At 36.1% G+C, this 144,179-nt stretch overlaps 2 protein-coding genes across 2 annotated transcripts; both read left to right on the top strand.

Annotated features, from left to right (window-relative positions):
• Positions 1-25,601: 25,601 nt before the first annotated feature.
• On the top strand, positions 25,602-87,168 carry LOC149560535 (uncharacterized; the record flags this gene model as incomplete). The annotated part of the gene is made up of 6 exons (XM_089824721.1): positions 25,602-25,700; positions 30,252-30,291; positions 30,688-30,771; positions 67,936-68,128; positions 86,355-86,628; positions 86,714-87,168. Coding segments are annotated over 6 exons (888 nt in total), but the record flags the coding sequence as incomplete, so codon positions are not given.
• LOC149560536 (uncharacterized) lies at positions 52,322-53,162 on the top strand. The gene is made up of 2 exons (XM_089824150.1): positions 52,322-52,752; positions 52,910-53,162. The coding sequence occupies exons 1-2, from the start codon at positions 52,322-52,324 to the stop codon at positions 53,160-53,162; spliced, it is 684 nt and encodes a 227-aa protein (XP_089680276.1).
• Positions 87,169-144,179: the final 57,011 nt, after the last annotated feature.

The following is a 144,179-nucleotide window of genomic DNA, read 5'->3' as shown; positions in this document are numbered from 1 at the left end:
AATCCCACCCTTCACAAACATTTCCATCTCACAAAACCAAAACATGAAAAACCTTGTACATTTGTAACATATCTTGGTCTGTCACTTGTACATCCTCTTTAGCTTAGTACCATTGTATCTATCTAGCTTTCGTGCCAATTCGTCCTTGATCAACATCTTGCACACATCGCACAACCGTTGGTTAGCTATTCCAATGCATCCTTTAGCTAGATCTCCTATCACCAAAGTGTTATCCTTCTTAGTTCAGCTTGCCAGACACATCACTCATCCAAATCCATCAGTTTAGGTACTCTCTGATAGATCCTTGTAGGATATAGCTTTCCTCATGTCTGATCTTAGTCCGTTAGTACCTCGTCCTACCCATCTCATTGGCAAATGGTTCTCTTTTAGATTTTTGCTTTCTTTTGATTTGGAATCTTCCCTTTTGGGTCTTGAAATATCTTTTTCAAGCAATCCTTTTGTTCCCTCCTCAAGGTTGCCATGATCTTCCATATCATGGTATACTATGAATGGGGCAATTTGAGCGTAAGGTCTTGATCAGGTCTTTCATTTGTTTTTCTTTTCTACTTGTGGGTTACCCAGTGTTGGTTCCACGCTGCTTCCTTTGGGATTCATGTGTGATGCTGGGGCAATCCTTGCGTGTTTGTTTTGAGTCAGTCTGTCAGTCCTCTGGACAGTTGGTGAAAAGGCCTTGATGTTCTTGGTAACTTTGGCAATTAACCAACAGTCCTATAGCAAATCTAGTGCTCAACTACATGATGGTACTTCTCTTTGAAGTATCCCCCTACTCAAAAAAGCTTCAATGGTTTCCCTTCATCTCCATTATCCCCCATCCATATCCAGCATCTATATCTCCTACCCCAGCTTATGCATCAGTATCTCTTTGTATCAATTTGCACTTTTAACTTTAGGGATCCACAATCCTAGTCTTAGGGATCCACCAATCCAATCAATCCACCAAGCCTCATCTTTCGAGCTCCACAAACCTAGTCCTATGGATCTCCGAAACCCATCTTCCACCAATCTGACTCTTTAAAATCCTGTTGCATCAGCTTTATCATCCCATCATGCATCTCCCTATCTTGGATTCCTTTTTATAGTGCTTTGCTCCTTCATCCTCTGGAATCCCTGAGATCTTAAGCTTGCTTCCTCTTGTGCCTTTGATTCTCCTTTTATCATTCTCCCGTAGTGAGAGTTTGAGCTAACTAAACCTCTTCTCTTAAGCCAATCTGAGTCTCCTTGCTCATCTCGGATTCTTGTACTTTTCAAGAAGTCGTCGAGCCTCACTTTCTCTCCCCGCCACCTTCTTGAGGGGGCATCTCGCAGTCCATTCTCTCCTCTTCTGCTCTAGCTTTGGGCATCTTATTTTCTTATATTTGATGCCATGCCACTTGCGGCATCACATCAAAGAGGGGCAAAATGTAGACACCTAAAATACTTTAGAAAATAAAGTATTTTTATTTTCTGAAAAATCTCTGATGACATCATCATTTATTAAATTTTTTTTTTTTTTTTATGCCATTAAATCCCTTTGTCTTAATTAAAAATATTTAATTAAGGAATCCCTCCCAAAAATGTTTAAATCTTATTTAAACATTATTTTCTTATTTATTAATTATTTAATTAATAAATTGACCAAAAAACCCAAAATAAATTAAAAATTTATTTTTTGCCCAAAACTTGACCAATTTCCTTAAGACCACTAACCTCTTCCAAAATCTTCTAATCCTTCTTTAATTTTGATTAAAGGCTAATCCCATCATTTCCTACCCCTAATCCCAACTCAAAATATTTAATTAAGATTAAATATTAATCCTTATGTTTATTAAAAAAGTTTTAATAAATATCTCCTCAACCCAAACCCTTGAAATAAATAAAACTTTATTTATTTCTTAAAAACCTAATTTATCTTCATCCTAAGAAGTTCTATACTCTTCTAGAAAGTCTTCATCCTCATCCTAGGAAGTTCTAGACTATTCTAGAAAGTCTTTATCCTCATCTAAAGTCTAGACTCTTCTAGAAGATGTCTTTAAACCTAATCCTAATCCCCTCCTAACCTTGTCACATTCTCTAAACATGGGTTAAGACTTACTAACCCAAGCCAAAGTTAACAAATATCTCCTCCTTCACCCACCCTCATTAAATGCCATCCACTTGCCTATCCCTAAGCTAATCCTAAACCATCCTAATCCATCCTATAATCATTTTCACAATCCTAAGCAAGCTTAAAACCTTCCAAATCAAGCCCAAGTCGAAATTCCTCTCATCTCCCTCAAAATATCCCAACCATAAAACTTTATGAAGCCCACTAGGCCATAAATGACTCTTCCAAAGCCCTTTCATTGCTCTTACAAGCCATTATGAGGGTCTTTATGAAGATTTTATCCCTGGAGCCTCCTTTTTTGACTCATCCTTCCCCTTTCCTCCATCCTCTCACCCTGTGACATGTGTCACTCCCTGATTGGCTATAAGGAAGCACAATCCATGTGCTCTCCTCTCATGCAATCTGAGCCTTCCATAAGCTTTTTCCCATCCTTGCATCCTAGCCCTTGATCCCTCAAGCCCTTTGCCTATTTAAGGAATCCTCTCCCAACCCATTTTAACACAATCCATGAAGTAAAGTCCTAATGCCATTTTAAGAAGCCATTTTACATCAAAACCATACACTCACACCCAAATTCCAACTCCATTTGAAGCCCTTTTTGAAGCATAAGCTTGAGCATACATCCTATCTATTTAGACAAAGCCACTCAACAGGAGAGTTTCTCATTGAGAGAGCCCATTAATGGCTCATATTCTCAATTGAGAGTTCATCTTAGTCTATCTTGAAGTTTAAGAATTGTGTTTAGTTTGTAGAAGCTTTATTTAAATTTGGTTTCTATTAGCATACTAACATTGCTCATATGCACAATGTATGCAAGAAGAGCCCACTGTCCAAACATGCAATTTCAACTATAAGTAGAGCTCACTACTCAAACATGTAATTTATTGTTATGTTCTCTATTTTGTCAATTGAATCAATTCTTGTTAGACCTTGTAGACCAGGTCACAAACCTCATAGCCAAATATCAAACCTTGGATCACACAATAGAACCTCAACAATGAAGTTTCCTTCACTTGTGCTCTTCTTTGCTCAACTTTGCATTACTCTCTCTCTCTCTCTCTCTCTCTCTCTCTCTCTCTCTCTCTCTCTCTCTCTCTCTCTGCTGCTTACAATCACTCTCTCTCTCTCTCTCTCTCTCTCTCTCTCTCTCTCTCTCTCTCTCTCTCTCTGCTGCTTACAATCACTTCTAATTGATACCATTTTTTTCTCATATGATAAAGGAAAAATCTCCTTCCTTTATACTAAGTCCAAAAAATAATTCCTTGATTCGGTTGTTAAACCTTCTAAATTAATCATTAGACCTAACCACTTTAAGAACACATTGCACTTAGTGATAACATTAATCTTTCGCCTTGCAACTGCAATATCTTTTTGTACACATAATATTATGATGAGTGAGATTATCCACATCATGACCAACATGTCTTCTTGGTATCCTCAACCTTGATTCTCAAAATAACAATTCTATAAACTTTATCTCATAACAAACATCACCAAAACTTACATAAATTCTTTCAAACTCATCATTTCTTCATCTAATATTAACTGCATATACTAGATACTTAGAAGTATCTCCCATAACCTTGGATAGTGAGAATACTCAACTAGTCATCGATACCAACTTGATCTTTCTATTGTTCTTCTGTCAGATACCACAGAAGATTGCTATGTTGACATCAATGACAAACTCAGTCATAAATGTAACATATCATCACAATAACATATCTATAATACTCCCCCATAAGAATATGATCAACATTCATGTTTCCAACAATCTCCCCCTTTGGCATTGATGGCAACATAGATGAAAAGCATCTAGTTCAAAGAATACTAAAAAAAGACAGTCAATCTTTCTTTTCAAATCCTCTTCATCAATCATTCTCCCCTATTTTTATACCTTGCTTTCTATTAAATTATCATTTCATGTTGTACTTCTTCCAAACATGTTGTACTTCTTCTTACTTGTTTTTGCTTTCTTCCCATGATGTTCTTCCTCATGATCTTCTCCCCGTGATGTTTTTTCTCATGATGGTTTTCATGTCGTACTTCTCCCCCATTGACATCAATGTCAAAGGTTTCAACAACCATCAAACTCTATAACAACTAATTCTTACTAGCTCAAGTGTCCAAAGATATTATTCAAAACAACATCTCACAAGATTCCTAGATGACATTGTCCATCATAGATACTCCCCCATACAGGAAGCATCAACATTCAGTCTAGACAAACAATGGTGCTCTATTACACTAGACTGATATACTCTTGCATCATCTACTGTAATGTAGGGAGAGGCATAACCCTTAGTATACCTTGCAAATACTCAAAAGTCTCTTTGGGAAGAGGCTTAGTGAAGATATCTGCAATCTGCTCTTTATTGGTCACATTCTCCAATCTAATTTCCTTTTCTCTAACTTTCTCTCTCAACATGTGATACTTAATAGAAATGTGTTTGGTATTAGAATGCAACACTAGATTCTTAGACATATTTGTTGTGCTTTTGTTGTCACAATTCATGACAATAGGGTCACTGATTTCTATCCTTATATTCTTCAGCATCTACTTCATCCAAAGAGCTTGATTGCAATTGTTTACTGCTACAACATATTCTACTTATGTTGTACTTTTTGATGTACAATCCTACTTTTAGCTTAGCCAAGAAACCAATCTTCTTCCAAGAAAGAAGGCTCCACCACTAGTGCTCTTTCTAACATCTATACTACCTACCCAATCAGTAGTAGTATAAGCACTTAGAGTAAAATCATTAGATCTATCATACCACAATCTGAACTTAGATGTTCCTTTCAAATATCTAAATATCCTTTTGACTTCTGCATAATGTGCTTCTCTAGGATCAACTTGGAATCTTGCAACAATTCCAATTGCATTTTCTATATCCAGCCTTGTGTGACTTAGATATTGCAAACCTTCAATCATAGATTTCTACTTCTTCTACTCAACAATAGGAGTCTCATCCTTTGTAGATAACTTGTGTCCAATTACTATAGGTGTTCCAATGGGTTTACATGTTTCCAAACCAAATCTTTTTAGTAAATCCTTCAAGTACTTAGTCTAAGAAATAAAGATTCCTTCTTTATTTTGTACAATTTGCAATCCTAGAAAATATTTTATTTCTCCTATCATACTCATTTCAAATTCCTTCTTCATTTCTTCTACAAACTCATCACTTTCCTCATCATTTCCTCCAAATATGATATCATCAAAAAATATTACCAAAATCATAAAACCATCATCAATTTCTTTCCAATATAGCTTACTATATGTCATACCTTTGTTATATCCAAGCTTTGTCAAATGTTTGTCCAATCTTGCAGACCAGGTTCTAGGTGCTTGCTTCAAGCCATACAATGCTTTCTTCAATTTGGATACTATGTCCTTATCATCTATCAAAGGACAACCTTTAGGTTGCTCTATGTACACCTCTTCTTCAAGTTCTTCATTCAGAAATGCTGACTTGACATCCATCTGATATACTTTAAATTTCTTTTGTGCTACATAGGCTAAGAATAATCTTACTGCTTCTATTCTAGCCATTGGAGGATAGGTCTCATCATAGTATATTCCTTTTTGTTGTGAATAACCTTTACATACCAATCTTTCCTTTTTCCTTACAACTTTGCCTTGTTCATTCATCTTATTCCTAAATACCCATTTAGTTCCTATCACATTCTTGTCTATTGGTTTGGGGACTAATTCCCATGTGTCATTCTTTACTATTTGATCTAATTACTCTTTCATAACTTGTTTCCAATAATCATCTTTACATGCTTCATCTACATTGTTAGGTTCAACTTGAGATATTAGACATAGTTCTTCATTGACTCTACTTCTTGTCATCACACCAATATCTTTGCTTCTAATGATCTACTCAGATGGGTGATTCTTTATCATATTCTTTCCTAAAGTAGGAGGGGCTATCTCAACTCTTAGCTCTATTGAGTTTCCGAGATTTGTTCTTGTATTGGCTCTCCTTAATTCTATAAATCATTGCTACTCTAAAGAAATACTTTATCATTCCTTGGTTTAGTAACAACATCATCATCTGAATTGTAGTCAATCATTCTCTCTTGTATCTTGAATTTCTCATCAATTCTCACATTTGCACTTTCCATAATAGTCTCAGTTCTTAGATTATAACATCTATAAGCCTTGCTTTTTAATGAATAACCAAGAAACACACCTTCATCACTTCTAGCATCAAACTTACCAATATCATCATCTCTTTTGATATAACACTTACTACCAAAATTTTTGAAATACTTAACTATAGGTGAGTGACCAAACTATAGTTCATAAGGGGCATTGTTTGTGTCTTTCCTAACTTGCACTCTGTTCATGGTGTAGATTGTTGTATTCACAACTTCTCTCTAGAACATCTTGGATACATCATTCTCAACTAACATAGCTCTTGTTACTTTTGTAACTAATATGTTTCTTCTCTCTGCAATGTCATTCTATTCAGGAGTTCTCGGAGCTGATAACTATCTTTTGATTCCATTATCTTTATAAAAGATGTTAAACTCATTTGACGTAAATTATCCTCCTCTATTTGATCTTAAATATTTAATCTTCATGCCTAATTCATTCTCAACTCTATTCTTGAATATTTTGAACTTATCAAATGCCTTAGATTTTTCTTTAAGAAATGAAACCCACATCATTCTAGAAAAGTCATCAACTAGAATCATAAAATACCTTTTACCATAGAATACTTTATTCTTCGTAGGAATGCTAAGATCTATGTGTACACTCTCCAATTTTGTTGTAGTAGTAAACTTCTTGCTAGGAAAAGAAGCTCTATTATGCTTTTCCAAAACACACTCCTTGCAAATTGTGTTAGTAGGTTTTACAATCTTAGGCAAATCTCTAATAGCAAACATACTACTAGTCTTCACAATACTATCAAAGTTTATATGAAAAAATCTCTTATGCCATAAACAACTTTCATCTACCTTTGTAACCAAACATGTCATTTCAGTAGGATTTAATTGAAATACATTACCTCTGGATCTGGTTCCAATTCCAATTACCTTTCCATCTTTGTCTCCAATCATGCATGTCTTCTCTATAAATTGCAAGTGATAACCTTTGTCCACTAATTGTCTAACACTCAAAAGATTGTGCTTCAAACCATCAACAAAATATACATCCTGAGTGTTAGTCTTACCATCAAGAGTTATAGATCCAATACCTTTAACCTGGCATGTTGCATTGTTTCCAACTCTGACAATGCCTCCATAATGACTTTTGAAATTTACAAACTTGTTCATATCACCAGTCATATGATATCAACAACCATTGTCAATTATCTAATTAGATTTATTTACAACCTGTGATACCAAAGCCATTTTCTCTGGACTTTCTTCTTTAATAGCTACACATCTAATTCCATCATCACTATCACTTACTACTTGTTCATTAGAATCATCTTCTTCATTAGCATACAAACATTCTTTATCTCTTCTAAGTTTGAAATTACCTCTATACTTTATCTCTCTTTTAGGACACTTAGATGCATAATGACCATATTCATTACATGTCCAACATTTAAATATTTTCTTACCATATTTTTCTCTTCTTACTAGAAGGGCTATTCCTTCTTCAATCTTTCTATCCTCATTAGCTTTGTTGCTGCTAGCAAAATCTCCTCTAGCACTTGTGCTCTTTGATAAACTAGGTTGAATATTCAAGGCACTGAAAGTTGTTTCTATTTTGGTCAATTCTCTGAATTGTCTAAGCTCATTCTCAATTGCTTCAAGTCTTCCAAGAAATGTCTCCTTTGTGAAATCTTTGGTAGAAGATATCAACACTTGTATCATTTGAACTGCTGGCTTAAATGATGGTGTTAAATTCTTCAATATCTTCCATATAACCTCATCATCTTCTTTGGTTCCTCCTTGAGATTTAATACCTATAGTGATTTCTAATATCCTACCTACATATGTTCTTATAGATTTATTTTCCATCATTTCAGCATCTTGAAATGCACAAATCCAACTCTATAACCTCAACTTCTTAGAATGTTCATCACCTTCAAAAATAGTTTCTAAAGCTTTCCAAATCAAATGTAAAGTAACAAGTGAGTTTACCTGATTCAATTTCAGGAAGTGTAGTCAATAGTGCTTCTCTAGCTCTCATATCGCACATAGAAAGATCTTTTTCATCCTTAGTACAAGTTTCCAAATCCTTTTAAGAAATTATTGTCTTTGTTGTTTTTGTCAAGACCTAATATCCCAGACCCATACATAGTAGATGTGTCTTCATCTTTTCTTTCTAGCTATCATAATTTGTTCCATCGAACTTTGGACTATCTTTCTTGAACATGCTCACCATGGATCTCCTAAAGTTGTTAAACTTTATCTTCAAGGACCTAATGCTCTGATACCAATTGTTAAAAACAATAGTCCACCAAGATAACTAGGGGGGGTGAATTAGTTATCCAACAATTAAAGCATTTATCTTCTTTAAACAAACTTAACCATTCAACCAAAGTAAACAACAACCATAATAAGATGCACATAGACAATTACACCAAATATGTTAGCTAGGGAAACCCTTGATTAGAGGGAAAACCTTGGTGGGAATGATTCCCACAAGATGATGTACTAATATAAATATTCATTTTTAGAGGATGGACCCTATTGGGAGCCTATTACAACATTTAGTACATATGTGTCCCTATTAGGAGACTTTGAATTCCTGTTAGGAGATTCCAACCCTATTACAAGTTGTAGTACAATGTATGCAAGAAGAGGCCACTGGCCAAACATGTAATTTCAACTATAAGAAGAGCTCACTGATCAAACATGCAATTTACTAGTATATTCCTCTTTCTTATGTTCTATCAATCAAATCAATCACTGGCATACCTTGTCAATGAGGTCATGAACCTTGGATCCAAATACCAAACCTCAGATCACACAATAGAACCTCAGTAATAAAGTTTGCTTCATTTCCACTTTGCTCTGCTCAACTTCACATTTCTCTCTCTCTACTATTTACAATCACTTCTGATTGATACCATTTTTTTCTCATATGATAAAGGAAAAATGTCCTTCCTTTATATTGAGTCCATAAAACAATTCTCTAAGTTGGTTATTATACATTCTCAATTGATCATTATAAGACCACTTTAAGAACATGTTACACTTAGCGATAACATTAATGTTATGCTTTGTAACTTGAATATATTTTTGTACACATAATATTATGACAAGCGAGCTTAGCCATGTCATCATCAACATGTCTTCTTCATATCCTCAACCTCAATTCTTAGAATAACAATTCTGCTAAGAGATATAAAAAGTTTACCAAAACATGCCTCTGTAAACTCTATCTCATAATATACATCACCAAAACTTACATAACTTCTTCCAAACTCATCATTTCTTCATCCAATGTTAACTGCATCTACTAGATACTCAAAATTATCCCCCATAACCTTGGATAGTGAGAATACTCAACTAGTCATCCATACCAACTTGATCTTTCCACTATTCTTCTGTTAGATACCACAAAAGACTACTATGTTGACATCAATGAAAAACTCAGTCATGAATGTAACATATAATTATAGTAACATATATATAATACTCCCCCATAGGAATATCATCATCATTCATGTTTGCAACAACTTTCCCTTCTCTCACCCTTGTCTTCTTTATCAGGACACCTTACAGTAATATGACCAACTTTGTTACATGAAAAATAGATTATAAGAAGCTTACCTTTATATTTTCCCTTTCCTCTTGAAAGTATTCTTTCCATCAATGTTTCAAGCTCATCAAGTTCATCATCAGAAGCATCATTATCACTAGTCACACATTTTCCTTTTCCTTTCTTACTAATAACCATTTGTGATTTAAAAGCATATTCAACAGAAGTAGATGTGAAATTATCAAAATTTGACATCTCAAAAGTAGTAAGCCTACCAATTACACCTTTCAAGGTTAGGTTATTACCAGGGGTGCATCTCAGTTATTGTATTGTAGAAACTCTAATAACATAGATAAGAAGTAGAGTTCTTAATACCTTGTCAATCTCAGACTAATCATCAATCTTTCCATTTTCTCCTCTTAAAGAATTTACCACCTCTTTGATTCTTCCACAATATTAAACAAGATTTTCACCTTCCATCATTCTCATTTCATCAAATTTACCTCTCAATCACTTTGATTTGCTCTCAAAACATTTGTGTCTCCTCCATAGATGGTCTATAGTGTATCCCATATTTGCTTTTTAGTAGTGCAATCTTTTATGTCATCAAAATCTTTATAGCTAAGGGTTGGTGCAATCTCCAACATAGCCTAGTTATGTTATTGCTTCTCTTTCATCTACTAAGTTGTCAGAGGAACTATTGTTATTGCCACATATGCATTTTTTTGTATAGTATATTTCACCATCTCCAATTCCTGCTAGATGAAACTTCACCAAACTCTACCATGTAGGGAAGTTCTCTTTGTTCAACTTTGGTACCTTCTTTTTGTACATCTTGATCTTTAGCTCCAAATACCTTCAAAATATTCTCTACAAGCATCAATGCTCTCATACCAATTTTTAGAATGATTTAAAATGACTAAGAGGGGGGTGAATCAATTATCCAAAGTCCTGATATACCAATTAATCTTTTAATTACTTGAAATACTTTAGATCTAAATATTCAATAGCTCAGTCTCTATAGTAGATAATTAGCAACATAAACTTGTAGTTCACTATCCTAATATTTATCAAACTTGTAGAATGTAAAACATTAACAATAAAACATCTCAAATGACATCCACACAAGTATGACACCGAGTTTTAACATAGAAACCCAATTTGGGAAAAACCACTAGTAACATGTCACTAATTTTTCACTCTTCTAAAGTGAGCTCTATTAGGAGCCAACCATGTTAAAGATTACAAAACACACTGTTAAATGTGACTTTGTTAAAGCATTTAATCACCTTGTTAGTAGTGGCCTTATTATAGGACTTTAGAACATTCCATTAGAATTCCACCTTGATTAAAGGATTTATATATGACTATTAGGTCAACCTTGATTAAAGGATTTCAATACTAATAGAATGGTTAGAAAGAAACTATAGGTTTGTCCTGACAGATACAACTCACTTTGCAAATATAGATCACAATTTGGTTCACATGTTGATCCACTGACTAGTCTCCATTGTCATATTTTTCTTTGATTTGCTTGGCACCCCTTTAAACAATCACACTTCAACTCTTCACAACTCTTTTCAACCTTTTGCTCAAGTTTTCCAATCAATAGCATCAACAACAGCTCCAACCTAGTTTAGGTTAGCCCTTGTACCTCCTTAAATAGATCATTCTAATCTTTTTCCACTTAAAAACCATCATAGATCTTAGGGTTAGGTCAGATTCATCAAATCCTTCCATCATTTCGTCTCATCTTTTCTCTTTTAGAAACTTCCCCAAACTTTGCCTTGAATTCTTGCATAGGAATACTCAAACATGATTTCCCTTGAATTAAATGCTCCAAGTCATCCATCCTTATCTTCCACATGCTTTGCATATTCCAATAAACCAACTTTGTTGGCTGGAAATCATAATTTCCTCATCTTCTATCAAATGTTGTCCCTCGACCAACACTGTGTTCTGACACTCGATCAGCATTGGGTTACTCAGTCACTACTAACTTTTTTATTTGGCACATATATTGACACTTGTTCAATACTGATGCTCGATCAATACTATATTTTCTTGGATTATACTGGTGCTCGGTCAACACTAGCATCACTCGACATAAACTTCAAGTTCTTTAATCTTCTACTCTTTTGCTCTATCAAGCCTATGCATTTTTCCATTCTTTGATCACTTCTTCTAGGCTTCAATACACCTGTCTTCTTCACTTAAGCTATGATTAAACAATCACTTAATATTGTCAAAGCATAACTAATCAAGTGCCCATTGTAGTTCCTTTCATAACTCAACCTTTCTTCTAGGTCCTTTTGTTATGTCCATCTCAAATTCTCTTCATCAATCATCTTGATATGGCACTTAAATCATATAGCACCATCTTACCAATAAGGTTTGACATCAGTGACAACATAAAAATTATCTCAATTGTAGTTTCCAACAAATGGCCCAAGGTCATTGAGGAAATGCTTTTGGATGATTGAATCAAGCTTTGCGTCTACATGCTCTTCTTGATGGCTTGTGAAAGAATTTTCCCAAATTCTTCAGCAATGAACAACAACATCCTTATGAACATATTTTTTGCTTTCTACAATTTTTGCTTTCTACATTGCATGTGGTGTTCATGTTGTTAGAATAACCAAATTTGAGGAAAGGTCCAAGCCTCCTAAAGATTCTCAAGCTTTGTTGGTCCAACTTACTTAGCTGAATAAGTCATCTCATGTGCATATGTGTGAATTCGTTTCTCATTTCAACATATTGACATGAAGAATTCTAGTTGTTGCTCAACCTACGATTGAAAATCAGAAATTTTTATTTGTTACTACTCAAATTCCTAAAGTCATTTTTCTATATAGGAGACCAATCCCAACTACTCTTACAAATGCATAGACATTGACAATTGAAATTCAAGATGATCTTATTCTTGTTGGGAATATAAGAATCAAAGAAAGTGCATTTGAAGAAAGTAATCATTCTTCCAATTCATCTTCTTCTAGTGCAAGGACGGATCTTGTAGTGCAAAGGCTAGCAAATGAGTTAATTTCCCTTTCAAATAAAATAGCTCAAGGCATTCTTTTTGTTCCTAAAGAAGATGTACAAATGATGCCTCTTCCAATTGTTCCTTGTAGTTCTATTACTGGGAATCAACAAAAGTTAGTTTCACAATCAAAGAAGCTTACAATTGAGGAACCATTCGCAAAGAAAAAAGTAAAGCATACTGTATCTGAAGCTAGTGATCTTGCTTTTCTATTCCAAGAAAAGGAAGAAGACATAACTTGTGACTCTCATATATGGTGTACATAGTCTTAGAAGGCCAAAGATGAAAAGATGAGGGAGGAAAAAGTTTCTTCCAATGTTCAAGATATTCATGTCATAAAAAGAACATGCAAGAAAGTTATAATCTAGCTAAAAATTGTTAGTTTGTGGTGACTAATCAAGAAAGTACTATACATACTTCATAAAAAAATTTGGTACTATTTCTAGATTCACCACTAAAGTAATGGCTAATATTTTCCAATTTATGGCTGACATGTAGTAACCCTAAAGTGGTTTAATACTTGTATAAAAGGGCTTAGGGTTAGGGTTGTTTGATAGTGGTAATGTGAAATAGGTTATTGCGGTGGTATTGAGCTGTAAGGGATTACATATTGTAATTAGGTTGTAATCAGTGGATTATAATAATATTGGACTTCTTGTTTGATGGACATAGCCTAGGGATTGGGTGAACCACATTAAATCTTGGTGCCTTGTGTTCTTTTCCGTGTGATCTATTATTTTCTATTATCAAGGTTATATTTGCATGTAATTGTTATTTTCTATCCGTGGTTTAATCCTAACAAGTGGTATTAGAGTGAGGTTGTTTTTTTTCAGTTATCCTCTATAGGAAAGTCTCACGGTTGAGTGGGAGTCTCATGGTTGAGCGAGAGCAATGGCAGATGAGGGTAAGCTGAGGGTTGACAGGTTTAATGGGCAGAACTTCCAGTTATGGAAGATGCAAATGAAAGACTATCTTTATCAGAATGATTTATGGAAGTCGTTAGAAGAAAAAGACAAGAATCAAGGATCTATGTCAAATGATGAATGCGATCTTTTGGATAGAAAGGCACTTGGAAGCATTCGATTATGCCTAGCACCATCAGTGGCATTTAATATTACAAAAGCAAAGACAACAAAAGAGTTGATGAAAACCCTAGTGACACTGTATGAAAAGTTCTTCGCTTCAAACAAGGTATTTCTCATGAAACATTTATTTAATATGAAAATGGCAGAAGGTGGTTCTATTACAAATCATTTAAATGAGTTTAATACTGTTACTAGTCAATTATCTTTTGTGAGTGTCAATTTTGATGAAGAAATTAGGGCTCTCTTGATTTTGTGTTATTTGCCTGAAAGTTGGAATGGCTTGGTAATGGCTATGAGTAATTCTATTCCTAGATCTAGTACCCTAAAATATGATGATGTGATCGGTGTTGTTTTGAATGAGAAAACTTGTATGAAATCCTTAGGTGGGTCTACATCAAGAAGTGCTTTGAATGCACAAAGCAGGGGCATAACAACTGAGAAAGAAAGTAATTCTGGAAATTGTGGGAAATCAAGAGGAAAGTCAAAGGGGAGGAGGTCTCAATCGAGAGGATCTAATGACTGCTGGTACTATGGGAAACTAGGTCATAAAAAGAAAGATTGTTGGAATTGAAAGAAAAATGAAGGAGATAAATCAAATGGAGACAAGGAAGCAAATTTGGTAAGTAACAAATCTGAAGAGCATGCTTTGCTTCAGTCTTTAGAAAGTGTTGATGATTCATGGGTTTTAGATTTTGGTGCTTCTTTTCATGCTACACCTCATAGAGGTTATTTCATTGATTATGTCCAAAAGGATTTTGGACTTGTTTATTTGGGAAATAATGAACCTTGTCAGATTGTTGAAAAGGGAAAAATTAAGATTAAGTTGTAGAATGGGAATCATTGGCTACTACATGAGGTAAGACATGTTCCAAGGCTGAGTAGGAATTTAATCTTGGCAGGGCAACTCGGTGATGAGGGTTGTGTAGTTACTTTTAATGATAAAAATTGAAAGGTTTCAAAAGGTTCCCTTGTGGTAGCAAAAGGTGTGAAAGTAGGCACCTTATATCTTTGTACAAGTCATATTGTTCCTTCTACTTTAATTGTTTCAGAGAAAAATGAATGTTCAAGAACAATTGATGCAATTGAGCAAGGAGAACAAATAGTTGTTGTAGATTATGACACAACGTTGTGGCACAACAAACTTGGGCACACGAGTGAGAAAGGTATGAAAGTGCTTCACTCAAACAAAGTTTTACTAGGTCTAAAATGTGTTAATATGGATTTCTATGAAAGTTGCATGTATGGAAAACAAAAGAGAGTGAGTTTTGTGAAGATTGGGAAGGAAAACAAAAAGGAGAAATTAGAGCTTGTGTATATAGATGTATGGGGACCGGCTCAGGTATCTTCCCTTGGTGGCTCTCATTATTATGTTACATTTATTGATGATGCAACTAGAAAAGTATGGGTTAATTTCTTTAGTTAGAAATCTAATGTATTTCAAACTTTTAAGAAATGGAAATGCTTGGTTGAAAATGAGGCTGGTAAGAAATTAAAATGTCTCAAATCTGATAATGGTGGTGAGTATTACAGTCATGAATTTGAAGATTATTGTTCCACTAATGGTGTTTGTAAACAAAAAATTGTTCCAAGGACTCCATAGGAAAATGGAGTGGCTAAATGCATGAACAAGACTATAATGGAATGTGCAAGGAGCATGAGGTTGCATGATGTGTTGCCCTTACACATGGGGGCGGAGGCTATCAATAATGTTGTATATTTGATTGATAGAGGTCCCTCTACTCATTTAGGCTATGGTATTCTAGAGGAGGCATGGATTGGTAAGAAGGTGAGCTATTCTTTTCTCAAAACCCTTGGCTATGAAGCATTTTCTCACATAGATTCTGAAAATAGAACCAAGTTGGAAGCTAAGTCAAAGAAATGTGTATTTGTTGGATATGGCATTAATGAATTTGGTTATAGGCTTTGGGATTTTGAAAATCAAAAAAATTGTAAGAAGCAGGGATGTCATATTCAATGAGAAAGTGTTGTACAAAGATCTGTTGTAGCAACATGAGAAGAAAGAAGATGATTATGTAGTGTTGGATGATACTCCAAAAGCTGATGTTCCAACCATTCCTCATGATGTGCAACAACCGCAACAACAAATACCACACACACTAGTGAATGTTAGACAGTCAACAAGGCAAATTAGACCTCCACAAAGATTTTTTCCCTCTTTGTATTCAATTTTACTTACTGATGCTAGTGAACCTGAATGTTATGATGAAGTTGTGCAAGTGGATACTAAGATTCAGTGGGAGTCTACAATGAAAGATGAAATTGACTCTTTGTTGAAGAATAAGACATAGGATTTGTGCAAGTTGCCTGCAGATAAAAAAGCTTTACATAATAAGTGGGTTTACAGGTTGAAAGAAGAGGAAGGAGGTAAGAAAAGATTTAAAGCCAAGTTACTTGTGAAAGGATTTGCACAGAAAAAGAGCATTGATTTTGATCAGATATTTTCTCCTATTGTTAAGATGACTTCTATCCATACTATTTTAAGTCTTGTGGCTACTGAAGATTTGCATTTAGAGCAACTTGATGTTAAAAAAACCTTCCTTCATGGTGATTTGGATGAAGATATATATATATATATATATATATATATATATATATATATATATATATATATATATAGCTTAGCCACAGGGATTTGTAGTCAAAGGTAAGGAGAACTTAGTGTGCAAATTGAAGAAAAGTTTATATGGCTTGAAGCAAGCACCTTGGCAATGGTATCTGAAATTTGACAGTTTTATGCATGAGCATGGTTACAATAGGTGTCATTTAGATCACTGTGTTTACTTTAAGAGGTTGGATGATGATAGCTACATTATTTTATGTTTATATGTTGATGATATGCTTGTAGTTGGGTCTAACATGGATCACATTAAGGGGCTAAAATGCCAATTAGCACATGCATTTGCTATGAAGGACTTGGGGGCAACAAAACAAATCCTTGGTATGAAGATTTGCAGAGATAGGAAGAATAGAACATTGATGCTATCTCAGGCTGATTATGTTGAGAAGGTGTTGCAATGTTTCTCTATAGAGAATGCTAAATGGTGAGGTCTGTTTTTACCTAGGAGGTCATTTCTGCAAGCTCTCCCCTAAAACCCTCATTTAAATGAAACATCTAAAAAACTTTTTTGTCCAACAATTTCACATGCCCAAAATCTACCAACATCCCATCATAACAAAAAACCCAAAACTCTCAGATTTGCAATAAATAACTCATATATCTTGCCCTTTCTTTTATCCTCTCATGCACTCTCATGGATTCAATCTAGGGTTACAATAATAAAACCATAGCTCTGATACCACTTGTTAGGATTAAACCACGGAGAAGTTGAACTCCTCTTCAATTTTGGTTGGTCTTCTAGACTGAACATGAATAACAGAACAAAAGAGTCCAGGGTGGTTTGATCCAATGGGAGCCTCATGGAGTAGGGACATCACTAGAGGACCAGTCTCTAAGTGGGAGATTTTTAGTTTGTGGTGACTGATTAGGAAAGTAAGGTACTATTTGTAGATTCACCATTCATAGATTCGCCATTCATAGATTTGCCACTAAAGTAATTGCTAATATTCACTAATTTATGGTGGACATGTAGTAACCCTAAAGTGGTTTAATACTTGTATAAAAGGGCTTAGGGTTAGGGTTGTTTGATAGTGGTGATGTGAAACAGGTTCTTGCAGCAGTATTGAGCTATAAGGGATTATGGATTGTAATCAGGTTGTAATCATTGGATTGTAATAATATCGGATTTTTTGTTTGGTGGAAATAGCCCAAGGATTGGGTGAACCACATTAAATCCTGGTGCCTTGTGTTCTTTTCTGTGTGATCTATTATTTTCTATTATTGGTTATATTTGCATGTAATTGTTATTTTCTGTCTGTGGTTTAATCCTAACAATGTATTTGTATCTCAAGGTCATGAACTTGAGTACACTTTGCATAAATATTCTAGCCTGGAGCTTGAAAAGTAATTTCTCAAAAATTATAAAGACTTTCCCAAGTCATTTGTGAGCAATATGTTGAGTTGTGCAGTGTAGGCATACCATTACTAATATCACATGAGCAAGGTCTTCTCGAGCATCCTAAGGTGCTAGTGACTGATGAACCGGTAAAATAAGTTACAGTTGGAAAGAAAAGTCTAGAACTTGTTCAATCAAGGGGATGTTAAATCTAACATCTAACTTGGTTTTGGCTAATGGAAACTAGACACTGCACATCAACTTCAACATGAAAATGCAATTTTAAGAAGAAGCTAAAGAAGCGTGTCTAGTTCTAGAGGATTAGTTTTAATTCATGGACCCACCTTGGAGAAGAAATACACATGATTCATCTCAAAAAGGATAATATCTTCATCTATTCAAGAGGTTTTTATATTAGGAATTGACATCATTACTCTAGTTGTCTGTGTTCCATCTATATGAAGTTGCCTATGAACATGCAAGGTATTGCAAATTGTTGAAAAAATGTAGTTATTTTTTTGAAACAATAAATGGTTTCATCTAAAATTTGAATTATTGGCATGTTAAAGGTATATTTTTCTTTGTTTTAGATAGGTGTTCTTGCACAAGTTTGTTTTATTTTACCTAGGTTTGCTTTGCGTTCATCATGTTAGAGTCTTATTTTGTTGTTTAGGATTTTGGTTTTAGTTTCATTTTTGTTGGTTGCCTAACTCTATAGTCTAATGTGATAGACAAAGGCACTTAAAGAAATGGATTCCATGACACTCATTGTTTATATGAATAAATTAATGACATTCCTCATATAGAGATAATTGTTGTCTTACATTCTATCATCACAAAATGGAGGCAATACTAGAAAATTTTTGAGTTTCATATTTCTTAGAGATAACCCATTATTTGATTGGGAAAAATTGACCAAAGATTGTCACCAATTAATATAATGAACATTTTACTAAAGGTTCTCATCAAGTCTTTTTTTCCGCCAACTTATTAGCCTATACTTGATTTTTGAGGCATTCAACATTCCTATTATGTTTTTGAGTGTTTGTTTGGATTATTTTACTCTTCTTGCTTCCCTCAATATTTTTCTTTTATTTTTCCTTTTGCTTTGAGATATCTTGGGACTTAATCAGTATTGTCAGTCAAAATATATAAAGAGTTAAGTGCCTAAAAAGGTGGTTTCTCCAAGTTCAATTGCATATTTAATAGATTGGTCTTCTTATATTCTAATATTGAGTTGCACTTTTGGAAAAATATAACTTAAATTGACTTTATGTTATATTTTTTAGTTACTTTATCACTTAAGTGATTAAAGTCAATATAGTGCATTTTATGTTATAATTTGATGTTGAGTTTTTTTTTTTTTTTAATCATCACTTAGGTGACTTTGTGCACTTTAGAGTCTAATTTGATGTTGAGATTTACTTTAATGTATTAACTTAAAATATTTAGGTGAAATGTCACTTTTTGAACATATTTATACATAATATTTAAAATATGTTAGTAGAAATATGTATTTGACCCCTTTAGGTGAGATTCACTTAAGTAACCAATTGGATATCTGCTAAATAAAATACTTAAGTGATGCAACTTCATTACATGTAATTTTTGAAATGAAATACATGTAATGCATCAAAGAGAACCCGATTTTGGCTTGGATATGCAAATGTATGTGAATGCATTACATATTTAAAGCATGCAATCAAACCTAGAGAACCCAATTTTGGCTTGGAGATGGAGTTTTGGTCAAAATACATGCAAATGCAAGACATGAAAATGTGACATGTAATGGGCTCTTATAAACTCGATTTGGCTTATAGATGAGTTTCATGTCTTTTTCTTGCATATTTTAAACTTGCATTTGAGGATTTAAAATTAGATTTTTCTTTTACACTTGAAAATGTCATATGTAGATGCATCTAGAGAACCCGATTGTGGCTTCTAACTCAAAAGAATGCATTTGTATTGACCTTTTTACACACGTGTTTGGGTTCTATAAACCTGATTTTGGGCAATCACAAGCAAAATGTACATGTAAAGAGCTCTTATAAATAAAATTTTTCTCTATTAAAGCAAAAATGACCATCTTAAAGGGCATTTAGACCATGTCTTTACATAGCATATTATAAGGAAAGAAAATATTTAATACATTTGTATCAAATACATGCACATGTAACGCAAGTTGGAGAGCCCGATTTCCTTGAGGAGACATTTTGAATCATGCAAATCCTTCAACAAGCACAATTTGCACTTAGGATTTCATTTGCAAGCTCATTGACAACATCTTGCACACGAATTTGCATCTTCTAAACCCGATTTGAAGCCAATGTTTGAATCTTTCAAAGTCTTTTTCTTATTTCATGAAAACATACATGGAGAACCCAATTTTGGAGAGAACAAGTTCATCCCAAGTTCTTCTTCTTCTTCCAAAAATTGTTGTTTTCTCTCCATTTAAGTACAATAATCCAATTTTATTTGCTTTTATTCATCTTTTTGCTAACTTGAACATTGCATTTTTTGGCTCTTTATCATCCATTTGTTCAAATGCAACCCTAGCTTGAAGTTATTTAATAAACTTTGAAACTTTCATTCTTTGTAAAGGTCTCTCACTGCAAAATCAAAATTGTATACAAAGTGAAGTTTTAAAGTTTATCAAGTTTGAGTCAAAGAAAAAATTTATCCTTTTCTTTTGATTTTTATTTTTTTGTATATATTTTGTTGCTTGGTTTGGTTTATTTTTGGACAAAAGTTGGAGATCTTTCCTCAAGAATGCAAGTACATTTCCACGCTTTCACCTTCTATTTTCATCCATTATCCAATTACATACAAACTCCATATTCCTACACATGTAATCTCAATCCCAAAACTTGATTACATATTTTTATCAAGTAAAATGATGCATTTTTACCACATGTAATTACATCTCCTAAACTGGATTTTGGGCAAAACTCACAATTTTTAACATAAAAAGTCCCATCCTATACATATCCATATGCTTCCCACTTGCATTCTAAGCTATTCAAAGCAAAAGCCCCATTTTTTCCTACATGTAATCCACCATCAAAACCCCAATTTTGATCATTTTTGCCCAACATACAAGTTTTTCTATTCGTTTCCAACATTCAAAAGCATTCAATAAGTATCTAATCTATACTTTGAATACTCATCCCTCATGGATCTGTCATTGTAACTCAAATATCAAAGTTTTCAAGGATCCAATATCATTGGAAAATGTTTTCATCTTCATGTTGCGGTGCACTCTTCAAGATATGTCTGAAGTTCCTCAAAGAGGAGAGACATCCTGTCAAGAATATATGCTTCAAATCCAAAGAAGCAACATTCATTTGGTCTCCACTTTTCCAATGGCTTCCCTAGAGCCTGGGTTAGTGTGAATATGTGCCAAAGAACTTTGATAAAAAAAGATAGAGAAAGAGAGAGGGAAATTGATTGAAGATGATGATGGGAAAGTTGTTCCGGGTTTACATCTGAGTAATATTGAAAAGGTTCTCAAAGTGTCAGAAGTTCGAGAAAGTGTAAATTTGACATAAGAGAATCCATAATTGGATCACGCCAAGTTTTTAAAAGACAACTGACAATTCATCAAAGAGAATATAGCGGCGTGGAATATAGGGACTCCTTATCCAATGACCATCCATGATTGCATCACCAATCACAAACCTTTTACTGATAATTCATAGGATTGATTCAATAGTTCCAACATTTTCTTCATATTATTGTACTTGCTAGAAGATAGATTGCATGTAATCTGATCACAACACCTTTAGTCATGTAATATAATAATTCTTCTTTCCTAGTTTGACTAGATCAAGGTTGAGTTTCTCCCACATTTTTCTCCTTCTTTCTCTCATTTATTTTTCTAATGTAAAGGAGCACCTCACTCATTGTAAAAATCATCTTTTATTATATGCAAGAGAGCTTTGTCAAACTTGTGCAAGCATAACTTTGATTGTTTGGTGCCAATTTGAAAGGAAAGTGAATAGAAAGAAGAATTTGGATTCTAAGCTGCAACTAGAAACAATTGTGATAGAACAATTAAAATCACTGACTGTGATTTATTTCTAATATTTTTTTGTTCATCTTATTATTGTATGTTTAAATAGAGAACATTGAATATATGAAACAATTAGAGTTGAAGTTGTGCTTGGAAGCAATTGTGGTAATATATAGACTAGAAGTTTTGAATATAGCTTATATTACTATGTCAAATTCATGCAAATGGTTAGAAATTCTCTACTTCTGGAGGTTTGTGCACCCTAATGGTAGATATTTTGCTTATAGAATAGATAAAATTAGACATAGATCTAAGACGATGCACTCTTAATCAGCTTGTAAGTTGGTGTTTGATATCAGTATCACTATTTCCAACTTCTAGATAGAAGTATAGTTTAAGAGATTCAACTTGCCCATTACCCACTTCACTAGTAATTGGATTTTTTTATGAAAGAAAGAGGAAAAAATATTATTAACACCCTATAACACATTTTTTCACTTCTTGCTTACCATAAGTTAATCCAAGGAACAGTGAGAAGGGGGAGCCTTCCTTTAAAGGTAGGAGAGAATTTGTCTCACATGATATGGATGGTCTACCTATTTTACATCTGAATTGGTAAAAACTGTCGGTTGCAAAATATCCACCCAAGAAACATTTGTAGAAGTTTAGTGATGCAAGAGCATCTTGGGGTAGTCTACAATCTTGTATGCTTGAATTTGGTTTTCGCTCTCAGTGATGGGAGTTGGCGAGCTTGATTGAAGAATGGTGTTGCTCCGTCATCTAGTGGTGGTTCTTGTTGGAAGGTGTGGCTTCATCGACGGACTTAGTGACTGATCGAATATGTTTCTTTATCAAATATGCTCAGTGGATGAGCTTGTACTTAGTTGATATTCAACATGGCTGTTGATGTTCAACTTGGTTGATGTTTGTGCTCAATGGATATGGGTGTGCTCAGTTGTTGTGCTAACAAGCTCAATTGGTATGTTCATCGACATGTGCATTTTTTATTGTTTGGTTGGTCAAACTGTGTATTTAATTTAGTTGCATTGCTTATGACATGGATTGACTGATTGAATGTGTGAAGACCAATTTTTGCTCTTGGTCCTTTCTCCTATACGAATTTAATGACTGTTGTAAACTAACTTAAGGCATCATGTGTTTTCTTGTGAGTTATAGAGAGTTCTATTTGTAAAGGACAACTTGTGGCTATGTTATATAAAAGGAGGGTATGGGTAGCATTGTAGGGCAACTGGAGGGAGTTAGCAACAGAGGAGTCAGTGGGTGAAGAGGTCGCTCAAGGAGATTCATTTGAGAAGAGCTAGTAGCTAAGTGTGGGCTTAGGAAACTGTATAGACTTAATTCTGCACACTCAAGAAATGAGGGTTAGTAGCATTGAATGATCTAATAATGAAGTCAAATAAGCTACCAAACATGAGCTTATGAACAAGAAAATAAGAAGTACTAAATAATTGGAAACACACAATAAAACATGCAAACCAATCAAATACTCCATGCTTTTGTTGCTTCTCTTTGAATTTAATTAACTGATAATGATCAATTAATTAAAGGTTAAATAATTAAATAAACTTAATTATTTAATTAAAATTAGGGAATGATTAAATAGTGGAAATATTTGATAATAGAGAAATAATAATGATTAATTAATGATTTAAGAACCCTTAATTAATAGAATAATAATTAGTGTGTTAGATGCAAACTCACAAGTCTGCCCATTTCTAGGTGTCTATAAAAACAAGAAGGTTGCTTGGTGGCTTGTGAGCATACGTTTATATCTTTCTTGGGGTTTCTACTAGATTACAACAATGATACAAATATGGGCTAGTTAGGGTTTACTTGGGCCTTATGAGATCTTGTTGAAACTGTTGTTGTATTGTTATTGTATTGGCCATAACCAGGAAGGCCTTACAGTCCAACATGTTACATGCTCTCTATGTTGAAGAAATAAGAGCTTGAATTTCTGTTATATCTTGTGTTATGTCAAGCTTCTGCTAAGATTGTTTAGCAGCTTGGATTGATAGTTTATTTTTAGACCCTCCAACCCAGTGGGTGTTGCATCATTTACAAACAAAAATAAACAATATGGTTCCTCAATACAAAAAAACTAGATTACAACAGTGATACAAATATGGGCTAGTTAGGGTTTACTTGGGCCTTATGAGATCTTGTTGAAACTGTTGTTGTATTGTTGATGTATTGGCCATAACTAGGAAGGCTTTACAATCCAACATGTTACATGCTCTCTATGTTGAAGGAATAAGAGCTTGAATTTCTATTATATCTTGTGTTATGTTAAGCTTTTGCTAAGATTGTTTAGCAACTTGGCTTGATAGTTTATTTTCAGACCCTCCAACCTAGTGGGTGTTGTATCATTTACAAACAAAAATAAACAACATAGTTCCTCCATACAAAAAAATAAGGTGACGAGGTTTTACTTTCTACTTTATTATGTAATTACTCATGAGCATTAGTTAGTTGGCTCAAGATGCTTATATCATATGACTCTTCATAAGGAGTAGTTTTCCACATATGAGAAATATGATGGAGGTAACGTGTACCTTGGGTGGTAACACTATAATTTCCCTATTGGAAGAGGAAATACATCATGTCTTCATGATGGGAGGATTACAATCATTGTTGATGTTTAACATATTATTGGATTAGCTAAAAAAATGAGTTCGATTCCAAGGTTAAACGATTTAAGAATAAATGCAATGTTTTAAAAGAAAAAATGCAAATTGGTGAGTAATCTTGGTGGTAGTAAGAGGAACTCAAATGAAAACCTTATTTGGGCTTGATGTTACTATTGTTTGGAAATCCACCCATGTGCCTGAAAATTTTGAAAATACATAAAATACAATATAATATAAGATTTTAACATTCATAATAGAAAAAATGTCCTATGAGACAACACGTCCTCTGAAGTACCATTCATTTTGATAATGAACTTTTTCATACTTCCAATTAGATCCTCTCTAAATAAATTTAAAAAAAAAATGATAATTTACTTAGACATTTGAACTAGATATCTTAATATTCTTATTTATTTTTCATGCTTCATTTTGACACTTCTATTAAGCACCCACCACATTAAATTGTAAAGAACCAATCTTCTACCATTCAATTTGACATTGAACTTTAATGTGAAGTACACTATTGATAAATTAATTATACAATTGACCCAAATATCTCAATAGAATTTCTTCCTTACTCAAATTCATTTTGACTATTTCCATCGATTATTTACTACATTTAATAGGATGGAAAATATGCAATACGAAATCACCTTTCCTTTTTAAAAAGCCCATTATTATGGCACTGCTTACATTATCCCCTTGAAAGCTATGTAATAACTAAAGTTCTCTAGTAGTCCACATGAGATCATTAACACCCAAGAAAAGCAAAGTGGTCCCATGATTGGACCCAATACATAATTGTCATCCCCATAAAAGTAAACTTTAGAAGCGACATTGATATGTTTTTTTAAAGGTAAACCAGGTTTTATGCCAGGCGCTGCTTCTGAATTAGTTTGCGTCGGCAAGCAGTTACTTTTTCTTTGAAATGAGAATTACGGGAAAAACTTGAAAAAGAAAAAAGAAAAAAGCGGGGAAAAGAGAGAGAACGAAAACCAAATTTTATGACGCAAATGCCCTTTTGAATTTACCGAATACCAATCCGTTTGTCAAGCGAAAGTAACTCCATCGTCAAAATTTAGAGAAATTTCGCTTACTTCCTCGGGAAGACACATCGACTTTCCGCAAATCACAGGATGATCGCCGCTCTACTCTTTTTCAGGTACAGTTCAGATTTTTATAATTTATCCTGTACCAATAATATTTCAAGCTTTCGAAGGTTTTCGTGTATATTCGTTTGAAATTGTACAGATTTTGTCAATTTAATGCACAAGTTTGGTAAATATACGTTGAAATTGCGCAGATTGTTCTTTCGATTTAATGCAAACCGGTTGAATGCAAATCTTTTAGTGAGTATTGATTGCATTTGTGCATATTGTTCTATCGGTTGAGTGCACAGACTTTATTGAATAATCGTTGAATTTGCGCCGATTGTTTTGATTCGGTTTCTAGTCGAATTTCATTGAAGCGGTGATAAAAATTAGAATAGAGCCCATTTTTGGGTTTCTCCATGGCTTCTCTTTACTATGGATTTCTCCCTTATGGAGCAATGAGAGAAATATTGTGATTGAAAGATATGGAGTGAAAGATTGTGATACGATTGGTAATGTCTTGTGAAGAAGGCTGCTGTTGTGAGAAGGCTGCCCATTACGGAGCTGGATTGAAGTTCTGTGAATGTTAATTTGTTAAGTGAGTTAAAAGAGATAAAAGTGTTGCAAAAGAGATCTAAAGAAATTTCCTCCAATGACCAAGAGTATTCAAGAAATTTATCAAAGGACTCATCAAGTTAATTATGCTTTAATGACCACCATAATGAAGAATAATGATCGTCAAACATATGAAGAGGCCAAAGGAAAACATGAATGGGAAGAAGCTATGAAAAATGAGTATGATTCCTTGATAAAGAACAACACTTGGGAATTGGTAGAGTTGCCAAAAGGTAAGAATGTGGTTAACAATAAGTGGGTTTATAAGACCAAGTTCAAGTCGGATGGGAGTATTGAAAAACATAAAGCAAGACTAGTGGCCAAAGGGTATTCACAAAAAGAAGGGATTGATTACATAGAAACTTTTGCCCCAGTAGCAAAGATTAGTACTGTTAGAGCTATTATAACATTAGCGGCTCATTTTAAGTGGCCTCTACACCAAATTGATGTTAAAAATGCATTTTTGAATGGTGAAATTGATGAAGAGATTTATATGACTCAGCCACAAGGATTTGAAATTCAAGGGAAAGAACATTTGGTTTGCAAACTAAGGAAGTCTTTATATGGTCTCAAACAAGCTCTAAGGGCTTGGTATGCTAAAATTGATGAATATTTTCAAATTCAAGGCTTCCATAATAGTCCTCATGATCCAAATTTGTATGTGAAAGGGACTTTAACAATGGGCATCTATTATTCATTTCATGGAGATATTTCCCTTATTGGCTATTTAGATTCTGATTGGGCAGGATGCGCAGATGATTGTAAGTCCACTACAGGTTATGTTGTCTATCTTGGTGCAGGTCCCATTTCTTGGTGCAGTAAAAAGCAGTCTACCATTGCTCTATCCACTACAGAAGCTGAATATATTGCGGCAAATGAAGTAGCAAAAGAAATCACTTGGCTACGATCCTATCAGTCCTCAAGCAACGTCATGCACTACCTTCTCTACTTCATTGTGACAATCAAAGTGCCATCTCATTGTCTAAGAATCCAGTGTTTCATGCACACACCAAACATATTGAGGTCTATCATCATTATATCAGGCATCTCATCCAGCAACAGGTAATTCATCTTCAATATTGCAAGACAGAGGACCGGATTGCTGATTTATTCACCAAGGCCTTAAGTGAAGCCAAGTTTGTATCTCTTCGACATCTTTTGGGCTTAAGAGCAATGACATAATTGTCTCATGGTTGTCATTCAGGGGGGATTCTTGTGAATTCCATCCATTGTATTTAGGAGATAACAGATTGTAAATTGGTACCTAACAAGGCTTTAGGCCGGGACCTATCATATGTAGATTATGGGGAGATATTTAGATAGTAGATATTTAGTATAGCTATTGTAATTAATTTAGGGGGGATGTCAATGTAAATTAATTATAACCACCAGAAGATATGGTTGGCACCAACCAAGATGCTTCTAGAGGCATGTGCGGCCATCCCTCCAACTGCCAGCTACTCTCATTAAATACATAACTAAATCTTTCTCTAGAATGCTCTGTACATTTATCACTAATTCAGCTATAAATAGAATGGTTGAGGCTGGGATATCAGCACTCATTTTCCTGAATTTTCTGCTATGAGTATTCTGCTGTGTTATGATTGAGTTTTTGTTTAAGCGGTGCAGATTAAATCAATATAAAATTTTAGTGAGTATTCATCGATATTCGGAAGATATACTGGTTACTGCAAAGTTTTTGGCAAATATTTGTTGATTTTGAGTATTTCAATATTAGGTGAAGCTTTTAGTAATTTCGTTTTGAATCTGCGATGATTATTTTGATTTAATCTTAAGTAAATATTTGTTTATTGGACACTGTTTCCGTTTTTGAAAGTTTTTCCTTTCAATTTGGTATATTATTTTGAAGTAATGCTAAGATTTTAGTAATAATCTGTTCAATTTGTGTAGATTATTGCGATTTAATGTTAAGCAATTAGTCGTTGAAATTGTGCAGAGTGTTTTAATAAGTAAGCATTGAGTTTTTGTCGATAATATGTTTGAATGCATATGTTTTGGTAAATATTCATTGTATTTGTTCAGATTATTTTGATTTAATGCTAATATTTTGGTACTCTGTGGAATTTCTGCAGATTATTTCAATTTGATGTACAAATTTTAATAAATTTTCGCTGGTGCAGATAAATTTTAACTTATTGTCCTCTTAAAATGTCCCGAGGATATGCTAGTCTCCCAACGAGTCATCTTCCTGGCTCCGTGCCTGTATGTAACCTTTGTCTTTTCCCTAAAATCTTAAGCAAATATTCTTCACTAGCGTGATTTAGTTCATCATATATGTTTCTAAAGAATCAAATTATTGTGCTGCTGCTATGTTTGATGCTGGAAATGTTTGTTGTGCCTCATGGTGATCCAATTTGCCGTAACTTTGATTCTGTTTCCCTAAATTTCTGTTAGTGCGATTCAATGAATGAGTTGTGTCTGTTCATTTTGGATTGAAATCTGTCATCTGACTGGGTTTATGAAAATTGAATCAAAAGAGAACATGGAAATTCCATCAGAATTGGTTTATGAAAATTGAATCAAAACAGAAAATAGAATTCCTCTCCATCCGGCTTGACCAATTGGGAGAGGATCTTTAGCTGGTAAACTGACTTTAGGGCTCAGCCATGAAGAGACTTGTGGCCATAGGCTAAAAGCATAAATATTATAATGTCAGTGGGTGGGTGCAATTGCCTTAAATGCTCATAACCACTATTGGATCGTTGTAATATGCATGAATGAATATGTTGGAAAACTCATGAATTTATGATATGATGACCACATTGGAAGTAATGGGGTTTGAAGAATCAATTTAAAAAAAAAGTGGAGAATTTTATATTATATCAGTGTATGAATTGATCCTATGATCAACTTTTTGTAGTAGAAGTTTCTCCCCATAAAAAACTTGTTAATACAATACATATGATTATACCAGTTAAGGTATGAAATCATCATGTAATTAATTTGTCATAAGAAATAGGGCAATAGATCACAAGAATGTTTCAAAGAAATTGAAGATTTGATATACATGTATATACAATGTCACACACTATGAGATTTGCCTAGCAACAAAAAGCTCTTGTTCTGCTGTTTCAAATTGGTTTTGCCTCTCAATCACTCGAGCACAACTGGATGGACTTCAAAACTATTATTTAAAAAATTGACTTTGGAGTATCTACTTTTCAAATGAACTTTCTAAGATTGGTCTAGGTATGTTCTCAAAGATTTCATGTACATGTTTATGAGTTCAACTGCACAAACATATGCACACATGAATTGGTGTATAGGAGCTATCACATTCTACTTGTTTAGAATATTGTTTGCACCAGCATGTGATTTTGAAATGATCTTTCCAAGCATTGATTGGTTGACTTTTATATGATACCATGGTCTTCATTCTTTACTTAATTTGCGTTCATTTAATTGGGGAAGTGGGTTGTTTTAGTTTTGGTTGATGTGGCAAACATTGTTAGGAATAGCCCCCTAAACCTTTATTAGGCCCCTTCACCATGAAACACAAGGGCAACTACCACAGGAAATTAACAAAAATAGATGTCATGAGAGTAGAGACAGCAAAATTTCTTCTTCTTCTTCTTCTTATAGATTCTCTTTCTTATGCTTCAAAACTAGATGTAGTTCACATTTGTTTCATGACATAGACTTTCGTTCTTATGCCTTCAGTTACACATTTTTATATAGTTTTGATCACTTTAACTGTGAGATTGGTATTAGACTATTTGCTAAGTGTGATGTACTACCAGTTACATAATACTATAACCATGCCAGATTCTTTTTGACGTAGATATTATATCTAATTTGCATCTCATTATTACTTCTGTTAATTTCTGCATTGTATTTTTCCTTTATTTCTGATTGGCCATATAATCGGAGACATTCTTATAGACAATCACATTATTTTGTTTGCAAAGATTAGTGTGTAGCTCTTCATAACTACTGTCTTTTACCACACATTATAGTTAATGTTCTTATAAAATGCTCATGTGTAGGCTGTGATAGACAGTGATCCGAAACTGCTGAATTCTGGAGGTATGTGCAATCCATGTTGTCTATCTCCATTTCAATACACATTCAAAATCCAGTTTCCTTTTCCAGACAAAATACAATGGCAAGTTCCCTTGTATCCCTAGAAGAATGTAAACAATCAGTAATCTTTCTGGTGGTATAACTTATACAGTAGCTTGATTCCCGATGATAGAATTATACTTAGGATATTTTAATAAATTAAAATGGAGTTTCATGTTCAACTCCTAAATTGCTTTCTCAATTGATTACCACTTAAGTTTGTTTGATTTTCTAATGCACCAACTCTAGGTTGTTTATGTACTTTTTCACATGGATTGAGAACCTTTTGTATTACCTAGCTAGTATTTAAGTATGCTATATATTTCATGATTGATGGTAAGCCTTGTGATATGCACACAGAAGCAAACCTACAGATATTTCCACCAACACCAAACACTGGTCCAAGCAGACCGTGGGGATATCAACCTACACACAATGCTGATGGTATGTATTGACCATATGTTAGTGCTATGAAGTAAATAACTATCTTTTGCATAGTTGGAAGTTGCACCTGACAATTATATTTTGTGCTTGTATTTATAGACAAATCATTTTAGTTCAAATCTCAAAGTGAAAGCTATTGATTAGCCTAAGTTTTTTTTTTGTTAGATTCTGTGAGAAGCGAGAGTTGAGCCAGGGTTTGATATTGGTAGTTGATTACATGCAACTCTACTCGACAGACTATCAGAGATTAAAGAAAAATTGAAGTGCGATAATACAGAGATAGCAAGATAAATTAGAGAATACTCTTGATACTCTCAATGAGCTATCAGTGAATTTGAGAAGGTAGAAGCAAGTGCTATATATATAGCAAAATTAGTGCATATACATCCAAGAGATTGTAATTTCCCCTTTAGGCTTAGGCTTAGTCATTTCCAATTGAACCATGTTGACCTCAATTTTAAACGAGCCAAAATTTGAACTTTCACACTAAATTCATTATCTAGCCAATCCAAGTTTTATGCAATTGGTAAAGGTACTTCTAAGATTAGTTACTATGTGATTTCAGTCAAAGGCCTTCATTATGAATCCCATAGTGAGTTGGTTGACATTTATCTCATCCTCTCAAGCCAGCATGTTCATCACGAGCCCCTAAATCTAATTGGCTAGCATAGGTTGATAATGTGGAATTAAAGTATCAGATTTACAAATTACTGATGCCCTATCTTGATCATGCCTAAAAGTGACCATATGTTTCAATCGTAAAGTGTGTAAGTATAGACAAATCACTTCTAGAACATTTTCATCATACAAATGATTAATATGTGGCTTAGTAATTTTTTTTAAAGAGAATGCTCATGGTCTTGACAAGATCCAAACTGTACATGTAGATTCAAATAAAAATTGCAAGTTGAGAAGAGCTCACAAGTGGTCATTTGAGTCTTCATTAACTGCTTAAAAAGATTGCTTACTATATTTAAAGTACCACCAATTCTTTTCACCATATCAATGCAAATGATGGTGTTGTAGCTCAATTGTTTAGATAATTTGCTTAAGTGACAAAAAAAACAACATTAATGATAAAACAATTGAAGGTGATAGGAAGTGGAGTTTGGTTCAGCGATATAACTATGCAGGAATTTGATATCTTTTGTGACACTCAATAAATTGTAAAAATTGGCTAGAAGCCCAATGACTTGACAGGAGTATAAGAAAATATCTCTTCGAAAGTTGGCAAATATATATTGTTCACATCAGAAAAGTTGTTATTTTGTGGAAAATTCAATTCAAGTGAAAGCAGTATCGACACATTCCAAAAGTTGTGAAAGTTTTTGAAAACACTGATGGACAAACGCAAGCGGCTGTCCGAAAGAAGTGGATCGATCATTGCCTCTCTTGACCGGATCCGTAATTTACTTAAATGGACTAATGAGAATGTGGTCAGGAGAGTCGATAAGTTTTAAAACTTTTAAAAACATCGACAACTGCCTAACCTGTTGCTAAATAAATATTTCAGTAAATATGGAAAACATGACTAAGACACTTGTTTTTGTAGAAGAACCTGATTGTAAGGAGGTGGCTTTATCAGCGGGTCTCAAAAGTTCTTAAAGTTCCTTTTGAAATCAATATAACTCTATTGTTTATTGGTGGTATTGAATAAATTTCCAAGTTATTAAAAATTGCGATCAAAAGCAATGCTCAACTAAGGCCAAGATGAAAGAAAAAGGGTTTCATGTGTTTGAAGAAGTTCTTAAAGTTGATTTTATCTTGATACTTCCAAGGAAAATAGCAGAGTATAAAAGTTGGGGACATGTTTGAAGAGAAGAGTGATATTTGGAGATAGTTAAATACTACCCAACAAAACAATCCCATGCTTATATATGGACTTGTGATTGAGTCTCAATGCAGATTGGAGATATTCAAATGACATGGTTGAAACTTGTCAAGAAGTCCCTTACATGAGTATGTCAATTTTCGTTCATTCTTGGCATAATCGGTTTTGAAAATGGAGGTTTTCTTTTTACCAAAAACTCTCAGTTGACATATTTAAAGTGTCAAACAACCTCTCATCATCTCTATCCACCTTGAAAGTGCAGATTAGAAGCACATATTCTCAGCCAAAAGTGTGATCAATCTCAATTATGAAAAGAACGAGATAGGGTTTTATTGTCAAAGAATAACACATGCAACATGAGTTGTTGGACAAAGTGCCTCTAATCATTGTCTTCTCGTGGATATACACTTGAAATGATTTATGGTGTGTTAATATAGGAGAAAAGGTTATGAGAATTAAATAAAACATGAAGGATGATCAAATATTTTTGACGTAATGCTAGCAATAGCTATGATGGACATGCATGCAAATCGTGGCACGACAGACATCACAATTGAAGGTTTTGGCGAAACTCTTCAAAGAAATATGATTTCATTGAATGTGATGATTGCATGATCCACAAATATAAATTTGGTAAAAAAAGTTTAAAAACTTTCAAGCAAATGCAAGTTGTGAGTGTAATTTGCATACAACCACCTTTTCCAATGTCCTCACATGAAAAATTGGTGTTTTGAATTGGTTATAGATGTCATCAAATGTAAAATCAAATGTAAAATATGGGAGAATCTTATCAGATTTTGAAGTTGGAAATTCCATGGTCGACGTGCATGGTAAATGTGGAATCATAGATATTTTGCGATAAACTACTTCAAAGAGACCCATCACAAGAAATGCATGCAAAAAATGGAATCATAGACAATGTACCTGAATTGTTTGATAGTACGTATTTCGTGGAACTCCATGAACACCAGATCTACACAATTTTTTGTTGTTGTTGAAAAGACTTTAGAAACTTTCAATCAAATGTGGATGACAAGTGTAAAGCTGTATTCTACAAACTTTTTTGTCATTTTTGCATATTTGCAATAAGACCTTTGAAAGAGTGTATGAATATCCATCGAAGCATGAATTTAGATGGTAAGATTGTTGTTAAGTATCACTGGAATTTATCTTAGAGACATGCACTGCAAGGTGGGGATGTCTCAAACATGGCAACATCAACTGCATCAATACTTGAAGTTTTGGTATAGCATATGAGAATCCATCAAAAATCATAGAAGGCACATGAACTGTTTGACTATAATCACTAAGCAATGCAAATATCCAATGATATTGAGATGTGAAAGATTGAAGAGCTCTTCATAATAAATATCAGTCATTGGGGCAAATTACGTGTGTTGTTCAACAAGCCAAAATAAATGAGTATTAAATCCTTCAATGGTAGGGACTTCATCGGCTAGTGACCCAAGTTATACTATTTATAAAGTCGACAAGCCAAAATGTCGTTATTATAAGCAAAAAGTGATAGTTATTGTAGCAGTCACTTTATCCTCCAAAGCGCCAAAAATAGGAGCTGTAATATATTGTGATTGCAAAGACATTTAGTAAATTGGTTTGCTAAATGTGTAACCATATAAACGACAGTCTTATAGTAGTTCACAAAATTATTTAGAAGCACAAGGATTGTTTGCAAGTGTGCCTTAAAAAAGATGACATCATCACATGGAGTGAAATTGAATGATACCATGGGCTGTGCAATAAAGCATTAGAAGAAAGTTCTTTCCAAACCTTCATGTCATGGTGGCTATTTAAAACTCTTCGAATCATATCTTTGAGATAGCATTTGGACCAGCAATGTTTATGGGAAGTTGTTTTGCAAAAACAAGATTACTGATAATGTGAAGGTTAACAATCTCAACTAGCATCCTACGTCCTCACATCAAAATGCGAATGAGGGAACATGTTATAGATATGATCTTTTGCGAAGGGAGCTTTCTCAAATATTATTGATATTGTGAATACCTTGGTCGACATGCATGGATAATGTTGTGCTTGCAAAGAACACATAAAGATGATAAAGATGGATGGGATAAAATTTTGTAAATCATTGAGAAGATTATTAGTTCATGGGAAGAAGGGGACATTTAATAAGGTACAAATATAGTTGAATAATAAGTTCTTGAAAATAATGATGTTGGGGAACAAATGGCTCATGGATCAAGAAAAGGATATGGAGATTACTTTTTTTTTGGTCTTATTCTAATGCCACAAGATTCAAATAGGCCTTTGTAAAGTGATTTATGTCACTCATTATAAAGCAAAGTTATCTATTAGGTTCAAGTTTTGTTAAAGTTACACAAATCCTAACTTTCGTTTAAAATGATGGTTATTCTACGTAGTCACTTAAGTAGTCATCTTGACTAGTTTCTTAAGTGACTATCCTAGGTGGTTATTGTAAAGTTTATACAGATTTCTATGACAATACTGATAAATGTATGGTTTTTATTTCAGGTTCAATCTCTGCTAATGAAGGACCTGATATGCTCCACAATATGTATAATAATAATGCAAAGATATTGATAAAAGTTTCTTCAACCTTCGATATTTGTATTACCTCCAATCTGCTGACATTAATTGATTTCGATGCTTGCGATATCAGGCGGTAACAACATATATACAAAGGCGGTCAGGTATATGGGTGAATGGGCATGTCTCCAAATGGAGAGATGACCATTCACCAATATACTTGATCGGTGGTTTTTGATCACACCCAATGTTTTAGTTATAACAAAACTAATTGTTTCAATGACTTAATGAAGCCCGATGCAAATCAATAATGATTGTAATGGAATGCGATCATTACTAAGATCAATCTCAGATATAAACAAAATATGCACAGCCGGTTCTATATACAGTTATCATCATGAATAATGCAGATTATATTCGTGCATATATACATATCAATATTCAAATCGTATACACACACACACATGAATATATTCTCATATGATTAGAGATATTGTCTTAACCGAAGCTACATGTTTTAACAGTTATCATAAGTGGTTGGTTAAGTAGTTACCCGAAGTAGTTATCTAATGTAACTCCCCTTGGTAGTTATCATAAGTAGTTAGGAAAGTGGTTAGGTAGTTATGATGAGTGGTCACAAGATGGTTATCAAGAAGAGCCTATATATACGAGGCCATTTCTAATGTAAAAAGGGGGAGACTTTTTCGCAAAGGGGATATTATGGAGAAATTTCAAGGCAGATTTTTGGCTTTTCATTATTTACGAAGGAGTATTTGAACTTGTATATTTTTAAAGAGAATCAATAATGCATTTAGTTGTATGTCTCAGATGTATTCATGAGTTATTATTACTGATTTTTTGTATGCAAAAGTGGTGATCTCTTTATGTATGATGGAGTTCAACATTCTCTCACTTATGTAAGTTGTTTAGCAAAATGCACTCGTTTCCTGGTATCTTGATAAGGATGTAATAGAATAGCTTATCTTATCGTATGTCAAGGTTAGTTATTCTTATTTTGTCATAATTTCATCAATGCACTGAAAAACCCTTTTGTAAATCATTACCATTTGTGAATCTCAACTAGTATTCATATGTCTACTACTATTGAGGTTTATCGATTTTCTTTAGTTTGGTCTTGTTTCCTTTATGTATTTTCAAGTGAAAAGTATGCAAAAATACCAAATACCCCATTCATATGAAGGAGCTGCCCCTCTCAGACGTAGAGAAAGTTTGCAACTTGACAGTGATCAGGCTTCAATCTATCCAACCATTGGTGCGGTTAGCACTGCTCCATGGGCGAACAAGGTCATTTTTGAAAGAAGCATTTGCAGTGATGAATCTGTTTACCAACAAACCCAAATCTATTTATGTTCGAGCCAAATAGGTAAAGATACAATAACTCAATCAGGTAAAAAGGATTATTCATTCATTTAGTTCAACTAAGTTATTTATATGTATTTATTGACATCTATACTGACCTTATTACTATTTCAACATGCTGAAGGATTAGGTGTATAACCAAGGTGCCTAGAGGTCAATTTCAGTGGGCTCCCTCAAAGTTTACAAGTCCAAGCTCATATCCTATTTTGGGACTTGCCCTCAAGGCTTCCCTGACACTGACCCTTACCCTGTCTTGGGACTGTTAGCCATTGCTTGCATTTAGACAAGCCCCTCCTTGGAAACGTTATTGTCCCTTCTTCTTCAAGTCCTAACACATCTGAATACACACACACACACACACACACACACTAATATCTCATGTATCATTGCTATATGTATAAAACATATATATAATTCTGAATTTATTATTTTTAGTATAATATTAATATATATGTTTATACATTTATTATCTTACACTATATATATATAACACAGCATTAAATAGTATGTTATTCAACACTTTACATAGTCACAATCTTATTCTTCCTTATCTCCCTTCTGGAGAATAGCCATAATATTTTATATTTCCTTCTGTCCTTGTGTTTGATCTCTAATCCATATATCTATTGTTCTATATCCCTATGAAGTGGAGTTGAACTTCCTTTTATACCGATTCTTAAGAGTGGAGGGGTGTGTCTCTATATGGCATCTTTATCGAGGAATCCTTTATTGCACCCCTTGGATTTAACTAGTATGGAAATGACTTTATCATTCCTTGATCTTGATAAAGACTTCCCTCTTTTCTATTAAGGATGATAGCAATTGTGACACACTGAAAACATTCCTTGCTTCCCCGACTCCTCATATCCACACATGCCTGGTTGCGATTTTAATAATGACAACTAGTCATTCCGTCAACTCTAGCATTTCGATAACTTTGTTTATTAATGGATTGCTACCTTATTCGTGATGTAAGTCTAGAATATTTCCTTGGACTGCTTATTTAAAGCAATGGTCTATTGTAATCCACTTCGCAGTGGCAACCTCCAGCTGCAATGCTATTTCAATCACCATCAACATGCTTCAATACTCTAACCATCGCATGCTCCTTAGCCACAAATAATGTTGACTTTGTTTAATATTGCTTTGATATTTGTGTTAGTGTAATGACAAGAAGCATTACCAATGAAATAGACATATCTCTGTCATCGTAATATTACTTTGAGTATTGCCATCGATAGAGCCCACTTATCAACCAGTAAGCTGCTCGTTAGAGAACCTATTGACGAGTCAATGATGGCAAATAGAATATTAATATGGCAGATAGAATTAGTGTTGATGTTAACATCAATTGGCAGCAATAGTTGAGTACAAACTTAATCTGTAATTAGATTGAGATAAGGATGCATGGATGGTGATTATAGAAGGGATGAATCATAATTATAATTTAGAGACTTGGTACTTAATTATTCATTTATAATTATTATTTGTTATGAATGAATATTCATCTTGTATATATATATATATATATGTATGTATGTATGTATGTATATGTTATTAACAATATATTTACTCGTATGTATATTATTTATATGTAAATTTGATTTATATAATTGACTACATAATTAAAAAAGGAATCGATTACATATTCATATTCCATAGATGTGTATCATATATCTATATAAATTATGGCTCATGATAGAGGTGCATTAACTACTACTTTCTATTAAAGTTCGGAGGTTTTACGGTTCTATCTACTCTATAAATTCCAAAAGATGTGACATGGTCTCCTTAGATGAAGATAAAATAGGAGTTATACATGGTGGCACATTCAGGCAAGAGGGGTGAGAAACCCAACTACTACATAACCTACCAAGCAAGAACAAAAAAGTGGTTATGTGGCACAACTTACCAAAAGAGGGTGTGTAACTCAACTACCCATGTATGTGAGAGAGTGACACATGCAGCTGAAATATTTTTTCTACGTGCCCTCAAATTAACCTCTCCTAAACTTAAGAAAGCTTAAATAATGTGTAGGACAAAAGTGATACCCCACTAACATAAGAAAATTAGATTCCCAGCAACACTAGGAAGTGCCATTTGAAGGCTACACATATCTTTAATTGGTAGATGCTGATGTTTTGCCTGAATCGCCAATAATTTTTATATGCAACCTAGTCTCAAAATGTAAATGTATTGTATGTTACTATGTACTGAAGCAAATAAAGAAGATACTAGATCAGAAGGTCTTGCAGGTCACAATTGGGTACCTGAAGTGGGTAGCCAATTCAGGAAGCCAGATCCAAACTCAACTGCACTTTTTTTAAATATTCTGAAAAAACACGTAGAAATTTACTGTCTTAACATCCTCTCAACAACCAAAACTAAAAACATGTAGATTCAAATGTTTGATATTATAATTTTCTTGATTCAAGTATCTACCTCTCTATGATTCAACAACATGAACACCAAAAGAATCTACCTCTACCCTTTACACAATCAGAAAACATAACTGAAGCACCTTCCTTGACCAGTTTCTCAGCATGTCATACTCCTCCCAAAGGTTCCTGGTTATTTGTTTATCAAATTGCAAAAATTATTTCAATTTTACCTCTTAACAAAAAGTAATACTCCCTTGTTGCTTTAAAAATGGTCACAAAAAATTATGGCTGCTGCCAAGTTTGATGTTAGTTCACACACGAATACCACTCCCATGCCATTTTAAAAATGATCCAAAAATAACAGGGACTGCCACCAGGTCTGACAGCAGCTGCCTGGGCCAAATATAGAACTATTTTAAAATAATGCACTCAATACTGACAGAAGCCATTGACCATACCTGGAGATTTGAATCAGCCAAACAAAGAAATAAGATGCTGCCACAGAATAGCAATAAAATCCCTTGAAACTGCTGCTAAAATAAGACAAGGTAAAGGATTCTGCCACCAGCTGTCCATGACCAAGAAGATAGAATCCTCTGCAAGATACCAAAATCATAACCATGAAAGGAAGACCCAAAATTGATTTGGAACCAATCCTGCATCACTAGGCAAATTTGTTCCAGAAAGGGTGTGTGTTTGTGTTCAAAGTGAATAGATCACAATTAAATTCTATTCATATAATATTCATACAAATTTTTGAATGCTATGCTATCAATTGTGCAGGATAAGTAAGGTTTAATTTTTAAATATATAATATATATGTGTGTGTGAGTGTGTTTACATTTAACAAATGGAAATTAATGTATAGCTGCTGTCATACCTATAAACGCTTGAAGATAGAAGAGGCACTCCAAAACTTTCTTGATCCCTACAGGATGTACACTTTTGTCAAGCATCACTATCTCTATACAGTGGTAGTAGGAAGAACCACATATGCAAAATAAATCACATTTGCATGAGTAAATCAGTTGTGTAAAATAAATTGTTTTACAGGAATATGTTAGCTAGTTAGGCATAAAGCAACTAGGCAAAAGCTTATCTCCTGAGGCAGTGATCAGTGCAATCGGTATGCCATATGCTACCATTGGTTATGCAGACAGTTCCTGATCAGTTATGGTCAGTATTAAGAATATTGTAGATGCAATAAACTGAACCTACAAATAACATAAGGAAATCTAAGTCAGTTATGCTAAGGCCTTGACTACATGAATAGTAAAAATGTATTAAGTCTCTTGAGAACAAAAATATTATTGAGAAAAAATTAGCAGGAGTGTAGAAGGTTGTTTGGAGTGAGGTGCAATACCCATAACATTCTTGGAGTGGGCCCATGTTGGCACCTCTACCTTTGAGGGAGTGTTTTTTATTATGGTGGGTGGGGGGCTACTTGGAAAGCCTTACCCTCGATTTCATGTTCTGTGTTTCCTGTTTAATGCTAAAAGCATTATAGTCTGTAGGCTTTGTTTTCCAGAAAATGCCAAATTGCAATCACATGTTTGTGGGTACTGGGCGTCATCTTGAAGTATGTTTTCCATACAGGGAGGGCATTTCAAACATATTTGCAAAATCTTAAAAAGGAAGAGTATTAAATAAAACTTTTTGTCACCAAAAGCTATGAAGGATTTTGAAATTGACAGAGTACCATGCTGTTTAAGGCATAAGAGGCAAGTGTTAATAATTCCATGAATAGGAAAATTTGAAATAAGTGGGGCCTTCCAAAGAAGACTAGCATTTTGGGGTTGTAAGGACATAGAAAATTTAATTATTCTGTCACATTCTGACTGTACTCTTGATTTCATTTATGTACAGGTCATAAAAACCATGAGCTTAAAAGGTAAAAAATTTTTGCATTACAAAATGTTTAGGTGTTATGACTAGCTTTACAGGGATAATAAAGGGACTGATTTTCCAGCTGGACAGCCTCGTGTTAAGTACTATTTGTTAATGTTTTGCTCTAGTGGATGCTGTTGCGGCCTTAGGGACAGAGGTTCGAAGACCTTGGGGGAATTCCACATGAACTTGGATGGGCTGGACCTCATCTCAATTCTCTCATCATTAGTTTCTGCATCTCTATATGGTGGCACTGGGGCAAACCTTTACCATCCTTTCCTGGACATGCTTTAATTCTCATATTCATAATGACACAGAAATGTGCTTTCATTTGGCTGCATGAGCTAGTATATTGCACATTACAGTACTGCATTTTTAAACAAATGCCCCATCGCCCCTCAAACTTGTTGCTCATTTGTACTTCGGGTTGTGTGGGTTGGAAAATGTAGCCAATAGTGGTTGCCATTGTACTAATTTATTCCTTGCATTAAGAAAATAAAAATAATTATATCGAACACCAAATTACAAATGTCGAATTTTGGAATTTGTGTATAGTGAAATAAAAAATTAATTTAATTCACTCATACCATCTCAAATTTAAATATAAAAATATCAAATTAAAAATTTAACCTTACAGTTTTTTGCTGCAAATATTATAATTAAATTAATTCATCCAATGTAAATTCGAGTTACAAAACCTGTATATAATTAATGGATTGGTCAAGATAGGCATAATATTTTCTAGCAAATTTAAAGATAGCATGAACTTTTTAAACTGTATGGTAATAGAAGAAGAAAATGAAACCAATTCATTGACTAAAAGTTGTAGTCTAAAAATTTACTCAAAGCGTTGTTTGTGGGGGTCTACTCGTACATATTTTTGCTTAGACACAAGCAGGGGTAAGGTTTGTTTGAGGTGTGTGGGCTTGGAAGAGCATTTAACGAATCCAGTCATTTGAATGACAAACACCGAGGAGCAGAAAAACTGACACATCTTTTTTTTAACAATTGCAGCTCAAGAAAAACCAAAAAAATGAATCATGAACCTTCTAGTTTTCTAGAACTTTTATTAAAGTTGCCTAGGGTTTTAAACATAAAAAACTTAAAATTCAAATATATATCATGAAAAATTTGTCTGATTGTGGAATTGTGTTGGGTACATAAAAAATAGCATGTTAAAATGCTACCGAAGATTTGATTAAAATCTTGTTGCAGATTGAAAGAAATCTAAACCCTAGATGGTTCCACAAGGTTATTCAGACATACCTAATTTTGGGATGTTCTATACCCAGAATCATTGGAGGAAATGTGTGAATTTTAACATATCATTTTTCTGTTATTGAATAGGAGGTTGCACCCTTGAAGTGGTTGATGTTAATTGAAAATTTAATTTTACTCTTCACCATTGATTAAGAAACTTGCTTATGCAGCTTATAGAGTAAAAGTAACGAAAACTAGATTTGAACATGTGAAATGGTAGTTTCTTTAGACTTGTTCCTGCACTTATAATTATCAAGAATGTGTTAATTGATGGATGCAAGGTGAAAACGTTAGTTCTTTCCATAGTTATACCGCCCTGGTGGACAGGGGGACCATGGATCTGGGTGACAAGTTTCAGGATGGGGGGAAAAGGGGCCTTAATTTGGGGATGATGGGGGGACAGGGGTGGTTGTATATACTTACACGTGGTAGTTAAAATGCTAGTTATGGAAAGATGAATTGCAATATAAGATATAAGATGTAAAAGAGTAAATACTTGAACATTGCATTGATTTGAAACATCAAATGTTGAACATAAATATTCAAATTAGCAAATTATCAATACTAGGGCATCCCCCCATCCTCGGCGGATGTAGTAGAATCTGGTGGCGCTGCTAGGGATGGGGGAATGGAGTCCTCAAGTCCCCGGAGCGTCCCCATCTCTGGGACGTGGGGAAAAAAGGGGGGGACGTGTCCCAGTGTTACTATGGTTCCTACCTATAAACAGTAAAGGATAAATAAATGGGTCATCAAGCACTTACTGTAAGGACTCAACCTATCTAACAAATCATAAGCTTACCCCTATTTTGTGCTTCACCTCATTTTTAGAAATGTTCAGATCTTGTCAACATAATATCCTCCTCTTTAGACAACCAAATCCTATTTAGGACTGAGAAAAGATTTAAGAAATTATTCCCTTTTAAAAACAATTGCTCTCTTGAGTAACCAAGTCACTCAAGGCAAACAATTGCAGCTTTTCACCATCTTGCTTTGTTTCATATGTATTGTTTTTAGCGTGCTAAACTCAAGCAGCCAAGTCAATTTGGGTCAGTGTCTCAAGCACTTATTGCCCCAAACTAGTAACATTTATTTGAGCTTCATAAACATTTTTATTATTTTAAATTTTCAAGGAGAAGAGGGAGGCAAGAAATATTCTAAAATAAGTAAAGTCTATAGCAATGGCAAAAAATGACGTGCCCCTAAACCTCTAGCGTGAGACATATTTCTGGGTCAGGTATTCTCACAAAATATAGCTTCTTACTTCCCTTTGGAGTGGAATGCGATACGTAACATTCCACTAGAGGCTGGGACATGGAAGCTGTGCTAATGCAAATTCAGTGGTCCCTTGTGCATGAAAGTAGAGAGTGGAATGGAAAGCAGTCAGTTCTTTGTCTATGACAAAGAAATGTTGGCCCTAATGGATACTAGAAATGCAAGCTATATTCACTTCACTGACACTTAATCATTGCATTGTGGAGCACACATGAAAATTTGAAGTACTCATTCTACCAAAAAGGATTGATCAAACAAGAATCAATGTGTGTAAGAAAACTATAATTTTTAATGTAGGAGGTCAATACAAGAAGGGAATACATAATGCTATTGCAGATTACTAATCTAGGGTACCTATATTGATTGCAGTACTTATGGTCAAGCTAGGCGGGAGGGCAAGATTATTTGCTGAATATGCTAAAATTGAGGGAGTACTAGTTTGCTAAAGTACGTTGTAAGAATCCATGAGGATGACACTTATACCGTTTTAAATAATTGTAAAATTTTCAGACATTAACTTGTACCTGATTCTAAATTTAGGAAGGTACTAGAGTTTAGCAGAATGTCTTTCCTCATTGCTGGTCATATTTGCTTGTGTAAGACATATTACTGCATAGATACGTATTTCAGAGGTTGAAAAATTATGTGAAAACTCGGGCTAATTGTGAAACTTGTCAAAGCATGTTATCGGTTTCGTACCCTGGACCCTTGAATTGGATCTGGGTACGAATTGTATTCGGATTAGCGAAATTGTCTGTGATGGGTCTGAGTAGGGTCTGTGTTTGATCCTTGGGGTCAGTCCTAATCTGTGGATCCAGAAGAATCCACAGGGTGAAACATGGACCCAACCCGAATCCATCACAGACCTAGGGGACCCCATGCAGACTTGGGGGTGTCTTGCAAGGATCTGCACGTCTTAAGCGACCCATGGGCCAAACTAAGAAAATGTGGAGCCAAACTCACAAAAAATGTTATTTAGAATCGTCAATGGTCAAGTATATAAAATTTTAATGTTTATCTTTGACAAGGATCTGCACGTCTTAAGCGACCCATGGGCCAAACTAAGAAAATGTGGAGCCAAACTCACAAAAAATGTTATTTAGAATCGTCAATGGTCAAGTATATAAAATTTTAATGTTTATCTTTGACATTTGGCATTGATCAATGATCAAGCATCATAGATTCATTCTATGAATGATTTAGTTTTACAATTATGTGTAGTTCTCTTATTTCTTTGTATATATAATGCATATATAAATACACACACACACACACACACACACACACTCTTACCTATACAAATGATAATGGAAAATAAAACATTCATGAATCCACAAACCAAATTCTTTTACCCAAACCTGTTCTAAACCCAAATCGGTAGCTTGGCATTTAACACTTAACACTCTTGAATTTATCTTGTATTTTTTATTTTTAATCTTGTTGGTTTTCTCTCTAGGTTGCAAGCTCCTCTAACATATGTTGTGACAACTCTTCAAGCCAATTTGCATCATTAACGCCAACATAGTACATAATCCTGTATCCACTCAGTGAAGCATAAACAATTGGGTTTAAAAAAGTAGAAGACTTGTTTGTTCACAACAACTTGTGCCTCCTGGCACATAAGGATCCAAAATACAAGAAGGGGGAAAGAAGCTTTGGGATGTAGGAATCGAGTCTGCTGACTTGGATATGACCATTCATCTTTCTAGAGCTACTTTACTTGATATGGATGATGATGAGGATGACACAACACTCTCTAGTGCTAGAGAATTCCATCAGCCATAGTGTTAAAGTATAAAGATACAATCTGTTTCATGGTGGATTCCCCTAATATTGAGATGTCTATTTCTATGACAGAATGCTATTTTTGCAAGAGATTGAGATCGAGAAGGGGTGTGCAAATATCCCTTTTCTTGTTGAATCCTAATAGGTTCTCAAGTTCAAATCCTCTGACAAGGTCACTATTATTAGGGTGAGCAAGATCGTAACATATTTGAAGTTAATTCCTTTAATAGGGTGGCTTTTAGTTTGAGTTAGAAAATCATTCAACAAGTTTACTCCTAACAGGGTAAAGGTCTTAATAGGGCTAGACAAATCCCCCAACTAGGTGACTCCTAATAGGGTTTGCTCCCAACTAGACATTATTGTAAGCTCCTAAGAGAGCCAAGCCTTTAACAAGGTACATTGCAAAAGAGTGCAAAGATTTGTGGGTATTAATTCCTGTCGTGATTTTTCTCTCTACAAAGGGTTTTCACAATAAAAATATTGGTGTTATTGTGTGGATGTTTTTATTAGTTGTCTTATTGATAGTTTCACAAGTTAACATGGAATGAATGAATAAGACTTAGATCTGATATTGGTTCATTAGTATTGTGAATTTTTGGTTAAAGATTGAAATTGACTGACTACTGATTCACACCCCTTCCCTCCCTCCGTCCCTTGCCCCCCTCTCAGTAATCTAAGACCTTAAGTATATTAACAATTGATATTAGAGCTTTGATCCTCTTATTGAAAAGCCTAACAACTTGAGGAAAAGATCAACTTGATTAACAAGGAAGGTCCAAAGTTTTCCAAGAACATCTATGTTTGGTGTGATAGGATGGAACTCTACCTAAGAGGAATAGGATCACAAATTGGACACATGTGGAGAGTAAGTATACAAGACCTAATGGGACACTCAATGCTGATCAATTGAAGGCGGAGACGGAAAACATATAGACCTTGAATGCAATTGTAAGCACCTTGTCAAATGCTGATTTTGTTGATATTCATGGGCTGGATAATGCACATGATGTATGAATTCAACTCAAGTTAGTCTATGGTGGAGATGTTCATGTTAAAAAAGCGAGGGTCGAAAACTTGAAATTATGATGTCATAAAGATGGTAAAAGGTAAGAATGCTGCTCAATATGGTCATAAGCTGAAAAAATTGGTTTCTGCAATTAATAATACCAATGGAACTATGGAAGATGAAGTTGTGGTGAGTAAAATTTTGAGAGCCTTACAACATGTTTATTCTATCAGAGTTTTTGCAATTCATGAATTAACTTTTGAGAAAGTTTCCATTGATGGACTAATTGGTAAAATTATTGCATTTGAGATGAACAACAATGACAATAGTATTCCTAAGGTTGAAGCTACTTTCAAAGCCTCCTTATCATGTACTCTTGGAAATAAAGATAAAGAAATTGCTAGTCATAGTGAGTTTGATTCATTCTTTTATGAGGAAAGAAAACAAGATGAATTTGAAGCTTAACTTGCAAAGAAATTACCTAGAGGTACCTATAAACTTAAGGGCAAATTACCATTGAAATGTTTCTCATGTAACAAGATCAGTCATATTGCTGCAAGATGTCCTAATGTAGAACAAAAAGAGGAAAAGAGAAGATTCAAGGACAAAGGAAAGAAACAATGCTATGTTGTCGTTGATGGAGTGATTGATGATTAATTTGATGATAATGATGGAGAGGAAGTTGTATATGTTGCAATCAAAGAAGAAATAATAGATGGTGAGAAAGTTCTAGTTTTGCATATGGATCACAATCATGATTGGGTTATTGATAGTGGTTGCTCTTATCACATGACTTGAGATGGAAGCAAGTTCATCAAGCTTGAAGAGTTTGATGGTGGTGTTTTGAGATTTAGCAAAAATACTCTAAGTTTGGTGAAAGGTAAAGGATCAATTTCTTTGAATGCTAAGAGTTAAGGTGATGATGGACACTTTGTTGAAGGTCTAAAGCACAATTTTCCTAGTGTTGATCAACTAAATGATAAAGGATATCATTTACGAGAAAGCTCTAGTTTCACATATGGATCACAATCATGATTGGCTTATTGATAGTGGTTTCTCTTATCACATGACTTGACATGGAAGCAAGTTCATCAAGCTTGAAGAGTTTGATGGTGGTGTTTTGAGATTTAGCAACAATACTTTATGTTCGGTGAAAGGTGAAGGATCTATTTCTTTGAATGCTAAGAGTTAAGCTAATGATGGATACTTTGTTGAAGGTCTAAAGCACAATTTTCCCAATGTTGATCAACTAAATGATAAAGAATATCGTCTAGAGCTCAATGGAGGGTTGTGCAAGATTCTAGGAAACTCAGGAGATTTGATTGCTATTGGGAGACAAACAAAAGGTAACTTATTCCATTTGATTACTATAGTTAACAGTTGCTTGGTTATAAAGTTTGAAGATATTTGTTATGGCATAGGAGGTTTTCCCATGTGAATTTTGACAGTTTGATAAAAACAAGCAAGACTAATGTAGTTAGACGATTGCGTGCTTTAGTGAAACTGCACAATGTTATGAGCAAGGAATGCCAAATGGGTAAGTTCACTAGTTTTAATTTCTATAGCAAGTCCCTTTCATTTGAGAATGTTTTGGATTCGGTTTATATTGACTTATGTGGACCTATGAGAACTAGAAGTTATCATGGTGACAAGTATTTCATGCTATTTGTTGATGACTACTCTAGAATGTTGTGTGTTAAAAATCAAAAGCATTTTTTTAGTTCAAAATCTTTAAAGCTTTAGTTGAGAAAGCAAGTGGTAAGAATCTCAAGTGCCTAAGCTTGCTTATATGCTGCACTGTGTTTTAAGTTTCTGATCATACATATTACAGAATGATTTGGATGCAGAATGTAAAGTACAAAAATTAATAAACAAAAAAAATTGATCAGGTTTTATTCAAGATACATACAAGTACCAAAATAGTACACTTTATTGAAATATATTTTAGAATTGTTTGGATAAGGTACAAAATGTTCAACTTTTAAACAGTTCTTGATACAATGCATTCAGACACCACACAAATTGTGGCAGCTCCTAATACAATATCTGAATAAACACATTGCATAAACAGAAAAGTACTGAAAAGATAAGGGGAAAAGCCTCCATTGCCTCAATGGAAGTATCGTTGATCTGAACGTTGAAGAAGATTTGAGCCCATATCTCCATCTGGGAATAGATCTGCAAAATGTAAAAGAGGAGGGTTAGTTCATACGAACCGAGCAATGGAAACCATCCCAATTATCTCTACACTACTTAGTGTTCTTACAACATGGTTATTCAGATAAAAGCATTAAAAGATGCAAAGACAAGAGAAATATCTGAAAGAAAAGTAGGTTTTATGCTAATAAGTTTGTGTCGTGCAGATATAGGTATGAAGTTGAGGTTGTCAGAGGATCATGCATAAGTTACACGCATGAAGCCTTTCAACTAAATCATGTAGAGGCCAAGACTGAAGGACTGAGGAGGACACGCATAAACTATAGGCGTGAAACCTTCTGGTCAAATCATGTAGAGGTAAAGACTAAATACATAGGGAGACTATTGAGGGGGCATACATAAATTACAAGTATGCAACCTTCTAGTTGAACCATAGCAGATTGATTGAAGATATCAAGAGATTGTCAAAGGGACATACATAAAGTGCAGGTATGAAACCTTTCAGTTGAATCATGGAGGGCATATGGAATTCATAGTCTACAAGTTAAGAGAACATTTGTAAAAGAACGTCTTTATTGCATAAAAAATAAAAGATGTGTCAAATCTCAGATTTTATGGCAAAGAAAATTAGAAAAAAAGATATATTAAACCATATAGATCTGTTGATCAAAATATGTGATGAAACTAAGTAAAGCCACAAGCTAAACCAGCAAGGAAGATGCTCAACCAAATGTTCATTCATGAAGTCATGAGAGTTGATTTAGTAGCAAATAAAGATTGGAATTTATTACAATCAAGCAAAAAGATATTGTGCATAACTATTATGTAATCATTATTTTTTAAATGCAAATTGAAATCAAAATGTAGAATCAGTAATTTCCAGATTCAGTTCTGATTGTTCAAATAACAAGGAGTATTAGTTACAGGTTTGTTATGATGCAATTAACAAGAGCTTCCAGGTAAACACGATTTCCAGAGTTTGAAGTACAAGATGCTACATGATACTAGTAAATTGAGTATCTATAGGAGAAGTTTCAAAGAGCAATGATTTTTAACAATCAAAACAATGGAAGTATGTAAGCTTCTATGTTAGAAACATAAATATGATACAATGCTATCACGGAGGAGGAACATTTCATTTATATGTATTTTCCAGGATAACAAACTAGCAAGTACACATGGATATGAGTTATCAAGAACAACAGAGGCACAAGAAGATGTAACTTCCAGGCCAAGCAGCATGCATTTTAACAAGTAAATGGAGTAAAAACATCTACAATAACAAACATAATAAGACTTCATAATTAACAACAAAATATATATGAAATGAAGCAATTCTTGCAAACCCTCCATCCTACAGCAAATAACTTACAACAGAGAAAATGCTGATGAAGTGCAAAGAATAACAGTCCGAGTTCAACTTACGACAATGAAGAGTGAATAACAATGGTATTAGCTCACGGCATCAAGCAGGAAGCTCACGCATCAACAACCCATCATGAGGGAGAATGAGCATCTCGTGAACATCCTATAACTCATGAAAACACCAAAAAGCAGAAAACCCCATGGAATTGCAGACAAACGCATGTCATGGAGATGAAAGGAGTCACACCATAGATCCATGAGAAAATGCCAATACTCATGGTAAATAGCAGAGACTCATGGCAAGCAGAAAAATTTGCCACGACATGGAAGAATAAGTTCATGGCTTGAAGAACTCGAATACACCAGCACTGATGGCGACTATACCAGGGACCCATGATATAGAGCAAGAAACATGGCGTCCACTATGGCAGAGCAAGGAGAAATCGCAAACACCGGAATTTCCCCATGGCGGCTAGGGTTTCAACCCTATTCTTTTCTCTCATCCTTTCAATTCGAAATGATGGAAATGATTATATTTATTCCTTTTTGATAGCCCTTCAAGCAATTTTGATAAAATTTCGGGTCCATTCTTAAGAATTTGGAAGATAAAACAATATGATAGTTTATTTATTAACATTGGAGTCATGTACATGTTAATATATAGATTATTATTATATTAATTGGTGTTTTACAAAATCAATTAATCAATAATGATTTTTACTTTAAACAAAAGAATTTATTTATTATTATTTGCATCAAATATGTAATTAATATTAATAAGTTGATGATAGTAAATCAATTTATTAATGTTATGTTAAGTGCAATAATGATAAAAAGGTTAAAAGGGAGTTAGCATTTTTAAAATGCCTAAGTTCGAGCGTGGACATTCAGTGGCTATTTTTAGACTCACAGTTCAGACTCAAGATTTTGGAGTTGATTATGAAGCTAGTTTTGGCATTTTTCAGTCTTTTCGGATTTGTCTACATGCGTAATTGGTCAAAGGGCAATTTGAGTTTTCCATGTAGTGATGGAGCAATTTTTGTGCTATTTTTGGCACGATATCGAGCAGTTAAGACCAATTTTGCATGCAGTTCATTATAGGAGCCTATTTTATGCATATTTTTGATGAGTATCACGTGCTATATTTTTGGGTTGATTTTGAAATTCAAGTTCGGTTTTATGTATGATTTTGAGGAGTTAGAGGCAGTTTTTCAGTTAGCTATCAGTTGGACAGGTGGTTGAGAGTAGTTTTCAGGGGTTTTTTCACAGTTTGGATCAGTTTTGACCTATGTTCCCCGGGGCCGCGTACCCGGCCTAAAACCCAACGTTTCGGAGATGGGGACATCCCAGGGACGAGGGGACGGGTATGGGACGTCCCCCAGCCGTCCCCAAATGTCCCCTTTTTTTAGGGGACGTTTCGGAAACTTGGGGACGTGGGGGGGACAAAAGGGGGACGGCCCGCCGTACCCAGTACGGAAAGGGGACGTCTAGACGTCCCCCGATCGTACCGGGTGCGGCCGACTGTCCTCCTTTTTTGTATGCTCAAAACTTAAAAAAAAAACATAAAAAAAACATTTAATGCCTCCTTGGTCGGCTAGTGGGCCCCACTCCTCCAAAAACCCTAAAATGTATATAACTCCACACATTTAAGTTGTTTTAACAATTGTTTGGTTTTCATTTTATGTTGCAGCCGGCTGAAGTTTTCATTTTGCAAGTAGAGGAGGTAATATTTTTGTTTCCAAGAGCTTGACCAAGGGTTTGATTTTCTATTTTGTCCACCAAGTAAGTATAAGACTCTTTGTGCTTTTATCTATCATTTTAAAAATAAATTTGCAGCTTGCAAAGTCTGATTTTTAAATTTGTTTTCATTGTTTCAGCTCATATAACTATTCAATTGCATATTTAAACACAATGAGCAGCAATGGGAGTACAAGTAGTAGTAGTGAAGAAGAAAATGTAGAGGTTGATGTTGCTAGTAGTGACACTAGGCAAAAACCCAATCCTAAAGCTGATTTGTTTAAATGCTCTTCCGCCATTATGAAGAATTTTGCAAAGGGTCCTTTCAATAGGAAAAAACCTCTTCTCCAATATGTCACACCTCGGCCAAAAGATAAAAAGAATTCGGGAGGGACAAGTGTGTGGGATTGTCATGTTTGTCTTGATGATTTTAGGGGCAGCTATACAAGAGTGAAGTCACATTTTTTAGGTGTTTCATGCCAAAGAGTCAAAGCTTGTCCTAACCTAACCGATGAACAAAAATTAGAATGCCAAAGATTGCACTTAGAGGCTGAAATGGAGGGGCAAAATTTGACAGTGACATCACCATCCATTCCCTCACAATCATCTAGGCATATTTCATCCGCCATTGGTACTAGTGGCAGTCCTAGTGGGTTTAGAGGGAAGAGAAAGATAAGTAGTGGTGAGAAGGGCTCGGTGGAAAGTATGTTTAATGCACAGGCAAAGGAGAAGTGTGAGGCATCCATTGGTAGATTCTTTCTTGCTAATGTTATCCCATATAATGCAGCCCGTTATACTTATTATAAACAAATGGTGAAAGATATTTTGAGCATGAATTCCTCATTCGTACCCCCTGGTGAGCATAAGCTATGAACCACTATCCTAGATGAAGAGTACTCAAAGGTTGCTTTGTTATTTGAGGATATGAGACACACTTGGGTTAGGACAGGCTGCTCTGTTGTGATGGATGGGTGGACCGATGTTAAACATCGGCCACTCATCAATATCATTGTCACATCCCCTGCTGACTCTTATTTTTTGAGAGCCATAGATTGCTCAAGAAAGAAGAAGGATGCAGATTTCCAGTTCACCATTTTGCGAGATGCCATAGAGGAGATTGGGCCTTCTAATGTTGTACAGGTTATCACAGATTCTGCACCTGTGTGCAAATCAGCTGGTTTGATGATAGAGGGTGTTTATAGGCACATATTTTGGACCCTTTGTTGTGTTCATTCCTTGAACAATGCATTGAAGGACATAGGGAAGATTGAATGGGTGAAACAAGCGGTGCTAGAAGCTAGAGAAGTGCAAATGTTTATTTGCAACCACCACACTTCACTTGCTCTATTCAGGTCCTTCTCTAAGAAGGAGTTCCTCAAACCAGCCGAGACAAGGTATGTCAATTATAATTATAGTTTACTTTTAGTTTGTTTTAACTTTAAGTTATTTAAAAAATTTATTTATAAGTTTATCTACATGTGATGCATTTTGTTTTAAATTTTAATCATTAATGTTTAAGTTTAAATTTTAAATTTTAAATTGTTGCTATAGGTATTGCACATATTTCATCTTGATGGAGAGGATGATTGAGGTGTATGAGGCCCTTCAATTGATGGTGGTGAATCCAGAGTGGGGACGATGGTCTCATTCTAAGTCCTCTGAAGAAAAAGCGGTGAGGCAAAGGATCCTTGATGAGAGTTGTGTTGGAATATTTAATGCAATTGTTGTTTCTCCCTGGAGCCAAACGTCCACCTACCACCTGACGACCAGCAGAACAGACAAAAAACTTAAATGCGGTGGGTGAGTTTTTTCAAACTCAGAAATGAGAGGGAAAATAATTTTGCTGAAGTAAAAAGGAATGTTTTATCATTCATTCGATAATAGAGTCAGTAGGAGGAGAAGAAGTTGAAGAGCTTAGAAGTTGCAGAGCAGAGAAGGAAGAGAGAAAAGTGATCAGCAGATCAGTCGTTGCAGAGATAGAAGGAATCATTGTCGTGCCTGCAGTTGCACATGGTTCTACCTGTCATTCTGTAAGTTCATAGTTCATAGTTTATTGTTTTCATTCGTCCTGTTGAAGCAGTGATTGCTCCAGGCGTAATTGTATGCAGCCATTAGAGTTGCAAGTTTAAAGTTTATGAAGTTTGAAGTTTTAGGGTTATATTAGGGTTTTTTGGTTGAAGCCGAATGCTCCCAGATTTGTAATAGTTTGAATCATAGTTGAATAGTAAGCAAGCAGGCGTACTTGAATCCTTTGTTGTCCTTCTTCTATTCATTGCATTTGGTAAGTTTATTTGAAAGCTTCAAGTTCTGGCTCTCTGGTTTTAATGGTGAAAGTTGTTCACGCAATATATCATCACTCGGTGAAATCTTGTTAAAAGTTCATCTCTGCTGTCTCCACCAAGTTCACTCGGTATCTTCATCTACCGGGCTCCTCTCTCTAGTGGTTACCGAGTTCACTTGGTAATCACATTGTCTACCGAGTTCACTCGGTAATCATTGTCTACTGAGTTCACTCGGTAATCACATTGTCTACCGAGCTCACTCGGTAAACACTCTTGCCAGTTGGTTTCTTTGATTACCGAGCAATTTTTTGGCACTCAGTAATAGTTGTTCCCGAGCAGATTTTTAGGGTTAGGTTGTGAGTTTTGAAGTTGTTTTAATATTTCTCACATGGTATCAGAGCTTTGAGGCCCCACATCCACAGTGAGTTAGGGCATTTGTTTTCTGGGATATTTATCATGGCAGGAGATGCAGGAAAGATATGGTAGCAGCCACCATCATTTAATGGACAAAATTATGATACATGGGCAAAGAAGATGAAAACCATTATGGTTGCAAATGATTTATGAGAGTTTGTAGTTAATGGATTCAATGATGTGACTGATCCAACTCAGTATGCTGCTCTCACAAGCGCACAAAAGACTCATTTGAAAGAGTCAAGGAGGAAGGATGCTAAGGCATTAAGTTTGATTGAAGCAGCAATGATAGAAACTGTTTTTCCCAAGATTGCAGCAGCAAATTATGCAAAGAAAGCTTGGGATATCCTTGAGACGAACTTCAAGGAGACTGATAAAGTTCGTACTGTAAAGCTACAAAATATTAGGAGGGAGTTTGAGAACCTTCAGATGAAGGAAAATGAATCAGTTGCATACTTCAGTTCAAGGACCTCCAATGTGATTAACCAACTGAAGTCAAATGGAGAAGACTATCAAGAGCAGAGGATAGTGGAGAAGATATTGAGGAGTTTACCTCATAAATATGACAACTTGGTCATGACCATAGAAGAGGTAAAAGACCTCACTGTTTTGACAATGGATGAGTTGATGGGTACACTTCAAACCCATGAGCATAGGATCAACAGATCTACTTCATCTTCCCAAGAGCAAGTATTCAAGGGTCAGTCAAATCCAAGAGGAAGGGGGAGAGGAAGAAATGGCTGAGGCAGAGGTCGAGAAAATGGAGGACAAAGGAATGCTGCAGCAGAAAGCTCAAGAAGAGCAGATGGAGCAAGTAGCTCTCAAAATACTTCAAGAGGAGGTAAGAAAAACTACAACTCAAATAAGAGTAATGTAGAATGCTACTACTGTCATAAATATGGGCATTATGCAAATGAATGTTGGAAGAAGCAGAATGATCAGTCAGGACAAGCAAATGTGGCTGATGTAAACATGGGAAGTGGACCCAATGCTGCTGCCTTCATCATGTGTAATGTTGGTGAAGAAGGAAGCCCTGAGGTTTGGTACTTCGACAGCGGATGTAGCAACCACATGAGTGGTAATGAAACTTTGTTTTCATTCATTGACAAGAGTTTCAAATCTGAAATTAAAATGGGTAATAATGGAACCCTACCAGTAGTGGGCAAAGGATCTATTATGGTCCGCACCAAGAAAGGTGAGAAAAGGGAAATACAAAATGTGTATTTCGCCCCTGGTATGAAGCACAATTTGATGAGCATTGGTCAGCTCATTCAAAATGGATACAAAGTGTTGATGGAGAATGATAGTTGTATCATTCATGAAAAGGATGGGAGCAAGAATTTACTTGCAACAGTTCAAATGACAAAGAACAAAATGTTTCCCTTGAGGATTGAGACATGTTTCTCATCTCAAGTTAGTGCTGCACCTCCCACACGATCGGCTCTAAGGAGTGCGATTGAAGACCCTTCACGGCTATGGTACCTCACGTATGGTCATCTTGGCTATGCTGGTTTAAATTTGTTATCAAATAAAAGAATGGTAGAACGTTTCCCACGTGTAGGAAATTCATGTGACAAGTGTGAGGCTTGTATTTTGGCTAAGCAACATAGGCTTCCCTTTAATTCTGGAAATTCTAGGACGGCTAGATATCCATTAGAGTTAGTGCATACTGACCTAGTCGGTCCTATGCAAGTTACTTCCATTGGGGGGAGTACTTATTTCATGACATTTATTGATGATTTCAATCGTAGGACATGGGTGTATTTCTTAAAGAACAAATCTGAAGCATTTGATAAATTTGTAGAATTTAAAGCCCAGGATGAAAGAGAATGTGGACATTATATCAAGGTCCTAAGATCAGATAGAGGAGAGTATACCTCCAATTCTTTTGTAAATTTTTGCAGGAAACATGGCATTAAGAAAGAGCTCACAGCCAGCTATACACCACAGTAGAATGGAGTGGCTCAAAGAAAGAACAGGACCATTGTTGAAATGGCAAGGAGCATGATGAAAGAGAAAGGTCTCCCAATTGAATTTTGGGGAGAGGCTATGGCAACAACAGTTTACCTAATTAATAGGTGTCCTACAAAGGTAGTTCGTGACAGAATTCCAATGAAAGCATGGTCACGAAGAAGATGGACAGTTGAACAGCTAAGGGTGTTTGGATGTGTTGTATATGCACATGTGCCTAAAGAGCAAAGGCAGAAATTGGATGACAAAGGTGTGAAGTGCATCTTCACAGGGTACAACCCAGAATCAAAGGCATACAGATTGTATGACCTATTGAACAACAAGATGATGCTTTCAAGAGATGTGAAATTTCTTGAAAATCATTCTTGGTATGGTTCAATTGATGAGTCACCGAGCACTTCAAGTAAAGTGCCAATTATGAATGAAGAGGATGCTAATGAACAACAAGAAGAAGGAGCAGATAGAAGAAAAGGAAAGCAGATTCAGAAATTGCCAAGCTCCTCTAGGCATGACCGAGTGTCAGTGCCGAGTACCAGTGAAGACCGAGTTAGTCGGCAAAGCAGCAGCGAAGATTCTAATCCCACACTCTCCTCCCTGCTACCAAGAAAGACCAAGAGTCTTAGGGAGATATACCAAGATGAAAGGTATGAAGATTATGATGAGAGTGTTAATTTTGCATTATTTTCTCATAGTGATCCAATTTATTTTGAAGAAGCTATTAAGGAGAAGAAATGGTGTAAGGCCATGGATGAGGAGATAGATGCTATAGAAAGGAATGAAACATGGGAGCTAACTGAATTGCCTCCCAAGAAGCAAGTGATTGGAGTGAAATGGGTCTACAAGACCAAATGCAATGCTGAAGACAAGATTGATAGGCATAAGGCAAGGCTGGTAGTCAAGGGCTACAAACAACAGTATGGAAGAGACTATGATGAGACCTATGCCCCTGTTGCAAGAATGGAAACCGTGCGTGCTGTCATAGCAATTGCAGCTCAGCACAAGTGGAAGGTATTTCAAAAGGATGTAAAGTCCGCCTTCCTAAATGGTGTATTGAAAGAAGAAGTGTATGTGGAGCAACCACCTGGTTATGAAGTTGCAGGTGAAGAGAACAAAGTATATAGATTGAAGAGAGCTCTTTATGGGCTCAAGCAAGCTCCACGGGCTTGGTACAGCAGGATTGACTCACATTTGATGAGCAATGGCTTTAGCAAAAGCAATAGTGAGCCCACTCTTTACATCAAGGCAGTAGATGGTAATGTATTGATTGTTGTCTTGTATGTAGATGATTTAATTTTTACTGGTAATGACAAGACTCTAATTGGTGAGTTCAAAGAGGTCATGAAAAGTGAATTTGAAATGACAGACCTAGGTCTCTTGAAGTACTTTCTAGGCATAGAAGTAAAACAAATGCATGATGGCATCTTTATCTCTCAAGAAAAATATGCAGGGCAGATCTTGGAGAGATTCAAAATGAAGAACAGTAAGGCAGCCCCCACACCAACAGCAGTAGGTCTGAAGTTGAGCAAGGAAGACTCTAGCAAGAGAGTGGATCCAACACTATACAAGAGTATGGTTGGAAGTCTAATGTATTTGACTGCAACTCGGCCAAATCTAATGCATGTAGTAAGTCTGATTTCCAGATTTATGGAAACACCAAAGGATTCCCATTGGCAAGCGGGAAAGAGGATCCTAAGGTATGTGAAAGGTACCAAGGGGTTTGGAATATTGTATACTGCAAATGATGATTTCAAGTTGGTTGGTTACACAGATAGTGATTGGGCTGGAAGTATAGATGATAGGAAGAGCACTTCCGGATATGTATTTCATATGAGATCAGGTGCAATTTCATGGGCATCCAAGAAGCAACCTATTGTTGCTCAATCTATAGCAGAGGCTGAATACATTGCAGCAAATGCAGCAGCATGTCAAGCTATTTGGTTAAGGAGGATCTTGACAGATTTGAATGAAAGGCAAGATGATGGAACCACAATTTATTGTGACAACATCTCATCTATTGCATTGTCCAAGAATCCAGTCTTCCATGGGAGAAGCAAACATATAGAGATCAGATATCACTTCATCAGAGAGCTGGTGGAGAATGGGGATATCAAAATTGAATATTGCAAGTCTGAGCAGCAGCTAGCAGACATTTTTACTAAGCCATTAGGTATTGGAAGTTTTGTACACCTAAGAGAGAGTCTTGGTGTAGTTGATTTGGATCGGCAGTGATCCTTGATTGTTTGGCTCGGGACAAAGGGGGAGTGTTGGAATATTTAATGCAGTTGTTTCTCCTTGGAGCCAAACGCCCACCTACCACCTGACGACCAGTAGAACAGACATAAAACTTAAATGCGGTGGGTGAGTTTTTTCAAACTCAGAAATGAGAGGGAAAATAATTTTGTTGAAGTAAAAAGGAATGTTTTATCATTCATTCGATAGTAGAGTCAATAGGAGGAGAAGAAGTTGAAGAGCTCAGAAGTTGCAGAGCAGAGAAAGTAGAGAGAAAAGTGATCAGCAGATCAGTCGTTGCAAAGACAGAAGGAATCATTGTCATGCCTGCAGTTGCACATGGTTCTACTTGTCATTCTGTAAGTTCATAGTTCATAGTTTATTGTTTTCATTTGTTCTGTTGAAGCAGTGATTGCTCCAGGCGTTATTGTATTCAGCCATTAGAGCTGCAAGTTTAAAGTTTATGAAGTTTGAAGTTTTAGGGTTATATTAGGGTTTTCTGGTTGAAGCCGAATGCTCCTAGATTTGTAATAGTTTGAATCAGAGTTGAATAGAAAGCAAGCAGGCATACTTGAATCCTTTGTTGTCCTTCTTCTATTCATTGCATTTGGTAAGTTTATTTGAAAGCTTCAAGTTTTGGCTCTCTGGTTTTAATGGTGAAAGTTGTTCACGCAATATATCATCACTCGGTGAAATCTTGTTAAAAGTTCATCTCTGTTGTTCCCACCAAGTTCACTCGGTATCTTCATCTACCGAGCTCCTCTCTCCAGTGGCTACTGAGTTCACTCGGTAATCACATTGTCTACCGAGCTCACTCGGTATCCTTTGGTTACCGAGTTGTGTGTTCTTCATTTACCGAGCTCACTCGGTAAACACTCCTGCCAGTTGGTTTCTTTGGTTACCGAGCAATTTTTTGGCACTCGGTAATAGTTGTTCCCGAGCAGATTTTTAGGGTTAGGTTGTGAGTTTTGAAGTTGTATTAATATTTTTCACAAGTTGGTGGTTCACAATGAAGTAAGTTGTTGATTTTTAAATTTACTATTAGTCTTTTGCTTGCTGATTTTCCTACTAATAATCTTAAAATTTTTAAAATTCTAATTCTGATTTTTATTTTTATTGGCATCTTGATCTTGCAGATATATTTGCTCTGTCATAGCACCTATTGTTGATGTCATTAGATATGTTGATATTGATGCTCCTAGTTTGGGAGAGATCTATGAGACTATTGACAGCATGTTGGGTAAGATGAAGAGAATTGTTGCGGTAAAGGATCCTAAATTGGGCTTTTATGAGGAGCATATTAGGCCTATTGTGACGCGGAGGTGGAACATAATGAATACCCCGCTTCATATGGCAGCCTTTGCTCTAAATCCCAAATGGTATGCACAGTTGGGTGGAAGGGGCCTCCCATGTGATGATCCTGAGGTTTTGGATGGCTTCACAAGAGCAATTGATAAAATGTATTCAGCTCAAGATGCCTCTACTCTTTGTGCACAGTTCCTTGACTTCACCAATCTTCGTGGCCCAAACTTGGGTAAGCCACAAGCAAGGTTGGATAGAGTTGTTTTGGCACAGAGGGATCCTATTGGATGGTGGACCTGGCATGGGAGAGATACACCTGAGTTAAAGATACTTGCCAGTCGCCTCCTTTCACAGGTTGCTAGTTCCTCAGCTGCAGAGAGGAATTGGTCTACATATTCATATATCCACTCTATCAAGAGGAATAGAATTACCTCTAAAAGAGCGAAAAAGCTAATGATAGTGCATCATGCTCTTCGACTTGCCGATCGTCAGACTCCAAAGTATAGGCAGACAACAGCTTTGCGATGGGATGTTGAGCCTGAGGATGTGACCCAGATAGATGAGGATGACACAACACTAGGACTGGTTGGGGTTCCATTAGATGAGACTACGCTTCCTGTGGAGGATGACAGTGAGGAGGACTCTGATTTTGATGCCATGGCAGTAGAGGCTGAATAGGAGTAGCAGTCTGCTTCATTTTCTATGTTTTGCTTTTTGTGTTGAACATGAACATGATTATGATACATTGATAATATGATACTTATTACTTTATGGCAGCCCTCTACCCTTTGGGCCTATAGCTTTGGGCATATTTTGATTTTGATTTTCAGATTTATCATGCTTATCATTATGAGTTTTATGATATATTATTGACAATTGTTAATAACTTAATGTTCATTGTTCAATGTTCTCTGATATTGTATTAATATGCATTTTGTCAATTGGGTACTTAAATAGTAAAATCGAATATTATTTCGTAGATGGCATTCAAATTTTGTATGTTATGGTTCTATTATGTTTAAATGACATGCTTTGTGCTTAGTTTCATATGAATGACATGAATGTTTACAAATTTCAATGTATATTTTAAAATTTCCCTATATATATATATATAGCCGTCCTCGTTTGCCGTCCCCCCCGTCCCCAAAATGGCCAAAAAAATTTGCCGTCCAGGAAACCCGTCCGGCTATCTCCATACCGGAAATTTGGGGGAACATAGGTTTTGACTCATTTTTTTCATGCATATTTTTGATATCCAAATTAGGGTTTTGGGCTTTATTTATTGTACATTCATCTCATTATGATGGATCTTCTTTTGGGCTCAGATTTTTTGCACATTGAAAAATTTTGAGTTGATTGTAAGAGCACTTTGTAGCAAAGATTTTGTCAGCATTGGTTATACAGATTCGGCGGTTCCTTGTTGATTTTCGTCCAATATTGTGGATTCTTTGTTTTTATGTTGTGTTCGTCCTTCATTAAAGCTATATTCCTTATTGCATGTTAGAATCTCGATATGTGTGATTGCAAGTCTTTGTTTGTGTCCTTATTTTTTGCAGAAAATTGGAGAAGCCTAGGTTTTCCTTTCAAAACAGAAGATTCTGGGTCCTTGCATAGAATCACTTTTGTAGTCGCATGTTTGTCCGAGTATTGTGAATCATTTGTATTATGGGTAATTTGTGCTGATTTGATTAAAGTTGCATATGAATCATTGGTGTATCACCTCATTTAGGTTTAGTATCTGTTATTGTCATTCACTTCTCATCCCTTTTCCTGCATACAATTTAGGTTTTAGGTGATCACTATTTAGGAATAGACCTAGCTTCCAGAGATTTATCTTTCGTTATAAGACAACCCACCACCTGCGAGAGTTTTCAATGTTTCAATAGGATAGCTAGATTCTGTATCTTGCTATAGGCGCGATCTTGATTGACAACAAGTATAGATCCAATTCAATTCATCATCTGCATTTTCTTGTAGGCATTCAACTACCAACTTGACCACACAATCCTTCTCGAGCTCACTCTCTTGTAAAAGTAACATTTTCCCATATAAATAGACATCAAAACATTAGGGCAATCCATTGCCTTAACCTAAACATGTTACACCTAAAATTCATCTTAGGCTGACAAAACATATTGCTAATTCCTAATCCATCATTAGTTGGTACCACTCAATCATCATTTGAATCACACATCGATTCAACAAAGAACATATGGCTGTTTCACTTTTTCTAATGAACATGCATGACTTCAAGTAATTCGATCGCAACTACCAATGTATAACCGATCCATCATAACCCATTGGTTCCACATTGCCAAACAACTTTACATTGTGAAAGATTTGCTAGAAATGACCTACATGTTATTGGTTAGAGATGAAACACAAACATTCAACCCATTCTTAATTTTCCTTCTTGCACTTCCTTTAATCAATCCAAAACATGCCTTCCTGGAAATCAAATCACTCACGATCATAGAATCATACACGTAATTGAGTAAAATCATAAATTTTGAATTTCATCTTCTTAAACATTATAGATTGGTAGACCAATCAAATCATTAACTGTTTGTTATAAATTGATCAACTTGGTTGTACTGTCATACTTCGATCTTTCATAACTTTCTCAATACTTATGTGTAGTACATACAATTGCACATACAACATCTAGAGACATCTCTGAGTCTCCTATATCAACCTCACACACTAACTCAACACACAAATGAACTTCACACTTGATTTGTATCTTGCAATATATAGAACTAAGGTCCCTGTTAAACAGTTAGTAGACAACCGTCAAATTGACATCAATGACAACACAATAACTAATCAACCAATTATCAAACATATGTTGTGACTACTCTTCAAGAAAATCTGCACTATTTATATTAATATAGTACATACTTCTTTATCCACTCAGATTATTGTGCAAGACAATTAAGAAAATTAAAATTCAAAACTTCTCAGTACCTATTAACCAATATCAGATCTAATACTTCCATTCATTCCATGTTAATTTGTTAAATTATCAATAAGATAATTCACAAAACATCCACACAAGTAACACAATAACACCAATATTTTTATTGTGGAAACCTTGGTTAGAGGGAAAAACCACTATGAGAATCAATACCCATAAATCTTTTTCACTCTTTTTGAAATACAACTTGTTAAGTTAAGAGCTTACTCTAATGTCCGGTTAGGAGCAGACCATGTTAGGATTCATTCAATTAAGGGATTTGCCTCTAGCCCTGCTAGGAGCTTTACCTTGTTATGAGGAACCTTGTAAAAGGATTTTCTAACTCAAACTAATGAGCCCCCCTTTTAAAGGAATTAATTTTAGATTTGTTAGGATCCTTCTCACCCTATTAAAAGTGATTTTGTTAGAGGATTTGGATTTGAGAACCTGTTAGGATTCACCATTGCTAGTACAAATCCAATTCAATTCATCATGTTTCAAACTTCAATGAACTATATTTTGAATTTTCATTTTGTAATTTTGTAATTCAATGTTGTGATTTCTTTAGAATCATGAATGTAGACCAATGGTCAAGTATTTATAATTTTAATATTTATCTTTGACATTTGACATTTATCAATGAACAAGCATCATAGGTTCATATTATGAAATGATTTAGTTTTACAATTATGTATATTTCTCTTATTTTTTTGTATATATAATGCATATAAATAGACACAAACAAACACACACAAACCCATAGGAACCATAATGATTTCTTTTTCATGAATTCACGAACCGCATTCTCATACCCAAACCCAAATTGACAACTTAGTTGTCAAACAAATAATACTGAGATTGTGAAGTTTGGGTCTGCTGCAACCCCTATTCACTACCAACGATAAATGACAATCGTTAGTATGGATCTAATAACAATCCCGTTATGAGTGGCAAGAAACAGTTAGCCCATTTTATGTCTATGAATGCCATAGACATTGACAAGGCTTGACAAGTTATTTAGTTGGTAGTGCAGCATAGTTGTAGATTTCATGGACTTCTAAGGGCACTGGTAATGAAAAAGGTTTTTTTAAAATTTGATGCAGTTCAGAAGGAATGTTAAGCCATGCATTAATAAATCATGTTTTCGTGAATAAATCAACTTTGCAAAGGGGATACAACTTGTTGAGGCATTAAGCATGTAGGTTGTATAAAATGGTTCTGATGATCAGGGAAAAAATAGTTTTTGACTGAATAATTTGAGAAGGATTCTAGAGGATTGTTTGGAATAAAGTGTAATGTTTCATATAATAATTTCATGTAATTTTTTGTATTTTTCTAATCATCAAAATGACTAATGGAAAATGCTACAACTAATGCAATCAAGCCCTAGCCAATAAAATGTAACTTGTGTTTTTATTTAATTCATTGAAACTGAAATGAACATACAATGGTTTTGTAATGTCCCCATCTTTTTAGCAACTAAGTGGAGTTCTTAGACTTCACGTTCTCCAAAGGCTAAGTGGAGCATAAGAGGAAATTAAATTAATTTTCTATAAAGTCATTAAATAAATTAAAAATTAAAAGATGACTTTATAATTAATTAATTTAATTAAATATTGTATTACAAGGGAGAAGCTTCTAGAGTGTGTATTAATTATTGGGAAGGGGGAAGCCTCTAGTAATTTAATTTTCTAGAAGCACAATTATTTATTGTATTGCAAGGGAGGAGTTTTTAGAGAGTGCATTAATTATTGGAAAGGGGAAGCTTCTAGTACTTGCAATTAATTAATATTTGATTTCCTTCTAGAAGGGTGTAGCGAAAGTACAAATAGAGGTGGGAGCCTCATTGTCTATCATCAGATTATTGTATCGAATGATGGTGAATTGCATTTGATAGGAACTTGGATGTACATTTGGTCTTGGCATTAGAGGACGTTCATCCTCTCTTGTAACATCTAGACCTCATTCCCTTGGGGTTTGGCCTTTGGAATACATTACTATGTATTTGATTTTATCATTTTGAGAATTAATATTATTTTAGCAGCGGTTCAATCTTCAATTTGCATAAATTCCTTCTTGCTCATGTTATGTGGGTTTAAACCTATGCAAAGACATTAAAATTGCTTTCAGCAATTGGTTTAGTTCTTGGGCATTTCCAGGGTACCCATTACAGTGGTATTAGAGCCCATTATAGATTTATCAGAGCTCATTACACTATAGTGGTATCAGAGCTATAAGTCCTGCCATCCTATGGAGATCTTAAGCATTTATGTTTGAGCATGCGACAAGGGCTTTATAATTTCTGCAATACCAGAGCAAGACAAAGTAGGAGTTCAAATTTGTAGAATGAACAAGGTAGTTCATCCGTGCAGAGGGATGTACAATCCAGTCATACAGACACAGAGGAGATATTCTTTGAACAAGACAATAGTATGGGTGACTGAAATGATAGGAATACCAGTCCAGATCAGGCTAATGTAATGTTCAGGTTACTGGGTACATTAGAGGAGGGGCAATGGATGCAACAGGAGTAGAATAGGTGAATGGATATGATGCAATAGGAGCAGAATAAGCAAATGGAAATGATGTTGTAGCTTATGGCTAGACAGATGGGCATCAATATTGACGATTTGTATGTTGCTCCTCGCTGGAGGTAGTTGATTCCTCAAGTGGGACCGAGGCATGTGGAGAGCCACCCAGCTATGATGTTGGTGATGCGGGTGTTTCAACGGAGTAAGTAGATGTGGGTTTACGCTCTAGTATTATTGATGCACAAGCTGGCGTTGAGTCATGTGTGTAGAGTCAAGAGTCCACATATGAGACTTTGTCAGGGGATGGCGATGTAGCAATAATTGGATTAGGAGAATGCAAGGAAATTGTCATATCAACAACCACTTCTATGTCAGTTGAACCATCCAATGAGGAGTTTAGTAGTATGCATGTAGTGGTTGATGTGTGTTCTAATGATGGCACACATGTTGATTATGAGTTTTCATCAACTACAAATTCGGTTCAGTTTTCTATTGCAGTAGTTAGTGTTGTTCCTATGTCCATATATTTCGATGCGGCTACACCTATTGTTGATATAGTTAGCATGAGTGCATATGGTTTGCCTGTAGCTACATCTTTTTCAATGCATGTTTGTGATGATCAGGATTCCAATCCAATATATATTATGTGGGTCATTACAGTCTGCCCTCCTTGAAATTGCTTGTCCTCAAGCAATCCAGCAACACAATGAACTCCAACCTCCACCTAGATCCCAAATGAAGTAGTATGTGACATCCTTGTGGACATTAAACCAACTGCAAATCAACATCATCAAGACCAATCACATATCCTGCAACCTAGCACCCAAAACTTGTGCTGAAGATGTAGAAGTCAGAATGTCACTAGAAGGCAACTCCGTAGAAGATCTATAAAATCTCTTCTTCCTTGTATCCACCCACATAATATATATTGGATTGGAATCCTGATCATCACCAACATGCATTGGGAAAGATGTAGCTACAAGTGAACCATATGCACTCATGCCAACTGTATCAACAATAGGTGTAGCCACATCAAAATATATGGACATAGGGACAACACTAACTGCTGCAAAAGAAAATTGGACCAACTCTGTAGTTGATGAAAACTCGTAATCAATCAACATGTGCACCATCATTAGAACACACATCAACAACTGCATGCATACTGCTAAACTCCTCATTGGATGGTTCAACTGACACATAAGTGGTTGCCGATATGACAGTATCCTTGCATTCTCCTAATCCCACTATTGTTGCATCGCCATCCCCTAACAAAGCCTCATATGTGGACTCCAGACTCTGCACACATGACTTAACGCCAGATTGCGAATCAATAATACTAGAGTGTAAACTCACATTGATGGACTCCATTGAAATGCTCACATCACCAACATCATAGCTGGGTGGCTCTATATGTGTCTCGATCCCACCCAAGGAATCAACTACCTCCTGTATTGGAGCAACATACAAATCTTCAATATTGATGCCCATCTGTCTAACCATAAGTTGCAACATCATATCCATTCGCCTATTCTGCTCGTGTTGCATCATATCTATTTGCCTATTGTACTCTTATTGCATCATATCCATTCACCTATTCTGCTCGTGTTGCATACCCTGTCCCTCCTCTAATGTACCCAGTAACCTGAGCATTACATTTTCTTAATACATTTTGTCAAACACTTTTCTCTCTATCTGGCTATTCCAAATTCCCTATAAGACCTCCATAGGATGACAGGACTTAAAGCTCTGATACCACTGTAATGGGCACCCTGGAAATGCCCAAGAACTAAACCAATTTTTGAAAGCGATTTTAATGTCTTTGCATAGGTTTCAATCCACATAACATAAACAAGAAGGAATTTATGCAAATTGAAGATTGAACTGCTGCTGAAATTCTCAAAATGATAAAATCAATTACATAGTAATGTATTCCAAAGGCCAAACCCCAAGGGAATGACATCTAGAATGTTACAAGAGAGGATGAACGTCCTCTAATGCCAAGACCAAATCTCTAACTCACACCTCCAAGCTTTTATCAAATGCAATTCACAATCATCCGATGGTAAACAATGAAGCTCCCACCTCTATTTATACTTTCCCTACACCCTTCTAGAAGGAAATCAAATATTAATTATTTGCAAGCACTAGAAGCTTCCCCCTTCCAATAATTAATGCACTCTCTAGAAACTCCTCCCTTGCAATACAATAATTAATTGTGCTTCTAGAAAATTAAATTACTAGAGGCTTCCCCCTTTTCAATAATTAATACACACTCTAGAAACTTCTCCCTTGTAATACAATAATTAATTAAATTAATTAAATATAAAATCATCTTTTAATTTCTAATTTATTTAATGACTTTATAAGAAATTAATTTAATTTCCTCTTATGCTCCACTTAGCCTTTGGAGAACATGAATGCTATAAGATGGGTTCATTACAGGTTTTGTATATTTTAATTAAATAAAATAAAATTGAGAAAGTTAAATAAGTAAACCCTATAATCAGCGATACCTTCAAATCTACTAAATAATAAAATATCAACCAGCAAATTAAACACCAAATGAACTCAGTACAACAGTTTATGGGATATTTGTTTCACATTTGTTTTACTTCAAATCATTTGGGCTTGGAATAGCCTACTTCATGTTTATATAATTAGTTTATTGTGGACTGTTATATCTAATTTTGCCATATATGAATATTAATGATCTATACTGATGGTGTTGATGATATTTTTTTTAAATTATGATTGACTATGTAATGTAGTTTTTTCCAGAATTGAATGTTTATGATTTATAACAATGAAATGAATCAACTTATTAGTAGTTTGCAAATGGCAAATTGGTAAATAATGTATTGCACTCTGCTATTTTTTTTTATAGTGCAGATGCATCTAGTGGGGTTGGTGCTGGTGGTGAAAGGAATGCACAGACATCAAATGGATGGAAAGGGGTTTTCAGTATTACATCCTACAGGCCTTACTTCAGCGTGGACACTTATGATGTGGTTGAGAGAATTTTTCACTCGCTTTATCCACACTGTGGAGACTTTGTTGACAAGATTGCCCACAACCCTGATATGTATATCCTAAAACTTCTAACTATTTTGCTAATTTTTTATTCTTAAATGCAGACGCTCCCTCCCTCCCCTCCCTGCACCCCTCCTACTTTGGTGGAGCAGTGTTTTTTTTTCCTAATTGAAAGTTAGTTATGGCTATTTTCTCTTATTTGCATTATGACTGGTGGCATTGTTCATCCAAGCATAATAATTTACCTCAAGTTATTTTTATAGAAAGTTGTGAACAAAGATCTAGATCAGTGTGCACCCACTTTGCTGCATTGTGCAAGTCAAGGCAGTTGGAATTGAATCTTTGCTTCTCTTTTAAGAGGTATATTTTGCTATATGACAAACTGATATCTCCATTTTTTTTTTATTGAAAATGAATTTTTTAATATGGTTGTGGGAATTTGCATCTAAAAAGATAAAGGGACAGCCATTTGATTAAATTTCAAACATCGTAACTAATTACATAGAGATTACCTGTGTTGTCATTCCATAAATACAACTGAAAACAAGGTGCAAACTTTGCAACACATGCTTCATTTTCCTTTATTTTTCAAATGTATTTTGTGTGCCTGCTCTTCTGAATATCAATCTGCAACAAGATGTTATTGCTTCACCACTCACGAAGGTGCTAGATGTTGATTTTATTGTAGCTGCGTGTGGAATCCGCAAACCAACACCGATGTCACAAAGGTTGTGATTATATTTGTATTATTGTGAGATAATATAATAATATTATATAATTGTTATATTATACAATAATAGAAAAATGATAATATTCATTAATAATATGTTAATTGGTGCCACTTGGAAGAGTGTTGTCCCTTGGTGAAAAGTCACCCCTCTCTCTCTCTCTCTCTCTCTTTCGTGCGCACGCACACACACACACAAAATGAGGTGTGTGGTTACATTCAATAAAAGGTAATAACAATTGAATAAATATGCAGATCAATATATCATAGTGCTTGGAGGAGACAAATATATCATCTATGGTTGGGAGGGCAATAAGGTTATTGCTTGTGGATAATTGAGCAACCTTGAAAAAACAACATGGTATCAAAGCAGATTCAAACTTCTGGGAATCTGAATGGTTTTGGTTTCTGCTGATTTCAGTGAGCCAAGACTTATCACAGGATTTATACAGATTTTTTTTGGTAAACCAATCACAGGTGCAAGTTAACGGAAGAGAAGTGAGAAGACACTTGAATCAAAAAGTGATGGAAGGGAGTAACAAGTCAGATTATTATAAAATATTAAATCACTTATTGGGAGACAATTAGTCATTGATACATTATATCAAGACAACAGCATGCTAGTGTACAAGATAACAAGGATATCATCCAATGTAATTTGATAATACTAAATGAAGGAGACATACATTGTATATGTTTCTTGTTGAAGCTTGGGTATCCATTACGGTCCAATGGAATTTTGCTGGACCAAAGAAACAGTGTAAGGAGATTCGATCGTCGAATATTTGGAGGCACCTGCTCACACCCACATGCATCTTCAATTGATCTGGTTTCTGGATGATGAATTCGATTCAATGACAAAAAACATGGAAGAGATGGAGATCATTGGAAATGTCATTGGCTGAAATGCGATCCATCGGTGGTTAGCCAAAAAACATTGGATGCTGAGACCTTCCTTAATGTTGTATGGGATATTGTTGATAATTAATACAAGAAATATGATTACCAATATTCTACAAGATATAAGTATGAACTTGATATTCTACCAAGTTCTTTAATGCCAATAAAATGTTATTGTCGTTCACATCTTTAGTGCTAACAAGGGATAAGGAGGTTGGTATACCAAAGATAACAACAATTCGCAGTCATACAAGAAATTGGCGCAACAATTTCTTGTATAAATTTATACTGGTGCATACCAAAGCTCATAGTCAAGGTTATTCTATGTGTAAGGCACCACATGTTCATCTTGGGCACAAGTTATTGTAGCAGTGATCAATTATAGCAACATTGATCATCACAGAAGCATCATGATGGCATAAACATTTAGTGTTGGGGTTATTCAAATTGCTGATGTATGCGAAGATCCAGACCTTATTTGAATGTTCATTATGGTTTATCACAGTCTTTACACACAAGAGATAAGGTATGACTGCAAATGAAGATGCCAAATGGCCAATGCTTGGTTGCTGATGCTAATCACGGTCTCCAAATGTTACTATAAGTTTGAAATAATGATGCTAATACTCATGGATGCTAATGAAATAACAGTGATTCAATCTAATACCAGCTGACATTGATATCGTGGAGCTGAATTGCCTATAATGTTGGTTGAATTGGATGTATTCATGTTCAGAATTACCAAATAAGGATGAGAATCGGTTTGCAGAGCATATTGTAGTTTATGCTCTGTGATTACTACAATTAGATGTGCCGAAGATGTTATGTTGTCTCGATTGACAGTTTGCAGTTGTATTTTTGAGTGCCAATGAGGATCAGATCCTCAATGGAATGATCATAGAGTTTGCCAGGTATGTAGTGGCTTGAAAGGAATATTGTCATGTTACTTTGCATGCTGAAGAATGGTTCGAATTGGTGCTTGAACGAAGTAATGAATTGCAGATTGAAACAGACAGACAATATGGAAGTGCGATACACAAAGGAACAATGATAAGACATTTGTTGCTGAGGAACAAATGTTTCACTGTAATGATGTCAATGGATGTTCAGTTTTAAGTGCAAACACAATGCAGTCAGAATTCTCAATTGAGTCTCCAGGAGCAAGGTATCTCCATGATTGGGACTATATGAGTGGGGTATTCTTTTGTGACAGAGGGAGCACCTATAGGATCTGCGTTGGTTAACTTTTGAGGATCTTGATCATATTGGTTTAGAGAGATTCGACCATGTCAAGATGTTTTCTCAAATGATCAGGAAACTGTACCAAACAGAAGACTATGATTTATGGATGGATTTCTATGTGTAGGCGGTTAGAAAGTAAAGTCTGCCAAGATAACTTGGGGGGGGGGGGGGGGGGGTGTGGGGTGAATCAATTATCAGATTAAAACAACTCTTATTAACCTTAATCTGAACCATGTAATCAGCAAGTGCAACAACCATTATAAGATAAACATACACAATAACACTAGATTTTTTAACTAGGGAAACCCTTGATCAGAGGGAAAACTTCGGTGGGGATGGTACCCACAAAATGATGTACTAATATATAAGTTCTTTGTAAGAGGATGGACCTTGTTAGGAGTCAATGAATAACATTTAGTACATATTAGTCCCTATTAGGAGACTTTGAATCCCTGTTAGGAGATTCCAATTGTGTTAGGAGTTGTGCCAACCCTGTTAGGAGTTGTGGAAGACAGAAGGACCCACTGTGCAAATAGCTTCAAGGGCAAGACCATTGTACTTACTTTCCAACTGGCCTTAGTACTATCCTTGTTAGAATAATACCAATAAACAACTGTCCACAAAAACTTCTTTGCCAAATATAGTCTCTCGTCAACTCATTGTGCCTTACCTGCACCAAACACTTCTCTTACCAAAAGATATTCAATATCAAGTTCACTGGATATCACATACAAGTTCGCATACTCGCATTATACATATCTCGCTTAAAATCACAATCCCACTATGTCACACTCTATCACAAGGAAAACAAATTTCCTTTTTACCAAGTCCTAAAACTAATTATTGAGTCGACCTTGAGGCTTTCCCAGCTTACAATTATAATATAGGACCACCTAAAGATATTACCATGCACGTTACATTACAATATTACAACTTTTCACAATTACAACCAAATTGTCGGCTCGTAGTTTTCATAACTCTTCACTCGATGCTCATTGGGATGTGCACATTTGACTACTGCATCTTCATCACGTCTTCAATCTTTGTACAACCGCGAACCAGATTCTCTCTGTTAGGAGATATAATCCAAACAATAGTAACCACTGTACAAGAACTCTTTCTGAACACTGTCTTCAATAAATTTTGAATAACTATCAATTGTTTTCACATTTCTGTATGCGTACTTAACCACATCATCGGGACACTTTGTAGAACACGTCCTCAATTGCGCATAGCCTTATCTTCAATCCTCAAACCATGCGATCTCAATCTCTGTCTGTTGCTCTGTCAATCACTACATAATAACATGTATGTTGACATCAATACAAACACTACCATGAATGCAACATATGATCACTGTATTATCTCTTGAGCATTGCTAGGGTACTCCTCCATAGGAATATCAATAGCATTCATGCAAAATAGGCTGGAAGGCTTTAATGCGGATATCTTGGTTGTGATATTCATGGATACTTGCTTGGATTCAGGAGCATTCAAGAGAAGAGCTTGATGCATCTTGTGTGAAAGTTTTCTTGTTGAAGAATAAAGAAACGACTTATTGCCATGAGGTTGAGTTGGTGGCATAAATCTAGATTAGTTTCTTCAAGGAAGAATAATTAACATTCAGAAGGAGCCTAACAATCCATCAAAGGCATCCTTTGACAAGGAAGTTAGAAGGTTGATATCAGATTCAAAGGGAGTCTGACATTTCATCATAGATAACCTTGGACAAGGAGGAAAAAAGGTTGATATTAGAGGGAGCTCAATATTTCATCAAAAGCAACCTTGGATAAGGAGTTAAAAAAAGTTGATGTTTGCTTAATGAACTCTTGTAATGTTCCCTTTTGGAACATTAGAAATATTGGTCTTATTTTATGCAATATTAAATTGACTCCGAGACATAGGCTCAAAATATTATTAAGGTTGATTTAATGTTATATAAAGAACAAAGGGGCAAGGAGGAACAAGACGAAATACCTCAGGGAAGTTAAAAAGCCACAAGGGAATAAGAAGAAAACTAGAGAGGAGCCAAATAGTCTCAGGATTGTGTATTAAAAGAGGAAAGAAGTTCATTGTTGGTATGCCTGGTTTTATTATTCAGTTCAGTTTCTTCTCTTGTGAGAATCTCAGAAAGCTTCAGCTTTCAGCTAGTTGGAGGACATAGCCCCTTATGCTAGCAGACAGTGGACGCAAACCCATTGTCCCGGGGAACATCATTTCAGGTGTTTCAGTAGCGCTTAAAGGTTCTTATCTTAGCATTTCAATCTGACCGTTAAATCTGTATTTAGGATTGGGGTTTTGTACTGGTTATTGTATTGCTGTTGTATAATGCAATAACGTGTTTGGGAGTGTTGGAGGACTACTGGTTTTATCCTACTAATTTGTAATACATTTTCATATGCTTGAATCTTTAATATCATTTTGAGGCAGATGGATTTATTTGGGAAAATACTAGTTTCTTATTGTTGTTCGTATTATATCTGCCTATGCTTGGAATTTTGAATATTATTTTGAAAGGAATTGGATATTAATGGGTGAAGAATTTTCTGGTTTAAACATCATATTGTATTCCATTTTCCTATTCCTGAGTTGAATATTATTATTAAGAAGAAGCTTGTTAAACATCTATCGGCTATTGTACTGTATTCATTTGTGTGGAACACATCTGCAAGGTTTTAGTTCTGTTTATTCTGTTTTAAAGATAAATCAACAAATATCCGAGATCAAGATATTATAGTGGTATCAGAGCAAGTGCATCTTGCCAGCCTGTACAGTCATTAATTTACAGATTGGGGATAGAGTTTGTCTTTTACATTCTCTCTTACATTACTATGAGCTGGTTTAGTGGTGATTTTGCAGACTGTTGGTGAAATGGAGTATTGAATGGCTGTAACTTGTTATGGTATTTCCAAAAGATGCAGTTGTAGGCTTATAGGAATGTCTACCGCTATCTGGGAATCCTCAGTTTACTGAATGTAAAATTAACAGGAGTTAAGTTACACATAGGGGCATGAAGACTTCATTGCTTAAATCTTAGCTTTCAACTTGGGTATGACATACTATTGGTTCCTTTGTGAGTCGTGGTAAACCTGTAACATACCAGTTATGTCAGATGTAGTTGTATTTGAATGTTGGTCATCAAATATTGGTAGCGGCAAACTTTTCTCCTATCATGTGTTAGAGCAAAAGTTACAGAATCGCATAATATTGGGTTTGAGGCAAGTAGTAGAGTCTATACATCATGTTGAATTGTGGGGAGGAAAATAGTCAATGTTGTTCATCAAGCCTTCTTGGGTATCCAAGGTGAATAACGGATGAAAGCACTCAACATTGTGAGTGAAGTTCCTCATATTAGGAGTCTTTAGACAGTGGACGACCACCTCCATCTACATCAACATACTAGACTTCTACGACAAACCAAAAGATACATCTGCATGTGTATTTCCAGCGTATGTTTCCAATAATAATGAATTAGTTGAGAGGTTGGGCCGAGAAAGATTGTATTATCATTAATATTTCTTGTGGAATCATTTGAGTTGTTCCAGGTGTACAGGTCTGGTTGGAAATAACAATAGCTACAAGAGCAATGGAAGTCACAGCTACAAGTCGTCGAGAGTTGTGACTGATTACTGCTGGCAGATAGGAACACTGCCCAAGATGAAGTCACGTAAATAATTCCCCCCTCTCATGGCAGCATCAGGACAGGAGATCTTCAGCAATAGTTTTTCAGCAACGTGGAGTGGAGACAGGCAACCAACAAAGCATATTCATTAGCAAGAACCCAGCAAAATTGAGCCTAGCCTTCTGAATCGATAGGGTAGTGCATTAGATTACCTTCCAATCGTAAAGGAAAATATAACGATTTCTGCCTTTCCATGAAAAGTTTATCTTTGGGAAGTGCATTCTTCATCACTATTAGAGATATTTACAGTCGTCTGTAATTACGACAAAGCCCACAACAGTAACAAATCCCTGGAAATCATTGTTGTTCTTGGAACGGAAGAAGATATGCATTCACGGTGACGAGTGGTTCCTTGGGAAAGATGTTATGTATAGGCTCATTTAACAATGGACGGGTGTTGGGCCTAAATCTTTTGAAATCATCAGATACTTTTAGAAGTCGTTCGACAATTACAAAGGGAATAAACAGGCAGGCAATACCCAAAACAAACTTTTTCTCTTCAATTGTCGGCATTCTCCAAATTAGAGACCGGGTCTGTATGTTCATTCCTTCATAGTTACGCAGTTGTTCTCTTGTTTGAAAATATCGAGAAGAACAAAAGGCACGCATAAGAGGGAAAGTGTATGATCATTTTTTTGTATCACGTCTTTTGCAGGTTGGAAGAACTTGAGCTGTTACATCTCAAACATCGCCGGATTTTAGAGAGCCGTCTATTGCGAAAAGTCAGTCTGAGGCCACCTGTCATGAAGCATTGCTTGGCTATTGTACTAGGTAACAAAGATTATGGGTGTCCTATCTGTTTCGTTCAAATTTTTGAATTGAGTGTTGGTGACGGCAATCGGGTGGGACGTCATTACTATTTAGAATCCGTCTGCAAGAAGTAAGTTCCTCAACAAGTAGTGACGGTTTATGAAATGTTGATAATTGCGAGAGTGAGTATGATTGCACTTCAAAGAAGGTTTAACCATTAATCAATATTTCCGTAAGGGGCCCAACAACAGGGTGAGCATCACGAATTAGATTGGACAACGGCAAGGTATTTAGGCTATCAAGGGTCTTCCCTTCTCACCGCAAATAGGAAGCCGATTGTGATATAACTTATGCTAGAGCAAATGGAGTTCATATGATGTGTTGATGCTATGTAATGCCCTGCTCGGAGATCCTTGGAAACAAGGATTCAAATCAAGCCAAGATATATATATATATATATTTTTTACAAGTATGAATGCACAAGACAACATCATACAGGGATCACAAAGATCGCAACGGAAGACTACAACACAATCCCGACAACCAACGAATCTCCGAACGCCACTACCCAACTGACACACCCAAACAAAAGCCAACAACCACCACAACGAGATGAGGGCACAAGAAATGACCACTCAACAACAAAACACCAAGCTGGGGTACAATGCAGAATCCTGAAATTTGGCTAAGCCTGAAATCCTGAAGCCCTGAAAATTGGCTAAGTCTGGATTTCTGAAGCCTTGAAATTTTCTAGAATCCATAACTTATCTCTAAGAGGTCTGAAACCTATCTCAAATGATTTGTCGCATATATTAAAATATATTTTAAGTATAAGTTGACGTAAATATACGTCAACTTATACTTAAACGATATATTTTAAACCCCAAGAGACTAAAACAGAAACACGAAAACTCAATTTCAAGAGAAACCGACAGAATTCAAAATGCAACAACATAGGGTCGAAGAACGCCCAAAAGGGTATCCAAAACCACTCTCAAAAAGATCGGATCACGAAGAAAAGTGCCCGCTGATGGCACGCGCAGGTTTTTCACAAAAATCGTGCGACACTTTTTACTAAGGGAGGGCGACACTTCTCCCTTACTGAGTGCGACACTTCTCAAGAAGGTGTGCGATATTGGAAAAGTATCGCGCGACATTTCTCATAAAGCCGTGCGACACTCTTCCAGTGTCGTATGACACTTCTCTAGTAATACATGCGACACTTTACAGTCTCGTGCGACATTCTTTCTATGGGCGTGCGATACTTCATTAGTGTCGCACAATGCTGAACAAATGTCGCCCATAGAAAGTAAAAACACTTCCAGAACTCAAAAACGGGGAAAAACCAACAAAAGAACCTCCACACCGGGGAGTACCGGATCCACACGAATTGAGGAATGAACACTCGAGTGCAAGAACAACCCAGAATAAAGAACATCAAACCATCTAAACTACAGCAGCAAAGAACACACTGAAAATAAACATCGCAAAGAACAAAAGCAACATCGCAATGTACATAAATACATCTCAGGAACAAAACAACCAAACTAAGTACGCGGTTCCTCCCAACCGTCAATAGCATCATAAGACCATCGTGGGTCCTAGCCATCCCCCGCGCGTAACATCCCAAGCCACCGACCAAATCGTCAGTACTGTCGTAATAGGGACGTCACTACTAAAACAGGCACAATAATAGCATAAGAAAATCTAACATGCTAGTGATAACGCATAAGATAATCCTACAGTAGATAACATCACCTATCACATGCTAAACAGCAGTAAGCAACAGATATACTACTAAAGCAAATCACATCATCTAATCATATGCTAAACATCATAATAAAGGAATGCGTCAAGTAAAATAACATCATCTAAACATGATATACAAGCATAAATCACAAGAAAGCATAAATCACAAGAAAGCATACTTCAGAACCCGAAGTACCAAGTGAAGACATCCAGCAACGGTCGCACGAGGACAAAAGATCGTCTCTTTACACCGATCCCTAGCAGTGGTAAAGGTAGCTATGCCTCCCAACCACGTGGCACCCGTAGGTCCACACCCGCCGTGTTGATGGAGATAATGATCCAACCACAAACACACATAAAGCACAACATCCAAAGCTAACACTCACGCCAGACAGTATGATGGCTGAACCAAGAACCTAAGACAATGCAAGGAGTACAGGTCCTGGTCAAACACTCAATAGGCTACTATGTAGGGGCTGACATCCTGGAGAGTCGCTTGGCATCAAAAAGCCCAAGCTCGGATCGTGTGTCCTCAAACTTAAATGGGTGCTCACACATTGTGTCCTCGAACTTAATCGGGTGCTCACACATTTTACTTATCTTAAGTTTTATTAACAATCACACATTTTATTTAGTTATCACTTATATAAAGCTTCCTCTGCCAACCCATGACGCCATGATCGTCAGGCTGCGAAATAGAAGCCCCCTCCAGATGCTACCCTACCCTACCCATGCTCATCCTACAACAAGTGCTCGTGGGCATGCATACTCCCATCCCAACCCCAATGATCATAACTTTTGGCAAATCCACGGAGATCGGGCCTCGCAAGTCACCCAACAAATGTACGCGCACGTACTCGTGTGTGGTGCACCACCATCACGAAGATCATAACACAAGGACAGGAATGAGAACACAATGTAAAGAAAACACCCAACTGAAAGCAACACGGGAAGGACGGATTCTACACGAATCCCAAAACCAATAAAATCATACATCATGAAATCACTCAACCGGCCTCAATCCGAGAGTATGGATTCTACACGAATCCTAATGATGCAACAAGACCAAAAGTCATGAACTTACTCAACCGACCTCAATCCGAGAGTATGAATTCTACACGAATCCTAGCGTTCACGAAACAAAAGCAAAGGTCCAACAAAAACCATAACAGGTATAAAATCACTCAACCGAACACGTCGGGAGTACGGATGCAACACGCATCCCAATGCAACAAAAAGGTGCAAAAGTGGTCTGACTGATATCCAAATGGATCATCAAGGTCAACGACCCACATTGTGCCAAGAAAAATCGAGAAAACGGGGCGGCACGCAAAACGAGGTAAAAACCCCAAAAATTTGGAAAACTTCAAAATTAAAACCCATTTGGCCTTTGGGTTCAAAAACCCCAAAAATCCAAAAATAAATGGAATCGGACACCATATGCAAAAACGGCCAGCATAACGGTGTAAAATCCCAAACCCTCATCCCAAAAAATAGGGAAATGTTCATACCCGCCCAACCGGGTAGAACTAGCACACAGAAACGGAGGGGAACACTAGTTCTCAGCCTCCAAACAAATGGCTACCAAAAACAGGAGTTGAAATGGAGTAGAAACAATAAAACGGGAAAGCCCTACCTCACAGCCAAAAGGGCAAAACAGGAATCTGAATCATAAAATAAATATCCCGCAGAAGTAGCTGAAAATTGCGGCAATCCAAGGTTTCCCCGAGCTGATCCAACGAGCCCAACCTCATGATGATCCCACGCCCGTAGCTCCCACAACGAACAAAGCAGTAAATCCTCATGAAGAGGATTTTGGGTTTTACTCTCCAACTTTCCAATTTGAAAGTGAGAAGTGAGGAATTAAATTCCTCTTTGGATACTTATTCACTTTTCGGGTGAATAATTGATTAGGGCATTTAACCAGCCAATCTAGTTAAACCCCAAATCGACCCAAACGAAAACAGGCTATTCCTATAAATAGGAATTCATTTATGGCAAAGCTGCCAAAAATTAAAATAAAACAATTAAAAAGCCCGAAAACCCAAAAACACATAAATCTCCTTAATAACTTTCGCGACAATGCGAACCTCTAAATGCACAGACACGCTTACTGGTCTAATCACATAATGCAAATGAGTTCGGATTTAGTAATCACCGAAAGGTTTAAATTAAACATTTAATAAAGGATACGTCGACCATACAAGGACGACATTGGTAAAATATGAAAGGCTGAATCACTAACTCCATGTGCCACTGCCAGGGATATAATCCTGCACACTAAACAACGCGATCAAGTGCAATTGCATATAATAACATAGCCGAAGCAATAAATGCATTAAATCACCTAATTTAACCATTTATTTAATTATATTAAAATAATCTATTTACATCACTCACATTCGCATAAAGCATAACAACGCAGGAATGAAGTAAATAACCATAGCATTAAATCCATCACATAACAAAATCAGAGGTATGTCCAAATACCAGATAACCAGATATCATCATAAAACACACTGTCATCATATAACCAGATGTCTAATGTCTATGATACTAAAATCAAAGAGTAACATTTGACCCTCGGGTCCTCTCAAATATAAAACATAGCATGAGTAACAAATATCTCTCTAATCAGAAATATAACAAGGTAAATGTTCGCAGCACATAACCAAATAATCTCACATGAACAATGCATTTAATTACTTACGCATTTAATAATGATTGTTTACTCTGCATTAAAAAGGCATTTAAAACACATAAGTAAACACAGTCGAAAACATGACTAACCACTGCTACAGGAACCTAGTCCCGTGTAGCATGGTAAAAGAACATAGTGCAATCTTTGCACACATCTCAAGGTAATCATGGAACAACCTCATGATACAACATCGATCCTGGTAACCACTGGCACAAACCTCAGTGAACCAAAAATCACATCATAATCTCAAAGATCAGTCAAAAGCATAAACAAAGCAACTGATACAGAAACATAAATCCAAACACCTCAATGGTGTAGACCATTCAGGGTCACAATCATGATCCATCACAACAAAAGATCATCAAGGTCGCATCCATCAGGACGACTTACAAAAGTCAAATGGGAGAGGCACTACATGCTAACCTACTGTAGGTAATAGGCCCTAAATTGCAGGTGTGTTAAGACAGTAGCAAGGTGTAGGAAGTTGTGGGAGGCTGCAGAGAATTTTGGGAGCTCCAAGTCATTACACGGGTGTCGACAAACTACACCAGTAGACCTATCCTCCATGGAAGACATAGGAATTCTCTACTGCGTGCACCTCTTGCCGTCATTACTTAGAAGACCCACTGCTGCTCTTTAGTATCAATTATCTATTCGCATATTCAAAAATCTGCATATTACCATTGCCATATTTTGGAAAAGATATAAAAACTGTGGAATGGCACTATTCATGAAAATATTGCACGTTAGATTCAACAATAAGAAATCAGGGATTTAATGATAAAGCAACTCCATCCAAGACAACACATGGTGGAATAAAGTATTTGGGACATATCAAACAGATAGAGATAAAGCTTCAATCCCAAAATTTCATTACATTCTAACAAATAGGTTCTCAACATAGAGTGGTATTGTCCAAAAGGATTTGGTGACAAATTGGTGTATCATCAACACATTTAGTGTACGTACCCGGTGGATAGAAGTTACTGATTGCAGATTGGTAAAGACTTGAAAAGCCAACAAAAGGTTAGATAACTATTGAAGAGCTGATTATTGCTCGAGGAGACAGTTTTTGAAAGCTACAACTTATAGAAGTTGAGCTTGAAGATATTATTGCTTAGTCACAAATTCCCACATTCATGTTTTCATTACCCAACTAAAGAAGTTCTTGATACAGGTGGAAAAAGTAATCTAAGTGAAGGCGTTACAGAGGATAACAAGTAATATTGCAGGCTTGGTAAACTGACTCGGAAGAGAAAGAAAGTATTGAGTAATTATTATTTCAGAAAATACAGGATTTGGATAATATCAAGAAAGCTTCTATGAGGCCACAAAAGCAGTTGTTCGGAATTTAGATTCCGTTATAAAAATTGAAATACTCAATATTTACAAGGATTATCAAAGACTCCCTAACTGAATTCAGAATGACCTATAATTTAGGGATTAAATGGATTTTTATCTCGAGCAGCTAAATATGACTGATATGGCAAAATGAAAGTATCTGGAGTTGGCCTATGATCTTTTTGCAGGCGAACAACACATAGGGGTGTATGAAGAAATTTTGATAGACCAGAATTATCTTTTGGATGATCTTGAAATAGAAGAGCAGACAACTGCCAGAGATGGGCAGCCTTCTTGCGATCACACAGTAGATGTTACGCGAGGTACAGGTTTCTTCATTGGTGACTTGGAGGTGAGCTTTGTCAAGCAGAATAATGAAACAGATTGCACACAAGGTAGTAGCAGTTTGGGACCTTGGTATCATAAACCATATACTCATGATACTTAGAACATGAATTTAGAGGAACAACCTAAGATGTCACTGCAAAACAATGAACAGTTTCAACAGGAAGATAATGAAATGCATGTCATACAGAATCAACTAAAGGTTAGTGAAGACATGGTTGTGGCATCCTCGGTGTAGTTTGATAGTACCCACGAGTTGGTTGAGCAGCTCCACAGGAAGGTCCCAAGGGAAGGGGAAAGTGACTAGCATGTGGCCGAGTTACGAAAAGTCAAAACAACTCTCAAGACTATGAAATCATATTACCTATATCTGTTGTCCGACAGGGATTATATTCTTAAGGTGGCTGAGATTTATGCAACATAGTCAAATAAGGAAAGGGATGAGATTGAGGATCTCAGCAGGACTCTTAAGAATGTTCGAGAGGCACTGAGTGAAACTCAGTTATCTTTACTGGGAGCAAAAAAAAAATCAAGCTCATGGAACACTCTCGAAAACCTGAGAATAGGATGAGGCAGTAGTTCTTCCAGGAAGTCATTGACGAACTTGAGAGCATTTAGCAGATGTATGACTTGGATAGCTGCCCCAAACGGTTAAGTAGCAAAACTTCATAACACTTTCAGCTTGTTGACAATCCTTTTTTTGAAGTTGTTGCTGATTGGAAGTCCAACAATCCTCTTTTTGTGTTAAATGAAGGATCATCACTTGTTTGCAATGAAGAGGAAGAGTTTGATTTCAGACTTTGGGATCTTGGCTTAGATTTTAGCAGTGAATCCTGATCTCAGCAGGGGAATGATGAATCGACTTTTGTTGTTTATCATTTGATCAGTCCCAACATAATTTTCTGATTTCATTCCATTCAAGAGTTGGGGGAATTTTCTTCATCAGCCTCTGAACAGTTCTTGGTGGAGTATTTTTTGAGGTTTGTGGGTAGATTTTCAGCATCTTTCACACTCATAGCACCTATGCATTTGAGAATTCTCCAAGTTTATGTCGACAGTATGAATTTTGATGTCCATGGAATGATAGTTTAAGCTTTTGAGCATTTCATTTCTTACATCATCCGCTTAGGTTAGGTCTTCACATTCTACTAGATTATACATGGACCTTGGATATATTTCTATCTCATCATAGCAGCGAGGCAACATAATAGAGTTTGGGATCCAGGTGTTGGCAGATTGTATCTATGGTTGGACAAAGATTTTATTGTGGACTTGGTGTTGATTAGTGTTGATTGGTTTACAGGTATAGGTGCTGAGTTTTTTTAGAGAGTTATATAGGATCCAAGGATCCGGTTGAGAGATAGATTGTAGAGAGACATTTTCCTTCGTAGTATCATCAAAATTGTTTTCAGTTTGGATTTTAGGGCTGCCTGTAGACTTGTATGGGATCTTGGTACTAATTTCTTGAGGACAAGCAATTTTAAGGAGGGGAGATTTGTAATGTTCCCTTTTGGAACATTATAAATATTGAAGTCTTATTTTATGCAATATTAAATTGACTTCGAGAGATAGGCTCAAAATATTATAAAGGTCGATTTAATGTTATATAAGGAACAAAGGGGCAAGGAGGAACAAGAGGAAATGCCTTAGGGAAGTGGAAAAGCCACAAGGGAATAAGATGAAAACCAGAGAGGAGTTGAATAGTCTCAGGATTGTGTATTAAAAGAGGAAAGAAGTTCATTGTTGGTATGCCTGATTTTATTATTCAATTCAATTTCCTCTCTTGTGAGAGTTTCAAAAAGCTTCAGCTTTCAGCTAGTTGGAGGACGTAGCCACTCATGCTAGCAAATAGTGGACGCAAACCCATTGTTCCGGAGAACATCATTTTAGGTGTTTCAGTAGCACTTATAGATTCTTATCTTAGCGTTCCAATCTGATTGTTAAATCTGTATTTAGGATTGGGGTTTTGTACTAGTTATTGTACTAGGTTTTGCGGGTATGATGAATACCAAACCTCTTGTCACCATCCATAACATTGAAAATTGAATCACAAAATCAATTTGACCATCTTTGAAGTAAGCACTGATCAAAATAAGAATTGAGCCCAATTCCTACAGGCTCAGTAGAGAAGCTTCAACCAACGCATCATATAACAATCACTATACTTCAGTAGTGATTCAAAATAAATTTTAAGAATTAATTCACAATACCTCAATTGTGAATTACCAAGCAACTCAGAACAAAATCTCATATTTGAATCTACAATACTTCAGCTATAGATTCAATGGAACAACTCATAATTCAGAGCCTTATACTTCAGCAAGGGTACAAACATTAGAACTCAAAAAAAGCCACAAAGGCAACAAAAGAAAATAAATATTCAAGCATTGCTTTTTTAACAAATGGGCTTGTATTTATAATCTCCATATGCTCTTTTTGTTGCCAAAATGTAACTTCACTCAAGAAGCTTCACCACACAAAATTTATTAGAAGCTTCCATTAGATTCTTTCACTTGACTTAGCTTAACTAATTAAAAAATGGCTTTTTCCAATGATAACTCAACTCTCAACTTAAGTGAAATTATGAAGTGAAATTATAACTTTATAATAAGCCATTTAATAAATTAATAATAATTTGGCCACTAAAATATAATAACTCCCAAAATACTCATCATTTAAATATGCTGTTCGAAATAAAAGTCATACTTATTATTTCTCCATGTGACCAAATACACTTTTTAAAAATAGAAAGTGTCCATCTCAATCAACACCCAACTTATCACAAATAGTAAGTACACAAAACTAAGCCCAAATGAAGTCCAATCTGAGCCAAACAAAGACCAACTTGTAGCCTACTGAATTGTGGAGAAGACAACACCCTCCCAAGTGAAGCCACTGCCTCAGAAGACTCTCTATCCACAATAATTAGCTTACGAGGATCACAATAATAGGCTAATCCCTGAAACTCCAATGCTGAGAAAAATGGGGACATTACAGGATTCCTCCCTAACTAAGAGGGAGTGTTGATTGAATGTTTTGGCACTTAGTCTAGAATCGATTGATTGGTCATGTTTTGATATAGTTCAAAAATAGTTCTAGAATTGTAACTTGGCAAAAACTTTGTATGCCATTATCTTGAGTGAGACTTTTTTTGTTTTATCTGTATAGGTGTAGAGAGAAGTACAAAATATCCAGTTATAATTAGCCACAATAAAGGTACTGAAAAGTCAGAAATTCTCAATGAGTTTGAAGGAAATGGTGTTAAAGCAATATGCGAATGGAATCAGACAATTGGAAGTGTATACAAAGGGTGAAGAATATTAAGAAGAATATCAGGTAAAAGGGAAGCAAATAGAGCACAAAGATGTTGTAAATTTTAAATTACGGAATTGTTTTCCCTAGATACCAAAGAAGGATGGCTGATCAAAGCATGCAAAATCTTGTCATAGAATCATATTCCTATTCTCAGTTAGGAGACACAAAACAACCATTATGTGAATGATAATGAGGAACTATATTCTTTCCTCCCTCCTAGGGACATGTCACTGACGCCAATTGATTTGGTGAAGCTGAAGGGACCTAATTTGTCCAAGAATTTTCAATATGGAATTATTTTTGGCAAAGTTCACTACCAGAAAATTATATTTTTCAACATGTATATTTTGATAATGTCTCGGATCTTGAAGATTCAGGCCTTCATGGTCCTTTAGATTTACATTCCTTTTTGTCCATGTAGAGTTGCAACTGCTGCATCCTACTCTTTGGCCAAGTTATTCTCTTGATTGTAATTAGTCAACAATCTAATAGCCAAATTAAAAAAAACCAATCAACAATCTAATAGCCAAATTAAAAAAAATCAATCAACAATCTAATAACCATCTTTTATACAATCGATAGAAAATCTAGTAATCAATATTTTATCTAGTTAAATAACTTATTTATAATTTGAGAGCACTAATCTGGTGCAGTAACTTTACCTTTTATCATGCCATTTTCATCCTCAGTGGAAACCACTAATTATTTTTATTTCGCTTTATATCTATTATGATCTTATCTGCTTCATTGAGATTCTGTTTGTTTCCTTGAGGTCTCTAGCCAACTGTCTTGGCTCAATGTTTTGTACTTCATCTTTTTCTTTATATGTTGTTCTCAACAAGCTTTATTGACCGTATCAGTAGTTCTATGTATCTAAGGAAAAAGTAGAGTTTTTTGTCTCTTACTAGCAAACATCATCATATTTTCACATCTGCCTTTATTTTCTTGATTTTTATGGGAGTGATATCCTAAACAAGGTGAACACTCTTCCTTTGGTGGCTTTTACTCCACCATATTTCTGGTAAATGTTGTGTAAACAAGTGTAGCTGGACGGATTCTATAACATGACATATACTTAGTTCTTTAGCCTTTTACAATGCTATGCATAATATAAGCAGTAAGTTACAGGGGGTTACACTTGAGCAACTGTAACATAGCAGATCTTGACATTCTGGACTTTATTTATATGTTACATTTGTCTTCATTGGATAGTGATAGCAAATTCTGTAGTGAAATGGACTATTCTTAACGATTGCTTTATTTTACCATAAAATCAATCTTGAACATGGGAACTGCATCAAAAATTCACTTGTATCACTGTAGTTACTAAGGCTCATTGCACTTCATTATTAATAATTTTGCATGCAATATGTCTCTTTAGTATAGATTATATTCATTTCACTGAAGATTACATACATTACATGACATAGTGGGGCTAACATTTGCAAATTATATTTATAACTGTGCATATGAGAGAAGTGATGGAGGGTCATATTCGAGTGCATGACTTATTAAAATTGATGTAGGTATGGACCTATATTGATCTCTACAACTCTAGTCTTCTTGGCAGATGTTCTTGGAAATTGTGCATCCTATTTATCTTTTAAGCCAAGCACCACTGATACAGAATGGGTTTATAATATCAATTATGTGAGCCTGGCTGCAGCCATATTCTATGCATATATAGGCCTCGTACCAGTGGGATTCTACTTTTTAAACCAATTCTTGGGCATACCGTCAAGCTTAGTGCAGCTTTGGTGTTTATATGGTTACTCTCTATTCATCTTCATTCCTGCTTCGGTATGCATACACTTGACTTACATAGCCTAATGTTAACTCTGTTTGGTATAAACAAAAACTAATTGTTTTATTTTTGATTTGGCAGTTCCTCTTGCTCATCTCAATGGAAGTTTTCAAATGGATTGTCATTGCTCTTGCTGGCTTGGAATCAGGTTTTTTTGTTGGTCACAGTATGCAGTCTCAAATAAAGGCTCACAGCAATAATTGGACAATACCAGTTTTTAGTTCATTTTTTCTACAGCTCTGCTTAGCACTGGTCATCAAGTTTTGTTTTCTTGCATGAATGTCGAAGTTCTGCTTCTCTTTTTCATTTTTGTATGGCTCTACTAAAGAACATTGTTGTGCTGTAAAAATATGAAGTTTTATGTCTATTGTGCCTGCTTCTTCAATATTTTTTTGAAAGAAGGAAAATAGCAGCGCAATATGTGAGTGAGACGTAATTGTTCTTAATATCAGTGGAGAGTTCATTGCACAGTGGTGTCCATAATTTATAAGCATTTAATTAAAGCGCAACATCCCTATTATGGGTTTCTGTTTGATGTTTAATGTACTGTCTTAAGATGAAGTAGCTCACCTTTTGGAAGTATTCTCTCATCGTTTGATGCATTTAAATGATAGGTTCTGTAGTTAATGTTTATTGGTCCGTTCTAATGAAAACTTATCCAGTTCCACTTGTATCTATTCTGAATGCTAGGGCCAATTCCTTACCATTTATTTTTGGTTTCTGAACACCTGGGAGTGGTGCACCAACTCATCCCTACACAGACATACCTAGCATGGCACATTCACATGTCTCTAAACACTCGTCTGCCATAATTGCCCGAGATAAAAATCTAAAAACATTTTTCCTTCACACAGTTCCCCAAACAATAGTTTCATGAACATTTCAGTCGTAATCCATTTTCGGTTATATTTATATTATTTTATTGTTTTATTAAAATATCGTAGGAATAACTACAATTATAGGTATCCAGGCAGAGACCATACTAAGGGGTTGGGGTGAATGAAAAGTCGTCTATTCCTAACTAAATGAGCCGGCTTTTATTTTTGGCAGTAAATTGACTTCTGTAAAATACCAGAAAGGCTTGTAAATAAGTGACTGATGTGAAGGATATCATATTGTAATTTGTTCTCTGTTGGATAATAAAGAAATGAAACAGATGATTATATCTTGTGTGGATGTAGTTCATATTGGGTGAACCACATTAAATTTCTTTGTTATTGTATAATTTGTATTTTTTTTCATATTTAAATGATTTTTAACTTGTACATTCTTTTATTCTTTTATTCATTATTTAAAGATTTCATTTATCTTTAAATGTTTAATTAATTTTTCAGCTAATAATTTTAGCTATTTTTAGTTAGATTTTATTTCTTGTTTGATTGTATTGTTTTAGCATAAATTCATTATTATATTTATAATACAATTTTCACATGTTTAAAGATAGGGTTATGAGAAGAGGTACAGTTGCAATGAAACTCTCAATTCCCAACACCATTGGAGTTACTATCACTGGCATCTTCAACATTTCTAGTAGAATCACATACTTTATTAATGAGACAAAATGATTCACTAATACCAGTTTCTAACCCTTGATCTTCACTAGCATTTTCAAACCCTCCGCTATATGAAAGACACGATCCAGACATGTTAGATACTTTATACCAATCTTGTGCAAAATTAAAATGTTCATCATGTGGAAGTAGTAGTTTCCCACTCGGGATGATTCAAACAAAATTTGTGCATGTGGATCATTATCATTTCACAACAATAGACTTAGTCCCCCTCTTGTGAAGAAGTTTTTGCATAACACCCTTGATGGGTACCTACTTCTGAGATATCCATATTGAGCTCTCCTCGTACATGCATATAGAAATTACATCCTAGTAACATTCCATAGGAGTTGGGAACATTTGTTACCAAGAGTTTCATCTTGATCTTGTTTGGAAAAAGATGCAAATGTAAATTGTGCATCTTTGATTTGTACTATGAGGAGCACTTATTTGTTTTCCATGGAGTAACATTGATCGATTTTTTTTTTGTTAAGGTTAGCCCAAACACATTTGCCACTTTGATATGCATTGTGTTATTAGAGGCACCTGAATCAGTAACATTGAGGTTAAAATCATTTGTCAACAAGCAAATATAAAGGTTCTCCATTTCTAGGAACATATGAAGATATAGTAACCAAATTATTGGGCAACGTCTTAGGATTAGGAATAATTTGTCTACTTTGGGAAGAACTTTGTATAGAGTGGGTTTCTTTCACATATGTAACAAACTTCTCAAACTAGTTTGGATTAGCTTTTAAATATTATACCTTAGGTATTTGAATTTTGGTCTTCTTTGCATGATCAATAATATTAGAGACTTTAAAATCATTTTCTAATGAAGATGAGAAACATTCAAAATGGGGTTTTGGATTTGATTCCCTTCATCTAGGCACATTTGAAGAAATATGAGGATTAGGTATACTTGTTTGTTCATAGTAGTGTCCTTTGTAAGAATTCGTAAATGAGTCTTTTTACAATGGTAATCAATAGTTGAAGAGCAACCTTTACTTTAGCTCCATTTTTTGGATGATGAAGACGACTTTTGGAAAGAGCGAACACAACATAATCTTCGCCATGAGTTTCCACTGATTTTGAAGAATCTTCAAAATGCACATACTTGATAGGAGTTGCTAGTTGCATCTCCTTTGACGATGAATGTTCACTTTGATTTGTCTCATAATGTTCCATTGCTACATTTTGTGGAGTAGATTCAAGGACAATTCTCTTTGGTGTGAGAGGAAGCTTAGCTTGATTCTTTGTAGCATAATTGTTAGCAACATTCGGAAAGGTTCTTCGAGGAATATTCTTGTGTAGAGCAGAGAATGTACCTTAATATTTGCCTCTTTAGAGCAAGTAACTCATTTGCCCGCTTTTGCTCTATGGGACTAGTGATGCCAAAAGTAAAGGGTTTTGAAGAACTCCTAGATCAATTTGAGTCTCTTATTATCTTCCTAGCAATGACCAAATTGTCTTTAATCTCTATTGCAAGATTTTGTGCATCTACAAGAGTAGTTAGGAACTTAGTTATGTGTTGATAAAGACACACATTAGGTTCTCAATTGTAAGGTTGGCAACGTGGAGATCTTGTTTGCCAACTTATTGAATTTGGCAATGAACTTACACATTGGCTCATGTGAGTCCATTTGTCTCAATTGAGCCAATAAGGAATGCACATCTCAATTACTTTGAATCTCTCTTCAAACTTTGCTCAGAGGATATAACAATCAATAGTGGTTTGTGGTGCAAGTTTGTAGAACTAATCTGCAACAATACCCTATAAAGTTTCAATGAATAATGTCATTAAAACATCTCATATTCCACTCCAGGAATTCTACATAGTAAAAGTCCTTGATGTGTTTGCTGGGATGTTGCTTCACATCTCCATAGAATTTGGAAAAATCCTTTCTTAAACCATGCAGAAGGTCATGAATGGGTGGTGTAAGGTCTAAAACACCAAAAGCAATCACCCAAGGATTTTTTGCATCCATTCTTTTGAGAACAAATGGAATAGTCGGTTGTAGAATGAAATTTGAAACCTTACTTGGAATAGGCTTCTTCTTGGATGGAGGAGAACTTGTGGTACACTTAAGATAAGGCTTTGTAGTCAAAAGATCAAACTTAGCCTTTTGAATCAAATTAAATACAGGATGCTTGAAACCTTGAATATTTTTATTGTGCGTAGTAAGGGCATCCCTCCAAGATGTCAAATTTGGCAAGCCAAAGAAAAGTCATCTTAAAAACTAAAGAAATAAAAAACTAGTACTTCAAACTAAGTGTGAGGCTTTGAAAGCATGTCTTGTCACTAGCATAGTTGCCAAAAATAATTGGGTAAATATTTTTTAATTGACTTTATGCCAACCAATTACAAAATAGTATCTTGAAACTATAGTATCTGAGACAATCTCTACTCCAAAAAGAGGAGGTGCCCTTCTTATTGCTGATGTATAAAACTAAATACTTAAACTAAGAGACTAAAGTTAAGATGGTAAATGAATCTTTTATAATTAACTCCACTACAAAGTAATTGCAATGATAATTCTAATATGCATAAGATACCTACAAAGGGAACCTTAAGCACAACATATTGACTAAATAAGAAACCTACACATGTTCAAAGACTTATGTGCTTTCCCACAAGGATTGGATCACAAAGACAATAAATATCAACATAGATACTTCAAGTCCTCTTCAACTCGCAACAAACAAACAATATCTATGATACCTCAAATTAACACTAGGCCATGCCACCAAAATGCCAATATAACACAATGATCATTAAGATGAAGTCAACTCAAAGATTGAACACTCAATTGCTCCTTTTATCAACTTCAAATCAGATTTGCAATGTAAATTCAAAGTTTTATATTGTTGCACAATTTCAATATAGTTTTTTTGTTTGTGTAAAAGATAAATATTTATAATGAGCTCCCTCAAATAAATTGTAAAAGAGTTATGAAAAAAAGGTGGAAATAAATGTAATGTAATTACACACAATTACATTTTTCAATTTTACATATAATGTGTCAAAACAAAACTACATAAGACATATCCTAGAAAACAAAAATATATTCGAAGTGTTAGTTGACACTTGTTCTTATTTGTAGCCATGAATTTTCAAACTCCTTCCAAGAAGCTAGCATCTCAGTAATGTTTGGCTTTAACATGTGATTGGCAATTGCCTTAACTTGTATGATGGTAACATTCAAGCCCATGAAAAAAATTCTTATTCCTCCCTAGGATATCTTGCAGTTTACGCAATAGTGTTTTAACAATGATTTCTTTTATCAAGAAAAGCTAAGTAGAAATCATTTTCTTTAATCTCTGCTTGAACCATTGAGGTAAAATATTGAAGTACTATTTCCTCAAAGAGGGGTTGCTCATCACCATCCACCATTTTGCAAGGATTTTCTCCAAATTTGGCAAGAATATCTTTCTCCTTTGCTCCTGATCTGAGAGTTGACTCCAAGTCTGTTGTTAAATAATAAACAAACTCCATTCTATATCTCACGAGTTCCTTGAATTCCATGTATCATTTTCTAGAAGGAAGGACACTATTATCCATTAACACCTTCAAATCCAGTTCTTTAAGAGCCATGCTTTTAGATCATTCTTATGGAATTGTAAATCGAGACAAGACTCCCCAAGTCTAACCCAACTTGGACTTGATTTCCTTCTCGTATGCTAACATTTAGAGAGATTTCTTCAATATGAGTACCTTGTTGAAGCAATCTATCATCCAATAAACTGATTATTTCAAAAATAGATAAAATTTGCTTTTATTTGAATGTGTAGTGATATTACATTTGATAGATATTTATAAATTGGTGGAGATGACAAAAAGAAGTTAAATAGTTTAACTGTGCAAAACCACATCTCTAACTATTTACCCTAAAAAATTCAATACATTTATTAACATTGTAATAAATTATACTAACAACCTCCCTTTTGCATTATTCTTACAATTATTTTTCCAAAATATACAATTCTTCTTTTAAGAAACCCCTCTTAAGGTTAACATTTTAAAATTTGTCGAAATTAAGATGTTCCACATCTTTGTAAAAATCTTCATTGAAGAAACAAATCTGCAATCAAGTGGAGTTCCATCAAGTTGTCTTCTAACTCTGTATGCGAGATTCTCGAGTTCTCCCAAGTTGTCTTGTAACTCCTTTGCCTCCCACACCTCCACACTTTATGATATTCCTAGCCAACCTCCTCTCCATCTCATCGCCCCCCCCTGTTGTCACCTTTTCTCCTTCTCCCACATTAGTGAGGCAGTTAGAGTTATGAACAGAAGCAGAACTCCAAACAATGAAGGATTTCAAGTTGAATTCTTCAAGTTAGGTATCTCTATCTAATTCCCTTTCTTACAGTGCTCTTTAATCAAGTGGTTTGTGTCGGCTTCCTTGACTCTTGGTCATGACATATTATCTATCCGATCCATAAATCTGGGCCAACTTTTGATGCTGGAAACTACAAGACCATCATGGTTGGGCATATATGCTGAACGATATCCTATCCAGTGAGCTCGATCAATGACATTGTTGGGCTAGAGGTCAGGTTGGGTTTTGTTCAGATTTTCAGACCACTGATCACATTTTGACTTTATGGGCCATCATTGTGGAGGCTCACCACCGCTCGGCGAAAGCTTTTTGTTGTTTTGCTTAAGGCTTTTCTCTGTGATTCAGGTATTGATCTCTATTCTTCTATTTGCTGATGATGTGATTCTCCTAGCATCTTCTCTTGAGGGTCTTCAATGGCTTCTTGATGGCTTGGCCTCTTTTGCGACTCACGTGAGCTAGTTGTAAATCTGGACAAGACTTGGGTTATGGTCTTCAATTGTTTAGGGACATCCCATCTCCATTTTTACTTCCAGGGTACTAAGATCAAGATTGCATCTTCATATACTTGGGGGTTAAGTTTTCTAGACCTCGATTCAACATGAGACTAGCCATGCAACCCAGAGTCAATAAGGGACTTGAATCCCTTGCTTTTCTTGAGCAACAATGCTTTCGACACCACTGCTAGGACACCACAACTAAGATGTCTCTTCTTAACTCCCTAGTCAAGCTGATTGTCATCTATGGTTCTACTGTTTGGGACCCCTCTCTCTTGGAGTCTGACTAGGCCTCTGTTGAGAGAGTCCAAACTCTTTTCTTTTGGCGCATTATCAGGTGTCACCAGTTCACACCACACAACATTATTCTAGCTGAGTTTGGTGCTCACCTTTTTAGATTGGGGACCATCTTTGATTTAGTTTGGCTACTTCACTGGCTCCAAAGATTTGCTGATTCCTCTGATGATCGTCACAGATATTACTACTTGGCTAATTGCTCCTTTATGTAGGTGGCGAGTTTTGACTCTGGTTACAGATCTTGTTGTTGGTACACCCAGGTCTCTACTCTCTTGGGCTCGGTTGGTATTAGTTTGGATCGTCTTCCCCCCTTCCAGTTTTCTTTGGACGCTCCAACTCATCTTCTTCCATCTCAGCAAGAGTTGAATAAGCATGTTAGACTTGACATCTATAGATAGTATGTTATCACGACCTGGAGGAGTCCCTTAGGTGGGCTCCGTCTGCGTATGGCTTTCTATGCTGAGCACTTTCTTGAGATATAGGACAAGATCATCTTACATCCTTGGTACCTTACCCATTGTTGGACTCACGCTCTTCACATCTCCTTGGGATCTTTTAGGGTTGGTTCTCACTGATTATGTATTTAGACTGATCACCAGATTGGTAGGGAGGACAGGCTTTGTCGACTTTGTCACATCGGGGAGGTCGAGACTAAGTCTCACTTTATTTTTTGTTGTCCCATTTACTATGAGATCTGAGGGAGATTCTACTATTTGTTCAAAGAGTGTCGGTCCCTTCCCTTATTCTTTAGATATATTGACCAAAATTGTCTTACACTCTATCTTCAGGAGACCATGCACCTCGTGAGCACACTATACAGCTCCAACTTTGCTCGACATTGAACCCTAGGCAGCTTGTCACCTCTTTGTTCAGTCCTATAGTTCTTGCTCGAGGATTGAAGCGACCTCTCTGCACTATCTCAGTTCACACTAGATCTGTGAGACCTTGCAAAGATTACACTCAGCAACATCCCTCTAGTAGACCTTAGAGGCAACCTTCCAGAGTACCTGATTTCCCTAATGTCCACCTTTCCATTCTAGACTACTTCTCACCTGTGAGGAGTTCTTAGCTGTTGTTATTCCCTTTTCTTGGTTATTTTTGTTGTTTTGCTTTCATGTTCTTTTTGTGGAGACCGTTTGGTGCTCCTTTTGTTGGTGTCTACCCCTTTGTATTGTTTCCAATCCCGTAGACCCTCATTGGTCTCTTTTTGGACATTAATAAATTTATCTTATCTTATCTTATCCTTCCATAACCCCCAAATCTTAGCCTCACAAGCTACTAGACAACCATCCAACTTGAACTCTGGACAAATTAAACTTCACAATATATGCAACTTTAAAACTACCAACAAGAAAGTAAAACAAAGAATTGCTTCTCATGCTAAATACCATCTCAAAGCAAAAAGATAACTTGAGATAAACCCCCAGTGAAGCTCGAGACTTTTTAGTCTTGTTTTCATAATTACGTTAAATGCCCACCCTAGTTTAGTAGGAACCTTATCAAAATTTTAAGTTGATTTACAATTTTAACCAAATTTACAAACTAAATTAAGTAAATTTCATACAATGATGTTACATAATGATTAGAATTAATAGAATAATCTTTCCTTTACTTTTGTAGATATTTGATTATTTTCGCATGAAATCTGTCCTCTTGTATTTACTTTTATTAGTACTTCCACCTTTTGTGTTCAAGGATTTCTTGACTGGTTTCCAAGCTCTTTGAGTGTTTCCTACAATCAAAACTTACTCAACCAAGATCAAATTGTTTTTAATAAATAACTTAGATTACTCTAGTAAAAGTAAAGATTCACTTTCAATATTCTTGAGACAATTAACTTTTTGTTTCATCAATAAAATGTAGAATTGAAAATTTATTTGCTGAGAGGTATACCAATAAACAACTGATTTTTGTCCTATAACTACCTTATATTGATGTTTAAAGCTAATATTTGAACTACCATAAGAATATCATAGTCATAAAGATATTTTTGATGAAAATATAAAATGAATACTTATACTTATAATCTTGTGGCCTGATAGTCTTGTTATCTAGATTATGTTAGGATTATAGAGACATAAATAATAATTACATGCAAATATAACCAATATCAGAGAATAATAAAGCACATAGAAGAGAACACAAGACACAAAGACTTAATGTGGTTCACCCAATCCATTGGGCTACGTCTAGTAGACAATGAGTCCAATATTCTTATTATCCACTGATTACAACCTGATTACAATTTGCAATCCCTTGCAACTCAATACTGCTGCAAGAAGCTACTAAATCAACATACATCATAAAGTCCCTAATCCTAAGCCATTTTATACAAATTTTTGCCACTTACAAAATTAGAGCTAGAATAAGTTGTCAAGTAGAAACAATTTACCCTTGATGCCTTTTACAATAGTGAATTCATTTTTAGCTTTAGGGGTGTGCCTAGAGCCGTAGATCCCACAAGGAGTATTGCCTTTTACCCTAAATCTTGTAGATATCTATGATGAAACCACACCAAATGAAGTGGAGTCTGATTAGGCTCCACATAACAACAAATTACACAAGATCAGACAAGCTACACTATAATAGTTATAAGGAATTGAACATTGAAAGTTGAATCCTCATGGAAGCTCTGTTATCTTAGAGAAGATGCAAAAAAGAGAGAAGAGAGGGAAACAAGAAATTAGAAAAAGAAGAGAAACAAGCAAAGAGAAATAGTAGGAAAATAGGGAAGGAACTCCCATACAAGTGTTATCTCCTTGTAGTCTTACTTTTATAAGATTGCCAAGGGTACAACAGTAGCAAGGGGGAACCAAAGTAGATACATAGGGCAGAGATAAAAAAGACAAAACAAAGGGGAGAAAGGAATCAAATGAGAAGGAAAGAGAGGAGAGACAAGGATTTGAGCGAACCAAAAGTGTACAAAAGATGAGAAGGTTAAATAGATGAACATTGACCAAAAAATGAATAACAAATGATTAAGCATGGATGTGAGCTATTGTTAGCCCTAACAGATAATACTATGAATGTATGTGAAAGAGTCATATCAGTTGTTATGTTGCATTGTTGTCAAAGTCTTAGTTGATTAGACATTACACTAATTTAGTAGAGTGCTACATCATTTGATTGATGAAGAGGATATGAAGAAAGTATGTTGATGACATAGTTGATATGTATGGTATTCAATGAGTTGGATGGTGATAATGTGATATTGGTTTGATTGTTTTACAATTATGTAACTTTGTAACGTAATGATGAATTTTATGTATTCACTGAGCTATTCAAACTACACCGAGTAACTAGGTGAAATAAGGAAGACAATGTTCACCAAGTGACTACAGTTGTCACTGAACAATTAGTGAAGAAAGTTAAAGTTTAGTGTTAACCGAGTTAGTCTAGTGTTAATTGAGCGATGTGTTATCCGAGTGAAATGTTATGTTCACTGAGTATCAACAAGAAGAACAAATTAAGAAATATGGAATCTAAAGCCGACTTGTGATGGAAATAAAGAATGTTCGAAGGCTGAAGTCAAAGTTTGTTACAAGGTCTACGGCTAAAAAAATATAGTGAAGATATGATGATGAAGATTGAAGGAGGATAAGAATGAGCACAAAGTTGTATGAAAGTTCTATTTTCTAAGTGACTAAATGAAATGAATTTGAGATTTACAATCATGGTTAAATGACAAAATCTAGAAGAATCTAGAAGCAAAGAGACTACTATTTAAGGAGATGTTCAAGGAAGTGATTGTGGATGTTGATGTTGCTAAATGGAAGTGAATTATTAAAGGAGAAGAAGCTGAAAGAAGCAAGGTGAACCGGCCAGAGCAGAGTGAAGATCAAGTAAAGTGAATTTGTTATTAAAGTGTTTGAAGGGACTATAGGATAATTGGCCATAATTTATTCACCCCCATCTCAGTTACTAACAATTGGTGTTAGAGCACAATGCTTGGAGAAAGAATTTAAAGGAACTTGAGATAAAGATATGGAGATGTATAAGATAGAGGTACTGAAGCTAAGCAAGAAGAAGTTTTCCTCATGGCAAGAAAGAATGAGATTGCACCTATTTGGAATTGGAGATAATGTTACACATTGGTTGGATCATGAATACACTGCACCTCCTACACATATGATTGTGGATCAAATGATTGAGAAGAGAAACCATAACAACTGATGATTGAGATTGCATCTACCCTTAATGATGTCAAGTTTGATGATACCAAGAACTACACCAATGCTAAAAATATGTGGGACAAGCTAGCACTTGTACACGGTGGAGACCCAAATGTGTTGAGAGCTAAAGCATCAAGTCGAAGAGGCAAGTATGATGACATGAGAATGAAAGAAGGTGAGAATGTTGCATAGTATGTGAACCGAATCAAAGAAGTTGTGAGTACAGTTAGAGTTGCTGGAGGAGTTATTAGTGAGTTTGATGTTGTAAGTAAAGTTCTTAGAACTTTTCTACTCATCTATGCTATAAAAGTTTCTACAATTCAAGAAATTAGAGCTATGCCTGGTAATGCCTTGACACTTAATGGATTAGTTGGTCAGTTGATTGCATTTGAGTTGAGAAATTATGATAATTGTATGGTCACACTTGGAAATGCCTTTAAGTATTCATTGACCATTGGAAGTTCAAAGAAAGAGAAGAAAAGTAAAGAAATTGAGTCTAAAATTGAAGATGATGTGGACAAAATTGAAGCATTTCTTGCAAGAAGGTTGTCAAGAGGTAAGGGTAAATTCAAATGTAAACTGCCCTTGATTTGTTTCAAATGCAATGAAGTTGGTCATTTGGCTGCTAAGTATACTAACAGAAGTAAGAGTGACACATATGAGAAGAAAGACTATAAGTATAGGAAGAAAAAGGAATATAAATACAAAGGAAATAAATCATGCTACATTGTCAAGGAAGAACACATTGAGTCCAATACTAATAAAGAGAAAGAAGCAGTTGAGATGGTCTATGCTGCAGTCAAGGAAGATCCCAATGAAGGAAGGTATGAGAATGAAAAAGACCCTCATTTCACATGTTAGCAAGAGTGATACATGGATTATAGGAAATGGATGATCATATCATATGACTGGTGATATAAGTAAGTTTGACAAACTTGAAGAAATTGATGATGGTGGAATTGTTAAGATAGGTAATGATGTTCCATGTTCAGTAAAAGGTAGAAGATCACTAATGTTGAATGAAAAAATCAGATTTGATGATGCATATTGGGTACAAAAACTAAAGTATAATCTTTTGAGTGCTCCACAATTGAATAATTCAGATCACACATTGGAATTCCAGAATAGGAAAGTCAAGATCTATGATGATGAAGGAAATCTAATTGGAATTGGAGTGCAAACTAGAGGTAACTTATTTTATCTAGATCTTACTGTTGATACATGATTATTTCTTAAAGTTGAGGATGTATGGTTGTGGCATAAAAGGTTGTGTCATAAATTTTGAGAACACAGTGAAATTTTGCAGAAAGAAAAGAGTTAGAGGCTTATTGAATTTGCAAAAACCTAAGAATGCTATGTGCAAAGAATGTTAGCTCAGTAAGATGACAAAGTCATGCTTTTCAAAAAAGACACACTTCTAATGATATTTTGGACCTAGTGCATATTGATCTATATGAAAAAACATGTGTTGAAATTTATTATGGTGACAGATATTACATATTGTTTGTTGATGATTATTCTAGGATTATTACTGTTATGTTCATGAAGGTGAAATCACATGCTTTTGATATGTTCAAATAGTATAAGGCTATAGTTGAGAAAGAAACTGGTAAACCATTGAAATGTTTGAGATTTGATAGAGGTTGTGAGATTATGTCTATTGAATTCAATAAATTTTGTGCTGAGCATGGTATTAAGATACAATTATTTGCACTGAGGACACCACAACAAAATAGGATTGCTGAAAGGAGAAATAGATCAATTGTGGATTGTGAAAGGACATTGATGACTGAAAAAAATTGCCTAAATGTTCTAGAGAGAAGCTATTAGTATTGTTGTTTATACTCTCAATCTAGTTCAGTTGAAGAAATGAATAAACAAGACACCCCATGAACTCTGGTATGGTCATACACTTAATGTAAGTTATTTCAAGATATTTGAAAGGGTGTTACATTCATAAGGGTTCAAGAAATGACATACTTGATTCAAAAGGAGAAGAAGCTATATTCCTTGGCTATTCATCTAAGAGTAAAGATTATAAATGTTTTAACAAAGCCACTAACACAATGATTGAAAGTGCAAATGTAAGGATTGATGAGTTTGCATATAAGAATGATGTGGAAATCAAGAAGGAACCTAAAGACTACAATAATTTTGTGTATATGTATGAAGATGTACCTAGCACATTACTTGAGTTATAACAAAAAGCTACTGAGTTGCAAACCATACTTTACCCAAGCACTAGAGAGTATAACCTAGGCAAGAGGTTGAACCCCAACTGACTGAGGATGATGCTGAAAATCAAAGATATGAACTTGTATTGGCAAGATATGTAAGAAAGAATCATTCACCTAAAAAAATATTAAAGATAGAAGCGTTAGATTGATGACGCTAAGTAAATTAAGAGATAGCACATGTTTTATAGCTGAATTTGAACGGAGAACAACTAAGGCTACACTTGAAAATGAGGATTGGATAAATACTATGAATGAAAAAGTTGATTAGATAGAGAAGAACAACACATGGACATTAACACCGAGACCTACATACAAGAATGTGATAGGAAGAAAATAATTTTTTTCATAAATAAATTGAATGAAAATGGAGAAGTGGTGAGAAACAAGACAAGACTGGTTTGAAAAGATTATGCACAAGAAGAAGTAATAGTTTATGGTGAGACTTTTGCACCTATAGCAAGATTGGAAGGAATAAGAACATTGTTGGTATATTCTACCTACAAGAAGTTAAAAGCATATCAAATGGATGTTAAATCTACATTTTTGAATGAAATACTTGAAGAAGAAGCCTACATTGAATAACTAGATGGATTCATTGAACCTGATTAGAGGAACATGGTTTGAAAATTGAACAAGTCACTATATGGATTGAAACAAACACCGAGAGCATGGTATGAAATGTTAAATTCCTATTTGATTAAGACTGGATTCACTAGAATAAGTGAGAACAATAATCTTTATTTGAAATGTGAATATAAAAATATGGTTTTAATTGCTTTTTTTTTCTCTTGTGAATGACATTGTATTTGGTAGAAATAATTTTTTATGTAAATCAAATTGATCAAATGTGCAAAGAATTTGAGATATCAATGTTTTGTGAGATCAAATTTTCATTGGCCTACAAGTTCATCAAACAAAGAATGGTATATATGTGACTAAATCTAAGTATGTAAAGGAAATATTGAAAATGTTTGGAATGGACGAGTCAAAACTAGTTAGTACACCTATGGTGATTGGAGTAAAATTATCAAAGGGAGATACTACTATAGAGGTAAATGAAACACAATACATATATATTATCATGAATGCTGATGGTATTCTTTTGGGGGACTATCCTAAGAATTTATAGAATACTTGGGGAGATTTGTAAGAATTTTCCTTAGGGAAAAATTCACCCAAGACTAAGGAACTCAAGCACAAGCACAATAGTAGACCAAAAGAGTATGATCAGAATGATGATATGATATTCATTCAATATGTGTAAGTACACTAGGAGTGCCTATATATAAAGGCCTCTGGAATGCTTCTAGAATGCATAGGAATCAGCAACATGATCAATCATACAACTAAGCACATGTCCACCAGATATGGGCTATGCTCCATTAAGCTTACGAAAGATAGGATGAAATGCAAGATGGGTCTCAACTACTAGGCCATGTTAGATACCCATGTACATAATGAAATGAAATCTCTCATAAAGTGGAGAAAGAGGGAAAACCTCATGGGAAAAACCCTCCCCCAAAAAGAGAGATGAGAAGACAAGATGCATGGATGGATGGAGTAATCAGAACCCCCCAATTATGACATACATAAAGTATATAAAATAGACAAATATGATAAGAACACAATTCCAAAAGAGGAAAAGGTCCCCCCCCCACAAGAGAGAAGAAGAAGAGAGACAAGGTAGTCCCCCCCCCCCCCCCCTCCCCCACAAATGTAGAGTGTCGATTAGTGATAGCTGCTCCGATGTAGAAGTTGATCTAGGATGTTGAATAATGTTCCTCACCTTTGGAAGAAACAATATCATAGGTACATATGAGATGCTTCCTTGATGGGTAGAAAGAATCCCAATGATCAATGATGCCTCTGAAACCTGCTCAATTATCCCTATGTTGATACTAATTGTTGCCCCTTATAATGCTATTGAAAAGAACAATGTTGGATCTAACAAGGATGGATATAGAACCTATCCCAAAGAACCTACTATCTCCTCAAATGATAAAGAGACCTCTTATAACTGCTGTACATAAGGATCCACAATCATCTCAAACTGTGAAGATTGATCATTTAGAGAATGGACATGAGGGTCAGAGTGAGCCCTCGCAACAACTAAAGAAGGATCTTCTCCATCAAAGAGAAGATGTATATCATCAATGATGTCTTCCAAATCTGCAATGTATGACTCCACAAAAAAATTGTTGTCACTAAAGTCTGCACCCTTGTCCAAAGTTGTTACCTAAGGACGACCTCATGAAACATGGAAACAACCTTCAAGCTGTGGGACTTGAACAATGAGGTTGAGTCTCCAGAGAAGGTTGACTTCCTCTTACTATCAGGATGCACCTAACTACTCTTGGAGGGGAAAAGGGAGAAGGAGAACATGAAAGAAAATCTACCTAAAGAGGTGATGCACCAAAATAGAGTGTTCAGACCAATCTCTGCCCATATATGCACTATTGAACCAGAATGGAACTAAGGATATACACATTTAGACTTGCTTTAATCTAATAATCATATGCAGATCAGAAGACCAAGATGAATGACATAAGGAAAGAGAGATTCACTTATATTATCATTCATAGGCCAAGGAGATACAATCATGCAGATTATAGATCTCTACAAAACACCAGTAAGAGGCAAAGAGTTCTTGCACTTTTATACCAATGGCTGAATGAGATAAGGCATAGAATCATGTAGTTCAGAGGCATAGGGGAATTTAAATTGAGAATCTACAGAGCAATGACAGAGAAAACAGAGAAAGGTCAACCTTTACAAAAATCATAAAATTTTGCCTTTGTAGCTTAGGCATAACTGGGATGTCCTCCAACTGCAATTACTTCACAATAACCTGCCATTAAGTCCTGCGGAGAACAATCATGGAAAAAATCTGATCTAGATACGGATCCAGATGCAATGATATTTGATCCTTTGTGTCAAATAATGCCTTGAGAGAACGAAAATGGTGCCATTGATTGTCCTGATCAGGTAGATGGATCAACTAGGGGGCGATGGAGCACTTTTCTGCATTCAACATTAATTCTAGAGTGGGTGGCATTGATCACGAAGATCAAATCACATAAAAAAATCCTAACCTCTTATCATTTATTGGTGCATGAATTAGCAGAGTCAGCGAGTCAGTCGAATCTCACAATGAAAATGCACCACATGGACCAATAGTCTCATTTCTTTATGCCACCTTGCGGGTCTCCTCAAATTTGACCAGACATTCAAACTGACCGTGCCACCTTGCAAACCCTGACTACGACATTATACTAACCGTCGATCGCTAACTGTCAATGTCTTAACTGCTCATACCCTGGCCAGTCCCCATGATCCTAACTGGCACCAATCGACGGCCTCATCATACTTGGCCCCACCTTGCCACATGTTTCCAAGGTGTTATGTTGCTATGTGTATCCTCTGAGCAATTTTCCATAGCGAGATAGCGCCCATCGTGGATCCTGACTGATCTGTTGATCGTGAAGACTCACTGTATTACTGTGTTATCTCCTAAAACTTCTGGGCCCACGAACCAACGTCAGCACACCTGACATCTCTATCTTGGCATGACCTGGCCCAGCTGATCCATGTGGCACAATGGCGCTATGTTGCTATGGGTAATATCCTTGCAGCTTTCCATAGCGAGATAGTGCCCACCGTCGATTTTCCTTAGATCTATGGTGATCAAAAAAATTGCATGACTGCACACTGAGTTGGCTGAGTGGACCAATGAAATATCACCATTGTACTATGACCCACCTGACAACTGCCACCGAGGACAAGCCGTAATAGTACTTTGGAGAAGGGTGAGCCCATGACGTCATCTGTGCCACACGTCACCGAGGCGCTATGTCGCTATGGATAATATCCTTGCAGCTTTCCATAGAGAGATAGTGCCCACCATTGATCTAGATTGATTCGAGGGTGAGGAAATCTTCATGTGTTTGAAAGGGGATGTGGGTCTAGGTAACTGCTGACATCAATGAACTACCCAGGTAGCGATGAATCAAAGCCTTGTTTCAAGCACAATCATCCTTCCACGTTGCCTGAGGTCCCACTGTGTGTGCCAAATTTCATCACTGATATCCGACGGGGCATGCTTGGGACCCACTGTCCTTCTAATGTCACCGCAGTATCACTTTTTGTCTGAGCGCTATGTCGCTAACGGCGAGGAATACAAATTTTTCATAGCGCCATAGTGCCCACCGAGGATTATCAAAACTCGGCACCAGAGAAATGACAAGAAAAAAGGGAGGACCCACCGGCCACGTGGCCAAAAGGCACTATGTTGCTATGAAAAAACAATGTGCAACTTCCCATAGCGAGATAGCGCCAACCGTAGATATCTCTTGATGTGATGATGGGGAAGTTGCGAGCCCGCAAAAACATTAAAATGCGCAGGAAAAATTCAAATGTGGTGATTCTGGCAGGAAGGTAAAAATGACCAACAAATTTGGCAACTCAGAGGGGACACAAGCCAACTATGCGTAGACCAGTGGCCTCATGCATCCATTGGGCTACAGAGTCAAAAAGATGTGGATCCTGTGTATACTGTGAAACCCTAACCGTACCTCTGAGAGGAAAACCCTGAAACCCCTATCTCTGCAACTAGAACCAGTGACCAAAACCTCCTTCTACAACCTTCAAAATTTCAAAACTTGATGTCTCACGAAGACAATCCTGTGCTCGTGCACTTCTTGGAAAAACAGGGAACAGACTGGAAATGAAACCAAGCTAACTATGTACATGGAATCTCAAACCCTCAGAAACATGGCTTGAGATAGATCCCATTGACTGGGATAGGCAAAAATTCACCATTAGGCTTGCTTAACTGGAAAGCATTGGCTTATTTACAACTTTCAATTAGATAGGGACCACTCTACAGGGTGTCAAATTTCAAGTGCCTCCCTAGTTTTGCCCTATCTGCATCCCATTTCAGAACTAAATCTCCCTCTCTAAAGATCCTGACCCTAGCCTTCCTGTCAAAACTCTTTTTACTTGTTGCTAGTGTGTCTCTAGGGTCTGCATGGCTTTATTTCTCTTCTCTTCCAGCTCCATTAGCTTTGCCATTCTTATTGTCATGGCGTCATCTTCAATCAACTCCAGATGATGAGCTAGCTCTAGGTATGGGAACTCCAATGAAATTGGAAGCCTTGCTTCTCTGCCATAAACTAACACAAATGATGAATTCCCTATTGACCTTTTAGGCGTTATTCTGTCAGCCCACAGTGCAGTCTTCAATTTTTTATGGCAACACCTCTGGTTATCTTCTATTGTCCTTTTCATGATCCTAATCAGGTTCTTGTTGGAAGACTCAGCCAAATCATTACCTTGAGGATAGTAATTTGAGGACGTGCTCAAGTAAATGTTGTGGTCAACTGCCCATGCACATATCTGAGCTCCTATAAATGACCTTGCATTATCTAAAATAATAGTTGAAGGGGCACCAAACTTGGTCACAATTCCATCAAGGAATTCCACAACTGAAGATTCGGTGGCATCGTTTAATGCAATTGCCTCTGTCCATCTAGTGATGTAATCTGTAGCAGCTAGAATCCACTTGTGACCAGAACTGGAAGGAGGATTGATAGGGCCTATGAAATCCAATCCCCATTGAGAAAAAGGTTGATCCACCTGGATAGGATGAAGGGGAAGAGCTGCAAGCCTTTTTTTGCCAGAGAAAAAGGCACATTTTTCACACTTCCTTACATACCTATGACAGTCATGGAACAAGGATGGCCAAAAGTAACCAGCCCTCATGATCTTCATTGCAGTTATTCTAGCTGAGAAGTGACCACCATCAGGACCATCATGAAGCTCTTTGATCATTCTTTCAGCTTGGTCTATATCAATACATCTCAATAAGGTTCCATTAAAATCTCTCCTGAAAAGGATACCATCAATTATGACATAAGGGATTGACTGTAATCTATACTATCTCGTTTTAGCTTTGTCTAATCCTTGAGGGTATCCATTTCCTAATAAGAAATTCATCATATCATCCATCCAACTCCTTGGGTCACCATTTCTTACCTCTTGTTGCTCTGTCAGTATCATAGAAGCTTCCTCATCAAGTTCTTGAGATGATAACATCTATTTACACAATCCTTTCCCTCTTACTAGCTTGGTGATTTGGATGTTAACATCATATTCCATCACTCTTGTAATCCAACCAGCTCTTTTCTCACTAATATCTTTGCTCAAAAGGAAATTCTTCACACTGGCGTGGGGTACCAACAAATGAATCTTATTATGAGACAGGAGGTGTCTGAATTTCTTTAAAGCTTTGATGACTGCAAGGGATTGCTTCTCCACATAGCTATATTTATCTTCATATTCTTTAAGCCCCTCACTAAACAAAGCAATGGGCTACTCGTCACCTTTATCATTTCATTGAGTCAGGACAACAAAAATGCTTGACTCACCACCTAGGGTATAAAGGATGAAATCTTTCTCAAAATTTGGATTCATGAGAGTAGAGGCTGAGGCTATGGCTGCCTTGATCTCTTCAAAACTTTCCTTCCCTTCCTTGGTCCATGCAAAGACGATACCTTTCTTGAGCATAGCTATAAGAGGTTTCACCATGGTAGCAAGATTTGGAATAAATCTTCTCACAAAATTTATCCTTCCTAGGAAACTTTGCAACCCTTTCTTGTGTTTAGGAAGAGGAAGGGAAAGTATTGCTTTTGTTCTCTCTGGATCAATGGTTAAGCCATCTTTAGATACAATATGTCCTAATAATTTTCCTTGGTTAGTAGCAAAGACACACTTGCTTGGGTTAAGGGAAACCCCAAACTCTCTGCATCTTAGGAATACCTGTCTGAGATGACCAAAATGATCATCTACATCTTTTGAATACACAGTGATGTCATCAAGGTAAACTAAGACAAACTTGTCAATCAATCCTTTGAAGGCCATCTCCATTGCCTTCTGAAATGTAGCACCTACATTGGTTAGCCCAAATGGCATCTTACAATAAGCATAGGTACCCCATTTAGTGGTAAATGCAGTCTTGTATCAATCAGACTCTTTAACCAACACTTGATTGTAGCCAAAAAATCCATCAAGAAATGAAAATCTCTTTGAACCACTGACCTTGGACAAAATCTGCTCCATAGAAGGGAGAGGATGGTGATCTTTAAGGAAAGCTTGGTTAAGGTCCCTAAAATCCACACACAATCTAATTTCTTCGTTCTTCTTCCTAACAGGGACAAGGTTTGCTACCCATGATGAGTGTTTGATGGGAAAAATTATATGGGCCTCAATCAATTTGGATAGCTCTTTTCTCATTAATGGTTCAATCTTGGGATTCACTGGCCTCTGCTTTTGTCTTACTAGTTTTCCATTATCAACTAAATCTATAGTATGCTGAAATAACCTTGGGTCAAAGCCCTTTAAGTCATCATATGTCCAAGCAAATATATCATTAAATTCTTGACATAGATGAATACAATTTTCTTGTTCAATTTCAAAACATACCTTTCCCATGTTTAAGGACTTTCCATCGGCAATCACGACTGGAGTGTAGTCATCTTCATCAGTAGCTAGATTCATGGCCCTGCCTCTTGCTTGATCATTAGGATTGAAAACACTCTCTAAAGTATTGAAAGCTTTAGGAAATTTTTTAGAACTGAGATGAATGATTTGATCACCATACTGATCCTGCAGTCTTGACTGATTTCTCTCTGAAAATTTTGCCTCATTCTGCAAGAAGCTCACAATTTACTCATCAGACTCAAACACTTGCTAATGGATGTTGTTATCAGGGATATCAGGCCTTACTACCACTCTGATTTGTTGCTTCTTCTCCTCCTCAAGATTCCTTGGCACATCATAAGATGCACCTATTGCTGCAAGTCTATCAACATATTTGTTTTCCTTTCTAGGGATGCTTTGAATATTAAATACATTAAAACCCTCAAGAAAATACCATACCCTATGTTTATAAGACTTGAGCAAACCATTCTTGGTGGTATTCTGATTTCTCACTTGGTTAACCACCAACTCACTATCCTCATATACACTTAAAGCTTGGATTCCTCTTTTTTGAGCAAGTAGGAGACCTTGAATCAAGGATTCATACTCGGCTACATTATTAGTGTAACTGAATTGGAACCTAAAGGAGAAGTAGTACCTTACTTGTGCAAGAAAAATCAACATCACACCAACCCTTGACCCAATCTTATTCCTTGATCCATCAAAGTAGATACTCCATATCCCACTCATATCTTCTTTAGTACCCACAAGATTGGGAACTAGAGCATCTTTCTCCAATATACAATATGTACTGAGACCTGTCTCAAGGGTTTCTGACATAGGGTCAAATTGATACACATTAGCCCATTCATCCAAGAAAAAATTAGGTATCTCTGCTAGGGGAGTGGTGGGCTCATTCACTATGTCATTCTCATCCATCTCTAGAATAGGGCAATTCATGTTGATGGGGTTGGGGGTGTAAGATTCAGTATGATGGAGGGCTTGAGGCTCTATTCTGATTGAAGCATTGGCTCCATATCTCATCTTGAAAGACATATATGACCAATCATAAGATATGAAACCACCTATTTGGGCAGTGAAGTCTCTTGACAGACAGATGGCAAAATATGGCTTGACCTCAACAACAAAGATATCTTGGGTTATAGTACAACCAGGGCATGCATGTAAGGTCATCTCCACATTCCTAAGGATCCCTACAGTCTTGACAGTACTACCATCCAACTATAATACATCCCTAACAATGGGCTCATATTTCATTCCCAAAGCATCAGCAACACACCTAGGCATCACTGAACTGCTAGCCCCTGAATCAATCATGCAATTATAGACTAGTTTGCCCCCTATAATTAGAGAAACATAGAATGGAGGAGGTCTAACCTTTTTACTTGTTTCTACCTCCCTTGATGGTTGTACTAGGCTTTTGGCACTTTCCATACTAGGTGGCTGATCCTTTGGTTCAACTCTTTCCAATTCTTGTTGCAGTAACCTCTTTTGCATGGGCATAGTAGCAACAACATCCCCACATAGAGATATTCACATTTGTCTTCTTCATTTGCTCTACCACACTGAATGACATAGAAGGTGCTTTGGTAGAAGCCTTGGGAGCTGCAATTGTATGAGGTTGAGATGGAATAACCTAAGGATCACTTGCATCCTTTCTGCCATGATTTTGCCTTTGCTGCTGAAAGGTACTTGATTGATTATTTGCTGCTTGCTCATGAGATATTGCATTTGAAGTTGAGGCCTACGTGGGAGGAGGAGGGATAACATATTCCATAGCTCTTCTTTTGCTTCTAGTGTTATGAGCAATGGAATCCTAGTTTACATTACAATGCTCCTCCATCTGATGATTCATAAAAGAGCAATCACCCTATCTTTGCATATTTGAGGCATCTTTAAATTGGTTCTTCTTGTATGATTGTTTTGCTGCAGGTTCTTGGAATGTCAAAGCCATAAAAGATTCATCCTTCTGACACATACAATAGGCATATGAGTAGTTATAGGAGGGACAAAAATCTTGATCTTGAGCCATATTGTTTTGAGGGACTATGACCCTACTTTGGTTTACATTTGAGGTTGAAGCATGGCCACCTTGCCTATTCTGATCAAAAGAATTGTTCCAATGATTAGGATTTGGAGGCCTACCAATGCTTGGAGTTTGATATTTCAATTAATGAGGCTTACTGCCTTGAGCTTGCTGTCTTTCTAAATTCACCACTTTGTTGCTTACTTTTTGCATCATAGAGGAGTTATCTTCCAGCTTCTTCCCATAATCTTGCAATCTTTTCTCTAGGTTCTTTTATCTTTTGTCCATGTTCTGCATCAGAGATTGCATCATCTCCTTGATTTAATCTATCCCATTTGAGCATGTGGAAGCTTGAGGGATTGGAGTAAGGGATTGTGATGTAGAAGTTGTGGGAAGGGGAGTCATTGCTGGTTGATGATTTGGAACATCAAGAAAGAAGGGCATAGGAGGCCTTGGAGCTAGTTTACCTCCTTGTATTAGGATGTTCTCTGATTTTATTGCTATGTCATAAGCATTAGGCAAGGTATCTCCTCCCATAGTTTGGATTGTAGTGGCAGTATCACTGTTAAAAGCTCTAAGGTAATGCAAGAAGGCATTACCAAGGGTAGGCTTCACTGAAGTAGGTATTCTATCCCATGTCTTTTGAAAGCTATAATTAAAATTAGTCATACATTCATGGGGGGCTCTTTTTATAGTAGTCAATTGCTCTAAAAGTGACAAATAGTCACTTTTATCCTCAAAATGTTTGCACAATCCTACTCTTAATCCATCCCAATTTGTTATAGAACCATGAGCTAAACCTCTATACCATTGTAGTGATTTTCCTTTCAAGGATAAGGCTAGGAGCCTAACTTCAACATCATCCTTTGTAATACCATGGATATTGCAGACATTTGTAACCTCTTGAATGTGTTTTGAGGGAGAGATAGAAGTTTCACCAGTAAACTCTGGTATACTTTTGAGGGTAGCAACTGGTATGTCATGTATTTGGGCTAATAAGAGAGGGCTCCCACCATTAAAGGTGGCAAAAGTATGAGCTCTAGGAAATGCCATATAGACAAGTGATCTATTGATATGTGCTGATGGCAATCTAGGCTGAGATCTAATAGTAGGAGGAGTAGATATAGATCTTGTAGGTGTATTTGTTACTATTGCACTCCTAACTGGTGATAAAGATATTCTAGTCTTCCTTCTTCTAGGGTTTGAAAATGAAAGCTCTTGATACTGAAACTTACCTCTAGAAGATGCCCTTGTTTCAGCTCTGGGCATAAATCACTACAACTTTGGTCTGGAACCAGATATGTATTTGAAGCTCAGAGTCGCCAAGTACTTTGAAGAATGAGCCTCTTAAAGTCTTAAACATCGAAGCCAATACTATCTCCTCGGTATTGATCTTGAAATCTTCCCCTTTGACACCAGTAGGTTTGAAATTTTTAGGATTTTGGTCCCATCGGGCGTGCCAAAAACTGTTGTCACTAAAGTCTGCACCCTTGTCCAAATTTGTTACCTAAGGATGACCTCGTGAAACATGGAAACAACCTCCAAGTTGTGGGACTTGAACTATGAGGTTGAGTCTCCGGAGAAGGCCAACTTCCTCTTACTATCAGGATGCACCTAACTACTCTTGGAGGGGAAAAGGGAGAAGGAGAACATGAAATAAAATCTACCTAATCTAATCTAAAGAGGTGATGCACCAAAATAGAGTGTTTAACCAATCTCTGCCCATATATGCACTATTGAACCAGAATGGAACTAAGGATATACAAATTCAGACTTGCTTTAATCTAATAATCACATGCAGATCATAAGACCAAGATGAATGACACAAGGAAAGAGAGATTCACTTATATTATCATTCATAGGCCAAGGAGATACAATCATGCAGATTATAGATCTCTACAAAACACCAGTAAGAGGCAAAGAGTTCTTGCACTTTTATACCAATGGCTAAAAGAGATAAGGAAGAAAATCATGTAGTTCAGAGGCACAGGGGAATTTAAACTGAGAATCTGCAAAGAAATGACAGAGAAAATAGAGAAAGGTCGGCCTTTACAAAAATCATAAAATTTTGCCTTTATAGCTTAGGCATAACTGGGATGTCCTCCAACTGCAATTACTTCGCAACTACCTGCCATTAAGTCCTGCAGAGAACAATCATGGAAACAATTTAATCTAGATACGGATCCAGATGCAATGATATCTGATCCTCTATGTCAAATAATGCCTTGAGAGGACAGAAATGGCACCATTGATTGTCCTGATTAGGTAGATGGATCAACTGGGGGGTGATGGAGCACTTTTCTGCATTCAACATTCATTCTAGAGTGGGTGGCATTGACCACGAAGATCAAATCACATAAAAAAATCCTGACCTCTTATCATTTTTTGGTGCATGGATCAACAGAGTCAGCGAGTCAGCCGAATCTCACAATGAAAATGTACCACGTGGACCAATAGTCTCATTTCTTTATGCCACCTTGCGGGTCTCCTCGAATTTGACTAGACATTCAAACTGACCATGCCACCTTGCAAACCTTGACCGTGACATTATACTAACCGTCGACCCCTAACTATCAATGCCTTAACTGCTCATACCCTGGCCAGTCCTCATGATTCTAACTGGCACCAACCAGCAGTCTCATGATACTTGGCCCCACCTTGCCACGTGTCACCAAGGTGCTATGTCGCTATGCGTGTCCTCCGAGAAATTTCCTATAGTGAGATAGTGCCCACCGTGGATCTCGACTGATTTGACGATCGTGAAGACTCACCGTATTACTGTGCTATCTCCTAAAACTTTTGGGCCCACGAACCAATGTCAACAAACCTAGCATCTCCATCTTGGTGTGACCTAGCCCCACTGATCCACATGGCACAATGGCGCTATGTCACTATGGGTAATATCCTTGTAGCTTTCCATAGCGAGATAGCGCCCACCGTCAATTTTCCTTAGATCTATGGTGATCAAAAAAATTGCACGACTGCACACCAAGTTGGCTGAGTGGACCAATGAAATATCACCACTATACTATGACCCACCTGACAACTGCCACTGAGGATGAGCCGCAATATTACTTCTGAGAAGGGCAAGCCCATGACGTCAGCTATGCCATGCATCACCGAGGCACTATGTCGCTATGGATAATATCCTTGCAGCTTTCCATAGCGAGATAGCACCCACCATTGATCCAGATTGATTCGAGGGTGAGGAAATATTCATGCATTTGAAAGGGGATGTGGGTCCAGGTAACTGCTGACATCAATGAATTGCCCAGCTGGCGATGAATCAAAGCCTCATTTCAAGCACAGTCATCCTTCCACATTACCTGAGGTCCCATCGTGTGTGCCAAATTTCATCACTGATATCCGACAGGGCATGCTTGGGACCCACCATCCTTTTGATGTCACCGCAGTATCACTTTTCGTCTAGGCGCTATGTCGCTAACGACAAGGAACACAAATTTTTTGATAGTGGCATAGTGCCCACTAGGGACCTATCAAAACTCGGTGTTGGACAAACAACAAGAAAAAAGGGAGGACCCACCGGCCACGCGACCAGAAGGTGCTATGTCACTATGAAAAAACAACATGCAACTTCCCATAGCGAGATAGCGCCAATCATAGATATCTCTTGATCTGATGATGGGGAACCTGCGAGCCCGTAGAAACATTAAAATGCGCAGGGAAAATTCAAATGTGGTGATTCTGTCAGGAAGGTAAAATTGACCAACAAAAACCTACAATATTTTCTATGTAGGCATCCTTTGATATTGGAATTGGAAGACATGGTGTACCTTGTTGTTCTAGACCTATCATTGTGGTAATATATGCATGTGGAATGTGCTGATGTCATGACTTCACGCTGCAACTATTGATAGGATCCCACATATCTGAGTTTGTTGAACCACTACCGCTGGTGTCACTACCAGTTTCTATTGTATATGAAATGCAGAGAGGATTAGAGGATAAGCTGGGTGCAATTTCCTCAAAGTGAACATTCCTCTCAATAAAGATCTCACAAATATCAAGATCCATAAGTCTATATGCTTTAACACCATCTTCATATCTGATGAAAGTACAAGGCCTAGGTGGTAGTGCCTTGCATCCCTTGGAATATATGTTTGCCCATGCTAGACAATCGAAGACTGAAGTGTTTCACAACTAGTTTTCTGCCACACCATGCTTGAAAAGGAGTCTTTCTAGCTAAGGCATTATGGGGAGACCTATTAAGTATGTGATTGTCACTACTTATAGCTTCAACTTCAAGTGATGGATCAAGAGACTTGGCTTGTATCATGCAACTTGCGATAGACTTAAGAGTTCGCAATCTCAGTGCTGCAACATTTGTCTTATGTAGATTGAATGCTGGTAGATTCTAAAGATCAATACCCTCAAGTTTGCAAAAGTCTTTAAGTCTTGTGTTCATATATCTACTTTCATTATCCATCCTTAGAACTTTGATGGCTTTCCTTGATTGTTGTTCAACATGAGTCTTCAAGGCTAGAAAATTTTCCAACACTTCATTCTTGTGATAAAGAAAGTAGACCCAAGTGTAGCGTGAAAAGTCATCAATGAAAGTGAGTATGTAGCAACCTTGGTTGACTAATGTCACTACAAAAGGACCTACTAGTACCATGTGAACCAACTAAAAAATAACTAGTGCTCTTGAAAACTTCCCTTTAGTAAACTTCTCCTCTAGATGCATATCCACTGAACATGTTGAACATACACCTTTGGAAAAGTTGATTGTAGGTAGACCTTTGACCATGTTTTTAAAGAAAATTTCTTGAAGATAGTGGAAGGCTAGATGGCTTTTAATGAGGTCACTATTGACACAGTGCAAAGCCTTTAATAGGGCAGGCCTTTCATAGGGCAAACCATCAGAAGTGGTCAAACAATTATTGTTGCAGTGATATTGTGGGTATCATCCCCACCCCAATTTTACCTTCTTATTCCTAGAGGGTTTCTGGGTTACCAAATCTAGTGTTATGTGTGTTATGTGCATGTGTTTTCTTTATGTTTACTTAATATGTTTACATGCATGCATCTTATTTTTAGTTATTTGATTTAAAGGATTAGAAAAGGTTAAAAATTGAGATACTTCTAATTCACCCCCCCTCTTAGAAGAACTCTTCCCATTTTGAACATTCCAACAATTGGTATCAGAGCCCTAGGTTCTCACAAGGAGAAGCCTAACAAATTGGAGAAAAGGTCTGAAGATGGAAGTCTTCAAACTTGGGAAGATCATAGACAATCAGGTGATTGATGTACACCTCTCTCTACACAAACTCGAAGAAGCCAGAAAAGAATTGAGAAAGTCCTTATAAAGAAGGAAGGATATAGCCATAGCTGAAAATGACATACACTACAAGGAGATTGATACTACACAAGTGTTTTCTAATGGACATTCCAAGAAATTTGATGCAGTAATAGAAAAACTGATGGAGAAAAACATAGCACAAGTTGAAGAAATCAGAATACTCAAGTTTGAACAAGAGTCATAAGCCATAATGCTTTGTGAGGTGATTGAACAAAAGAAGAGAGCCATTGAAGACAAGGCCATGATAGAAGATGGCAAAAGAAATCTCACCAATAGACTGGAGGAGAAGAAAATTGAGTTTGAAAGGATCTCAAACATGCAGATGGACACCATGAGCCAGATGATGAATGCTCATCATGAACTAAACATGAAGGACATTGAAATCTCCACCCTGAGAATGTAGAATGAACAATTGTAGAATGAATTAAAAAGAGAAAAGGAGATAGTAGAAAGCTTCAACAAACCCAATGAGGCCATCAAGTACTTTGAGCAACTACTGAAATCACCAAGGGCTAGTAATGACACTTCAGGACTTGGTTACACTAGCACTAAGCAAGGAGAATCATCTAATACTATAGAAGAAAGAAGTAACAAAGGTAAGAACACTAAACCTGCTTGTCATTTTTGTGGTAAAAAGGGACATACCTCTAATGTGTGTAGGAGCAAGAACAATCATTAGCATGATAAGCCTACAAATGCAAGCTTTTGTCACAAGTGCAAAAAATAAGGACATCAAGCACATGAATGTAGAACTAAGACCATAAGGACACCAAGATTTGAAGGTCACTGCTACAACTGCAAAAAAATATAGACATAGAACATTTGAATGTAGATCAAAGCCTATGTGGACACCTAATCAACCTGCAAGAGGAAACAACCATGGTCATCACTACAATTGGGATTACAACACTTTGATAGCTGTCACTCTTGTCAAGAGTATGGACACACTCCTAAAAATTGCATAAGGACACATTTTAGAGGGAATTACAAAAGATGGTTAAGTCAAACCACATGTTTTAGTTGCTTGAAAATTGGTCATATTAGTAAGAATTGCCCAACAAAGTCAAAAGCACCCAAGATAGAAGTCAATGAAGGAAAAGAGAAGGTTGATGTTGAACAAATAAGAGGGCTAATGAATAAAATTTGGAAAAGGAAAGATGACTGCAACACATCAGATGGAGGGATCACTTCACCTAAAAGGTCAAGTGATCACATCTCATCCAACTAAGAAAAAGAAAGGTGTATGAGACTGACATACAAAGTTATATCATACATCAGTTCCAAGAAAAAGAGGTATTGCAAGGAAGAAATTTGCATGAGCAAAGATGCCAAGTCAAATTTTGAAATTTTTGCCAATACTGCCAAACTGTCCTTAGATGCCGAGTTAAGCTCCAAAGGATGCCGAGTTTCCAGTAGTGATCGAGTTGATGGTTGATGCCAAGTTGAGATATGTCAATGGAAGCTAAGTAAACTAAATACAATGGGAGCTGAGTCATGTTGAAACCTTCAAGTGCCGAGTTTATAGCTGTATCCATGAAGCATTTAATGCTAGTTTTGATAGATATAAGGTCAAATTTTATTCATTTCACACCATTCAAAAATAGAGAAAAGATGAGAAAAGAGCAGAAGCGATCATACAACAACCTTGAAGCCATTTGCACAGATTTTAACAGCAATTTATCATATATTTAAGTGATCTAAGATATTTATCAAGTATCGAGTTACAAAGTTTTTTATACATTTAAACCCTACTTTGGTATAATTGCTTCTAGTTCAAGAAACCCTAAAGGAAAGGAGAGTCACGAGGTTTAGTTAGTGAGTAATGAGGTCAAACAACTCGAGTTTAGGCCAATCCCAGAAGTCACCTATAGAAATGACCCAGCTGGTGCATTATCCATCATTCCACCTAAAGTTGTCATGGTACAAGATGTGAGAAAGTGTTATAATTGCAAGATAGGTGTAGTAGGTGATCTAGAAATATTCCAAGCCTATGATAAACTATGTGAAAACAAGATTCTGAAGGACGTATTCTTGATTGTTGAGAGAAAGGGTTTGACCAATGCTGTAGTTTACCCTATAGGATTCAAAATTGAATGGATATAGATTGTTTTAAGCAGAATTCACAATGGATGTTTATGGTTGGAAAAAAGACCTATAAAAATCACAAAAAGAATAGTGCATAAGGTAACAGGTTTCCCAACCCTAGATTGGCCTAAGAACCTACGCAATGATTCCAAAGAGATCATTGAAAGGAATACTAGAACCAAATGGAATAAGAGGGGTATGACTATTGACACTGTTACTAATCCTCTTCTAGATTTTTGTTGTGAGAATAATATCCCACAAATTCTATCAATCCAATAGATTGAACAGTGTGCCATGTATAACTGTTGATGTGGCATACAAATTGATGAAGAAAGATCACACATATGATCTGTCAGAACTTATGTTGTAGCAAATTAATGAAAACCGAGGAGCAATAAAGAGATCAAAAGGTGCTAAATGAAAATTTGGTTTAGTTCTTATGTGTATATTCTTTTATGTTATGGAAGAGTTTTCTTCTATAGGAAAGGTGAATTAAAACCCTAACAAAACTGCAATTACACAAATCAATGAGTTCCTTGATCAAATGGGTGACAATTTTGAGGCACAAATGACAAGTTACTTTGAAGATTTTAATAAATCCATGAAGCAAAGGGATAGAATACCAGTTTCCTTAGTGGAAAAGCACATAAATGACATATGCTTCTTGGTTGACATTGATTACACCTACATCTACGTAGCAATACCAAGAGTATTATCCTTTTGAGGATGTCCTAATTCTTGCAAGAAGAATTGGAGCCATATCATCTCCTTGGCTACCTCTATAGCAGCTACATACTCTACCTCTATAGTGGATAAAGTATTAACCATTTGTAACCTAGAAACCTAGCTCACGACTACTCCACCAATAGTAAAGATGTAACCTATAGTGCTTTGCTTGGTATCAATATCCCTTTCCAAATCTAAGTCAACATAGCCCTATCAATTAGTAGTAGAGCCCCCAAAATGTACTCACTTATTGGATGTTCCTCTCAAAAATCTAAGAATCCATTTGACTACATTCCAATGCTCAATTCTTGGATGACTCATATACGTACTAACCACTCTCACTGCATGTGCAATATCTGGCCTATTACATACCAGAGCATACATCAAGCTTCCTATAGCTAAAGCATAGTGTACCTTGGACATCTTATCCTCCTCTTCTTGTGTCTTGGGACACATCTCCTTAGTCAACTCCAAATGACCAGGTAAAGGTGTGCTGATAGCTTTAGCATTCTCTATAGAGACATGTTGCAACACCTTCTCAACATAATCAGCCTGAGATAGTGTCAATGTTCTATTTTTCCTATCTCTACAAATCTTCATACCAAAGATTTGTTTTCCTGCCCCCAAATCCTTCATAGAAAATGCATGTGCTAATTGGATTTTTAGCCCCTTAATGTGATCCATGTTAGACTCAGCTACAAACATCATCAACATATAAACATAAAATAATGTAGCTATCATCATCCAACCTCTTAAAGTAGATGCAATGATCTAAATGACACCTACTATAACCATGCTCATGCATAAAAGTATCAAATTTTAGATACCATTCCCGAGGTGCTTGCTCCAAGTCATATAAACTTTTCTTCAATTTGCATACTAAGTTCAACTTACCTTTGACAACAAATCCCTATGGTTAAGCCATATATATCTCTTCATCCAAATCACCATGAAGGAAGGTTGTCTTCACATCCAACTACTCTAAATGAAAATCTTTAGTAGCCACTAGACTTAAAACAATATGGATAGAAGTCATTTTAACAACAGGAGAAAATATCTCATCAAAATCAATTCCCTTTTTTTGTGCAAATCCTTTTACAACTAACCTAGCTTTAAATATTTTCTTACCTCCATCCTCTTCTTTAAACCTATAAACCCACTTATTCTATAAAGCCTTTTTACCTACAGGCAACTTGCACAAATCCCATGTCTTATTTTTTAGCAAAGAGTCCATTTCATCTTTCATTGCAAATTCCCACTAAATCTCAGTATCCACCTGCATAACTTCATCATAAATTTCAAGTTCACCAACATCAGTAAGTAAAATAGAATACAAAGAGAGACATAATCTTTTTGAAGGTCTAAATTCCCTTGTTGATAGTCTAACATTCACCAGTGTATGCGGTAGTTTTTGTTGTGGTTGTTGCACATCATGAGGAATGGCTAGAACATCAACTTTTGGAGTATCATCTTGCACTAGGTAATCATCTTCTTTCTACTCATGTTGCTGCAACATATCTTTGTACAACACTTTCTCATTGAATATGATGTCCTTGCTTCTTACAATTTTATGATTTTCAAAATTGCAAAGCCTATAACTAAATTCATTAATACCATACCCAACAAAGACACATTTTTTTGACTTAGCTCCTAGCTTTGTTCTATTTTCAGAGTCTATGTGAGCAAATACTTTACAACTGAAAGTTTTGAGAAAAGAATAACTCACCTTCTTACCAGTCCATGCCTCCTCTACAATACCACATCCCAAAGGAGTAGAGGGACCTTTATTAATCAAATATATAGTAGTATTGATAGGATTTGCCTACATGTGTAAGGGCAACCCAACATGCAACCTCATGCTCCTTGTGCACTCCAATATAGTCGTGTTCATGCATTCAACCACTCCATTTTCCTATGGAGTCTTTTGAATAATTTTCTATCTACAAATACCATTAGTGGAGCAATAATCTTCAAATTCATGACTACAATATTCACCACCATTATCACATCTGAGACATTTTAATTTTTTACCAGTCTCACTTTCAATAAGCATTTCCATTTCTTAAAAGTTTGAAATACATCAAATTTATATCTAAGGAAATAAACCCATTAATTTCTAGTTGCATCGTCAATAAATGTAATATAGTAATGAGAGACACTAGGGGAAGATACCTAAGCTAGTCCCCATACATCAGTATGCACAAGCTCTAATTTCTCCCTTTTATTTTCCTTCCCAATCTTTGCAAAACTCACTCTCTTTTGTTTTCCATACACACAACTTTCATAGAAATCTATATTAACACATTTCAAACCTGGTAAAACTTTCTTTAAATGAAGTACTTTCATAGCTTTCTCACTTATATGCCCAAGTCTGTTGTGCCACAACACTATATCAGAATCTACAGTAGCTATTTGTTCTCCCTGCTCAATTGCAACAATTGTTCCTGAACTTTCATTTTTCTCTAAAACAATTGAAGTAGAAGGAACAATATGACCTATACAAAGATATAAGGTGCCTTCTTTCAAAGCTTTTGCTACTACAAGGGAACCTTTTGAAACCTTCTAATTTTTATCATTAAAAGTAACTACACAACCCTCATCACCAAGTTGCCCTACTGAAATTAAATTCCTACTTAGCCTTGGAACATGTCTTACCTCATGTAGTAGCCAATGATTCCCATTGTACAACTTAATCTTAATTTTTTCCTTTCCAAAAATTTGATAGGGTTCATTATCTCCCAATTAAACAAGCCCAAAATCCCCTTGGACATAATCAATGAAATAACCTCTATGAGGTGTAGCATGAAATGAAGCACCAGAATCTAAAACCTATGAATCATCAACACTTTCTAAAGACAGAAGAAAAGTATCCTCTTTGGATTTGTTACTTACCACATTTTCCTCCTTGTCTCCATTTGATTTATCTCCTTCACTTTTCTTTTGATTCAAACAACCTTTCTTTTTGTGCCCTAGTTTCCCATAGTACCAGTAATCATTCAGTCCTCTTGATTGAGACCTCTTCCCGTTTGACTTTTGTCTTGATTTCCCATGATTTCAAAAATTGCTTCCTCTCTCAGTCATTTTGCCCCTACTTTGTGTATTCAAAGCACTTCCTGATGTAGATCCACCTGACATTTTCCTATTAGTTTCCTTACTTAAAAATAACACTGATCACATCATCATATTTTAGGGTACTAGATTTAAGAATAGAATTACTCACAACCATTACCAAGCCATTCCAACTTTCAGGCAAAGAACACAAAATCAAGAGAGCCCTAATTTCTTCTTCAAAATTGATACCCATAGAATATAATTAACTAGTAATAGTATTAAACTCATTTAAATGATTTGTAATAGTTCCACCTTCTGCCATTTTCATATTAAATAAATACTTCATGAGAAATACCTTGTTTGAAGTGGATGGCTTTTCATACAGTGTCTCTAGGGTTTTCATGAATTCTTTTGTCATCTTTGCTTTTGTAATATTAAATGCCACTAATGGTGCCAGACATAATCGAATGCTTCCAAGTGCTTTTCTGTCCAAAAGATCCTGTTCATCATTTGACATAGATCCTTAATTCTTGGCTATGCCTTCCAACGACTTCCATAAATCCTTCTAATACAGATAGCCTTCCATTTGCATCTTCCATAACTAAAAGTTTTTCCCATTAAACCTATCAACCCTTAGCTTACCCTCACCTGCCATTACTCCCACTCAATTGTGAAACTTTCCTATAAAGGATAACTTAAAAAACAACTAGGCTCTAATGCCACTTGTTAGGATTAAGCCATGGATAGAAATAACAATTACATGCAAATATAACTAATAAAAAAATTAATAGATCACAAAGAAAAGAACATAAAGCACCGAGATTTAATGTGGTTCACCCAATCCCTAGGCTACATCCACTAAACAACAAGTCCAACATTTTATGATCTAGTGATTACAACCTAATTATAATTTGTAATCCTTCACAGCTCAATACTTCTATAAGAACCAATTTTACATCACACCCTTATAAAACAATCCCTAACCCTAATCCCTTTTATACAAGTAAGTTAACTGCTTGATGAAGTATGTACAGTACTTTCTTGATCAATCACCACAATCTAATAGAGGAGAGTTGGACTTCTTGGTTTCCTTTGGAATCTTTTCCACTTGCTTTCTTCCTCTCTTCATGGCCTAAGTAACGTTGATCTCTAATCAAATCCTAGCCTTAGGTTTCTCATAGGTACCAAAGTATGGTGCCTTGGGGTCTACTAACTCATTCACAAGAGCCTCAATTATATCCCTTGTGTCATTTGTGTTAACCTAATATCAAAGAGGCTTAACCCATGCCACTCTAGGCCTTACTGCTTGGATGTGCACTTTGTCACAACCCACCAGAAAATAGGTATCTTGCCCATAATCTTCCACAAGTTGCTTTGGAATCCTATATATAATCTTCATTTTCTCCTTGAAATTTTAAAAAGTAGGATTCCATAATGCTTTCAAAATTATCACCCATCTATGTTATGAATTCATTAATTTGATACAAAACTTGTGTATTCTTCTTCCATACTACAATGTCTTTGGAAAGAAATAACTTTTGCACCTAAAAGATTAAAAAAGTCAACAGAGATCCAAAATTACATGGATTGTTCTTTGATGGTTGAATGCTTACCATGTTCTTGCTTAGATGATTGAGTTTTAGCTCAGCAAGGTCAAAAGATAAATTCTTCTTCACAATATTATATGCTAGGTCATAGCTTCACATACAATGTTGTTCAATCTACTTGAGCTATATATCTTGTAGGAAATGACATGGATTTTGAACTTGATCTACATGTTAGTTACACCATTCAAATTCAAATGCTAGGAAGAACTTCGATGAGATTTCTTTGAATTGCTCAAGGGCTCTTTAATACTCTTCACTCTATTTTCTCTAAAAATCATGGTAAAAAAATAACCTTTGATTTCCCATTTTAATAAAATTATGTCTTCTAGTGGTCATAAATGTATTGTACAATAGTTCACCTAGTGATAGGTTGTCCTCCACTTGGCTAAGTCTTCAACAATTGAAAGATACCTCCAACCTTGTAAGAAATTTGAACTTAACAAAGTCTTCAACCTGGTAGAATTTTCAACTTAGCAAAAACTCTGATCTTGCCATCTACATCCAAGCTTGGTGAGGTCTTGCAAGTTGACCATGCTCGATAAGATCTAAGAAGTCCTTTAAATATAATCTTAACTTAGTGATTCTTGTGCATCTAAGATGTTGATATGGATCTTCTATTTGTTAGAACTGAAGTGAGATATCTCCTATGAATCATAGTTGCATTAATCTCCATAAATAACTAAGTTGAAATGGTTGATTCACTCAACTCATTGAATTGGATGTCAACACTTCCATAACTTTGATCTACATCCTTGGGAGATTTCCTTGCCAATTTTTGCCTCATCTAAATTTCAATATTGTCAACCTTTGCTTTCTTTTCATCTTCAAAACATCCTTGGTTCATATAGTTCTTAGTAAGATGTCCAAGTTTTGTACATACAAAATATATCTTTGAAGTGTCTCTATTCCTTGTGTGATGTTTTATGCAATTTTCTCCAATGTGCCCAAACTCACCATAGTAGTCACATTTGCACCATGTGTTGTAATCCAAACCAAATATAGCTTTGAAATTTTGTTCTATTAGGTTCCATTTCTTGGTCTTGCACTCTAAAGATTTGTGCCCTTGTTTGTTGCAATTGTAACACTTTCCTTAAACTTGGGTTTTTCTATGCATTCACTTGCTCTATGTGCTAGTTTGTTACAGTTGTAACACTTTCCATTAAAATTTGATTTTCCATTTCTCAAACACTTTTGTGATGTATGTCCTACCTTTCCATAATGATTGTATGTGGGTCTTTTGTTCTTTTGAGCTTTTTGCTAAGATGATTCACGTTCTTCTATATATCCTAATCCATCTTTGCTTTTATGTCTAAATTAAGTTTTCTCATTCAATTGATTCATGCTTTTATGAGATTTCATCATCCTCTTATTGTTTTTCTTCTCTATGCTAAGATCATTCTGCAATCTTTCATTCTCTATCCTCAAGTTGATAAGCTCTTGATTTGCATCATTGATTTGATCAATAAAATTTGTTTGTTGAAATGATAGTTGTTGAATTTCATAGTCCTTTTCTTCTATTTCTTCTTTTTCTTTGTATGTTTGTTCCACGACTTCACACATTATGACTAATTGAATGTAGTGCCTCTCATGTTTACAATCTATACCTTGTCTATTTTGATTCAAGAGATACTTGATACTCTTATTGTTATTTGTACTTTGTGATGACATGAGGGTCAAATGTTATACTATGATTCAATACCATAGATGCTTTACTTCTATGCTATTAATTTTATTATTTTATATTTTGATGCTATTTTGGGATGATAGTAAATCTAGGATGATATTTGGTTTTATGGTTTATTGGACATATTTGTTGATTATGTTATGAGATGGATTTTATGCTATGGTGATTTACTTGATTCATGTATCTTTACACTTTCTGCAAATGTGAGTGGTGTAAATAGATTAATTACTTATTTAATGCATTAATTTCTTTGGCTATTATATTATATGCATTTGCACTTGATCATGTGTTTTAGTGTGCAAGAATTATATCCCTAATAGTGGCCTATGGAGCTAGTGATTTAGCCATTCATATTTTACCAATGTAATCCTTGTATGGTCAACGTATACTTATTTTGTTCTTTTAAATTAAAACCTTTTAGTGATTAGTAAATCTAAACTCATCTGCATTATGCAATTAGACCAGTGAGCATGTCTATGCATTTAGAGGTTTACTCCATCGTGAAAGTGTTAAGTGATTTTCTATGATTTTGGGTTTTCAGGTATTAAATCTTTTTAGATTTAATTTCTAGCAACTTTTCCTTAGGTGAATTTTTGTTACAAATAATAACCTATTTTTGTTTGGGTCGAATCAAAGTCTAGCTACTCTAGCTGGCTATTTACCCTAATTGACTATTTACTTGAAAAGTGAATAAGCAGTGAAAAAATGAATTCATTATTCACTTCTCACATTTTAGAAATAGAAATTTGAGAGCTAATTTGGAAATCCTCTTCTAAAGGATTGGTTTTATGTTTGTTTTGGGAGCTGTAAGCATGGTATTTTTGCAAGATCAGTCTTGTTAGATCTAGCTCGGGGATTTCTTGCTTTTCCATCACTTTCACTAATTTTAGTGGGATATTTATTTTGTTCTGTGGCTTTCAATTTTGGACCCTTTTTCTATCAGTAGGGCCTTCTCATTTTATTGTTTTTACTCTATTTCAGCTTCTATTTATTGTAGCAATATGTTAGGAGGCCAAGAACTAGTGTTCCCCTCAATTTTTGTTTGCTAGTTCTACCTAGTTGGTTAGGTATGAATGTTTTCTCTATTTTTGAGATGGGGGTTTGAGGTTTTGAGCCGTTATGCTGGCCATTTTTGCATATGACATTCGAAGTCTTTGATTTTTGGATTTTCAAGGTTTTTGCATCCAAAGGCCAAATGGGTTTTAATTTTAGAATTTTTCCAAAATTTGTGCTTTTTTACCTCATTTTGCATGCCACCCAATTTTTTAAGGTTTTCTTGGCATGAGTTTGGTCGCTGGCTTGAACGATCCATTTGGATGTTAGTTGGACCTTTATTGCATTTTGGTTTTGCATTGGGATGTGTGTAGCATCTGTCATCCCAATTATGTTTTCAGTTGATTAACTTTCTATTTTGTTTTCTCATCCAGTCCTTTTGTTATGATCTTCATGACGGTGGTGCACCACACACGAGTACATTTGTTGGGTGACTTGCAAGGCCCGATCTTCTATGGTACTTCCAAAAGTTGTGATCATTTGGGATGGGTTGGGAATTTGCATGCCTATAGGCACTCATTGTTGGATGAGCATGGCTAGGGTAGGGTAGCATATGGAGGGGACTTCTACCTCATAGCTTGGTGACCTTGTCCCATAGGGTTGCTGAAGGAAGTTTTAAATAAGTGATAACTAAATAATACATTGGGTGGTAATAAAATTTAAGATAATAAAATGTGTGTAGGGCCCTCTGTTGAGGAGTTGAAACACATGATTTGAGCTTGGGCTTGTCGATGCTAAGTGACTTTCCATGATGTTAGCTCCTACCTAGTAGCCTATTGAGATGTTTAACCAAGACCCCTAGTTTATGCATTGTCTATGTCTTGGATTCGATCATTATATTGCCTAGCGTGAGTGTTAGCCATGGATGTTTGTTTTGCATGTGTTGTGGTTAGATCATTATCTCCATTAGCATGGCAGGTGTGGACCTATAGGTGCCACATGGTTGGAAGGAATAGCTACCTTCACCACTGCTAGGGACCAATGGACAGAGACAATCTATTGTCTAAGTGTGACTATTGCTAGATGTGTTCACTTGGTACTTTAGGTTCCAAAGTATGCTTTCTTGTGATTTATGATTTCATTGGGACACTTGTATATCATGTTAGATGATGTTAGTTTTGACACATTTCTTATTTTGATGATTAGCATGTGATAGGTGATGTTACCTACTTTGTAGGATTATCTTATGCTTTACTACTAGGATCTTGGATTTCCTTATGCTTATTTTGTAGCATGTTTTAGTAGTGACATCCCTATTACAATAGTACTGATGATCTAATCAATGGCTTGGGACATTATGTGTGGGGGATGGCTAAGGCCCACAATGGTCTTATGATGCCATTGATGGTTGGGAGGAACTGCATACTATGATGTTTCCTTTCTGTACTTTTTCTTCTCTATTTGTTAGATGGTTAGATTCTAGCTTTCTTTCCTTCAATTATTCAGCTATGATTCGAGTGTTCTTGCCTTAAAATGTGGATCTAGTACTGCCTAGTGTGGAGGAACTTTATTTTTTAGTTTCCTTATCTTTTTGTTGCATTTTTTTTTGGCATGTTGATTTGGGATCTCGCACAACATTGCACTTTCTCATGTGAGGATGCAAGTCTTCCCACAACATGTTGTGTTTCTTCAAGTGGAAATGCACTTCATGTGAAAACCAACATCAATTTGTGCCATTGAAATTGCACTTCCTCACATAGAAATACACTTCTTTGAGTAGAACTATGCACTACTTCATGTGAGAATCTAGTATTCATGGGCTTTCAATAAAAAAAAGGGTCTATCTAGGCCTATCATAGAAAAGTTGAGAAATTGATTTTGGATACCCTTTTTGGTTTTACACCTTCCTAGTTAAAATTTTTTTTCTTAAGGGGTTTAAAATATATCATTTAAGTTATAATTAAGATATATTTTAGTATATGCAATGATTCATTTGAGATAGGTTCTAGATCTCTACAAGCCAAGATAAAGATTCTAGGAAATTTTAGGGCTTCAAAAATTTAGACTTAGCCAAATTTTAGGGTTTAAGGATTTTAGACTTAGCCAATTTTTAGGAGTCCACTTTTGTCTTTTAGCTTGGTTGATCTCTTATGTTTTATTGGTTATGTTTTACTTAGTGGTGATGCTTGGAGATCTTTGGTGTTGGTTGTTAGTAAGTCTTTTGTTGCGATCTATGTGGTCTATGTATACTGTTGTCCTATGCACTTACACTTGGTTTAAATTCTTTTTATCTTGCTTGTATTTCATCCTTGTTTCCAAGGATCTTTGGGTAGGGCACTACATTGAATTTCTTGTTCTTTTTTTAGCTTTCTAACTTCTTCATGAAGAGTAAGATAATTTTCAAGTAATTCTATGATTGTTGCATCAGCTTCATCTAAACTTCTTTCTTGTTAGATGTCTTGAATTCTTTCTTCAATGTAGAGATTTTCATTCATCTAAGCTCCAAGGACTTTTCTTCTTTTTAGGGATTGAGAGAGATGCTCCTTCATTCTCTTGAATTGATCCATGGCCAATTGTAGATCCAACTTTTCATTTTCAATAGCTTTCTCTAGTCTATAGACTTCTATTGCTTCTAATCTTTTCTCAAGTTGTTAAACTTCTTATGTGAGAACTAAGAGCTCTACTAACAATTGTTGGAAATTTAGTATAGATTGGGTGACTAAGAGTGGGAGGGGGGGTGTGGTGTGCATGGTGGGGGCTGAATCAAGAACCAATAAAACTTATACTTTAATTTATGAATTAAACATTCACCATGTAATCTGAGCTAATTGTATGCATGAAAGACTGAAAGTAATAATATATTCAAAAAATTAGACACAATATTTGGTAACCTAGAAACCTTTGAAACATAAAGTATAACTAGGGTGGGGATGATACCCAAAAGCTTTATTACTATAGTATAAAGTTAGCCTATTAAATCTTACAATTGATCAGTTCTAATGATCTTTCTTATTAGGAATAATAAGGATTGTTAGGTTCACCTTTTGAAAGGATTTACAACATACAATGAAATATGAACTTGATTAGAAGATTTAGAAAAGATTGTTAAGTCCACTTTGTTAAAGGATTTGGCTGACACACCTATTAGGATGAATCAATGGCTAATCTCTGATCTGCAACTCAATTTTTTGAATGAGATTCCTTTGAAATACAATGATCACCTGACTATGATAGATAAGACTCTTCTTTTCCTTATAGTTCTTGTAGCCTTCCTAATTCACATGCATATGCTTCTTGCTTATTCGATATAATTATGTTGGATATGAAAAGATATATCACATATATATAGCAAAAGATATATCACATATATATAGCAATCCAATAAATTAGATTCTAGAGTTGGCTACAATACCAAATTTAAATAATCTTCAGAAAGTCAAGTCACTTCTGTAACTTGGATTCTAAAGACCTCTTAGGGTAATGTTTTGACACTTGGCAACACTTTTCAATGCTCAAAAAACTCTAGAACTTGGTTGATGTAGATTCTCAATCCATACTGATCACTTGAGGTAACAAGTACTCATTTAGCACTAAATGACTTAGTGAACACTAAAGAACTTGATAGACTTGGTTGACACTGAATGGTTCAATCAACACTACCTTCAATCGCTTCACAAACACTGCTATCTCATTAGACACTACAAAGTTTAGTTAATAGTATACTTTTCTTCAAATGTTTAGTAGACATTTTGAAGCTTGGCAAGAACTGTAATCGTATTGATTGGCTCAATAGCAATTGAAACACTTGGTTTGCACTACTACTAGTAGTATGATGAGCTTGGTAGAAACTGTAGAGCTTGGTACCAATGTAACCAACTGACTAAGTGTTACTTGTCACTAATAAACAAATGATTTAACCATTAGGTCAACAATCATAGGGATAGGATCTATTACTCTAGATGGAAAGACCAACACTGATGATATTTACTTCATTGATGGTTTAAAAAATAACTTGTTGAGTGTTGGACAACTAGTGGATAAAGGTTATCAATTGCAGTTTATAGAGGAGACTTGTGTTATCAAAGATAAGGATGGAAAGCTGATTGAAATATGTACAAGATCCAAAGGTAATGTATTTCAATTAAATCCTACTGAGATAACATATTTGGTTGCAAAAGTGGATAATAGTTGGTTATAGCATAGAAGGTTTTGTTATATAAACTTTGATAACATTATGAAGGCAAGTATTACATTTTTAATTAGATATTTTCCTAAGATCATGAAGCCTATAATGGTGTTTGCAAAGAATTTTATATGGCTAAGTAGAAGAATGTATCATTTCCTAGCAAGAAGTTCACTACTATAGAGAAGTTGGAAATTGTTCCTATAGATCTAAGTGGCCCTACTAGAACAAGAGAATTCTATGGAGAAAGGTACTTTATGATTTTTGTTGATGATTTCACTAGAATGATGTGGGTAGCATTCCTTAGAGAAAAATATGAAGTATTTAAGAAGTTCAAAATATTCAAGAATAGAGTCGAGAATGAATTTGGCATTAAGATGAAATGTTTGAGATCAGATAGAGGTGGAGAGTTTACTTCTAGAGAGTTTAACATGTCTTCTAGGGTAAGTGCACCAAGTTCTGGTGCCAAAATGAGGATACAAGTGGACACCTTTTTTCTAAAGTCAGAAATTTTTGAACTTCAACAAGAATTTGGAGATAGTTAAACTCAAAATTTTAAAATATGATAAAAACAAAAGTAGTAGTCTTTTGAATTTAGTTTCTAAACTATTAATTTTTTTCAAAATGGTTTAGTTTTAGGTCCTCAAAAAAGGGGGCCACAAAAAGTGGTATTGTTTATTCCAAAAAAACATAACATAGTACAAAGTGTGGTCCCCCTAAAGTTTTAACTTCTTTTTTTAAAAATTATTTAATTGCTTTCGTCAAAAGTTACTTAACACTATGTAGTTTATCCTAGATTTTTCAAGTAATTTTATAATGTGTATTTTTTTAATGAATTTTTTAACCAGAAACATCCCAAAAATGTGAAATATCTATGTGCTCCCCCTAGAAATGATTGAAAACTAATCTAAAATCAAAACTTCTTTTTTTCAAAGTGTTTAGAATGGAGTCTAGTTTCTAAAAAACTAAGTTGTTACAAAATTTGATGAACGAGCTAAAATATATAGCACAATTAGTACATGTTGGTTTTTGACAAAAAATGGACATACATTCAAAAGAAATTATAGATGAAAGGCTTGAAATAGTTCGAATAAAAAATAAATTATATGGTTATATAGCTAACACAGAGACCTACAATGTCATGTAACCTGATCTTATTGATGCTCAACTATGACGAATCTTGAAGGAGAGCACAAGAAAAATCAATCATTTTTCATATGTTTGCTGCAAAAAACATCTCAAACTAGTTTATAGACTCCAAACCTTTGGGTTGGATCCCCAAGGAAAAACCAAGCCTTAAGCTTGGTAGAATACAAAAGTTTGAATAGCATGTGCACGCTATAGCACATGTGCATTATAGTGTGCACACACACTATTTATAGCTTTTTAAATTTGAGTCTTAATAGCTCATGTGCAATTTAGTGCACACACACTATTGAGACCTAAATAGTGCATAAAGAGGGAAGAAGAGAGGCAGAGTGAGAGTGAGAGAGGGGCGGTTGGGTGTATGTGGGTGTGTGTGTGTGTGTGAGAGAGAGAGAGTAGGAAGTGGGAGAGGGAGCAAGAAAGGGAGAGAGAGAGAGAGGAGGATGGGAGTGTGTATGAGAGAGAGTAGGGGTGGAAGAGAGAGAAAGTAGGGGATGTGAGAGAGAGAGAAGGGGTGGCAAAGAGAATACAATATGAGAGAGAGATTGAGAGTATGGATGGGGGAGAGAGAGAGAGTAGGTGGTGGGAGACAGAGTGGGAGAGAGAGAGTGAGAGAGAGAGGAGGATGGGAGTGCATGAGAGAGAGAGAGTAGGATATAGGAGAGGGGAGAGAGAGAGGGGGGATGGGAGTGTGTGTGTGTGTGTAAAAGAGAGAGTAGAGGATGGGAGAGGGGAGAGAGAGTATCTTGAGGGAGAGAGAGGGGGGGGGATGGGAGTGTTTGTAAAAGAGAGAGTAGGGCATGAGAGAGAGTGTGTGAGAGAGAATAGGGGTGGCATAAAGAGAGAGTAGGGGATGGGGGAGGGAGAGAGTGTAGAGAGGGAGATAGTGAGAGTGAGAGAAAGAGTCGGTGGTGGGAGAGGGAGTGGGAGAGGGAGAGAGGGGGCAATGGGAGTGTGTGTGTGTCTATAAAAGAGAGAGAGAGTAGGGGATAGGAGAGAGATAGTGAGAGAGAGAGTAGGTGGTGGGAGAGGGAGAGGGAGAGGGAGAGGGAGGGAGGGAGAGAGGGGGATGGGAGTGTGTGTAAGAGAGAGAGTAGGGGATGGGAGAGAGAGAGAGTAGGGGGTGGCAGAGAGAGAGGAGGGGATGGGAGAGATTGTGAGAGTAGGGGATTGGAGAGAGAGAGAGTAGGAAATGAGAGAGGGAGAGGGAGAGGAAGAGTGAGATAGAGAAGGGAGGATGAGAGTGTGTGAGAGAGAGAGAGAGTAGGGGATGGGAGAAGGGAGAGAGAGTAGGAGCTGGGAGAGGAGAGAGAGGGGGGATGGGAGAGGGGGGAGAGAGAGAGAGTAGCGGATGGGAGAGAGAGAGTAGGCAATGGGAGAGGGAATGGGAGAGGAAAAGAGAGGGGGGATGGAAATGTGTGTAAGAAAGAGAGTGTAAAATACGAGAGAGAGTAGGAGATGGGAAAGAGAGAGTAGAGAGGGGGAGAGTGAGAGAGAAAGCGAGAGAGAGAGGTGGTGGGAGAGGAAGTGTGAGAAAGAGAGTACATGATTGGAAAGATATTGAGAGTAGGAGATGGTAGTGAGAGCGAGTAAAGAGAGAGAGAGAGAGAGAGAGAGAGAGAGAGAGAGAGAGAGAGAGAGAGAGAGAGAGAGAGAGAGGAGGATGGGAGTGTGTATGAGAGAGAGTAGGGCATGGGAGAGAGTGTGAGTGTGTGAGAGAGAGTAGGAGTGGTAGAGAGAAAGTAGGGGATGGGAGAGAGAGGAAGTGTGTGTGAGAGAGAAGGGGTGGCAGAGAGAGAGATTGAGAGTATGGGATGGGGGAGAGAGAGAGTAGGCGGTGGAAGAAAGAGTGGGAGAGGGAAAGCAAGAGAGAGAGGAGGATTGAAGTGCATGTGTGAGAGAGAGAGTAGGATATGGGAGAGGGGAGAGAGAGGGGGGGATGGGAGTGTGTGTGTGTGTGTGTGAAAGAGAGTGGGGGATGGGAGAGGGGAGAGAGAGTAGCTTGAAAGAGAGATTAGGTAGTGGGAGAGGGAGAGGGAGAGAGATGGGGGATGGAAGTGTGTGTAAGAGAGAGAGTGAGAGAGAGAGAATAGGGGTGGCACAAAGAGGGAGTAGGGGATGCGGGAGAGAGAGAGTGTAGAGAGGGAGATAGTGAGAGTGAGAGAAAGAGTAGGTGGTGGGAGAGGGAGTGGGAGAGGGAGAGAGGGGGAAAAGGGAGTGTGTGTGTCTATAAAAGAGAGAGAGTAGGGGAGGGGAGAGGGGAGAGAGAGTAGGGGATAGGAGAGAGATAGTGAGAGAGAGAGAGTAGGTGGTGGGAGAGGGAGAGGGAGAGGGAGGGAGAGAGGAGGATGGGAGTGTGTGTAAGAGAGAGAGAGTAGGGGATGGGAGAGAGAGAGTATGAGGTGGTAGAGAGAGTAGAGGATGGGAGAGAGAGAGAGTAGGCAATGGGAGAGGGAGAGGGAGAGGGAGAATGAGATAGAGAGAGGAGGATGAGAGTGTGTGAGTTAGAGAGAGAGTAGGGGATGGGAGAAGGTGGAGAGAGTAGGAGATGGGAGAGGAGAGAGAGGGGGGAGAGAGAGAGTAGCCTGAGAGAGAGTAGGGGATGGGAGAGAGACAGTAGGCGATGGGAGAGGGAGTGGGAGAGGGAGAGAGAGGGGGGATGGAAATGTGTGTAAGAGGGAGAGTAGGAGGTGGAAAAGAGAGAGTAGAGAGGGGGAGAGTGAGAGAGAGAGAGAGTAGGTAGTGGGAGAGGGAGAGGAGAGAGGGGGGATGTGTGTGTGTGAAAGAGAGAGAGTATGGGATGGGAGAGGGGAGAGAGAGATACATCGAGTAGACAATGGGAGAGGGAGTGGGAGAGGGAGAGAGAGGGAGGGATGAGAGTGTGTGTAAGAGAGAGTAGGGGATGGGAGAGAGTGTGAGAGTGTGAGAGAGAGTAGGGGTGGCAAAGAGAGTAGGGGATGGGGGAGAGAGTGAGAGTAGGGGATGCAAGAGAGAGAGTAGAGAGGGAGAGTGTGAGAGAGATAGTAGGTGGTAGGAGAGGGAGTGGGAGAGGGAGAGAGAGAAAGGGGATGGGATTATGTGTGAGAGATCTAGAGAGTAGGGGAGGGGAGAGGGGAGAGAGGGGGAGATTGGAGTGTGTGGGTGTGTGAAAAAGAGAGAGTAGTGGATGGGAGAGGGAGGGGAGAGAGAGAGTAGTCTAGTAGAGAGTAGGGGATGGGAGGGAGAGAGTAGGCTATGGGAGAGGGAGTGTGAGAGGGGGAGAGAGAGATGGGGTATAGGAGTGTGTGTAAGATAGAATAGGGGATGGAAGAGAGTAGGAGATGGGAGAGAGAGAGAGAGTAGGGGTGGGAGAGGGGAGAGAGTGGGGGATAGGAGAGAGAGAGTGGGTGGTGGGAGAGGGAGTGGGAGAGAGAAGGGGGGAATGGGAATGTGTGTAAGAAATAAAGAGTAGGGGATAGGAGAGAGTGTGAGAGAGAGTAGGGGGTGATAGAGAGAGAGTACAAGATGGGAGAGAGAGTGAGAGTAGGGGATGTGAGAGAGTGAGAGAGAGAAGGGGATGGGAGAGTGTGAGAATAGGGGATGGGGGAGAGAGAGTGAGAGACAAAGATAGTAGGTGGTGAGAGAGGGAGTGGGAGAGGGTGAGAGAGAGAGGGGGGGATGAGAGTGTGTGAGAGATCTAGAGAGTAGGGGATGGGAGAGGATAGAGAGGGGGGATGGAAGTGTGTGTGAGAGATCTAGAGAGTAGGGGATGGGATAGGAGAGAGAGAGTAGCCCAAGAGAGAGAGAGTAGCAGATGGGAGAGAGAGAGTAGGTGGTGGGAGGAGTGGAAGAGGGAGAGAGAGGGGGATGGGAGAACGTGTCAGAGTGTGAGAGAGAGTAAGGGGTGGTAGAGAGAGAGAGAGAGAGAATGAGATGGGTGAGAGAGAGTGAGAGTAGGATATGGGAGATAGTGAGAGTGAGAGTAGGGGATGGGAGAGAGAGTGAGAGCAGGGGATGGGAGAGAGAGAGTAGAGAGTGAGAGAGAGTGAGAGAGATAGTAGGCAGTGAGAGAGGGAGTGGGAGAGGGGAGATGGGAGTATGTGTGAGAGATCTAGAGAGTAGGAGATGGGAGAGGAGAGAGGGGGGGATGGGAGTGTGTATCTATGAAAGAGAGAGTACAGGATGGGAGAAGGGAGAGGGAGGGAGAGAGAGCGAGAGAGAGAGAGAGAGTAGGTGGTGGGAGAGGGAGTGGGAGAGGGAGAGAGAGGGGATGGGAGTGTGTGTAAGAGAGAGAGTAGGGGATGGGAGAGAGTGTGATAGTGTGAGAGAGAGTAGGGGGTGGCAAAGAGAGAGAATAGGATGGGAGAGAGTGAGAGTAGGGGATTGAGAGATAGAGTAGGTGGTGGGAGAGGGAGTGGGAGAGGGGGAGAAAAAGAGAAAGGAGGAGGACAGTGTTTGAGTGAGAGAGAGAGAGTAGACTGAGAGAGAGTAGGGGATGGGAGAGAGAGAGTAGGCGGTGCGAGAGGGATTAGGAGGGGGAGAACAAGAGAGAGTAGGGGATGGGAGAGGAGAGAGAGTGAGAGAGTAGGGAATGGGATAGGAGACAGAGAGTGAGAGAGTAGAGGATAGGAGACCTGAGAGTGAGAGAGAGAGTAGGGGATGCAAGAGAGAGTGAGAGAGAGAGTAGGTAGTGGGAGAGGGAGTAGGAGAGGGAGAGTGAGAGAGAGTAAGGGATAGGAGAGAGAGTAGGGGATGGGAGAGAGAGTAGGTGGTGGGAGAGGAAGAGAGAGAGGGGGGGATGGGAGTGAGAGAGAGAGAGAGTAGGGGATGGGAGAGGAGAGAGGGTGATAGAGTAGGGGATGGGAGAGAGAGAGTAGGCAGTGAGAGAGGAAGAGAGAGAGAGAGAGAGAGAGAGAGAGAGAGAGAGAGAGAGAGAGAGAGAGAGAGAATAGGGAATGGGAGAGGGGAGAGAGAGTAGGTAGTGGGGGAGAGAGAGGGGGGATGGGAATGTGTGAGATAGAGAGAGTAGGGGATGGGAGAGGAGAGAGGGTGAGAGAGAGTAGGCAGTGGGAGAGGGAGAGCAAGAGAGAGTAAGGGATAAGAGAGGAGAGAGCAAGAGAGAGGAGTAGGGGATGAGAGAGGAGAGAGAGAAAGAGAGAGTAGGGGATGGGAGAGGATAGCGAGTGAGAGAGTAGGGGATGGGAGAGAGAGTGAGAGCGTGTAAGTGATGGGAGAGGGAGTGGGAGAGAGAGAGTGGGAGAGAGTAGGGGATGGGAGAGGAGAGAGTAAGAAAGAGTAGGAGATGGGAGAGGAGAGAGAGTAGGGAGAGAGAGGGAATAGGGGATGGGAGATGGTGGGATAGGGAGAGATTTATTTTCACATAGTGTGTAAGCACTATAGTGTGTATGTGATTTATAGTACATACATGCTATAGTGCATATGCACTATGTGAAATTGCCAAAAAATGGTTATAAAGAAAGTTTAGGTCCATTTTGATCCATATTCTACTTTTTGTCTATTGTGCATTCTATTGCTCCAATAGAAAACATGGGTTTCAAGCTGTTGAAAGTTAGAAAACACTATTTGAAGGCTTTTTGAAGCTAGCAAACACCAAATTCAATCATTGGATATGCTATTTGAAGACTTTTTGAATATTCTTTCTATAGAAAAGGTTAGTGTAGTCCTTTTTAAATATTGTTTGTTGATGTATAGAGACAAATTTTATTATAATTTGACATGTTGTTTAGTATATAATGAATTCATTGAAATTTGTATGTTTGAATGAATTGTTATTTAAAAATGGTTAGAAATTTGGAAAGTTGTTTGATATATATTGTATATTCATTGAAATAATTGTAATTTTTATATGTATTTGAATAATTTTTAATTTATAAATTGTAAGTAATTCAGACATTTGAATAATTTGACATATAAAAATTATCATCATGCCAAGGGAGAAACCAAAAACTCAAACAAAGAAAGAGAGGGAGGCAAATTTGGCAATTAAAAGAGATAAAATGAAACTACTATGTGAACAAAGAAAATTGCAAAGCAATAATGAAGAATTGACTTTTGAAGAGGAACAAGAACCACCAATAAAAAGAAACAAAGAGGAAGAATTAGAAATACAAAGAGAATGAATCAGACTATTACACTCAAGAAGACAATTGAATTGTGAAGCTACACTATCTTCCAATATTGGAGTCATATCATCCTCTCATGTTGAAGAGATGCTAATTTTTAGATCTGACAATATACACACTCCATCATGTCATGATGAAGGCACAACATCAACATATCAAGTAGATGATATTCCATCTTTTTCATCTTATTTTCAAGGCACATCATCTTTAGTTCAAGGTACGCAAAACACTCAACTTTATGTTGAGAGAATGGAAGATATTATAACACCTTCTAGAATTCATTTTAGAAGACCAAAATATTTGGTTGATATTGATACTAACATTTTGAAATCAATGCTTGACAAGATTAGCAAGCATACTTGTCAAAGAAAAGTTAATTGTATGTGGAGATTATTCTTTGAAGAATTAAATATTACAAATCAATGCCAATTATTTGTTGAAATGATGAAGAATTTAAAATTTAGGCCTATCATGAAGATTTTTGGGCTAAGAATGATGGATGATTTAAATGAAAAAAGAATTGTAAAGAATATAATGAGTTCTTATGACAAAGTGGGTTTTAAATCATGCACCAAAGATAGTAACAACAAGTACTTACATGGGCAATAGTAAGTACCCAGATGAAGAAAGCTTGACTCATGAGAAACACAAGAAAAACATTTAAAATTGATAGAGGTACTCTAAGTAGAGCAATGATAAGGTGTGAGAGATTGGAAGATTCAAGAAAAAATGAGTTATGGACATTTAGTGGCAAACTACCGTGAAAGGATAAATAAATTAGTGAAACTTTGAAATCATTGATCAAATATTTTTGAAAAAATAACACACATATTTCCCCTAATCAAAGAGATGTTGTAAGATGGAGTATTGGTAGACAAAATTGTGATCCACATGCGAAACATTTTTTGGGCTCAACTTAGACACAATTTTTTGCAAAATTTATTGGTATGTATCCTCAATTTTGAATAAGTTAAAGATTTTTTGAGATAGGTAAATCTTTTTATGTGAAGATAAATCACACATGCACAACTTGTTATTGTAGGATATATATTGAATTTTTAAACTATTTTGATGTTTTTAGGAATATATGTGTCTTTTTGTATTCTAAGTTTGTTTTTGTAGGATTGTGATATGAATGAGCCACCAAGATTTTAAGGGAATTCATATCCAACATTTTATGTGAAATAAGGAATGACCAAAAATTTTACAAGACATCATGCTTGGATGGTACATGCTTATTTTTTGGTTCTTTACAACTTTTATCAACTCATGAACATATGGATAGTACACATGCAATTGGAAATGAAATATTAGATTACAAAAAATTTAAGATAGTGACATATGCTCTAAAAGATGGGAAATAGGATAAAAGATGTGATTTAGTCATTGAAAAGACTCCAGTGTATGAGTTGATGAATATTTTTTGTGAAAAGATTATTTATGAGTATGCAAGGTAGACACATAGAACTTGATTGTTAGATTTACAATTCAATTTGTGCAAGGATGTGTTTCCATTGGGTGCCATTGTTTTGGTTGTAGATTTTGAGGGAGTACCATTTTTACATCAGTGATGATCAATCACATTCTATGGAGTTTGTACATGGATGTTTTCAACTATTTTATGGAGATTTGGCTAATAGGGTCATAGCATATCATCAACATATTATTTGGTTAGACAATTGTGCATCTCAATTCAAGAATGCATGGATGTTAAATTGGTTGAGTAAGATGCATAGGTTGTGTAGAATTCAATATGTATGGAATTTTGTAGAGGCTGGTCATGGAAAGGGAGAGCATGATGGTGTAGGCACATGCATCAAAAGAGCCTTAGCTCATGAAGAACTAAAGTACAAAGATGAAGCAACATTGATAGATGTAAAGTCCATCATCTAGTGGTGTAATGCTACAATGGGTCTAGGTAGGAAAGGTGAGTCTATGATTCATATATTTTTTTGGTTGATAGATAATACTAACATTGCATCATATGAGGATTGTTGCACACTAACAGGATCAAGTGAATTGCACTTTTTTAGAAGCTCTGACACGGGTTCATGGAGTATCCACACATAAAAAATGGCATGCTATTGTCCATCATGTGCAGAGGAAAATTGGGATGATTGCGAGTCAAATCAATGGGTGGACAAATGAGATATATAGGTTTTGGACCCAATTGAAACCTATTGTCCCCCACAAACACTAGAAATGGTAGAGATGGATTCATCTATTGATTTAGACCTCTTGTCTGATCTAGTGCAATCTGGTAATATATATATATATATATATATATATATATATATATATATATATATATATATATATATATATATATATATATATATATATATATATATATATATATATATATATATATATACAACTTTGTAATTTCAATATGTAACTTCATAACTTTTACCTAAGTATTTTCTGAATTAATGACCACATTTTCAACATTTGTCACTACAAGCCATGTTTTAGTTGTTATTACACCTGAAGAAAATGAACAAGGGATAGATTATTATTTTTGTTATTGTGTCCAAGCCAAACAAAAATTGGATCACTCAATTATAGATGATGAAGGTTTAGAGTACCATATTGGTGTAGTGGTTGTAACCGACACATGGCTTAGATGATATTCTATAAAGAACCCTAATTTGTGGTTATTCAAGGATTAGCAAATAAAGAGGAAGGTTTTTCATTATTTGAACCTTGTTGGCACATCAAATGTCTACTTGATAAAATATGATGGAAAACCACATAATAAGATTCTTTGAAAAGTTTCAAACCAAAGACAATACTTGAGACATTAAAATATAGAGCAGATCTAGTTGGTTCATTAGATTGAATAGGAAGAGAGGGAGAGAGAGAAAGAGTGATCAATTGGAGTTTATCTTTTATTTGTTTTGTCATCTGTAATTATTTTAGATAAACTCCAAAAAAAAAATTTTTTTGAATCATAAACTTATAAAACCCATCTTATAATGCTAGATTGAATTTTGATGTGTTATCATCTAAGATATATATAAATGTGTGAGAAGTTTAAATAAGTTGAATTTTTTGGAATAAGTGGTATTGTAATGGATAGTTCTAAGATTCATTTGAAGAATATAAAGGGGCATGAATGATGAAGGTCATTAGACAAAACAATATCTTCACTAGAAATGGAATTAGGAGCAGCAAGAGTTGCAAGTGGAATGAAGATGAATGGAGTGGAGAAAGAAAATAAATCTTCTACCAAAAAAGCATTTGTTGTGGTGGGAATCAACATTGCTTCTAGCAGTACAAAATGATGTGATTCTGTCTAACACACTTGGATGCCACAAGGTCAACAACTATACTCAATCAAAACACTTGTAACAATTGTAGGTTTTTTAATTTGAATATTAGGGTATATGTAAGATCATGGTCAACCAAACTATGCTCTTAAGTGGCAATAAAAAATAAAAAAATTAGGGTTATGTCAACTTGATGTGCAATTTTCTACTTGTTATTAACTTTATATCAAAAAGTTGAGAGAAAAGAATCTCTAGTAAATTAAATCTAGTTTCTAAACTACTAGGACTTATCTCAAGAAAATACAAAATGATTGGTCAAAAATTTGAATTTTAATGCAATATTACAAAAAATTTAGAACAAAAATAAGAAGTAGACATATGTCTGACCACCTTAATCAAAATTAAATGACAATATTTTTTAATAATATTCTAGATATAACTAGTAGACTCATGCCTAGATGTGAAACATATTTTTGAGTATTTTTACTCTAAATAAATAATAATTAATTAATTTTTGACATTAGTACTTTTGGAATAAAAAAACCTCTTGTCTGACCACCTTAACTAATTCAAAACTCTGCAAAATTCAATTTTCCATTTTTTCCCCTTATAGTAGAAGAATCATAGAATGTGATGCATCTTTTGGATTTAAAAAATGTTGTACCATTTGAAAGTTTAGTTGTTTTTCAAGTAGTGTGTCAGTGAATACTTTATACATAACTCCATTGAAAAATAACTAATAATTACTTACTAAACTCATAATTTGACAAACCTTACATTTATGGAAAGATAAGAAGATTCTTAAGAAACCCTTTTTATTTCATCAAATTATGGTGAAAAAAAAGTCGTTAGCTACATGTTTGAAGTAAAAATCATAAAAAATAGGCCAAAAGCACTTTTTTTTGGATTTTTAAAGTTGAACATATAGGTTTGGTATCAAAAGATATAGTAGACCTTATAAAGATATTAATTGTTTTCATTTAGTATTAGGGTGGGTGGGAAAAAAGTTGGAACATATTTTGAAATGGTTTGAGATATTTTAGAACTATAGATTCGTCATATCGCCACTTTTTGGCACACCATGATCTTCCACATACCCATTACTATGTCTTGTTTTAAACCCATGAATAAAATGGGAAATGGGAAATGAGAATGGCAGGGTCAAAGCTGAAGAAGTTGGAGGAGGAGAAGGGGGTAGTGATAAGGTTTGTGATTGGGCACAGTGCTACACTAGGTGGCATTTTGGATTGTGCAATTGAAGAAGAAGATGCATGACATAATAACTTCCTTAGACTCAAACATGTTGAAGGCTACCATCAGGTCTCAGCAAAGACCAAGATCTACATCTCTATAGCACTCGCTAAATGGGATGTTGATTTCTATGTTAAAGTTGATGATGACATGCATGTCAATCTAGATACATTATCATCATTCATGGTTTCATCTAAATAGTATATTTTATGTTATAATTTTTTTAGATAGTTCATGTGTTTTTTTTTTGGGTAGAACTTATTTTTTGTTTTCATTTGAGATGTATAATTCTACATAAAAAGCTAGTGTCATTTTATATGTTGTTTAAAGTTGATATCTACCATAAAAATCTAACATTTTTTTAACATTTGTGTAATATTTTCACCCGAAGATAATTGAGAATTCATTGAGTCTTCAAGAACTAGGTAAAAGGTATTTGAAAAGGTGATAAGTTGGCCTTGTCCTTTGGAAAGTGTGGAAGTTTGCCAAGGAAAACAAAATTTTGAACTACTAGGATTTCTAGGCCTAAGTTAGGGATATTGATCCTTTGAAGGTGTTGGGGCCTTGAAAGTGCATGAATCCTAGTGGTTTAGTCCTAGAAATGTTGAGCCAAGTCTAAGTTTAAAGTCTTGAAAACTTTTTACTTGTTTTGCCTTAATTTTTCTAGTTGAGGGCAAGTGTCCCTAAAGCCATATTTTGATCCAAGTTTTCCAAGAGCCCTAGGAAAAGGGAAGGACCTTATGAGAGTGGAGTCCACTTGGATAAGTATAGGTCATCATTTGGAAAAGTTTGGTAACCAAGACATCATCCTAAAGTGTGTTTGGGTACCCTTAGAGGTTTAAAAACCAAGTGGGGAAAGTAGGTTGTGTTCCCTACATCAATAAGGGTCATTAGACCTAGGTGTGATAGCTAGGGTGTAGGAAGTCACAATGTATTTAGAAGAGTCACTAATTAGCCTAAAAGTAAAGGTATACCTTACCATAGGGAAATGAAAAACTTAAGGGATAAGTCTCTAGCTTAGGGAAGGGTCCCTAGCATGAAATTGCTAAGGGATAGCCCATTTAACAAGTTGAAAGTGTTAGAAAGTATTTTGTATGTAGTAGAAGTTTGAATTATATAGGTAGGGATATAAAAGAGTAAAGAACATATGAAGCAAGTGAATTGAACAATGCACATATTGTTGCATTAATACACAAACCTATTGTCCTAGCATTTCAAGGCCTCAAAACTCCATATTATGGTCTATAGCTTGGTAATCAACATATCTGGATCATTCCTCAACATCTCCATTTGGTCTCACACTTTTAGCATGTGTTTAAATGGTACCTCCTTTGTAAATGTGGTTTAATTATACCTTGTGTCTAAATGTTGTCCCCACAGGTTTTGACAATTTGCTTGCTAATGGGATCTCTCCACTTTGGAATATGATATTACATAAAAAAATAGGAAGTAATCTTGGTGTTAGCCTTTTATTTTAATGCAATGTGTACAACTTGCAGAGCTTTCCTTAGGCTACTAGGAATCCAAGAGGTTAATGAAGGAACTATGTCCTTTTCTTAGTTTGGGGCCTTCGATTCAAATTGATATGCCTATTCTAATGTAATAACAATATTTCTTGAGTTTAAGTTCTTGGTTCCATGTCTGGTGTAAATTTCTTGTATTAAGCAATATGTGTTGTCAAGGTGCAAGTATGGGGACTTTAGCCTTGTTTGGGCTATCAAACCTTGTTAGGTTGTTCTTGTAGGTTGTACTCTCCCAATCTACCTTGTTAGTACCCTATCACTTGCATCACTTAGGCTCTATTTTTATGCCTTTGAATGCCCTTGCATTATCCTCATAGTTACTAGTGTATAGGTCGATATTTAAATCTCAACATGTGAATAGTTTGTCTTAGTTCTCATACATAGTCAAGCTCCTTGACATCAATTACAAGTCATAAGTTACATGCATTAACAAAATGCAATTGGGTCTCACAAACTTGATTGCAATTTTTCTCATGCCTAAGTGATTAGCAGGCCTTAAGACCCAACCAATAAGTCATCCTTCTATGTTGATAGGCACATATTGTAATCAAGTCTCTAGGAATTGATTGCAAGCTCTTTAAGCATCTTCATATGTCATTGGATTAAGTCTTGCATCTATAAAATATAGTCTTGAAGACATAATTGCATATCACCCTCTTAGCACAATCATAGTTAAGTATTTGAGACTTGACTACATATCAACATGTATTAAACTTACAACTTGTAATGTAGGTCTAGGACCTAATCACATATTGTATCTCTTATACGCTTGTAATCAAGTCTTTAAGGTATGATTACATATCTTCTTTATAGACACTTGTAGGCAAAGTGATGCAGTGAAAGATGGGCCCTTCCAAGTTCTATGAGAAAATACTCCAAACAATAATTTTTCCCAAAGGTTTTTGAATTCAACCTTAAGGCTTAAGTTTCCCAAATCAGGTAAATGACTTATCCAAAGAATTCTTAGTAATATAATGGTTTTGAATACCCTAATACACCCCAAATAACTATTTTACCAGATACCAATAGCCTATCTCTAAGGTAAACAAATCATCCTAGCCTACTAGGCTTGCAAGCCCCAATTAGCCCTCAAATGCTATCCTCTTGCATTTTTCTCCACATTTTTCCATAACATAAAGAAAATAAATTAAATATTAGGATACCCATTTTTTTAATCTATAAGATATCAAAAGATGAGGCATGGTTTTTCTGGACCAAGTCTCTGCTATTACACTATGGGCCACTTTTTAGGCATAAAAACCCCTCCATTTACAAAGCAACTATATGGAATAATTATCCCCAAAAAATAAAAATTGGTAAAGTATCTTAATATGATCATAAAGTGATGATTATTTAGTTTTATTGAACCCATAAACTCTCTATATGTTCTTTTTATGAAACCCTCACCAAACAAGGCCAAAAACTAGGGCCTCTTCAAATCTGACCAAGAAATCACTTCTAGGACTTGTTAGTTGATCCTACACAATGTTTATGATGATTAACTTGACTATTTTACATAAAACCATGGCCTCTTTTAGGCAAATCTCCCACTGCTATACCTATGGCATCAAATTTAATGCATTTTCATGCACCCAAGCACTCCAAACATGTCCATTTGGATGATCATTGGTGCAGGTCACCAAGGAAAATAGATATGTTTCATCCTAGTTTTTAATTAGGAACAATGTTTCAAAATTATGTAATAAGACCCAAGGTGTAAGGTCAATTAAACTCTAGGTGCCATTATAAGCTAGAGTACCAAATTGAACCAATGGGCCAAAAATGAGCAATATAGGTGATTTTTCAATGAAAATAGTATTTTTATGTTTCTTAGAAGGTTATAAAGGTCCTTAGGGTCATTGGGTTAAGTTTTAGGTGTCTAGGACTTAAGATGTCAAAAATTGCAAAAAATTGCAAAACTTGTCAAGCAAAATTACAAAAATGCTGACAACTTTGCAATTTTTTTGAAAA

The sequence above is a fragment of the Cupressus sempervirens genome, chromosome 4, assembly GCF_028749045.1.
Source record: "Cupressus sempervirens isolate cs-2001-9-10 chromosome 4, ASM2874904v1, whole genome shotgun sequence".
Classification (NCBI taxonomy): Eukaryota; Viridiplantae; Streptophyta; class Pinopsida; order Cupressales; family Cupressaceae; genus Cupressus; species Cupressus sempervirens.
Note: the sequence above shows the minus strand (reverse complement) of the source record. Positions and strands in the feature narration are given on the sequence as shown.

What these genes read in the sequence shown, in the direction of transcription:
- LOC149560536 (XM_089824150.1), top strand. Translation starts at nt 52,322, where the DNA reads ATGGATGGGTGGACCGATGTTAAACATCGGCCACTCATCAATATCATT. An exon ending in CTCAAACCAGCCGAGACAAG is followed by an intron (nt 52,753 to 52,909) that starts GTATGTCAATTA and finishes TTGTTGCTATAG; the next exon opens with GTATTGCACATATTTCATCT.